Source organism: Budorcas taxicolor, chromosome 16 (assembly GCF_023091745.1).
Source record: "Budorcas taxicolor isolate Tak-1 chromosome 16, Takin1.1, whole genome shotgun sequence".
Classification (NCBI taxonomy): Eukaryota; Metazoa; Chordata; class Mammalia; order Artiodactyla; family Bovidae; genus Budorcas; species Budorcas taxicolor.
This window is the reverse complement of record NC_068925.1, coordinates 39,834,233-39,956,952: the sequence shown is the minus strand read 5'-3', so window position 1 is coordinate 39,956,952 and position 122,720 is coordinate 39,834,233. Positions and strand designations below refer to the sequence as shown.

At 38.5% G+C, this 122,720-nt stretch overlaps 1 protein-coding gene and 1 non-coding gene across 2 annotated transcripts; one reads left to right on the top strand and one right to left on the bottom strand.

Annotated features, from left to right (window-relative positions):
• Positions 1 to 15,020: 15,020 nt before the first annotated feature.
• Positions 15,021 to 109,276, bottom strand: PRRC2C (proline rich coiled-coil 2C). Its single transcript, XM_052653610.1, has 35 exons — positions 109,112 to 109,276; positions 81,987 to 82,152; positions 80,915 to 81,092; positions 79,256 to 79,365; positions 78,046 to 78,171; positions 76,260 to 76,480; positions 73,388 to 73,470; positions 72,579 to 72,712; positions 72,411 to 72,498; positions 70,825 to 70,969; positions 69,232 to 69,285; positions 65,665 to 66,298; positions 59,842 to 60,011; positions 59,165 to 59,414; positions 57,703 to 57,913; positions 54,228 to 56,495; positions 50,441 to 50,649; positions 46,289 to 46,443; positions 44,693 to 45,506; positions 44,198 to 44,283; positions 42,974 to 43,162; positions 42,598 to 42,849; positions 40,878 to 40,970; positions 37,916 to 38,017; positions 33,679 to 33,880; positions 31,288 to 31,491; positions 26,281 to 26,393; positions 25,909 to 26,045; positions 22,828 to 23,059; positions 22,496 to 22,603; positions 20,996 to 21,214; positions 20,570 to 20,673; positions 20,049 to 20,175; positions 18,969 to 19,205; positions 15,021 to 16,915 (listed from the first exon to the last, which is right to left on the bottom strand). Exons 2-35 carry the CDS (start codon positions 82,096 to 82,098, stop codon positions 16,658 to 16,660), a joined length of 8,625 nt encoding a protein of 2,874 aa, XP_052509570.1. The 5' UTR covers positions 82,099 to 82,152; positions 109,112 to 109,276; the 3' UTR covers positions 15,021 to 16,657.
• On the top strand, positions 84,256 to 84,327 carry TRNAS-AGA (transfer RNA serine (anticodon AGA)). The gene has a single exon. It is a non-coding gene; the product is annotated as a tRNA-Ser (tRNA).
• Positions 109,277 to 122,720: the final 13,444 nt, after the last annotated feature.

The following is a 122,720-nucleotide window of genomic DNA, read 5'->3' as shown; positions in this document are numbered from 1 at the left end:
GTTAGATACTCCTCCGCTGTGGACTGTTCCTTCTGGGGTTTTGCTTGTTTTGCTGGTTCCTCTTTTTAGTCTGTATTAGTCAGGGTTCTCCAAAGACATAGAACCAATAGGAGATAAACAAGTATAAATGTAACGCCAGGTCTTTCCTGGTGGCTCAGAGGTTAAAGCATCTGCCTGCAATGTGGGAGACCTGGGTTCGATCTCTGGGTTGGGAAGATCCCCTGGAGAAGGAAATGGCAACCCACTCCAGTATTCTTGCCTGCAGAATCCCATGGACAGAAGAGCCTGGTGGGCTACAGTCCATGGGGTCGCAAAGAGTCGGACACGACTGAGCGACTTCACTCACTCACTCACTCATAAATATATAAAAAAAGAGATTTATTATGAGGAACTGGCTCATGCAATTGTAGAGAAGTCCCCCGGTCTGCCCAGGAAAGTTGGTGGTATAATTCAGTCCGAGGGCTTCCCTGGTGGCTCAGAGGCTAAAGCGTCTGCCTGGAATGCGGGAGACCCAGGTTCGATCCCTGGGTCAGGAAGATCCCCTGGAGAAGGAAATGGCAACCCACTCCAGTACTCTTGCCTGGAGAATCCCATGGAGGGAGGAGCCTGGTAGGCTACAGTCCATGGGGTCACAAAGAGTCAGACAAGACTGAGCGACTTCACTTTCAGTTTCAAAAACCTGGAAATTAGGGGCACTAATGGGATAAGTCCCAGAGCAGCGGCCAATGAGAAGACCAATGGGAGGCCAGCAGGGAGCAAAACTGGTGAATTCCTCCTTCCTCCACCTTTTGGTCCTTTTCAGGCCCTAAATGGATTGTATGATGCTCACCCTCCCTGGGAAAGGAGATTTACTTTAGTGAATCCAGCAATTCAAATGCTAATCTCATCCAGAAACACCCACTCACAAACATACTCAGAAAGGTTTAATCTGGCCACCCCCTGGTCCAGTCAAGTTACATAGAATTGACCATCATAAAGTCCCAACCTCCCCAGGGCTTACTTTAGGGTTTATCTACTCATTCCTCTGGTGATCTTACCCAGCATCATGGTTTTAAATGCCACCTCTATGAAAAGGAGCAGTCTGGGCTGAGGATATAAATTTGAAGTATCTACCTGCAATGCAGGAGACCCAGGTTTGATCCCTGGGTTGGGAAGATCCCCAAGGGAAGGGAATAGCAACTCACTCCAGTATTCTTGCCTGGAAAATTCCATGGACAGAGGAGCCTAGTGGGCTACAGTGCATGGACTCACAAAGAGTAGGACATGACTGAGTGATTAACACACACTCAAACCACCATATTTAAAATTGCAACTCACCTGGTGCTTCCCCTGACACTTCTATTATTACTCTTATTATTTTTAAATTTTTAATTGGAGAATAATTGCTTTACAATGTTGTGTTGGTTTCTGCCATACAACAATGCGAATCAGCCATAGGCATACATATATCCAGGAACCTTCCTTCCATCCCCACCCATCCCACCCCTCTAGGTTGTCACAGGGAACTGGGTTTAACTTCCTGTGTTATACAGCAGCTTCCCACTAGCTGTCTATTTTACACATGGCAGTGTTTATGTTTCAATCCTACTCTCTCAATTCATCCCACCCTCTCCTTCCTCCACTGTGTCCACAAGTCTGTTTTCTATGTCTGCATGTCTATTCCTACCCTGCAAATAGGCTCATCAGTACTATTTTTTAGATTCCATATATATGCTTTAATATATGATGTTTGCTTTTCTCTTGCTGACTTACTTCACTCTATATAACAGGCTCTGGTTCATCCACCTCATTAGAACCGACTCAAATTTTTTCCTTTTTATGGCTGAGGAACATTCCATTGAGAATATGTACCGCAACTTCGTTATCCATTCATCCATCAGTGAACATCGAAGTTGCTTCCAGGTTCTGGTGATTGTAAATAGTCCTGCAATTAACACTGGGATACATGCATCTTTTTGAATTATGAGTGTCTCAGAGTATATGCCCAGTAGTAATTGCCCTTATTATTTTTAAATGTCTCTTCCATTATATTTATCATCTCCTAACATATAATTCCATTTATTCTTAAATACTTTTTTCTGTCTTCTCCAACTGGAACATAAATTCCATGGAGGCAGGTATTATTTTGTTCAATAATATGTCTCTAGAGGGAGAATGCTCAAACTACCGCACAATTGCACTCATCTCACACGCTAGTAAAGTAATGCTCACAATTCTCCAAGCCAGGCTTCAGCAATACGTGAACTGTGAACTTCCAGATGTTCAAGCTGGTTTTAGAAAAGGCAGAGGAACCAGAGGTCAAATTGCCAACATCCGCTGGATCATCAAAAAAGCAAGAGAGTTCCAGAAAAACATCTATTTCTGCTTTATTGACTATGCCAAAGCCTTTGACTGTGTGGATCACAATAAACTGTGGAAAATATTGAAAGAGATGGGAATACCAGACCACCTGACCTGCCTCTGGAGAAACCTATATGCAGGTCAGGAAGCAACAGTTAGAACTGGACATGGAACAACAGACTGGTTCCAAATAGGAAAAGCAGTACGTCAAGGCTGTATATTGTCACCCTGCTTATGTAACTTCTATGCAGAGTACATCATGAGAAACGCTGGACTGGAAGAAGCACAAGCGGGAATCAAGATTGCCAGGAGAAATATCAATAACCTCAGATATGCAGATGACACCACCCTTATGGCAGAAAGTGAAGAAGAACTAAAGAGCCTCTTGATGAAAGTGAAAGAGGAGAGTGGAAAAGTTGGCTTAAAGCTCAACATTCAGAAAACGAAGATCATGGCATCCAGTCCCATCACTTCATGGGAAATAGATGGGGAAACAGTGGAAACAGTGCCAGACTTTATTTTTTGGGGCTCCAAAATCACTGCAGATGGTGATTGCAGCCATGAAATTAAAAGATGCTTACTCCTTGGAAGGAAAGTTATGACCAATCTAGACAGCATATTAAAATGCAGAGACATTACTTGGCCGACTAAGGTCCGTCTAGTCAAGGCTATGGTTTTCCCAGTGGTCATGTATGGATGTGAGAGTTGGACTGTGAAGGAAGCTGAGCGCCAAAGAATTGATGCTTTTGAACTGTGGTGTTGGAGAAGACTCTTGAGAGTCCCTTGGATTGCAAGGAGATCCAACCAGTGCATTCTAAAGGAGATCAGTCCTGGGTGTTCTTTGGAAGGAATGATGCTAAAGCTGAAACTCCAGTACTTTGGCCACCTGATGCGAAGAGTTGACTCATTGGAAAAGACTCTGATGCTGGGAGGGATTGGCGGCAGGAGAAGGGGATGACAGAGGATGAGATGGCTGGATGGCATCACCGATTCGATCGACGTGAGTCTGAGTGAACTCTGGGAGTTGGTGATGGACAGGGAGGCCTGGCGTGCTGCAATTCATGGGGTTGCAAAGAGTCAGACACGACTGAGTGACTGAACTGAACTGAGAGCAGGGATCAGCTCACATAGTAGGTACTTGATATTTTTTTAACAAAGAAACAAACAGAAAAAAATATCCTGGAACTTGCTCAGAATAAACTGGAAATAAAGCTACCAAAAAGGGTACCCCTTCCCACCCTTTCCCCTCCTTGATTCTACTCTTAACTGGCTGTGTGACCTTAGGCAAGTCACTTAATCCCTGTTCCAGAGCTAGTAGAAATTTCTGTAATGATAGTCATGCTATCTTAACACCCAATATGGTAGCCGCCAGTCACATGAAGCTATTGAACGCCTAAAATATGACTAGTGCAAGGAACTGAATTTTATATTTTATGTAATTTTGATGAATTTATGTTTAAGCGGCCACGTGTGGCTAGAGGCTACCCTATTGGAGTGTCTACGTGTGTTCTCTCATGTTTACTGAGGATGAGGTGATGTGTGTTGAGTCCCCAGCTGGCAAGGACGAGTGCTCCAGGCATGCTCCCCCCACCCCACGCTGCTGCAGCAGCAGACACAAGGGGAGGAAGCTGACTTCCACATCAATAGCAGAGCCCTCTGACTAGGTGGGGAGGGGGACATGGGCACACTTACAAGGGTGGACTTGGAGACAGAACACCCACAGGGGCTCTATAAAGAAGTGAATGCAATAAAAGATGGCCTTGTTGGGGCCCAGGGCAGTTTCCCCCAAAATGTGCCTCAATAGCATATGGATTATCTTGAATTAAAGTTATCTAAGGGGCCAGTGCAAGAGTAATACTCTGACCCTCCTTTCTGTCTGACCCTAAAAGCAGGAAATAAACCTCTCGTATAAAAGGACATCCTTATGGTCAGAGACAGAATTCAAGCTGAGGAGCCTATATAAACAAATCTTGGTGTTTTTTTTTTCAAATTTACTACTCGGAGCCCAAACTCTGTTTAGATTCTTTAATTGAGCACCCAAAACCTAAATTTATTTGTCCTGTCCACTCCTCACAAATGTATTGTTTCTTGGTCTAAAAACTATAAAACTTCCTGCTTTGGTCCCATTTCCATGACACCTTCACGCGCATGAATCAAAATTTGTTTTTCTTTTTCCTGTTCATCTGTCTGGCATCAATTTTATTATTAATCCAGTCACCAGAACTCAAGAGGGATAGAGGAGGAAGTTTCCTCCTCCCCAACAGCACCTGAGGACATTTCTCAGATGTGGACTTGGATGATCACCTCTTTGATGCTTTCAGACTCTTCACAAGAGCCCTTGGGAGTCCTTAGAGGTGAGTTGGGGTGTCTTGAGCATGGGATCTGAGCAGTATTCTTCTCCTCCCTAACAAGGTCACTTTGCACTTGGCTGCTTTTCCAGGTAAGTGTCTTCTGTTAGAGTTTGAAGTTCACTTAAACCTCTGAGAAGCAAAATTCGAAAATGTTGTCCATATGTGAAATACAGCCCAGTCCCAGCCCAGAAGACAGGACGCAGCTACAAAAGAACATAAAATTATTGTGCCCCAGGCTGAGCTTTGAAAACCCAAACCCCTTAGAGTTCTCTGGAACTCAGATCTTTAAATTCACAGAGGCCTGGACTTTTCACTCATCCAAATTTATTAACAAACATTGGAGACCTGATTGCTTTTAAAAAAATTCAAACACAACTGACTACCATAACTGTTCTCTAGCACAACAAAAATTGACTAGTGAATATGAACATCAGAGACTTGGCTTGAGACCAAAGATTAAGCGCATGAGGAAGGGTAAACAGTGTTCAGTGGTGGTTGAAGAAAACTAGGAAAGAAAGAATCAAGATTTGCCAAGACATTCTTCAAAACCAACCCCAATGATTTCGCAGAAACTGTTTTCTGTCAAAGTGCAGTTCAAAATGACCGATGTTTTAGGTGCTTAGGAAGTCTTCAGCTGGAGAGGGAGGTGGGGCTGGGGGTACTTTGGGGCTAGCTGCACTCGGAAGGGCTTGTCTGGATTCCACATCTGAAGGTATTTCCCCAGTGTCATCACTTTGCTTGGTAAATCTTTCTTCTCTGGGAGGAAAGGCACACTGAATGTCATTTAAATAAAACCGGGATTTTTAAAAAGAAGGAAAAAAAGAACACCCAGATCTCAGCCCTTAAAGAGAACATTCAGCATTTTAGATGACATCTTGCCTTACCTAAAATGACATACTCTCTATTTATACTTTGCGTGTCATTTCTTCTCAGAGAGAATTGAACCATCTCCTCTGGTCCCACGGAACCAACGTAGCTGGGGTTCACCCCTACCAGCCAGCTCTCTAGTTTCTCTAGGGTAGTAGGCTCTCTCTGTCAAGATTTTATTTGCATCTCGCCACCTGAGATCGGTTCCTGGGTTGGGAAGATCCCCTGGAGGAGGAAATGGCAACCAACTCCTGGAGAATTCCATGGACGGAGGAGTCTGGCAGGCTACAGTCCACGAGGTCTCAAAGAGTCGGACACGACTGAATGACTTCCACTTTCATTCTCTGGCCAGTTCAGCCTAGCTCACTTCAGCTCTTCTTTCTGCCTAGACCCCACCCCACCTTGTATATACCCCTTCCCCGCCCCACACCCAGTCTGCTGGGTTCTCCTCCCCTTTTGCTAGAATGTACCATACAAATCCATTCTACTCAGGGCTAGGCAAACCCTGCCATCAAGGGAATAGGACTAGCCAGTCAAGTGATTCAAGATTCAGATTTAGCATTCCCCGGAGTACCTGCTATGGTCTAGGACTTGGAAATTAACTAGAAACTAACTACATTCAGATTCTCAGTGGCAGCTCACCCCTACTAGCTTTTGTTGCTGAGGAAGCTGAGACAGGTGATTCACCCAGGTCATGAGGCCAGTAAAAGACAGGACTGGAATCCAAACTCAGATCTCTCTTGACCACAAACTCAGTGCTGCATCTCCCAGTCAGGGCTGATCCCTAATGTTGCTGAGGGGGTGTGGGGTAATGGGGGAGGGGTAACAGGGAAGGAAGCCAGGAGAGGCCCCAGAACTGTGAAGCCTCTTTCTTCGTGAGTGGATGTTAAAGCATAGTGACCACAACCCCCTGGAGACAATGCCCACTCTCATGGTCTAATCAGTCACGTCAAATTTGCCATGTAACCCCATCAGTAAAATATAACACCTCCATGATAGGGCGTATTGCTCAGTCGTGTCTGACTCTTTGTGACCCCAGGGACCATAGCCCACCAGGCTCCTCTGTCCGTGGGATTTCCCAGGCAAGGATACTAGAGTGGGTTGCCATTTCCTTCTTCAGGGGATCTTCCCAACCCAGAGATTAAACCTGCATCTCCTGCTTGGCAGGTGGATTCTTTACCACTGAGCCTCCTGGGAAGCCCTTAACACTTCCATATCTATGATAACTAAGAAATTGCACATGATTTTTAAAATCAATTCACTAAAATCTTACATTCCAATAAACACTGAAATCAAGACGCACTGTGAACAAACTGGATGGAGGTCCCTATTTCAAATTTTTTACTTTTGGCCAAATTTTCCAGGTTTTATAAAATCACCATTTTAAAGCTCATACTATATCCATAGAACTCAAAAGTGTCAGCTCTGCTGATTGTTGTTTACTCATATTTGAATTATTAGAATTATTTCAACCCACGTTTCCTGGCAGAAATTTATGTTAGGCCACTTGTCTCTACTGAGGTTTACATTCGTTGAGACTAGATGCTATAACTTTAAAATCACAGAAACCACCCAGACAAACTGCAACTTGTTAGCATGTGCTGCCAGTGAGTGAAGCAGGGCAATAGAGCTGGACTTCCTCCAGCTTTTTATCTCCCATCGGGATAGTCTCCTGACACACAGTGAAGGTACAGCATCAAGTCAAGTCAAACATCAATTTCAAAAGAGCTCAGTTTTCATAGAAATTGGAGTCGCAATGTTTTTGTTATAAATCTTTATATGAGATGTTTTGGGCATCCTACTGGATCTGGGGATTTCGGACCAGAGAGAAGACAGAACAGCCTACTGTGGACATTGTAGGCTTGCCAGATTTAGCAAAGTAAAACATAGGTTGTCCAGGTAAATTTCAGATAAACAACTAACAGTTTTTACTGCACTTGATGTGTGTGCTCAGTTGAATCCAACTCTTTGTGACCCCATGGACTATATAGCCCAGCAGGCTCCTCTGTCTACGAGATTTCCCAGGCAAGAATACTGGAGTGGGTTGCCATTTCCTCCTCCAGGGGATCTTTCTAACCCAGGAATCGAATCCGTGTCTCCTCCATTGGCAGGAGGATTCTTTACCACTCAGTCACCTGAGAGTTCCCCTCTTTTACTGTAAGTATATCACAAATCACACAGATTAACTTAGACCAATAAAACTCCTTCTGTTGTTCACCTAAAATTCAAATTTAACTAGGCATCCTGTATTTTATCCACTGACCATACCATCCGGGGAAGACGTCAGATGGTGGACTTTTTGAGAACTCCAACATGCAGCTCAGGCGGCTAGCTACTTCAAGGCAGACAAACTCTCTTCTGTGGGCCAGACAATCTGCTGAGGTCTCCCCTATCTGAAGGTGTGCTAGCCGAGTCCTGAGCATCAGGCATAGAGTGGTGAAAGAGACAAATAGTTCTTGCCTTACAGGGAGCTGACCATCTACTTGGGAGAGAGAAAGAGCTTCCGGGAATCCAAGCTGTCCCCAAATCTTGCAGCAACATACATTTTTATACTGAGAGGGCACATCAAAACTTCAAAGTTGTTGTCAAAGTGATCCTTACCCCTCAGTCAAGAGCCACCGATCTGAAGTCCATCCCAGTACCCTTATCATTGTCTACTGAAGGACCACGTGACAAAGGTCTGCTTCCCACCATGGGTGACTAAGTGTTTTCTCATCCATAAAGTCTGCCCTGCTGAAACGGATTGATGCCTTTACATAAACCTGAATCTAGAGGCAGTCCTTGGCCCTTGGTGGGCATCGGCATGTGTGTCCCATCCCAGCCCCCACCACAGATCCCAGGAGTACCTCCTGGTCATGGTGATCCTGCGCCTCATCACCTCGGAGGCCAGGTCTCTGTAGGGGAGGTTAATGCTGTAGCCCGTGGAGCCTTTCCCAGCCATGGCTCTGCACTCAGAGGGTTGAGATTCACCAGCACCTGCGAATCTAAAACGAAAGCACCAGCAAAGCTGCTTCAGGGGTCGAAATAGCTCAGTCTGGGTCCAGCATGGCAGGGTTTGCAGAGGACTCTCCCTGCCTGTTTTCTCAGTGGGTTCTCCCACAGCCCACCCCTCTTCCACTCCCTGCCCCACCCCTATCCTGAGGCAGATGTCTTCCCATTCCAATGCCTGCCCTGGGGAAGAGCCAGGTCTCCCCACAATTAGATACAGCCGGTATTATTACCCCAGTCTGGTGATATGGAAACCGAGGGCAGCTATGGATCCCCCCAGGGCACAGCTGAGGAAACAGAGGCCCAGAGAGGTAAACTGTCTTTCCCGGGGTTGCACAGCTGGGCCCTGTCCTGGCTGCTTCCCCTGTCGCGAGCACCACTCCCTCAACAGCCCTTCCCTCACAGAGCTGTTTGGCATCACTGAGGCACACAGAGCCCTCTTCCTGGAACACTTCTAAAGAACAGGAAGAGGGGGCTTCTCTGGTGACTCAGTGGCAAAGAATCTGCCTGCCAATGCAGGAGACATGGGTTTGATCCCTGATCCGGGAACATCCCACATACCGCAGTGCAACGAAGTTTGTGCCCAACTACTGAAGCCGTCGACCCCTAGAGGTGGTGCTCTGCAACGAGAAGCCGCTGCAACGAGAAGCCCACACCCAGCTAGAGAGCAGCCCACCCAGCAACGAAGGCCTAGCACAGACAGAAAAAAAGGGACATGGGGTGGACAAGGCTACTTGTTCAAAGGCACTGGAGGCTTGATATTGAGAAGGGAAACAGCAGCAGTGGGAGCTCTTAAGAGTCAGACATTGTGGGATATCCTTTTACAGTACCTCATTTGATAACCGCAGTAACTGCAATATAAGTTATTGTGATCCCTACTGAAGCAATTGATGGGGAAACAGCAACAGAGCAGTTAGGCAGCCTTCCCAGGGCACAGAGCTACAGTCCGAACCTGAGGTCAGTCTGGCTTCAAAGACACCAGTGCAGAGCCAGGCGACTCTCCAGTTCTGCCTCGGTGCCAAGCCATTTCCAAAGGAATGAGAAGTGAATCTCCATTCCTGGACACCCGGTCACACTCTTGAGGTGACATGGCTGTTCTCAGAAGAGGAGTTGCAAAGGCCTGAACTCACCAGCCTGACATTCCGTCTGCAAAAGTCTGTTCTTAGGAGGAAGCCCAACAGACTCACCTTTGATGTCAGATCAGCTCAGGATATGACCCCTTCCATACCTCAGCTCATGGTCTTTAAAGAAACACCCTTATTCTGCACAGACTCTGTTCCCACACATCAGTTACTCCACAGCCTCTGTGAAGGAAAAGGCCCAAACCAGCTCACTGCTGCCAACTGCCTCCTGGACCTTTTTAACCTCTTGTAGTCAATCTTTCTCGGCAGCTTGTGTTAGTCGATTGATTCGCGCCCTTTGAAGGTAACAGCTGACACAGGTGTTCCCTGTGACCTTGATGAGAAATCCCCAAAGATGTTGCAGGGAGGAGACGGGTTTTGAATGCAGAACAGGGGAAGGGACTTCAGCCACATGTGCAATGAGGAAGCACAGAGGCCAGCAAGCATTACATCTCGACCTGTTACCTATTGACATTTAAAAAACTAACTCATGTCCTCCCCTCCTCCCAGCAGCATCATGATTGATTTCCCCTCCTTCCTGATGACTCAGCACTTCTGCTGAGGTGGTAGGTGCTTTGGCTTTCAAATAAAAGGGGTTGATTGATTTCATGACTCTCAATTTTGAGCCAAATGATATTGAGCAAGTAATTTTAGCTTTTATGAGGCTAGGTTTTTCTACCTGTAAAAGAGGGGAGTAATATTCATAGCAGCGCTATTCATAATATCCAAGACATGGAAGCAACCTAAAGGCCCACCGACAGCGGAAGGATAAAGATGGGCGTGCACACACACACACACAATGGAATACTACTTAGCCACAGAGAATGAAATAATGCCATTTGCAGCAACATGGATGGACATAGAGACGGCCACACTAAGAAAGACAAAGATAAATACCATATGATATCACTCTAATCTCAGATATGACACGAATGAACCCGTCTACAAAACAGACTCACAGACATAAGGAACAGACTGCGGTTGCCAAGGGGGAGGAAGATGGGGAGCGAGGGGTCTGGAGTTTGGGGTTAGCAGACACAAACCACTGTATAATATAAAGAATGGATAAACAATGAAGTCCTATTGTATAGCATATGAAACTATATTCAATATCCTCTGATAAAACATAATGGAAAAGAATATATATGTGTATAATTGAATCACTTTGCTGTATTGCAGAAATTAACACTATAAACCAAGTATATTGCAGTTACAATAAAGAAGCAATACTCTCTTCCAGGGCAGTTGTGAGGATTGAGAAAATGTTTGTAAAAATCCCTAATTTAACCCTGTTTTGGTCTTAAGTATTTAAATGCATGCCTATATAAACATATTTGTATACATGTGTATGTGTGTGTATATATATATAAAACCCAGGATGAATATGAACATATATGCATACTGCCTCTCATGTACTACCATGAATGTAAGCTTTTTCTCACAAACCCTCACAAATTCCTCATAAATTTAATGACTACAGTTTGCCACTCACAAAATAGAACACGAGAATATGTATTCTCTGTAACATAATAGAAAAATGTACAACTATCAATATTATTACTAACTTTACAACAAGGGCACTGAAACTTCTCTTAGGCTCCCTTAGTTGTGTGGAACATAGACCAAGGGTATCTCTCAGCCTTGCAAATAGCTGAGAAGTGAAAAAGAAGGGGAATGCAGAGTTCCAAAGAATAGTAAGGAGAAATAAGAAAGCCTCACATGAACAATGCCGAGAAATAGAGGAAAACAATGGAATGGGAAAGACTACAGAGCTTTTCAAGAAAATTAGATACCAAGGGAACATTTCTTGCAAAGATGGGTGCAATAAATCAGAAATGGCAAGGATCTAACAGAAGAGAGTAAGAAGAGATGGAAAGAATATACAGAATTGTACAAAAAAGGTCTTAATGACCTGGATAAGCATGATGGTGTGATCACTCACCTAGAGCGTGTGGAGTGTGAAGTCCACACACACACTTCCTGGAGTGTGAAGGCAAGCAGGCCTTAGGAAACATTGCTATGACCAAAGCTAGTAGAGGTGATGAAATTCCAGCTGAGCTATTTCAAATTCTAAAAGATGATGTTGTTAAAGTTCTTCACTCAATATGCCAGCAAATTTGGAAAACTCAGCAATGGCCACAAGACTGAGGTCAGTTTTCATTCCAGTGCCAAAGAAAGGCAATGCCAAAGAATGTTCAAACTACCCCACAATCGCACTCATCTCACACACTAGCAAAGTAATGCTAAAAATTCTCCATGCTAGGCTTCAACAGTATGTGAACTGAGAACTTCCAGATGTTCACGCTGGATTTAGAAAAGGCAGAGAAACTAGAGATCAAATTGCCAACATCTGTTGGATCACACAAAAAGCAAGAAAATTCCAGAAAAACATCTACTTCTGCTTCATTGACTACCCTAAAGCCTTTGTGTGGATCACAACAAACTGGAAAGTTCTTAAAGAGATGGGAATATCAGATCACCTTACCTCCTGAGAAAATTGTATGCAGGTCAAGAAGCAACAGTTAGAACCAAGCATGGAACAGACTGGTTCAAATTTGGGAAAGGAGTACTGCAAGGCTGTGTATTGTCACCCTGCTTATTTAACTTAAATGCAGAGAAAGTGAAAGCGAAGTTGCTCAGTCGTGTCCGACTCTTTGCAACCCCATGGACTGTAGCCTACCAGGCTCCTCTGTCCATGGAATTTCCCAGGCAATAGTACTGGAGTGGATTGCCATTTCCTTCTCCAGCGGATCTTCCCCATCCAGGGATCGAACCCAGGTCTCCTGCATTGTAGAAAGACACTTTACCATCTGAGCCACCAGGGAAGTCACCATGCAAAATGTCTGGCTGGCTGAAGTGCAAACTGGAATCAAGACTGCTGGGAGAAATATCAACAACCTCAGATAGGCAGATCAGTTCAGTCACGGCTCTCTTTGCGACCCCATGGACTGCAGCACACCAGTCTTCCCTGTCCCATCACGAACTCTTGGAACTTGCTCAAACTCATGTCCATCCAGTCGGTGATGCCATCCAACCATCTCATCCTCTATCGTCCCCTTCTCCTACTGCCTTTAATCTTTCCCAGCATTAGGGTCTTTTCCAATTAATCAGTTCTTCACGTCAGGTGGCCAAAATATTGCAGATACTATCCTAATGGCAGAAAGTGAAGAGGAATTCAAGACCCTCTGGATGAAGGTGAAAGAGGAAGAGTGAAAAAGCTGGCTTAAAACTCAACATTCAAAAAACGAAGGTCATGGCATCTGGTCCCATCACTTCATGGCAAATAAATGGGGGAAAAACGGCAACAGTGGCAGACTTTATTTTCCTGGGCTTACAAAATCACTGCAGATGGTGACTGCAGCCATGAAATTAAAAGACGCTTGCTTCTTGGAAGAAAAGCTATGATAAACCTAGTGTATTAAAAACCAGAGACATCACTTTGCCAACCAAGATCCTATAGTCAAAGCTATGGTTTTTCCAGTAGTCTTGTATGGACTTGAGTTGGACCATAAGGAAGGCTGAGCACCAAATTGATGCTTTCTAACTGTGGTGCTTGAGTCCCTTGGACAGCAAGGACATCAAACTAGTCAACACTAGAGGAGATCAGTCCTGAATATTCATTGAAAGGATTGATGATGACGCTCCAATAACTTTCACCACCTGATGGGAAGAGCTAACTCACTGGGAAAGATCCTGAGCTGACATAGATTGAAGACAGAAGTGGGTGACAAGAGGATGAGACGGTTGGATGGCATCATCAACTCAATGAATAGGAGTCTGAGCAACTCCAAGGACAGTGAAGTCTAGCGTGCTGTGGTGCATATGGTCACAGAGTTGGACATGACTTACTGACTGAACACCACTACCAAGACTAAGTTATAAAAAGATCGTGACTTCTGCCTTGGGTGCTTTTTTGGGATATTCCTGGAATACACAGGAGTACCCATGTGCCTTTCCCTATGGTTAAGAAAGTGATTGCTTTGTGTGGGAGGCCTACTTAGCCATTCTATTCTAATTTTACCTCAATGTACCTTTGGCAGGAAGGTTAAAAAAAAAAAAAAAAAAAAAAGCAGCACCTGAACCATGTCATTCTGGGCTGCTGAGGAAGAAAAGTTGGTAATATCTATGAGTAGCTGTTTTCCCCCCGAGATTTGAAATTGAACACCCCCTATTGGCAAGGGCTTCCCAGGTGGTTTAAGTGGTATAAAGAACACGCCTGCCAATGCAGGAGACTTGGAAAGTGGTTTTGATTCCTGGGTTGTGAAAATCCCCTGGAGTAGGAAATGGCAACTCACTCCAGTATTCTTGCCCTGAGAATCAATCCTAGTAGGCTACAGTTCCCATGAGGTTGGACACAACTGAGCACATCTCTTGGCAAAAAAGAGAAAGAATACATTGATCCATCCTTTTTCTGTCCCTCTACATCTTCCTTGAACCTAGGACTTTCTCATCTGGAATCTCAAGCCTGATTAATGAAACTTCCTTCCTTTAATTCTCCACTGAATACTAATGCATTTGGGAGCTCCCTTTTCATTTCAGATGAATAAATTGTTGACTTTGCTTTTTTTGCTCAGCAACCAGTTAAGACCAAAATTTACATATAAATCTACTTATTAGCTAGCATGTCAATAAATCAATTAGTATTGCCCAAATAATTTTAGAAGGTTTTAATCATACAATCAAGTTAAGCAGTAGGGTCATACTTAGGGGGAAGACAGAGTGGCGGAAAATGGTCCCAGGAAATAGAGGTCAGGTATCAGTGATGGCAACCTGCAAGACTTCAAGCCACCACTGTATGATACTCAGGTAAGAGCCGTCTTCTACATTCCCAGCACCTGACACATATGTGTACTTGTTCAACTGACTAAATTATATCAAAGCCTCATCTCTTGCTTAAACTCTAGTTCAGGTAAAATATCCTTCTCCTTTGATATTTCTCTGTCCAGGAAAATGTGTGTGCTTTTGACAATACTTCTTTGGAGTAATTCTATGTTGGAACATGGAGTAAATTAGTGAGCCTTACCCAAGCCTTACTAAGATTTATTTTGGGTCCTTCCATTTCCAGCCAGAAGAATGGTGATTCTATTGTCTACATTCAGCGGTTTACAACACCAAGAAAGACAACTCTCCTCTTCCTTGACAGACTGTTTTCAAATGAACATGGCTACCTTGAGAACAGGGGCCATAAATACTATCCTCAAAAGACAGTCTTATTTTGACTGAATAAGCTTTATAGTTCTTCAAAGTCAGATTTCGAGTTTTGGGGTGGTATTTTTTCCCCCTAGAGCATTATGTACTCTTACTTCAGATTTTAGGAATTGATAGGAAGCTCCAAGACTCATTATTTAGAGAATACTTTATTAGTTTCTGTAATCAAACCCATGTAGATAAGACCTTACATATTTAATACAGTGTGTTACCCCTGTACAAATGGAAAAAATTATGTTTAACGTTTCTAGACCAATATGGCTGTTAATTTCTGTACAATGCCAACCCAACACGGTACAACTGGGATACTTTTTCCAAAGTTGACAGCACAGCTAAAGTTTCCAAAAATTCAAATTATATATATATGTATATATATATAGATTTATTTATTTATATAAAAAGACCAATAGCAGTATGTTATGCATCAATAGCAGCAACAGCTTTTCCAAGTTCTGCAGTCATCTGAACAAAATTATAGAGACATCCAGCACACTCCATTAAAAAAAAAAAAGTAAAAAAACAAAACCTCAGAAAACAGCAAAGTTCTGTTACTGTTGTGGTACCTGGCACCATTTTTTTTTTTTTAATTACATTTCTCAATCATCATCTGGAAAGAAACATTCTAGAATAACGTCATTAAAAACAGATCTGATAAAGCACGGTCACTACTACATATCATAGAGCAGGTACAAGATATTTTACATTCACAGAGGTATGATACAGTACTGTCCTACATCTAGAATGCTAGAGGATATAATTAAAAAGGCATTATTTGAGACTTGATTCTACTTTTCCAGCAGAGGGCCCAAAGGATGGTTATGACACAGCTCTGGTACAGAAACGCACCTTCTTAGACAGGATTTCCCTCCTTTATTGGCATAGTTCTAGGCACTGCTCTTCATGAACATCAGCTAAAAACCGTTTAAAAAAATAAACAAAAACCAACCATTGGATTCATACAAAGATGACTGAAGAGAGGCAAGCAGGACTCAACCTAAGTAGCATTTAACCAACTCCATCATGTCTGAATGGTTAAGAGCTTCATGGAAGAAAGGAGATGCCAAGTAGCACTTCAAAGCTTTGGGCCACAACCAAAACACAGCATCATTTCAAACAGAAGCAGTAGCCGAACGCTGCCCACTCGGATATGCTCAAGGATGTTGACGTCAGTATTTCATCACCTGCTCACTCATCCAGGGAGAAGGGGAGATCAGTTACTGTACTTTGATTGTGTTCAACTCAATCACCATGTTACAAAAATAGCAAGCTGCCATAATAAAAAATAAGGCTCCTCTATCCAGCACCAGTTGTCTTCTGTTCTTCACCACCAAGCCCATAAATGCTATAACCATATTCCAAGAACATGAGGGAAACCACATCTGATGTCTTAGCTGGGATCATCACATTGTTCAGGCTGGGCTATTTCTCTGTGGTGTTATTTCCCTCATATTTCTGGTGTTTCATCTAACCATAAGGGTTTTAGTTCTACATTATATGCACTCAAGGAATGTGTGCATGTATTCATGTACAAATTCTGGCTGAAGATGCATGGCCGTCAACAGAGTGCATGTTATACAGTAGGTGCAAGCTGGCAAAGCCTCATTTTACTGGTGCAGCAGCTCTGTGTCAGTGTAAATTGCTCCTATGTCCCTTGTGCACCTCCAAGCTCTGGACAGGATAATGTCAGAGGCCACTTTACCCCTTTGGCTGACGGCATTGTCTAACTTCATTCTCCCTCTTTCCCCTCTCCCTTCCCCTATCCTCTGCAATAACCCACAGACTTTAAGATTTTGTTTCTTCGGTTTTGATCGCCTGAGGTTTGATTGGTCCAGTTCTAATAGGTTTGGTGGCTATGGTGGGTGCAGGGGGTGGCTTTTCTTCTACTTTTTCCTGACAGACACCAGGAGGGTCGGTCAGGGTTTCAGGAGGTTTACTTGAGTCACTGTCCACTTTCTGGGCTTTGCCTCCTATCTGTTTGTTCTGTTGCTGTTCAGAGAAGAACCGCTGCGTGGACTGAAGAACCTCTGCTCTCTGCTTTGCCTTAAAAAATGAGAAACAACAACTGAAAATGCTGCAGTATAACCAAAGCCTGTCAATCAATCTCAGTTCAAATTTTTTTACCAATCACAAATCAGTTTTCCCCACGTTGGTTTGGCCCCAAAGTACCTCATTGATCTGTCAGCTTTTAATGGATAGATTTCTTCCTATTTTTGAAAACATTCCATGTGATTCAAAACAAAACAAAACAAAACAAAAAAAACTGAAAAGAATAGGACCACCTCCCACCATCTTTCCAAAGTTTGCCCTTGTAAAAAAATAATAAAATATAAATTGCTGTTGGTTTGTATCTTTTCTGTAAAAAACTTATTGATATCAAATTTTATTTAGGGAGTCTGCTTGCAAATTTGAAAACATATAAATGTAATACTTAAAACTTCTATTTATCAATATGTGGTCTACAATAAAATGAAAAGGAAGCACTTATATTGTGGCATTACCAACACCTAGGACCAAATGTCTTGTGGCTGAGTCCTCTTCCCACAGCTCTCTTCTGCAGGGGAAGAGCATCAGAAATTAGTAACTACAACTTCACTTGATCACTAAGTTCTGATAGCTCCTACCACATTCTGAGCTGGTAAAATAATTTCCTAGTTTTATTGACGCTGTGCCCCCAAAGAATATACTTACGTCAATCTGTAAATTATACCACCATAATATACACAATTAAGACTAAAGTTTCTACACTTCTTGCATATAACAAAAGCTCTTCATGTTCTACAGGTAACCTGTACTATTCAAAGATCTGAAGCAATTTCATGACATCTGTATCCTTTTCCACCCCATTATTAAGCTCTAATGTAATTTCCAACATGCGGATGTAGGAAAATCAAGTGGCAAGGAGGCAATAGAACTAGAAACCAAGGCCAAATGGTTTCCACAGATTTCTACACATATAGTATTTTTAATAGTTACAAATGGATGGAGATTCTAGGTACGCACCATTAATAAAAGTAGATAACATTCAACAAGTGTTTCACTGCAGGGCAATCTTTAAATTCAGGATCACAAACAAGGGACATCAACCCAGAAAGAAACTTTACTGAATCAACTGAATTTTCTAACAGGATTGTCCTAAACATATTTCTAATTCAGAATAAAGTGTGACTATGGACATTTCCCATTTGAAAGCAGTAAGCTTTTTTTTTGTTCTCATCTAGCCTGATATATATAGTGACAAAATTGGCAGGAGTACTAAGACTTCAAAAGTCAAGTCTAAGTAAATATAGAAACAGAAACAAATTATTCAGCTAGCTGTCCTGGCAGACAGGTTAAGTTTAAGCTGCAAGGACTGTCCCCACACAGACTCCTCAAGGCACCCTTCTGCGTTTAGCAAACCTCATGTTTATCAGTGCCTTTTATCATGAAGGATCCCAAAGTGCTTTTTGAATTCTTCATCTACAACTACACAATCAGTTGTGGAATACAGATGCCTCAGATGGCAGGCCAAAAAAAAAAAAAAAGATATGAAACCAGTTTGAGAAGAAAACTATACTTGAATGTTTGGATGACTCATGAAGGAAGAAAAGTCAAGATAACATGCCTTACCCATTCCAGAGTTTTCACATAACAATGATTTATATCTTGGGATGGGGGTGGGGGTGGGAAGGGAAGAATAAACAAAAAGAAAGAAAATGGGGAAGCCTGTAATAATTCATATTAATTATTTGCTCTTCCCAAAAAATAAAGCAGCTAAACTCAGATCTCAAACATTTATTCTATAAACAATTCATTTGGCCACAGAGTTTAAAATGTTAACTTGCTTGCTGACTATAGTTGCAAAAACAAGAAACAAACCAAAAAACAAAAACATAAAAAGAAAAGTGTGTGTATGTGTACGTGTGTGTGGGGTGGGGGGAGTAGGAAGAAAAAAAATTAAATTAAAAAAAGGAGGTGGGGATGAACAAAAGTAGTTAGTCTGGTTAAGTCTGCTAAGACAATGAATGCCTGGATATGCAGTTATGGGTCCAGAGGCATCTTAAGACATGGTTCAGAGACAGATTTGTGCTCTGTTGGCTGTTAACACTGTACTAACCTTCATGTCTTGTTCAGCCTTCAACGCAGCCTGGGCCTGATTACCTCTGACTCCAGATAGTGATCCACAAGGACCCCTGGCTACATGTGGCAAACGAGCATGGCTCATGAGGCCTGTGGTCAGCGGAGGAGGCATCTGACTGGCCAGTGCCATTGGTGGCCTCTGAACAGGCGCTGGGAAGGTGTTAGTATGTGGGGCTCTTACCAATGGAGGGACCAGGTTAGGTTGAGAGAGAATCTGAGTGAAAAAAACAAAACATACAACATTGAACTGTTACAAAAAAAATTGCCAACTAGACTAGGTTGGCTTATCCCAGAGTAAATCTGTGCCTATTCTGCCAGCGAAAGGAAGTGTATGGGTTTGTGCCATTCTATTACAGGACCAAGAAGAAACATTCTCCATGCTTGGAGAATCTGACAAAAATTAGGCAAAGCATGCTATGGCACTTCAGCTGGTTCTAGCATTTCAGCTACAAATTCTGAAGGGGAAATAGAAAAGCTATTAAATAGGATATCTTTTAAAAAAGATACAACTGCAGAAAAGGCACATATACCAAATATAATCTGAAGATAAATGAAAATAGTACTGATCAGCAAATATATGAGAGTTCTTATCAACTTTAGTTAGTCCTTCCGAATGATTAGCGAAGGGAAGAGAAGCCAACATGTTTACACATATATTAGAATGTCTTTTAGAATTTCTGTATCAATTGCATATAGTTGCCTATAGAAAACAAAAACCAAACCCCCCTCCCCAACTTTAAAACTAGAAAATGTTAAGCACTGGGACCCTTCTCTGAAAAGTCAGCTTCTTCAAAAGATAAAAGGTTTGGGACGGAAACAAATTTTTAGAGCTGTGTGGGGAATCTTCTGACTATATTTCAATTGTCTGCTTTAGAACTATATGGTTACTACTTGTGTCTAGCTAACAATTGTACAGAATATATTTGAATGTCATAAATTTACTAAACACTGTTTCTAAACTGGTTATAATATGGCAGGATTATAAAGTCAGAGAATTAGCCAGATTAGCAATCACTTGCAAGTAAGAAATATTCATTTCTCATTTATATCTGCCCACCTGGGGTGCAAACTGTGTAGGAAATGGTTGTGTCATTCTCACAGTGGCAGGGGCTGACTGGAACTGCTTCTGATAGACAATGCTGTTCATTTTGCTGGACTGGCTGTTCGGACTTGTGGAAGTAGCCCTTGGAAAGAAGCCATCACTGGTCAGTAACAGTAGTGCCACGTAAGTAATGCTGTTAGATTTTTAGAGACAATGCTTTTGGCAGATTCATCATACTTGGTAGTTGATGAACCATTTACTGGAGTTATCAAACATTATGCTGGGAATGGAAGTGCAGATGTGAGAAAGCATACTACCTTGATTTTCCCAGGGTTAAATTTTTTTCCCCCTTAAAATAGAGTATAACAAATACATTCCTTATTATAATTAAGCTTAAATAATAGCTTAACACTGTGGGTAAAACTATGAGAATGTCTTATGCTTATTATAGGAAAAGTGACATATTAACTATCTAACAGAAACATGGTACTCAGTTATTTGGAAATTCTATAAGCGAATTTAAATGCTCATTTTACCGGAAAGGACTAGATGTTGGTGTGGTGCTTCTGCCACTGATTGGAGGAGTGCCTGGTTTTATATCAATGCCACTTCCAAAGGCTTTTAGTTCCATTTCAGACATCTGAGGAAGAGCATAAAGTAAACTTAACATTTTTGCAATTCCATAAATTAAAGTGCTGTGTTTAGTATTTTATCTATAATTTCATCTGGCACAGAGGAAGAACCTTAGAACAAGATTTTATGATTTCTTTGTTATAAGGTAAAATCACAGGGCCTAAACACATTAATAGTGAGTGGATTAAAAAATAAGTATACTGAGCCTGACATTTTTTGGGGAGTGGAAGAAGCTGATGGACTTGATTCTTATAGACTATACAGATACATAAATCTAAACCCATGGCCTTAAATTCTCAAAGAAACTGCATACATTTCTCTTCACTTACTTTTCCTGTGGTTGCGATCATGCTATGCTGTGTTCCAGCAGGGATCAATCCCCTGAAAGGCTGGCTTACTTGTGCAGTACGACTCATGCTCTGGGCCTGTGCTTGTGGGGCAGTATGCTGTAATGGGGGCTGAAGAGTCTGAGGCAGAGCAATTAAAGGCTGCCCCGTAGATCCAAAATTAGGCAAAGAAAGCTGGGATGCTGGTAAAGGTACTGTAACCTAGAAAATAAGCAAACAGAAACTGCAGCAATTTGCTTATCTGTTGTATGTATATCCCTTTAACTATATACATGACTCTTCAAATACTTTTGAGTAAGATTTTAAACAGAATACTTCAATCTATTAATATATTTCACATGTAAATACCTTGATTAGTGACCATCTCCATTCTTTTATTAAATGTGCAACAATAAAACAGATTAGCAGTAGAGAAACTCTGTATGAAATAATTATGACTGTCTTTGAATCCACAATACATCTTAATAACCCCAGAATACAATAAAATCATGAACATACACTTTAAGAAAGTAGTTAGAAGTTTCATTTTTACAATAGACATTTTTTATATTATTTTAAGGTGTGGTCAAATGAGCTTTGACAAAAAAAAAATCTTTCTGGTGTCATACAAATAATATTTAATTTGAATGTCAATATGGTAATATTTTCTCAACTTCCCCCCTAAAATACCACCAAAAATAGCTCTGAGAAAATGACTAGTGGTCTGCCTCTCTCCTCCAGCCCTCCACCAGCTTTTTAAAGAGTAAGATGATTTATGAGACTGTCAGAAGACAGTTTCTTAAACATACACATTTCACTGAAAATTATTATTACATTCATATACTTAAGAAATGTTTTTGTTATTTTTACTCTATCATACTCTGCTACACAGTCCTATGTATTATATTAACTGGTGTGGGTGGTCTTCAGGGTCTTCTTTCACCTCTAGCATGGATGGGTAACACATTTACCACACTTACATGTAACTGCATGTCCTGGACAATGGTTTTCAAATCTTTAGACTTGTGGAATTTTTTGTTAAAATATTTGATTATAGAAAAATCCATTTTAGGGACTTCTCTGGGGAACCAGTGGCTAAGACTCCACATTCCCAACGCAGGGGGCCTAGGTTTGACACCTGGTCAGGGAACTAGATCTTACATGCCAAACTACAGATCCTGTATGCCACAAAAAAGACCTCGTGTGCTGCAACTGATACAAAATAAATATTACTAAATAAATAAAAAGAAGTCCCCTTTAAAAAGAGGTAAAGAGCATTACTGATTTTATGGGAAGTGGGGGTGAGAGGAGGGGTGGTGTAAGACTGAAACATGTCCCACTACCAGTGGACCCCAGAGAATTCCTAAATTCCTCAGAAAAAAAGCCTGAGGCCACTGGACCATCTCCCCATCTTGGTTCTATTTTAATCCCCCAACAACAACAAAAGCAATAGCGACAACAATAATAAAGAAAATTGAGGAAATTTACCATGCCATAGTTTACCTGCTGGAGAGCACTTGGTGACTGGGCAGTGTTATAAAAATTTGTCTGACCAGGCTGTTGTACTTGTCCAGAATAAAGATTTGAAGCCTGGGTAAGATTCGCTCTAGCCTAGAAAATATTTTGTAAGAAGTAAGATTGAAATACTTTCCAATTCAGATATCAAAAGGTTATGACTTCAAAGTAATCTCAATGAATCTTATTAGCATTAGACAGAAAGGAAGATCTTGTTTTTTCATTGTGTTTTAACATTTTTTTGTCTTTCAAAATTATTTCTTAAATAATGTGCTGAATAGGAATACAAATACAGTGCGTGATTCTAGCTCTTGCCTTACCTGGAGAAGATGCGTATCGATGAGTTGAGAACCTCCTAGTCCTGATGCCTGACCCAGCTGATGTTCATACAATATGGGAATAGGTTGAGTATTTGAAGTTTGTTGGAAGGCAAGACCTGACTGTGCTTTGGCGAGTTCCTGGTGTTGGACAGCTGGAAAGTTGTGGATGGCAGTACCAGAAAGGACCATAGATGGCTGGGACAGACTGCTTTGCATAAAGGCTGGCTGAGATCTACAGAAATGTTAAAGAGAAAGGCATGTTTTAATCTGGACTCTTAAGAATGACTATCTCAAATGACCAAATACTCTACTTAGCATAACTAAAGAGGTAGAGAATACAGACAGTGTCTAAAGCACTTGTTTCAAGATTTATTGAGCCCTAAAGCACTTGTTTCAAGATTTATTGAGCCCTATATACAGCAAAGCTCTGCACGTTAAACTTCTGGGAAAAGGCTTATTATTACTCTTGCTGAGAAAATGCTAAAAATTTTCTTTTCTTTAACAATGAGAATAATTCTATTTTCCTGTGTTCATTAGCAAGCTAGACCCAAATCTGTTGTTTTTCTCTTTGGTATTACCAGTCTATTCGAATTTATAGCACCAACAGTTCTGATTTTTAATATCTGTATTTCATTACAGTAATATATACATAGTATACATATATAAACATGTAGTACATATATTTCAAGACCTCTATGGAATAAAGCAGACAGTAGTTAACAACAGAAGCACCCACAAAATTGTTTTGTTAATTGAAGCATAACGGACTCATAACATTACGCTAGTTTTAGGTGTACAATGTAATGATTTGGTATTCATACATATGCAAAATAACCACCACAATGAGTCTAGTTAACATCAGTCACTACACATAGTTACACTTTTTTTTTTCTTGTGATGAGAAACTTTTTAAGATCTATTCTCTTAGCAATGTTCAAATATGCAAAACAATATTATGGTCAAAGGGTATATGACTCCCTTATAAAGGGGATGTAATGTACAACATAGTGACTATAGTTAATAATACTGTATTGCATATTTGAAGGGTTTTTAAAAACATACAATGCTGAAATCTAACCCTAGACTGCCCTATTATTTCTGGGATGGAGGCAAGAACAAAACCCATTAAGCAGGAACACCTTTCTAGGGACACAACTAACTTTTACAACATCTACTTATAATGCTTCAAACATAAAATGAGAAAACATCAGGATACAGTTAAAACTACCCCATCCCGGCAGAAATTAATTCCAATGATTCCCTGTTAATAAATACTACGCTAATTAGGTTCAGAACATGAAACAGCAGAATGATGTGGAAGGGATACAAACAACTACTTTCAAGTCGAAACTGGTGCCTTCCAGGTAGCCATTTGTCACAATTACATAGATATTTACATACACACACACACACACATTACTTATCACATATATATACTTAAAAAGTTCATCTTCCAAGGCAATTGTTAAAATGGGGGTTACAAATACAGAATGTCGGTGCATTGCAAATCCATCCCCCATGACTATTGAAGACATTACTAATTACTGAACTCTGTTTAACACAGCTCAAAGGTAGCAAACGTTTCAACAGTGTTTCAAATAGCCAATTAAAAGGAGATTGGTTTTGAGATTAAATCTATTTGCTATTTCTAAATCTACTGAAGTTTTTTTAATGAATATATATTTTCTGGATTTTTACATTTGTGGAGTTTGGTTTTTTGGTTGCTGTTGTTTTAAGTGCAGAGTCTTAACCACTGGAAGTCCCTCTACTCAACTTTTAAGTTTTACTACAAATTTCAATATAATCTCAAATTTAACAACATGAAAGAGACTGCCTATAATTATATTTAGGGTAAATAATTTTACTTGTACTGAGAATTTTTTGGAATAACCAAAGTAAATGACAAGAGTAATATCAGAATTATATAATTAGTATTAATTATACAGATGTACTCAATGCTACTGAATAATCTTTAATAAAAAACAAAAGTGAGAGCCACATTTATTAAGTTACCCATAATTCTGCTCCTTTGAGAAAGTATGACTACCTGAAACCACCTGCTTTAGGAATGAAACATGATCTGTAGAAATGAGCTATATCAACTGATGCCAATTTTAATCTATAAAGTATGGAAATTCTACCTGAATCACTTAAAAGGAAATGCCTAATTTTGCAAGCTTATTTACACTGAATGTCCTGAACGGAATTTCTTTTTCTTTTTGATGGTTCATAGCCATTACCATGAGTACTGATGACGGATGTACCATGATGACGACTGAGTTATGCCATGATCACTGCTATCATTCAACTCTTACCCCACCCTGCCAGTCCCATTAAGTTGGAGATGAGAGACACCTGGGTTAAGTCCAGGATCTGCCATTTATTTGTACTGTAACATTAGGCTAAAAACAAAATAAAACCCACAACCTCTTCAAATGTCAAATAGGGATGACTTAATCTACTTTATCTGGTTTTGGGAAAACCAAATAAGTTAGTGTATATCAAGGGCTGAGTAATATATACAAAGTTAGATAAACAGTTTTTATTACGTGCTTAATTGCAAAGATAACAGGATGAATCTTTCAAAAGCATGGTTTCCTCTATATTATACTCATATACTACAACATACTCATCACTACTACTTCTGTTCTCTGTTTCACACACTCCACTTCTCTCGCTTTTATTACATTCCATCCTGGCCTCTGCCTCCTTACATACTGCTGTCATCTGTCGTATGTTAGCTCTTACACAGAGCAGGTCTGATTTACAGCTGTTAGCAGTGAGGTGGCACTTACACCTTTAGGTCCTTAAGCAGTTTTCCTCTGTGATTTCTAATTTTTATGGGACTGCCGTTAGCCTCTTCTTCAAGAAGTTCTGAAGCTTCACTTTGTTCAATAAAGTCTGACAGAAATTACCAGAGGCTGAAGTTCATGACATACATGCAACACAATTATATAATGCAGTTTATAAGAAGGTCATCTTGCTTTTGGGGGGAAGGAGGGAATAGACAGGATATGGCAAGAAGGTTCAGCAATTACACTGTTTCCAACATCATCACAAACATAATTATAAAGCATTTACCTGTATGGCTGAAGTGAAGAACTGAATAGTTCCTGAGCCTGGGAAACAGCAGGCCCAGCACCCAAACTCAGCTGGGCCTGATGCTGTCCTTGCAGTGGGGCATAAATAGGGATTGGGATCTGCTGAACTGAAGTTGGCTGCAATGCAATGCAAAAACAGTATGTGAACACCATATACACAAGTGACACATTTGGAAAATAAAAATGTGAGACATGAAACAAAACATTAATGCTATGTATCAGTTCCTTTAGAAAACAAAACGAAATGTAAACATTAAAAATTCCTTTTCAATCCATTACTAGTCCTAAACTGAACCCCCAAATACTATTACACCATAAACATGATAGGGTGAAAGAAGCCTGTGATATTTACCTGAGAGAGACCTGGTTGGAAGCCTTGTTGCTGAGCCAAGGATGGGGGAGCCAGTCGTGCATGTTGGGTATTGAACAGATGACTTGTGTCCATGTAGAAAGCCGGGATCTGAGCTACAGATTAGCAGCAAAAACAAGAAGCAATGAGTGTCTCACCTTCAGAATCTTCCAAACAGTAACCTCAAACCAAACTTTAAAGCAGACTTCATATTAAGTGAGCCTTCTGAAAATTCAAATAGCTAAGGAAAAACTAGAAATGTGAAAAGATGCAAAAGGAAAAATATGTAACACTTCTACCTGACAGGTTATGCAAGTTAAAACAATGACACTCTTGTACTTGTGGAAGGTAAGAAAAAAACACTTTCATATACTGCCACTGGGGTATAAATTAGCAAAATCTTATATAATCCACAAAAATTGAAAATGAACCAGCAAATCCACCCTAATTTTAAATCTACCAATTAGAAATTAGCAAAATATTTCAAAAGAATTATGCCAATTTATACGCTCCTTGGAAGAAAAGCCATGATCAACCTAGATGCATATTAAAAAGCAGAGACATTACTTTGCTGACAAAGGTCCATCTAGTCAAAGCTATGTTTTTTTCAGTAGTCATGTATCGATGTGAGAGTTGGGACTATAAAGAAAGCTGAGCACTGAAGCATTGATGCTTCTGAACTGTGGTGTCGGAGAAGACTCTTGAGAGTCCCTTGGATTGCAAGGAGATGGAACCAGTCAATCCTCAAGGAAGTCAATCCTGAATATTCATTGGAAGGACTCATGCTGAAGCTGAAACTCCAACACTTGGGCCACCTGATGCAAAGAACCTACTCACTGGAAAAGACCCTGATGCTGGAAAGATTGAAGGCAGGAGAAGGGGATGACAGAGGATGAAATGTTTGGATGGCATCACTGACTCAAAGGACATGAGTTTGAGCAAGCTCTGGGAGTTGGTGATGGACAGGGAAGCCTGGCATGCTGCAGTCCATGGGGTTGCATAGACTAGGACATGACTGAGCGACTGAACTAAACTGAACCAACTAGAATTTGGCAAAATATTTCAAAAGAATTATGCAAATTTATATGCTCACTAGCAATGTGCTTTAAGAGCATAGTAACTGAAAGAATTTGGTATAGATTCTTATCAGATTCCTTCTCCATGTTTATATTCACTACTTTGTGTTATGTTGTTTTTATTTAACAGTATGTTTGGCAGAACTTTCCATATTGCTTTTATTATCATTATAAACAGTACGGCAATGAATGAACACGCCCATACATATATCTCTGATTAACAAGTAGGTTTATCTATACAATAAGACTCCAAACTGGCTCCCCTGGTGGCTCAGTGGTAAAGAAATCCCCTGCCAATGCAGGAGAAACGGGTCTGATCCCTGGTCTGGGAAGATCGCACATGCTGCAGAGCAGCTAAGCCTGTGTGCCACAGCTACTGAGCCCAAGTGCCCAGAGCGTGCGCTACGCAACAAAAGCAGCCACTGCAGTGAGAAGCCCTCAAACCACAGACAGTGATGATGAACACACAGAACATTCTGAGACACTTTTCTAAAAGAATTATGCCAACTTATATGCTCACTAGCAATGCGCTTTAAGAGCCTAGTAATAATACCTACGGATCCTTACAGATACTGGGTATTAAATATGCTAAGTATTATCAATCGTCCTAATATTTTCCAAATCGCTTTACTGCCCTTTTATGTTGAATTTAAATCATGAGTGAGCCTGAATATTTTTCAATCGTTTATTTACAATTTAACTCTGATTAACGTGTTCAGTTTTCAAGGCAAATCATTCAATATCATGGTAATGCAAGTTTATGCCCCGACCAGTAAGGCTGAAGAAGCTGAAGTTGAACAGTTCTATGAAGGCCTATAAGACCTTCTAGAACTAACACTCAAAAAAAAGATATCCTTTTCATTATAGGGGACTGGAATGAAAAAGCAGGAAGTCAAGAAACATCTGGAGTAACAGGCAAATTTGGCCTTGGAGTACAGAAAGAAGCAAGGCAAAGGCTAATAGAGTTTTGCCAAAAGAATGCACTGGTCATAGCAAACACCCTCTTCCAACAACACAAGAAGACTCCACACATGGGCATCACCAGATGGCCAACACCAAAATCAGGTTGATTATATTCTTTGCAGCCAAAGATGGAGAAGTTCTATACAGTCAGCAAAAACAAGACCAGGAGCTGACTGTGGCTCAGATCATGAGCTCCTTGTTGCCAAATTCAGACTTAAACTGAAGAAAGTAGGGAAAACCACTAGACCATTCAGGGATGACCTAAACCAAATCCCTCACGATTGTACAGTGGAAGTGAGAAACAGATTAAGGGACTAGAACTGACAGAACTATGGACAGAACTATCTGATGAATTATGGACAGTTCTACAGGAGACAGCGATCAAGACCATCCCCAAGAAAAAAAAATGCAAAAAAGCAAAATGGCTGTCTGAGGAGGCCTTACAAATAGCTGTGAAAAGAAGATACGTGAAATGCAAAGGAGGAAAGGAAAGATATACCCATTTGAATGCAGAGTTCCAAAGAACAGCATGGAGAGATAAGAAAGCCTTCCTCGCGATCAGGGCAAAGAAATAGAGGAAAAAAATAGAATGGGAAAGACTAGAGATCTCTTCAAGAAAATTAGAGATACCAAGGGAACATTTCATGCAAAGATGGGCTCAATAAAGGACAGAAATGGTACAGACCTAACAGAAGCAGAAGATATTAAGAAGTGGCAAGAATACACAGAAGAACTATACAAAAAAGATCTTCACGACCCAGATAACCATGATGCTGTGATCACTCACCTAGAGGCAGACAACCTGGAATATGAAGTCAAGTGGGCTTTAGAAAGCATCACTATGAACAAAGCTAGTGGAGGTGATGGAATTCCAGCTGAGCTATTTCAAATTCTAAAAGATGATGCTGTGGAAGTGCTACACTCAATATACCAGCAAATTTGGAAATCTCAGCAGCAGCCACAGGACTGGAAAAGGTCAGTTTTCATTCCAATCCCAAAGAAAGGCAATGCCAAAGAATGCTCAAACAATTGCACAATTGCACTCATCTCACACGCTAGTAAAGCAATGCTCAAAATTCTCTAAGCCAGGCTTCAGCAATACGTGACCCATGAACTTCCAGATGTTCATGCTGGATTTAGAAAAGGCAGAGGAACCAGAGATCAAATTGCCAACATCTGCTGGATCATCGAAAAAGCAAGAGAGTTCCAGAAAGACATCTATTTCTGCTTTATTGACTATGCCAAAGCCCTTGACTATGTGGATCACAATAAACTGTGGAAAATTCTGAAAGAGATGGGAATACCAGACCATCTGACCTGCCCCTTGAGAAATCTGTATGCAGGTCAGGAAGCAACAGTTAGAACTGGACATGGAACAACAGACTGGTTCCAAACAGGAAAAGGAGTACATCAAGGCTGTATATTGTCACCCAGCTTATTTAACTTATATGGAGAGTCCCTCATGAGAAATGCTGGGCTGGATGAAGCACAAGCTAAAAGCACAAGCTATCAAGATTGCCAGGAGAAATATCAATAACCTCAATATGCAGATGACACCACCCGTATGGCAGAAAGTGAAGAGGAAGTAAAGAGCTTCTCGATGAAAGTGAAAGAGAGTGAAAAAGTTGGCTTAAAGCTCAACATTCAGAAAACTAAGATCATGGCATCTGGTCCCATCACTTCATGGCAAATAGATGGGGAAACAGAGTAAACAGTGGCTGAGTTTATTTTTTGGGGCTCCAAAATCACTGCAGATGGTGATTGCAGCCATGAAATTAAAAGATGCTTGCTCCTTGGAAGAAAATTTATGACCAACCTAGACAGCATATTCAAAAGCAGAGACATTACTTTGTCAACAAAGGTCCGTCTAGTCAAGGCTATGGTTTCTCCAGTGGTCAGGTATGGATGTGAGAGCTAGACTATTAAGAAAGTTGAGCGCCGAAGAACTGATGCTTTTGAACTGTGGTATTAGAGTAGACTCTTGAGAGTCCCTTGGACTGTAAGGATATCCAACCAGTCCATCCTAAAGGAGATCAGTTCTGGGTGTTCATTGGAAGGACTGATGTTGAAGCTGAAACTCCAATACTTTGGCCACCTGATGCGAAGAGCTGACTCACTGGAAAAGACCCTGATACTGGGAAAGATTCAGGGCAGCAGGAAAAGGGGACAACAGAGTATGAGATGGTTGGATGGCATCACTGACTCAATGGACATGAGTCTTGAGTGAAGTCTGGGAGTTAGTGATGGACAGGGAGGCCTGGCGTGCTGCGGTCCACAGGTCAGAGACTTGGACACAAGTGAGCGCCTGAACTGAATGTTGTGGAATTTAGTAGGATGTTACCCCTCCCAATATATAAATTTCTTTCTTTGTTGTTCTTATGTTTTATCCTTCCCTCATGTACTTTATCATCAATTTGTCAGGTTTCAGATAACAAACTTTGGCTCTCTGTAGAAGCTTGGTTCCAGGATACCACCCTCACTGTCCCCGGCCCAGATATCAAAATCTGTAAATGCTCAAGTCTCCTATGCAAAATTGGGTACATTATTTGCATATAACCCAAGCATATCCTTTCATTTACTTTAAATCTCTAGATTACTTATAATACCTAATACAATGTAAATACTACATAAATAGTTATCCCTACACAGACAATACAACCTTTGTTTTTTGGAACTTTGTGAAAATTTTTTTGAACACTTTAAATCCACAGGTGATTATCTGCAGACTTGGAATCCATAAGTACACTAATCTGTCTACTATCTATGTAACATATGTGTAAGAAACAACTGTCACGAGCCCCTGAATACTTACCAAAGAGAGACAGCATTCAATTCTATGAGGAAACAAATTGGCAATGCAAATAAAAAAACAAAAACTTAAAAAGGTAAGGGAAAGAGAAAAAAAAAAAACAGAAGCATTAAAACATCTTCATTTTCTAAATTCCTTCTATTCAGATCTTAAAAATCTTACCTGCTGCAGACTGAGACACATAGACTTGTGGACTCTGTTGTTGTTGAGCAATAAGGGAAGGCATACAGCTTAACTGTGAAAAATGACTTGCAGAAGGCAGGCTGCTCGTTTGTAATTGTTGGGGTTTCACTTTACAGATATTAGGAGGGTCTGACGTGGTTGTAGATTTTGTACTCAAAGAAGAGGTAGTGTATGTACCAGCTCCTACATTGGAGAGAGGAATAAAATGAGAGGAGTGTAGTGTATATTTAAGTAAATTCAAGCAAATTCAAGTAAATTCAAGCACCAACTGGAAACTGGAAAATTAATATGTATGCCAAGTAAGTACTTATTATGTTCTTATATACTGCATCTCAGACAAAAAGTGGATATGAAGTGGCTTATAATAGGAAGAAACAATTATCAGATGCAAACAGGACTACAAAATCTGAAGAAATATAAATAGAAAATTTAAATATAAACTCACAAAACAAGGAGACTGAGAGCCCACAACACTGTCATAGCTTAATGTCAAATACATAATTTTCAATCATCACTAAGGATAATCAAGAACTTTATTCATTTATGGTGAGACATAAATACAAGCACATAAATGGGCCCTGACAGACCACAACTGCTCCCCAAATGTCACAGAAACTTAAGATTAGATTTTTTTCCTCTTTGTGGCAAAATACCTTAAGGAGCTTTAGAACGTCAAATGAATATCTAAACATCTATTAAAGGCTAGGCATAAACACAAGAAACAAAGGAAAAAGTGCTGTACCTTAAGAGTAATTATTCTTAATGTAATATAAAAATTTAATGTAAACTGCTCCTAGAGATACAAACTTAAGACTATTCTTTTCTCTCCTTGTATTCAGTAATACTTTAAAAACAAGACAAACAATTAGTAATACTACAGTAAATAACAATACAGGTATTTGATTCAAGAGTCAGATGTAGTAGTTATTATTATTTTCAGACATCAAATGATGTTCTAAGAGAGGACCAACACTGAGGTATCTCTATTCTTCCATTTGGATGAACAGGCAAGAAGGTCCTTGTTAAAAACTTATCCTAGTTGAGGGAAGGGTAGGGAAACTAGACTCCAAGGAAAGGAAGTAGTTGGGTTCCAAAGAAAAAGGCAGGAAACTTCTCAATCTCTTTATTTCCTAATCTTCCTACCATACTCTCCTCCTGGTTCCTGTACAGCCTCACTCCCTATCCCCAAGCAGTCTGGGGCCTAAGCTGTTAGTATTTATATAATGAAGATGTCTTGCAAATGGGTGGTGGAAGAAGTACAGCTGGAATACGGTCTTTGATGTGAACCTCTGGGTTTGTCTTAATACACATCTGATTCCAGATAACATCAAGTGACTATAGTACAACCCAAAGTCTAGTCCTTTTGGTGCTTAAAACTAGCACAGAAAGCTGGAATACTGAGAATCATTACTGCAATCATTAAATGAAAACTAGCCAGAGAAAGTAAATTCTGTGCTGTATACATTTTACATGTATTGGAAAAGGAGTTTCCTACTGTTTCGGAAATATAGACAGTATTAGGAAAGCTTAAAATGAAACTTCTCTTTTCAGAAGAAACATGGTTATGCATATTGTAAAAGGATGTACCTTCATAGAGTCAAATACTTCAGAACCATCTCTGGTTCTTTAAGAATGATAAAGCCCCATATGAGATAAAGGATTACACACTAGTGAAACATTTAAGAAAAACATCTTCTAATTTGGGGTGTTGACAGACTCTCCTTAAAAACAACATAAAACCCAAAACACCAAAGCCAATGGATATCAGTTATTCAAGTAACAGACTGGAAAGTCTCTACCCTGTAACTCTTCCCCAGAAAATATGTTAGGCCAAGAGCTCCTTCAAATTAGATACAGATTACAGGAAACTTAGGCCAAGAGCTCCTTCAAATTAGATACAGATCACAGAAAACTTAAAAGCTTTGTGATTCTGTGTTATTTCTTTCTTCCTTTTTTTTTTTTTAGTTTTTTTTTTTGATGTGAACCAGTTTTAAAGTCTTTACTGAATTTGTTACTATATTGTTTCTGTTTTATGTTTTAGTTTTCCAGCCGCAAGGCATATGGGATCCTAGCTCCCTGGCCAGGGACTGAACCTGCACCCCTTGCATCGGAAGGTGAAGTCTTAACCACTGGACCAGCAGGGAAGTCCCATCTGTGTTATTTCTGAATGGGTCTAATTAGCTGTATGAATTAAATAATAAAAATCAAAATGCAAACTGGTAAGAAGTTTATAAAAGAGCTGATAATTATCTCATGTACAATTTTATGTCTTTTATAAATATGCTTTTGGGAAGAGTAAATAGGAAAAGATCTTAAAGAAATTTTAAATAATTTAAGATCATTACAGAAAAGGTACACGAGGATTTCTACCTGATAGTGAAGTTGTGGGAGTGACTGAAGCAACAGGAATCTGAGGCATCGATGCACTTGAGAACGAATTGTAATTAGCAGTGCTTGGTCCACTGGCACTACTGCTGACCCCACTTGCAATTGGAGGTGCTGTGGAAGTTACTGGGGATCCCTTTTCCCTTACATTTGGAGAATTCTCCCACGCCTTGCGAGCAGACTCCATCTGGAACAAAAAGAACATTTTTTAAAGCCAAAAAACAAAAAAAATCACTATCCTAACAGAGAACTAATACACATATATAAACAAATATATATACATAAATGTATTCCAAATACAATCTTTCAGATTAGGACCATAAGGCTTTTAAACCTTTCATTTTCTTCTTTATCTCCGCTCCTTTACTCAAATTGCAATGGTTTTTAATTTTGTCTCTATAGAGTTTGTTGAATGCTCTGGCAAGCAGGTCAATGAAATATAGTGACAGCTTTAATCATCTAAATATGAGTCCCTATTCCTACCAGTGAATAAGGAAACGTAAGTACCATGTCCTTTCGGACTGATTTAAGGCTCTGATTCTAGTAAGCAAGACATTAAAGGTCCTCCATTAAATATCCATTCTCTCCAATCTTTCTTTTTAAGCCTTTAAGCCTTCCAGTGAGATAAATCTCACTTGAATGGCAAGTGAGATGTACCTTCTGTTTGGCTATTTTATGTTCACAGTGTTTTAAAGGCAATGTAACCAGACAGGCTTTAGGCTCAGGTTCAGTAGAATTATTATTTCTTGCTTCATGTCCAGACCCCATTAAGCATTTCAGGTCTGACTGCCATCATTTGTATTTGTGGGTGCTGATTTTACCTGTAGTCTTGGTTTCTTAAAAAGTAGAAATGGGTCTTATTTAATCTATTTAGAGCTGTTCAACAGACATAAATGTAAGCCACATGTAATTTTATATTTTCTAGTTGCCACAGTCTAAAAAATAAAGAGGTAAAACTAATTCTGGTAACATATTTCATTCAACCCAATATATCTACAATAATAATTAAAAGCTATAATCAATATAAAAATTGAGATGTTTTAATTTAAAAAGTAACATTTCAAATCCAGTATCTACTTCCTTTTACACTTACAGCACACACCTCAACTTGGATTAGCCACATTCAAGTGCTCAGTAACTACATGTGGTGTGTAGATACTGGATTGGAGAGCAAAGATGTAGATCCTCAACTATCCTGAGGCTCACTGAACAGGAAAGGAACAGATATAGAAATTTTGAAGTTTCTTGTTCTACTAGTCAAAATATTGAGTGGAAAGGAAAACTCCAAGATAATCTACAAAATTCAGCAGCAATGACTTACATGGGTATATGTATACTATGTGTTAGTTGTATCTGACTCTTTGCAACCAAATAAGACTGCAGCCCACCAGGGGTGGGATTGTCCATGGGATTTTCCAGGCAAGAATACTGGAGTGGGTTGCCATTTCCTACTCCAGGGGATCGTTCTCAACCAGGGATCGAACCTGGGTCTCCCATATTGCAGGCAGATTCTTTACCATCTGAGCCACCAGGTAAGCCCCATGAGAATACTTTTCACAAATAAGATTTTAAAATATCACTGCTGGGAAGTTTGTAGGTCCCTGAAGTACCAACTTTATAAAAATTTCAACCTGATTTTAATAATTTTAGAAATATTACATATCTCCCTACTTTCCTCTTAAAACACACACTATATACAATTTAACCTTGATGGCTAATATTACTACAAATTCAAAATGTAAGACACTTTTAGGTTTGCTTCTTTCCTTTTCTTCACAGTCACCCTGCTGATTTCAAATGTGTTTTATTTTAAAACAAAAGTCTTAAGAGGGAAAGAAACAAAAGCAAAAAAATCCCACACTACCACTTAAGAAGTCCAACAAAATGCAATTTGCTAGAATTGAGATTTTATGACTTAGAGCAGTTTTAAAGACTACAATGACTTTGAAAACCAGTTTTGTTGTACTGGAAATAAATTATAGCTTACTAATTCTACATAATATTTAAGCCATACACATGGTTTCATTTCTTAGGCAGCAAGAAAATTTAGATTCTAATTTTAGAAATTCAAAGAACCTAAAAAGTATAATTACTTAACTATATTCATTTTTCCTTTTGACAAATATACTGTCAGTAATACCCATATAATATTAATAGAGATTTCCATACTTTATAAATCTCTCAAATAAAGAGAGGCATTAAAAAAAAAAGTAAACACAGATAATCAACAAGGACCTACTGTATAGCACAGAGAACTGTACTCACTATTCTGTAATAACCTATAAGGGAAAAACACCTGAAAAATAATGTATATATGCATATGTAGAACTGAATCACTTCACTATACATCTGAAACTAACAAAACATTTTAAATCATCTATATTCCAGTATAAAATAAAAGTACACTAAAAAAATAAAAATAAACTAGAAAAAGTCTTAAGCTAATACAATTTAAATTTAGTTTAATTCAACTGTATTTTTTGGGGTATTAAAAACATCCAGTGAAAGGCAATGTGAAGAATCAACACCCAGCCTAAAGAATAACTAATGATATTATATTTGCTTATTCGAGGAATCAAATGTAAGATATAAGTATGAAATACAGGTTCAGACAGTCATTCAAGGGGAAAAAAACCAAAAAAGGCTGAGTATGAGGTTCAGTTCAGTTAGTGGCTCAGTCGTTGTCCTGCTTTTTGCGACTCCATGGACTGCAGCATGCTAGGCCTCCCTATCTATCACCAACTCCCAGAGCCTACTCAAATTCATGTCCATCACGTCAGTGATGCCATCCAACCATCTCATCCTGTATTGTCCCCTACTCCTCCTGCCTTCAAATCTTTCCCAGCATCAGGGTCTTTTCCAGTGAATCGGTTCTTCACGTCAGTTGGCCAAAGTATTGGAGTTTCAGCTTCATTATCAGTCCTTCCAATGAATATTCAGGACTCATTTCCTTTAGGATGGACTGGCTGGATCTCCTTGCAGTCCAAGGGACCCTCAAGAGCCTTCAACACCACAGTTCAAAAGCATCAATTCTTCGGTACTCAGCTTTCTTTATAGTCCAGCTTTCACATCCATACATGACTACTGGAAAAACCACAGCTCTGACTTTGAGTAGGAGGAACTGGCAGTAAATAGTAAGGACTGGGTAAAGATGGAGATGACACAAAGCAGAAGTGGTTGTCTTGTAAAAATTTTATCATCTCAAACTTGTATTTAAGCAGCTTCTTAAAAAGAAGTTGGGGATATTAAAAAAAAAAGAAGATGTTGGTGGGGGTCAAGGGGACAAGTGGTCAAGAGGCTGGAGAATCAAACACCAAGGGTCTAGAAACAAACATTGACCACATTATAAAACAACTTAGTTACTTCCTCTCTTGACCATCATCAAAAAGATTCACTGGCAACCAGTGCAGCATGAGAAAGTCCTGCTATATTAGAGGATAAATACTGGTCCAGGTTATAAAACTATAAATACATAGCACCAAAGAGATAAATAAATTGCAGCTAAAAATAACCCTCACTTAATTCCATATCTGTACATCTGTTCTTTTTAACCACTGACTACTCTTGAGGTGAACAACTGATATAAAATAGTCTCAAATAACTCAATTGCACAAGAGTATTAGTAACATGTAGTACAGTTCAAAATTTTAAGTGTAATAGGAGACTAAAAAAAAAAAAAGCCTAAACTTCTTGACAACAAAAAGCATGTGCTGTGTAAAATCTCTTTTGGACTCTTATTCAATAATTATCCAACAAAAATCAAATCAAAAATTACTTGTTTTAATCAATTACATCTTTAGAACTACCACTTTGCATCCATTCAATTCACACATGATTTACAGGAAAGACAGAAAACTAGCATTCTTAACCATTATTGGTACTTACGATAAAAAACAAACAAACATGCAACACCAGGTTACTTGGTTTCCAGTAACTATTATAGTCTCTAAGAGGAACTCAACACAAATCAAACAAAACACTCTCTTGTATTTTTAAGACAAAATTCACAAGTCTAGGCCTCATTTTAAATATGAAGATTTCAACCTACTACTATGTGGTGTTAAAAACTAATAAAATTTTAAGGTGTAATTTGACACCACTCCATTTCTTCAGCTTAGTATTGCTGATTATTGCACTAAACAAGTAAGAATGCCGAGAGTATTAACTTATGTCCCCTTGCATGCAACAATCAAGGACCTTTAGAGACGGATTTTGTACATACCTTGAAGGTGAGGCTGAAAGTAGTGGGAGGAACTGAAGTTAGGCTGGAGCTCTGTTGCATAGTCTCCCTCTTAGGGAGGGGGAGGGTGTTGGGCAGGGGCACCTGAAAAGGTAGGCAACACATATCACAATCTAACTAAGTCTGCTGCAAAAGCCCCATCAAATTTAACGCTAATATATTCTAAGGTTATTTTCACCAGAACCAACAGGAATATTTGACTGAAGTTACACTGCATTTACACTAGTTGATAACTCCGGACATCTTAGATCAAACGTCTGAAAAGAAATATTATCTGCTTATCTATACATCACTGACAGAAAGAGAATCTGTCACAGATATAAGGTATAAACTTAAAGGCCATGCTCCTATATTTTAACGTATATACAAAACACTTGGGGTTTTTGTTGAAACGCAGATTCAAATTTGCTTAGTCTGGGTAAGTCACAAAATCCTGCCTTTCAACAAGCTCCCAGGTAATGCTGATGCTGCTGGTCCCTGGACCATACATTGTAAAGCAAAGCTCTAGGGAATATAATTTCTACCATTTACAGAACCCACAGGTTCTATATGAAGCATTTAACATGATAGAGTAAATATAAGACAGTCTCTCTATAGCAACCTAGTCAACTTATAACTAGATTCAAGAACAAAAGTAATGTTGGGAGGAAAGGCTATAATTATCACCTCACCTCCACCTTGTTACACTAAGGAAATTGTGGTAGCAATACATAATTGTGATAAGTACTGTTTTTTAATAGAAACTTGAAGATATTGGAAACTTGCTACCTTTATCTCTTTTTTTCTAATTCTCTGGATCTTAAGATTTTATTATGTACTACTACATGACTGATTTTGATAGTTCAGTCAGTTGTTTAAATAAAATGAAATGCTGGGGAGGGGTTTAAGATAATCACTTTGTGATACTATGGGCAATCTAACGGAGACTATTTTATAAATCTTTAAAACAGCTGTGCTTTAGTGATCAAAAAGACCACCTGCATTTAAATCTTCAAGATTTAAATTGATTTGAATCATTGAAGATTCAAAACAACTATAATATTAGGTACTACAACCCATAAATCCGTTAAGATCCTTAAAAAAAGTGTGTTAAGCCTCAACAAGGGAAATAAGCCATCTTTCAATTTAATTTTTATTTTTTAGACACGCCAAGTGGCTTGTGGGAATCCTAGCTCCCTGACCAGAGATTAAACTCATGCACTCTAGAAGTGCAGAGTCCCAACCACTGGACTATCAAGGAATTCCCCAGTTTAATTTTTAAAAAGACCACAGTTCTATGCATAAAATGGAACCCCTAGCCTAATGAATAAACAAGGACATTTCAAAAAGTCCTAAAAATTTCCCCATATAGGAAATTTGTTTGTTTCTAACACTATATTAAGCTCAGAATCACCACCAAACTTGGCACAAATAAGCAACACTGTGAATCATTTCACACTCATGACTTTTTATAAACGCTCCCTGACCCAAACTGAGCTTGTTTTCAAATAAATACATTCTGAATACATTGCTAAAAATCAAACACAGACTATTTACTTATATACAAGATGGGGCATCTTCCCTTCAGTAGTCCTCTGTATACAAGTCACTATGCAGATCAGACGGAAACCATTAAAATGTTCATGCAGATATTTAATGAGTTTTAAGGGTTTTGAGATTAATGATCTTTCCTTCCATATTCATATTTTATACATTAAATTTTTAGAAAAGGGTAGTTTGGCAGAAGGCATCATAATACTCTGGAAAAGGTAACATATTCTATTCTCTATTTTTCTAAAATGAGAAAAGACACCACAATTCAAATGATAATCCACATAGTGACACTAGGAATTAAACTGACCAAGCCTTTTTGCCCGTCCCTAGTATTCCATTGCTTCCTACAGAAAGTTAAATAAACCTTTCCTCAAAAGGTCAGGGGAAGAAGAAATTGGCCAAATTACATTCATCAGCTCCAAAAGTGCTCTCCTATCACAAAGACAAAGCGTGTGACTTCTTCCTTTCTATACCTTGTCCTTCAGCCAGGCTACAAAAGCTGGATTAAATGGTCCCTAACGCATTTCACCTAAGTCTCTATACCTGACACTAAAGACAAAAACAGAAAACACAGCAAAGACATTGTAATAAAACACAATTGAGAATTTTTATTCTCAAAGTTACAGAACTGAAGCCTTTTAAGAGCTCTCTAAATATATTTGTAAAGGTTATTATTATTTTTTAAAGAAAAGCCTTTATTGAGGACTATATTTAAAAAAGAAGGCAGATGACCAAATTTCCACCATATCTGCTCTACAAAACAAGAGCCACACATGTAACTTCTAAATGCTTTTCTTTTTTTTCCCCGCTTACCCATTTTTCACCTGTCAGTCTGTGAACTATGCAAAGTACTGGACTGTACCAATATTTAACAGATTCTTAAATTATAATATGGTTGCTTTGGGAGGTGAGAGCCAGGTTTATATAACTGACTGTCATCTTTTAATAGAGTATTCAAGGGTTTATGAAGATAAACCCTTCAGTCTTCACAAGAGGAATGAAGTCGTTAATGTCCAGTATCATTTTTCAAATTAAAAAAGAAACACATAAATCTTTAGTAATAATCCAATTGTCTTTTTAAGTGAACGACCTTTCACAGCATTATAAAAAGGTGTCATTTAAGAACAAAATTACCAACAAAATTAAATGCTGAATCAGTAGAATGTGAAAACTAAGAATACAATTTTCTTACCAAAATCAGGTTAACAGGATTAGTACATATGAAACCAAGCCTAAGCATCACAAGCCTGGGTATTAAAGTGATGATTTTCAGGGGAAAAACAACAACTCAGCTTCGACTATTTTCTCTAATTACCTTACAGTGCTCCTAAATACAAACTTACTACCAACTCTTAGGTAACAATAGCCAGGTTCCTATCCAAACCTGCAATATCTCCAGTTGGTTACTTACATTATTAACCAAAGTATCCTCCATCTTTGCATTATTAGTAGCCACAGTGTTAGGCAGAGAGGAAGAAGGTGCAGTATAGTCTGTTACAGACTCCTGTGGAGTTGTAAGAGAAAAAAAAAAGTTTTAAATTGAGTTAGTCAGTTTCTAATGACAGCCTAACAGTTGTAAAGTTATTTTGGAAGAAAGCAGGAGAGGATACCAAACCTTAACACTCAAATCTTAGAGACCAACAGTGGGATAAAACAAACATGGACCTACCACATTTCAACCATTGCTAGAGTCCTATACATTTAAAATATATACTGCAACATAGGAGGCTGTCAACAGTACCAAATATTTATTTCTCTGGATTTCTAAAATAACTGTGTGGTTCTTATACTCAAATCTATAGCTTACTTTCAACTATTGATTTTTTGTTTTCTTCACAATAAAACATGGGTAATGAATGTCAAGATCTTAGTTGTCACAATTAGATTTTAGGATAAACTCCGTGTTTATCATCATGAATCTCTCCTTTAAACATGGTAGAGTTAGATCACACGAGCTTTTCACCTCCAGGAACTAAGTTGCATGGCAATTAAAAAGAGAAAAATATTCAAGTAACATGAAAGGTTCCATCCACCTTTCTTTTCAGTGAGCATATGTTCCAGAGTGAACACCAGATGGCAGACAGAAATTTGCTACTCCCACAAGTGTCAGTCCCCATCAGTCACTCAGTGTTATCTTGCCTTAATGAGTATTTTTAAAGACACACATTTTTTCATTCAATGTAGACCCTAAATGCAAGTCAGTCATTCCTCTGGTGCTCAACCAATGAAACAAGACTTGTTCCAACTCTAGAAGAAAACTGGCTATACTGGAGTTACTCTGGCTTGTGAAGTCGCTCAGTCGTGTCCAACTCTTTGCGACCCCACAGACTGTAGCCTACCAGGCTCCTCCGTCCACGGGATTTTCCAGACAAGAGAACTGGAGGGGGTTGCCATTTCCTTTTCCTTCTCTTAGTACCTGGAGTTACTAAGTTTATGTTATTTCCTGACCTCAGAATCTCATTAGTGTGCAAGGTAAGGAGGCGGTCCATTATAACTCCATAAACAAAATAAAAAGAAATATGCAGCAATTCTTTCAAAGTCTATAAACTCACTGAAAAGCATTCTGCTGCTGCTGCTGCTGCTGCTAAGTCACTTCAGTCGTGTCTGACTCTGTGCGACCCCATAGACGGCAGCCCACCAGGCTCCCCAGTCCCTGGGTTTCTCCAGGCAAGAACACTGGAGTGGGTTGCCATTTCCTTCTCCAGTGCATGAAAGTGAAAGATGAAAGTGAAGTCGCTCAGTTGTGTCTGACTCTTAGCGACCCCATGGACTGCAGCCTACCAGGCTCCTCCGCCCATAGAATTTTCCAGGCAAGAGTACTGGAGTGGGGTGCCATTGCCTTCTCCGAAAAGCATTCTAATCTTGTATAAATATTTTTTCACTTTAAACTACTCAGTAGTTCAGAATTAAGAGTTAGTTTCCACAGAAAGAAATAATTTACTGTAAGGAATTTTAGATCACATATGCACACCATGAAATAAAATCTCTATAGAAATAATAACCCATATAAGCTATAGAATTATATGCCTCATGCAAAAAAAACACACAGAAAGTATATTGCTGCTGTTTTCCCCATTCATGTTAGACCTGCCTTCCATCAACTGACTTGGTAATCACTGCCTGTTGCTTACCTTCACATTAGCGCCATATTCTGTGGATGAAACTGAGATCATCGTTCCTATTTCAGTAGACATTTCTGAAACTGCTTTGGTTTCCTTTGTTGTCACAGGATCTGTACTTCTGACTGTAGCAGGACTTGGTTTCTCTTGTCCTTCTGGCTCCACCTGTTGGGCATCTTTTACTTTTCTATTTTTTAATGAACGTTCCTTTCCAATAGGACCAGGTTTATGTTCTTTGTTTTCAACTGGACTCAAATCTGGAAGCTAAATTCAACGTTTATGACAAAAACACATCATGATCAAAGACAATTCATTGAAAACTAAATCCAATTAAAAAACTTATTTATTCTCCTTATATGTTAGTGGCTGGAACACGAATGGTATTTACCTTCTGGGCTTTGATAGGGCCTGCCCGTGGTTGCTTCTGCCGTTGTTCTTTAGGTTCAGATATTTTGTCGGTAGTTTTTTCCGAAAGCACAGGAACAATTTCATTTTCATTCCCATTTGAAGCTGGAGCACCAAACTGAATTGTGTCAATTCCAATTTCAACTCCACTTTCTTGACTATTCTTTGTTCCCTAGTAAAAGAACATTTAAAAACTTGCTTCAAAGTAGAGTTCAAATTTGACTGAACGATTTATGTAATACTACAAATTTTAAAAGTATGATAGGAGGTTTAAAGCAGTCTTCATCTAATTGAGATTAATTGATAATGCATGCATGCTAGTCGCTTCAGTCATGTCCGACTCTTTGTGACCCCATGGACTGTAGCCCACCAGGCTCCTCTGCCCATGGGATTCTCCAGGCAAGAATACTGGAGTGGGTTGCCATGGCCTTCTCCAGGGGATCCTTCTGACTCAGAGACTGAGCTCACGTCTCTTACATCTCCTGCACTGGCAGGCAAGTTCTTTACTATAGTGCCATCTGAAAAGTCCCATAACTGACATTGGTTGTATTTTAAGAAAGTATTCCTTTAACCACTACTGATCTGTATTAGAAAACAACTGATAAAATAAAAAGTAGGGCAAGACTTAAGTTTTAACGTTCTGGCTTTAACTGCCCTGAACTGTAGGGCAAATCACACCCTTAAATGTAAAAAATCATTTAAAACAAATGTAAAACAACAGATGAATAAATTAATGGAGGAGCAGAAAAAAGATAGGAATCCCAGTGTCATCCACTTCTGCTCTGAAAATAAAAATTAATATACATGAAAGCACTTCGTGATTGGTAATGGAGTGCACATACCTGAGGAATTTATCAATTAAACTTCTAATTTATGTAACACCTTGTTTGTGCTAGGCACTGATTCAGGCAGACACTACCAATCTAACTTGCAGAATCTGCACTATAATGGATAAAGAAAATAAGTAACAAGTTTAGATAAAAGATGTGCAACAATTAAAATATGGTTAAATCACTTAGAAAAAGGTCCTTAAGAGGTCACACTGAAACTGAATCTAAAATACAAGATTAGTGGAAGGTGTTTTTTACAGACTAAGGATCAGGAATTAAGCTCTCCAGGTGATTCTGATACAGGCCAGAGTTTGAGTAACTGTTTTAAGGAAACTGCCACAAAACCCCACAAAAGCCATTACTAAATCTGCTCCTACCTCTGATGAAGTAGCTGATCCAAATGATGTTAGAGGCTTATTCCACGCACTGACAGAAGGTGGCTGTGGTGGACTGATGGGACCTACTGAAAAGAATAAGTCACGGGAAATACGACCATTAAAATTTAGAGGTTAATAATTCATAATCCATTTAACCCTTTCTTTTAATGGTAGCTAGACAATAAAAGAATGAATTTTCACATGCTATTTAAAGAGATTTCTTACACACCAAAATAAATGATTCCCCAAAAAAACTGTACATTGTTTTACCAACAAAAAGTTGTGTCCATAAAATATGGCTGTTAAAAGTGTAACACACTTGTCTTAGAAATAAAGGTTTTAAGAAAGGAAGCTAACATTACAGATTACTGTTACTGCTTCCTACCAAGAAAAAAAGAGATGGCTAGAAAAAAACCGTGAGTTTATAAATAAAATTGAAAACAAACTCAATTCCCACACCATTCCCCACCCCTCACTTCTCTGTTGCACACTTACATTTCTTAGAAATGTCATTCAGCACAGCTGGTGGGGCCACCTTGTTCTCCCATAATTCAGCTGTAAGAGTGCCATGTGACTGAGAGGTCTGGATGGGTTTTCCTGTGGCTACATAATCTGTGCCATTAGGTGTCTGAGCTGAAGGTAGTCTAATTGAAGGAGGTGGCTGTTTCGAAGATTGTGTTGTAGTCTGTAGTGGACTCTGGACTGGTTTGTGAGTCTGTCCCTGCGTCTGACCTGGAGCAGTGGGAGCTGGGACTGGGACTTGGACTAGGGTGGGGGTTGGGGCTGAGGCTGGGGCTGGGGCTGTCGGGGCTGAGGCAGGGACAGTTGGGGCTGAGATGGCTGGAGGTGGAGCTGAAGCTGGTGCTAGGGCTGAAGCAAGGATGGGAATTGAGGCTGAGGTAAGGATGGGGACAGACGCTGGAGAGGAAGCTGAGGCAAGGATTGGGGTTGGAGCTGGAGCTGGAGAAGAGGCTGTGGCTGTAGTTGGGGTGGAGGCTGGAACTGGAGCTGAGGCTGAGGCTAAGGCTGGGAGTGGAGCTGAGGTGGAGGTTAAGACTGGGACTGTAGCGGGGGCTGGAACAGAAGCTGCGGGTGATGCTAGAAGGGGAGCTGGGGTTGAGGCTGGAACTGGAGCTGGGATTGTGGCTGGAACCGGAGCTGAAGTTGACCCTGGACCCGGAGCTGAGGTTAGAGCTGAAGCTGGAGGCTGTACTTGCTGGGTTCCTGTAGCCTGTTTTTTGGCAAATCTTGGTGGGAGCTTAGAAGTCTGATTTCTTCCCTTTTCATTTGCATTCTTTTTATTCCAGACCTTAAAAAATTTGCAGGAATCCTTTGTCAATAACATAGCTGAAATGTAACAGTTCATGAACAGATCTTCCAACAAAGTCACCTACTACTAATTTAGTTCTTTTGCAAAATACCTACTCAATAAAATGTATGCACTAATTTACCTTCTTAAAACACAGTAACAATAAATGACTTCTGAAAACATCTAGTTCAAGGACTATGCTCAGTTAAACTCAATATTATTACACACATAGAATTTTTACAGTGCTTCCTGTTTTAGAACCTTCTAATCTATTAGGGCTCTTTATCACTGTGACCCACGTGCTCTATTTATGTTTATACTGGTCCAGCATTTAGCAAAATGAGTGTTTGGGTCGATAAAAAGAAAAATTTAACTTACTGTGATTCATACTATGCATTTAAATAAACTAATTTAGATTTTAAGAGAAACTGGCTTAGGTCAAGAATCTGCAAGTTATTAGAGATCATGGGAGTTGTGTTAGTTAGATTTCCAAGATGATTTAAAAACTTTAACACTGCAATGAAGTAAGATGGGGCAAATAAGTTGCTCTGAAATAAAGATGATCTTCTCTAAGGCAGATAGTAAGATACAGTAATTACATTTTATTTAAAACTGACCTCACTGCAGTTAAACACAGTTTAAAGTTGTGAAAAATCAGGTCATTCTCAGCACTTGAGTAATAAATAAGGCCCTGACCTTATAGGTGAGAAGAAACCTCAACCGTTTCCTAGTATATTTTGGGCAATAATCCAAAAGAGCAGCAACAAACTGAAGCACTAAACCTGTATGATCTGTTCTTCCTTCTTCCGGCGTTCTTCATCCTGTAAACGCTTTTGCTGTTTTTTGGACACCACTTCAGTAAAACCATCATCATTCAAGTTTGACTGGGGGTCTTCAACTACTGTTACTTCAGGATGGTCATCAATTATAACAACACCTACAGGAGCAGAATACGATTGAAAGTGAAATTTTTTCAACTGAAAAGATAAAACAGAAATGTTTACTCCAATAGTGATTAAAAATAAAAAAGGCAAAAATCCAATACTTATAATTCATAAAATAACCCATTTTCCACAATATAAAATAGCCATTACTAAAATGTGAAGATTTCATAGATAAACCAAGCCCTAAAACTACCTGCTGTGAATGATACACATCTTTTTTTCCCTTAAGCAATGAAGTGGTAATGCCTTTTTTTTTTTAAGAAAAATCAAAAAAGTCTTTTATCTTATAGTCAAATCACTTTACCTCTCCCAGTCTTAAGACGTGTATCGTGCTATGAAGACCTATGTTAGCACTTTTATCTTATTTGCATCTAACCATTCTAAGAGGTGGGCATTATTATTGTTTCCCCTTCTCAAAGGACGCAGTAAGCTCTAAGAGGCTGACTTGCTAACAACATGGTGCTGACAAGCTAAGCTGCTCTTTTGATTCTTAATGCCTTTAGTTTATGTAGACTATTGTCTACAATGTGAGCTATATCATATATTTAAAAACATGAAATATATGTTACAAAGTTCCATGGGAATATAAAGTGATACAGATGTACATATATTATAATAACCCAGCAAAAGAATAATTCAAGATACACTTTCAATGCATTGTCTAACAATTATTCTACTTTGTTAAATTATCCTATACATTCTAATGAGTATAAGAAATTTAGACCCATTAACACTTAAAAGAAAAATAAAAACAGCTCAGGTGATGTGATTTTGGGTTGCAGGTATAAAGCTTACACAATGAATTTAAGAAAAGGGTGAGGCAATTCAAATAAATTAATTTTGCAAACAATATATGGGTTTTTTTAAGCAGGTGGATTCTTTTTTAATATAATTAATTTATTGTGATTTTTTGGTTGCACTAGGTCTTTTGTTGCTGTGTGTGGGCTTTCTCTAGCTATGGAGAACAGGGGCTATTCTTTGCTTGTGGAGCACAGGCCCTATGAGGGCTTCAGTAGTTGTTGTACACGGGCTTAGTTGCTCCAGGGCATGTCGGATTTTTCCAGACCAGGGATCGAACCCATGTTCTCTGCATTGGCAGGCAGATTCCTATCCACTGTACCATAAAGTCCTATACTATGTTGTGATTGGGGAACACATAATTAAAAATTGCTTGGCAATGATATACACACAATTCAGAACGGTGATAACTTGCGGGGGTTGCCAAGAGAATATGACCCAGAGTAGATCAAAGGGAATCTACCTGCAAACAGTTCTTTTTAAAATAGCTAAAAATTCACATTCATAGAAATACTGACAGGGAAAAAAAATACTAAGTTTGGCTTTCACTCTTTACAAACCTATTACTGTTAGTCTGTTCAGTAAAAACCTGATTTAAAAGGAAAAACACTGATTCTGATTTATCTATAGCACTTCTATTTATGTTTTAAATCCTTTAAGAAATTAACTGTGTAAAACAAAGCATATGCTTATCTCAATGCAAGGTTTTAGTTCAATATTTCAAAGGGTGTTATGCACTCCAAGAGATCCCTTCATAATTCTGAATTTGTCTTGGCTTTTCACTTAAACTAGAAAGTATGTGTAAAGCTTGTCTTAATAGTCATACCATCACTAATTATTTTCATTTTCTTGCCAAAAAGCTCCTTTAGAAACCTTTTGAATAGTTCACTCAACTGCGTAAAGCTTTATGGACATGAGAACAATACTTTGTGATCAACGCTCTGTTCTTGTCTGGTGCTACATAAGATTTGGAACTAATTTTAGGAAATTCAGATTATTTTAAAGAACCTAAAGATGACTCAAAATTAATTAAAGGAGTTCCCTGGTGGTCCAGTGGCTGAGAGGTCACCTGCTAAGGCAGGGCACACGTGTTTGATCCTTGGTCCAGGAAGATTCCACATGTTGTAGGGCAACTAGACTAGTGCCTCACAGCTACTGAAGCCCATGTGCCTAGAGGCTGTGCTCCACAATAAGAGACGCCTTCACAATGAGAAGCTGGTGTTTGCAGCAATGAAGATATAGCACAGCCAAAAATATTTTTTAAATGTTGTAAAAAAAACAACAACACACAAAACTTCAACAAGTTAAAACTAATGGCTCAATTTTCATTATCAATTCAGAAACAATACTTACCTTTTTATACTGTCTTAATAATACTATGCAAACGTACTCCAGAAGTTGTTTGGAAAAACTAGTAAACAAATATTTGAGAAGACAAATCTGCCATGTTCTGTGGACTTTTGTTATCTTCATTTGTCATTTTCCAAATGTGAAGTCTAGATGGATGCTAGTCTCTCTTCTCATGGACCACACAATCATCCAAATTTCCTATGGATTTACTTTAACCACTTTAAATCAAAGCTTTCTAACTTTAGCACTACTAACATTGTGAGTTAGCTGTTCTGTGCACTATAAAACATTTAGCAGCATTTCTGGGCCTAAACCCACGAATACGTCAGTAGGTGACTTTTCTGGATACCCAGTGGTTAAGAATCCACCTTCCAGTGCAGGGGACATGGTTCAATCCCTGGTCACAGAACTAATATCCCACATGTCAAGGAGCAACTAAGCCTGTGCACCAACTACTGAGACCTCGAGCTCTAGAGACTGTGCACCACAACCTGAGAGAAGCCCACGTGCTGTAGCTAAGGCCTGAGGCTGACACACACACATATATATATAATATGTCATTAACATCTAGCCACCAGCTGCAACACCAAAAGTGTCTCTAGAAATTGTCACATGCCCCCGGGGTACAGAATCATCCCGATTAAGAACGACAGTTCTAAAGAATCTAAAGATTCTTAAAACATACAGTTAAGATTCTTTCTTTTCCACATGAATCCTAAAATGATAGTCCAGAATTAGCTCTCAAGTTTGCGTGCAATGGAATTAGAATCCCCTGGAGAACTTGTTAAAACACAGATTGCTTTACATGCCAGGAGTTTCTGATTCAGTAGACCTGGGGTAGGGCCCAAGATTTTGTTTTTCTCACAAACTTCCAGGTGATGTTGATGGTCTGAAGACCCTGTTTTGAAAATAGCTGATCTATAAATAATAATGTCAAGGTCCTGGGCCCAAGTCAAATTTAACATGTATAGAAAGTGAAAGTGAAGTCGCTCAGTTGTACCCGACTCTTTATGACCCCATGGACAGTAGCCTGCACCAATCTCCTCCGTCCACGGGATTTTCCAGGCAAGAGTACTGGAGAGGGTTGCCATTTCCTTCTCCAGGAAATAGAAGGAATCTTCCCGACCCAGGGATCAAACCCAGGTCTCCTGCATTGTAGGCAGACGCTTTACCATCTGAGCCACCAGGGAATATGAGCCACCATTAACTAGATGAAAGAAAACTCTTATCAACATCTCTAATATGCAATAACAACAGTACCTAACAAGTTTCCCATACTACTATCTAGTCTCAGCTTAATAAATCTCTCAGTCTTATTCAGTATTTCGAGCTTAAGGCTCATCTGAATGAATGGGAAATACCAATATTTGTCTGTGTAAGTGTCTACTCTTAGAGATTCCTTGTTAACGTCTTCATCATATATTTTCTTCTGGCTGTGTTAATCCTTCACATTTGACATCCTATCACTTCATGGCTTTCTGAAAGTATTTATCCACAGCAACACTACCTCCCATCCTAATATTTATTCTCTGTTTACCATATCCTAGATACCAATTTTCTCAAGGTCATAATTCATTGAGGTTAACACTTCTCTCTTTTCAAACACAGCATATATACAAAGCATCTTCATTTGATTTTCTGTGCGTCCCCCCACATCTGTTTAGCAAGGAAGAGTGGTTAATTTACTTTCTTAAGAAAACTGAAACTGTGGATTATGTTTCTACCTCTACCTTGAAGTCCAACTTTCTTTTTTTGATGCCTTATTTATTTATAGTATCTACTTAAATGTAACAGATGGACAGACAGACAACAGACAGACAGACAAGGTGATCTGAAACGCACTTGCATAGTTGTTGAGATCAAACTGTGACAGCGCATCCACTTTCTCTTTGGGTTTTTTAGGGCCTGGTTTGGGGTCTTCTCTTTTTTTCCCAGTAGAATCTTTGGAGTTCTTTTGTCCTGTACCATTAGGTGCTCCTTCTTGATGGTGTGCAGAGCTGCCATTGACAGGATCAGCACCACTGGTGCCTGCCGACTGGTCATCAAATGGCCTACAAAATAATCATCTGAGATTTTATTACTAGCTCCACATGTGTGTGTGGTGTGTGGCTTAGCTGCTCAGTCATAACCGACTCTTTTTTGACTCCACAGACCGTAGCCCGCCAGGCTCACCTGTCCATGGAATTTTCCAGGCAAGAATACTGGAGTGGGTTGCCATTTTCTACTTCCCAAACCAGGGATCAAACCTGTGTCTCTTGCATCTCCTGCACTGGCAGGTGAATTCTTTACCACTGAACAACCTGGGAAGCCCACTGTCACCATATCCTTGATCAAAAGAAAAATGCCCTTAGTGGCAGTTTCTAAAGTTCAGTCTAAGAAGAAATAACAGTGGGATAGAAATGCCTCAGTGATTTTTGTTGGGTACAACTTTTCTAAGATGGAGCTTCCCAATAAAGGAAATAAGACTAGCTCCTCAGAGTTCTTTCCAGAAATTAAATTCTAGAATTCTAATTATTCCCTGAAGGTTCTTACTGTGTCTATTCTTATTGTGTTCATTATGTTTATAAATGAGCTAATCGACATTGTTCATAGCAGAAAATTTCTGTGATCTACGCTAGTCCAAAGTATTCAATGGTGGATCTTCTCCACAAGAGGGAGGTATATGAAAAAAAAAACAGTGTAAAGAATTCTATGCTTACAAGTCTTTGTTTTAAAAGTTCAATCAGATTTATACATATACATACATATATATATATAAACATTTTAAAAACCAGTTTTAATATGGAAACCAATCCATTTCACAAACCAAAAGTATTTCTACAGGGTTTTTTCCTGTTAACAAATTCTTTTCTTGGGTTCATTTTATAAAAACTTCAAGAACATATACCATGAAAAATGGGCTTATCAATTCACTTTCAGCTCAATCTATAGTATTACTCAAGATAAAAGCTTATCAAGAGCCTGAAAAAAACCATGATCTCAAACATGTGAGCTATGAATTCATTTCTTCTAAATGTGACACTTAGAAAACATTAATCTATAGCCTGTAACTGCTATGTCTGCAGGTTCAGGTTGCTACCATCTATATGGTACAAAAGACTTGCTAAAGTAGCTGAAACCTTGAGTATTACTACTTGAAATTCGAATAGCTTGGTTATAGTCAACAACTACATTGTTAATGTAACTATATATATTATCCTATTCTTTTGACTTTTAAAGAGAGGTTTAAATTCTGTGATAAACTGGTACTCAATAAACACAACTGGTAGTATTACTTTCCTGGAACTTTTTCTAAATTATCAGGAAGTGAAAATATTTTTTACTGACTGATATAGTAACCTGACATGCTAAGTGTATCTAACCAGTACAGATTAAGATAATATTTTGTCTGAATAAATTTCTTATCAGCTCAGGCAGCAAATCTGGGAATTTTTTTTTTTTTTTTAAAAACGGGCACACCGTAATAATAGTTGCTGATTATATACCAGGTGTTACACTGTTTTGTAAATATCATGTCACTGAATCTTCACACATTTTTAAAGTTCTACTGCTTTCTCCTCATTTTACTGGTGAGGAAGCAGAGAATTTATACAAATAGAAGTACCAGAGCCTAGATTTAAAACTAGAAATAATGCTACTTTATAATATTTTTAGTACTAAAAAATAATTTACTATAACCAACATTTTAATATTTAAAAAGAACAGACCAAATTTAGCACAGTTGAGAAAAATTCTTTTAAAAACACCAATGTCATGCTATTTGTTACTGGTGGCCCTGGTGGTGGGGCAGGACTTTGCTTTCTAGGCCTCTCTGTAAGCTAGATGGTTTACTGTAGGTTTGCAACTTGAGAGGGGAATATAATGTATCCTTAAGTTTCAACTTTCACTCTCTAGAAACCAGTACAGAGGTATTGAATATGATTAAGTTCCAGAGGACACCTGTGAGCCCCACAGTTTTCCAGAGAGAAATCAAGAAAGGCAAGCTACTCATCATCAGTAAGATGATCTACCAAATGGAAGACATTGCATACGTCCTGTCCTCGGGTGTGTTGATTTTCCCAAAGCTACAAATTTTTAACAGGACTCTTTTAGGAGATGTACATGAACTTCCAGATGTTCAAGCTGGTTTTAGAAAAGGCAGAGGAACCAGAGATCAAATTGCCAACATCCAGTGGATCATCAAAAAAACAAGAGAGTTCCAGAAAAACATCTATTTCTGCTTTATTGACTATGCCAAAGCCTTTGACTGTGTGGATCACAATAAACTGTGGAAAATTCTGAAAGAGATGGGAATACCAGACCACCTGACCTGCCTCTTGAGAAACCTATATACAACTCAGGAAGCAACAGTTAGAACTGGACATGGAACAACAGACTGGTTCCAAACAGGAAAAGGAGTGCACCAAGGCTGTATATTGTCACCCTGTTTATTTAACTTCTATGCAGAGTACATCACGAGAAACGCTGGGCTGGAAGAAGCACAAGCTGGAATCCAGATTGCCAGGAGAAATATCAATAACCTCAGATATGCAGATGACACCACCCTTATGGCAGAAAGTGAAGAGGAACTAAAAAGCCTCTTGATGAAAGTGAAAGAGGAGAGTGAAAAAGTTGGCTTAAAGCTCAACATTCAGAAAACAAAGATCATAGCATCTGGTCCCATCACTTCACGGGAAATAGATGGGGAAACAGTGGAAACAGTGTCAGAATTTATTTTTGGGGGCTCCAAAATCACTGCAGATGGTGACTGCAGCCATGAAATTAAAAGATGCTTACTCCTTGGAAGGAAAGTTATGACCAACCTAGATAGCATATTCAAAAGCAGAGACATTACTTTGTCAACAAAGGTCCGTCTAGTCAAGGCTATGGTTTTTCCAGTGGTCATGTATGGATGTGAGAGTTGGACTGTGAAGAAAGCTGAGCACCAAAGAATTGATGCTTTTGAACTGTGGTGTCAGAGAAGACTCTTGAGAGTCCCTTGGACTGCAGGGAGATCCAACCAGTCCATTCTAAAGGCGATCAGTCCTGGTGTTCTTTGGAAGGAATGATGCTAAAGCTGAAACTCCAGTACTTTGGCCACCTCGTGCGAAGAGTAGACTCATTGGAAAAGACTCTGATGCTGGGAGGGATTGGGGGAAGGAAGAAAACGGGACGACCGAGGATGAGATGGCTGGATGGCATCACTGACTCGATGGACATGACTCTGAGTGAACTCCAGGAGTTGGTGATGGACAGAGAGGCCTGGCGTGCTGTGATTCATGGGGTCGCAAAGAGTCGGACATGACTGAGCGACTGAACTGAACATAACAATAGGCAAGAACTTTTGTGATCCACTAACCTCTTTCTCAAGCACTCTTACACTTTTAGAATAGGAAAAAAAAAACCCTACAGGACAAGAATGTCTTGATACTCTGTAGAGTGGTGCCTTTGCACAGTTCAACCAAGAAGTATAGTTTAAGTTTCTCTAAAGGTGCAGAAGTAGCCATTCGTGGACCCTGCGCTTCCACTGCCAAGTGCCTAGGTTCAATTCCTGGCTGGGGAATTAAGATCCCACAAGCTGAGTAGCACGCCCCACATCCTCCCCCGTCAAAAGATGCAAAAGTAATTATATGTAACATAAAATACTCACCCTCGCTTTCCACTTTTTGATGGTGGGCCACTTCTCCTTTCATTCCTAGGACCTGAGAAATTCCTTCCGGATTTGGGTGGACCATTGTTACCACGCCGATTCTGGCGATCTATGCCAGGTCGCTGACTAGAAAAACTTCTCTTTGCTATTTCCCTCTTTGGAGGTACAACATTCTCTCCCGTCTTTACCACCACTTGCGCATTCAAATCAGCATTTTTTTTTTCGTCCCTCTCACGCCTCTCATTGAAATCACTGCTTTCAGAGGCTGTTTCCCATTCTTCATTTGCCTGATCTGAAGAGTTCTGGTTAGATAAGTCTGGTGTCTTATTCCCAGAAATATCTCCAGCAGCATTAACTGGTTCCTGAACCACGTTGTTAACTGTGCCATTTGTGGGCACTGCCACCTCATTGGTTTTTGAAGCAGCCTCCCTCTCCCTTAGTCGTCTAAATCGGGGAGGTTTATCTTGCCTTGGTGGTCGCGTAGGACGCTGCCTTCGGGGCCTCTCTCTAGCTGGGTCAAATTTTCGTTCAAATTTTGGAGGCCGTTTATCTGCTGGGATAGGGATAAACTGCTCATGTCTCCTTGGTGGCTCCCCACTGTCTGGTTTAGGAGCTTCTGTCTGCCTTGGGTTCCACTGATTATCCCGATAAGCAGGTCTTCGTAAGGTAGAAGGGCGTGATGGGCGACCTCCAGGATCTCTTCCACCACGTCTGAATGTTCCCCCTCTGCCTCGCCGTGTAGGCTCTCCTTTAGGAAGGAAGCCTGGTTTAGGTTTATCATCATCCCTTACAAAAGGTTTTTCTAGAGGTCTACCATCTATTCGGACATGATTTTCGGGCTTGAAAGAAGACTGTGGCTTTCCCGGCTTTCTGCTCTCAGGCCGCTCCTCTCTTTTGGGGAGCTTACTCTTGCTCAAGCTATCCCTGTCACTCGCGCTCTCATGAATTTCACTGTCTGTGTCAGTCTCTGAACCTCGCTGCCGTCTTCTTTTGGGAACAACTTCAAAGTCCGAGCTCTCACTTCGTGTTTCACTTTCTTCTCGCTGCCTGAGGGGCCCTGGGGCCACGTGCTCTGCTCGTGGCTTGCTGTCTCTGTACTGAGGATAATCTCGAGAGTGCCCTCTGCCACCCCTGCCGCGTCCTCCGTAAGAGCCTCTGTAGCTTCGCCCTCTGGAGTAATATTCACCTCGGCCTCGACCTCTGTATCCCTGATCTGGAAACCAATCTCTATCTCTAGCTTCTTTCCAGTAGGTCCTAGGGGGTACAGCGGATTCCTTTTTAGCTGCTGGTCTTGAATCTGGTCGAGTCCTCTCTGTAACAAGGTCTTTGCTGATGACTTTCTCAGGCTGCTTTTCTTCCTTTACTGTTGGTGCTGTGACAGTTTGTTGGTTTACGGTTTTGACTGCAGGCTCTACCTCAACACTACTTACAGATTCCAAAGGCTTCTCAGTATCTTCAGGTGGCTTTTGTACCAAAGTTGAAGGCGAAGTTTCTACTGAAGGAAGTTTCTCTGGTTCTGGCTGAGGTTGTGGTGGAACCGACTGTGGCTGAACTGGTGCTGCAGGTGGTGCGGGTGGTGGAGGAAGAGCTTCTTTCTTTTCTGTCTTTTCAGGTTTCACCACTTTTTCAGTGACCTTTTCTCCTTTTTCTCCCTTTTCTCCTTCTTTCTCCTTTCTTTGCTCCCGTTCTTCTTTCATATCTCTAAGTATAGGTTTTTTAATAGGACCTGATCTTCTCACAGGCCTGTCGTTACCTTCTTCTCTTCTGTTGGAACTAGGCCTTGGGCCCCAACGAGTTTCCGATTTAGATTTATACAATTTCTCAGGTTTTGGTCCATCAGAAGATCGGATAAAGCCCTCTTTCTTTGTTTTTTCCTCTGGCCTTTCTGCTGGTTCTTTTGAATCAATACCTCTGCTAGTTACTTTAGGAATGCTTGCAGATGGCTCATTCCTCAGCTCCTCTGATTTTTGAGTATGGTTAGATCCATGGCAAACACTTCTTTTCCGGGCAGGCTGACTTTCTCCAGCTGAAATTCGTTCTTCTTGAGGAGTGGCTATAGTCTTTTGATCAGGTACATCAAAACAAGTAGACTGACTATTTGTGTCAGTATGACGAGGTCTAATGTCTTCCACTGATCTACTTAAAAACTTCTGTACGTCTGTCTCACTTGATTCTCTAACAAAGTCTGGTTTTGGATGAGCCTCTAACTGACCATGTTCTACAGGATAAGCAGCAGTTATCTGTTCCTGATCCAATGGAGCTTCAGGCCTACAATAATGAGAATTCAAAGAAATAACAGCCATCACAGCAAAAAATCTTTTCCACATGTACATGTACAGCAAAATAATCCCTCGAATTTAAAAACAAAAAATGGGTCCTAATCATAAAGAACCTTATGTCTCTACAAAAAGTTCAGTGCAACATTATTCGTAAGAGCCAAGAGATCGAAACAACCTAAATGTCTACTGCAGATGAATGGGTTAAGAACATGTATATGCATACAAACAGCATGTTGTTTAAAGAAAGAAAATCCTGCTATATGCTACATCATAGATGAGAAGATCACACTTAGTGAAATAAACTAGTCACAGAAGAACAAATACTGTATGATCCCACTTATATAAACTATTAATATAATAAAACTAGTCCATAAAGAAGTAATTACCAGGGACTAGGAGGAAATGAGTTGTGATTAAATGGGTAAAAAATTTTGGTTGTGCAAGATGAAAAAAATCAGAGATCTGTTATACGATGTTATGCTTACAGTTATCAACATTGTACTATATACTTAAAAATTTGACAGGAAGGTAGATAGTGTGTTATGTTTCTACTCTCCTCAATTAAAAAGAAATGAAACTCAGTTTTTAAGAAAAAGAAGTTTAGACCATGCTTATGCGAAAGTTATATCTATCAAAACTGGTAATTTTCACTTATAACCAGAGTACACTAGAGTAGGTCCATCTTTCCCAATGAATCAGAATTTTAAAACATCATAAAACAAATTCCTTGAAAAGGCAAAAGCTCTAACTTATCATTAGAAATTAATGAAGATCACCAATTGTCTGATACTTCAAAGTAACTGTAAATTAGTGTTTATCCTTAACTTGACCTCAGAAAATTTCCATAAGATATTGATAATTAAATATCTAATATTTCTAAATAAGTGGAAGAATTATATCAACACATTAGCCAGACTATATGTCAAGTACAGGAGAATCTTGACAATTTTGACAGCTACCACTAAATTTTAGTATTTAAATAAACGTACAGAAAGAACTATGTTACAAAATGCCCTAATCAATCAATACTAAATGCTGGGAAAAGGAAAATACATCCTAGAATGAAATAAGGCATATTAAATGGGAGAAAATCAGATCTGTGGCTCAGTCCTAAGTCAGAATGATCTCCAGGGAGACTACACAGTTTTCATTTCCCCACAATATTCTATTGGCTTGCTAATGACTTTAATAATTACCTTACATCCTCAGGTTCTTCTGTTGCTTTGGGAGTGGTGGCCTGCTGAGGCTCAGTATGAGGATAAGGATCTGACCCCCACATCATTCGAGGCTCAGAGAGCGAAATCGCATGATCTCTTGCAGAGCGAGCCAGATGCTCAAATGACTCAGAATTGTTTGGTGACCCTTCCATCTGATCTCGTCTCATTAATGGCTTAGGAGGAATCATTCCTACACAAAAGATCAGAAAAAGATGGGGGTGTGGGGAGAAAACAAAGGAAACAGAATCATTATAGACACAGTATCCAGGTTAATACTTAATTACTATTTGGACATCTCTATATTTAAAGAAATACTTTTGGCAAGTAAAACTGATTAACTCAAAAAATCATCAGTGAAAATTGAATTTTTCTGTGAATGAGATTTTTATTGTTGCTGTTAAATAAATAGATTTAAAAATCCAGGAAGCAACACAAGCAAAACCATAAGAACAGTCTATTTTACTTTAAAGGAAAGAAAAGGTAATGCCTATAAAAATCAGATAACAAGTACCATGACTCTGTGCATGTTAAACATTTTGAGAATTACACCAAGTGATGAATTTTCAGAAAAACATTTTCCACAGAAAATTCTATTAATTTGTTGATCAGTATGCCATACATTATGACTCTTAAATTTGAAGTTTTCATATATGATAATATACATGTTTCAATGCTATTCTATATGAAACAGATCGCCAGTCCAGGTTCAATGCATGAGACAGGGTGCTCAGGGCTGGTGTACTGGGATGACCCAGAGGGATAGGATGGGAAGGGAGGTGGGAGAAGGGTTCAGGATGGGAAACACATGTAGACCCATGGCTGATTCATATCAATGTATGGCAAAAACCACTACGATATTGTTAAGTAATTAGCTTCCAACTAAAATAAATAAATTAAAAAAATTTTCAGTATAAATTTTAAAATCAAGATGTAATTCTTGATCGTATTTTTATCACCTCTAAATTTTCCTCTATGCCATCTTAGTACTGGATTATCTGAGTTTATTCTGATAAACACAGCTATTTGTTTTTAGCTAACCTATTAGGAAATTCAGGTGCTAGGCTGAATGACAGAAAAAATAGCTGTAATATATAACATATGGATAAAATTAAATGCTGAAACACCTGAAAGAATGAAAACAATGCAGCAAACAATAGATGTTATAACTAAGACAGTAATTTTCCATCTGAAATTTTTGAAATAATATTCACAAAACAGAAAGTACAGTATTTTGGTCTTACCACACTGTAGGTACAGTAATTGGAATTTAACTACTCTGTGCTCAAAGAAGATACATCATTTTATGACTAAGAAGTCCTATATAAGTTCTTACTAGATTTTAACTCTCAAAGGAAGTAAGATTAAAATTGTGGGGAAAATGAAAAACTCTAAACTTGCACAACTGCAAGTAAGCCAGGAGACAATGCCAATTTCAACTTACCAGGATGAATGGGTGGAATATCCATAGCAGGTCTACCTGATATCATCCGAGGATCCATGTATGACTGCATCATGAGCCACCTTGGATCAAAACCCATGGAAGCCAAATGCTGGGGGTGAGGTTGCATGGGCTGGTAAAGAGGTCTATGTGGTGGTGGAGGGACAGCACTGCTGGATGGCTGAGAAGGAACCGTTTGCGGAAGCACACCTTGCTGTTGCTGCTGCTGCCACTGCTGCTGCTTCATCTGTTCCTGAAAAAATAGGCAGGATCGCACATTTTGAGCCTTTAGTTCCATGTGATAAATCAATACAACCAATCATATTGGAAAACAGGCTTTTTTGAAACCCTGAGGGAAAAGAACTCAAAACACATTTGACAGTGAGAGATGGCAAGACAAGAGAACAAAGGTTCAGTTATGACATTCTGCCTTATACTTCAGCAACTAATCACTCATCAATTACACTGCAAGAAACCATTTCCTAGAAAGGAAGATGAGGCATAAGAAAAAAAGGAACGTATAAAGCCCATATCAGCAAACTTTTACTAATTTAAAAGAGGCAAACTTTTCAGAGGAAATTTGTATGTTTTGGTATTTTGAATTTTATGTTAATTTCTCATACTACTGAACAATAAACCTTTCAAATCACACGTACAAGATAAAATGTTTTTATTGTTACCTGCTGCCGCTGGAATCGTGGTGGTAAAGACTTCTGAAACTGTTTAAAATAGCCAGATAATACAGCAGGCCGAGGCTGAGACCCTGACTCTGGTTCTGTTTCATGTGCTGCCTGCGTGGTCTCCTTTTCACTGCGATTGCTATCTTGTCTAGTGAAAACTGGGTCATCCTCTGTCCAAAGAAAAGGTGAAAGATAATTATACTCATCTCTGACACTTAACATTAATACATGCTGTTCATACTGGAGTGAAATAATCAGACATATTTTAAAAGTTAATGAGGAAGAAAGTATCCTTACTCCAAAACACCATTTTGTACTTTAATATTGGTAACCATCAATGCAATGAGGTAACCTTAGTTTAACAAAACCTCAGATTTTCTCAAAGATGGATTCTTAAGATAGAACTCACATGCCCAGATGCTTTATCATGCAAAAGTCTGTATTTAATATTTTGTGATAATAAACCATTTTCAGCTCTATTTTTCACTGTTTCAATAAATGTTAACACTGCTGTCAACATTTACTTGTGGTTCACTAGCATTCAGATGAAAACAAGAATGGCCTATAAATACTTAAAATAGAACATGTTGGTTTATAAAATTTTTTTGATTAGGGGATTATCTATAGAGAAAACTAATGAATCTAAACTATGATCATTCATTTTAATGATCATAAAACGAATGATCATGACAACCAAATGATCACCAATATCTTCAAATATATAAATCATTGTTCTATGTACAGGGTATCAATTATGATACACAAAAAGGAGAACGATACACATCCCCTCAACCAAAAAAAGTTCTCATCCCAAAGAAAACCAGAGTTATATTCATTCTAGAAAATGACATTTGTTACAACTACAAAGCCATGTTATGTTATAAATTCTTTTCTCAGAGAATCAGAGGTGAATTTTAAGGGGAAAGCTCATGTAAAGCCAATGTAAAACCATGCAGTAAAGAATCAAAAGTCACACTTTGTATTACATTCAATATTAAAAATGTTTTAAAAATGATAAAATATTAAGAGGGAAAAGACAGCCAAGAAGGTGCAACATTTAAAAATGAAATGGGTTCACGTTACTGGTAAACCCAGCTAAAGTTAAATTGCCATCAGAGGACATATAAAATGTGAATGAAAATATAAGTGCCACCAAATAATGATCACTAAAAACAAAACCAAAATTAGTTCATGTACAATATATAGTCGCTGTTGACGGTAAATTAATCAGGGTCAATACATGTATTTGCTTGCAAAACTATGACTAAAATGAATTTCCTTATTTCTAATTCATGGTTTTTTCTCATTAACTGCGAATAAAATTCTCTAAGATTGTTCTTTCAGAATTCATCAAAGTATACAAATATTTTTCATTTCTGTGGTGAGAAATTTTGCTTTACCTTTTTTAAGTGTTCTGAGCTAAGTGCTCAGGATACATAATAAAAGCCTATAACCAACATCAAATTATCTCTAGACTGCTTAATATAAGAAATCTGTGCAATTTGGTAACTCAACAATCTGCACGGACTATATCTTATTTTTTAAAAAAGTTGAGATAAGAAAAAGTTGAGATAAAACACTCCTACTTCTCTTTATAGTGACATTAAGGACCAAATTTGAAGGCAACTTAGAATACAGATTAAAAACTTAAAGGAAAACTTTAAATAGCTTTATAACTTCAAGCAGCATTGTCTTATAGAAACAGCATGGGTTTTACGGTAAAAAAAAATTTCAGTATTTCCGTTAACAGAAATGTACTGAAATAAAACTATTTTAAATCACTGTTAACTCTACTAAGACCAAACGTTAAATTTGGAGCACAGTTTTATTAATTAGAGTTTTTGATACAATTTTGGGAAGAATACATCAGCTGATTATAGCTAGCAAAGAAATAGCTTTTTTGGGGGGGTGAGGGGGAGTGTGGTGCCACACATCAACAAGTATGAACCCATGCCTCCTGTGATGGAAGCACAGAGTATTAACCACTGGCCCACCAGGGAAGTCCAGCAAAGTTGTTTGTTTTTGGGGGGCGGGGGAGGGGAAGCATTCTGGTAAGCATATAGATAACCTATGAAAGCTTTTATATATCCAAGCTGGTAGAAAAACAAATATGAAATTATGAACAGAGCAGTCATTTAATTATGACAATCCAAAATTCCCATTAAGCTCTATTCAACTTAAATTTTAGAGTTATTAACCCGTGTCTAAACAAAGGAGATTTCATATAGTTAAATGCTGTGGAATCATAAAAGAGTAAAAGAATCAGCATCTAAGTATGAAGCCAATACTATTTTGCTGACAAAATAGAATTGAAGGTCATCTAACTATATGATATCTACAATAAACTCACTTTAGATCCAAAGATACAAATAAACTGAAAATGAAAACATATTCCATGGAAATAGTAACCAAAAGAGAGCAGGGTGGCTACACTGAGATAAAACTGACTTTAAATCAAAGTTTCACAAGAGACAAAGAAGGTCATTAAATACTAATAAAAGGTTCAATACAGCAAGACACAACATTTATAAACATTTACACACCTAGTAACAGGACCATCAAAAAAACTATGATGCAAAATACTGGGGGATACATACTTGTACATTCAGAGGCTTCAACAACCCCATCTCAATGATGAGTAGAACAGCCACACAGAAGTAAGGAAAAAGGACTTAATAAACCAACTAGACCAACTCTGGACTTCCCTCGTAGCTCAGTTGGTAAAGAATCTGCCTACAATGCAGGAGACCCAGGTTTGATTCCCAGGTCGGGAAGATCCCCTGGAGAAGAAAACAGCAACCCACTCCAGTATTCTTGCCTGGAGAATCCCATGGACAGAGGAGCCTGAGAGACTACAGTTCATGGAGTCAAAAGAGTCAAACACGACTTAGTGACTAAACCACCACCAAACCAACTAGATTCACAGACACATACAGAACACTCTACTCAAAAACAGCACATTCTTTTCAAGGACATTTTCAGAACAGACGATGTTAGGACCCAAATTAACTCTCAAAAGAGCTCAAAAGACAGATACAGAAAGTTTTTTCTCTAACCAAGATGGAAAGAAGTTCAAAACCACTAGAGAAGTAAGGAATATACATAAATTTGTGGAAATTAAATAACTTCCTTCTCCAAGAAATTAAATAGCACTCTTAAACAACCAAAACATTAAAAAAGAAAGTGCAAGGGAAGTTGGAAAATACCTAAGAGATGAATGTAAACAAAAACACAACATACAAAAACTTACAGGATACAGGAAAAGTAAAGGGGGGAATTTATAACTATAAATGGTTACATTAAAGAACAGGAAAGCTCTCAAAATCAATAACCTAGAGTTATGACTTAAGGAATGAGAATAAGAACCAAACCCAAGGTACCAGAAGGAAATAAAATTCACAGCAGAGATCAAGAAAATAGAGAACAGAAAAATAGAGAAAAATCAATGAAAACAAAAGTTGGTTCTTTGACAAGCTCTACAAAATTGACAAATATTTAGCTGGGACAGTAAACTAAGGGAAAAAAAGACTCAAATTACTAAAATGAGAAATGAAAATGGGAAATTACTACCAATTATACAGAAATAAAAAGGATTATGAGAGAACTATGAACAACTGTACACCAATGAACTGGATAACCTAGATGAAATGTACAGTCTCCAAAACGAAAACATCTACCAACACTAAAAATCACGAAGAAACATAAAATACGAACAGACTTTTTTAACTAGTCAGGAGATTGACTTGGCAATCAAAAATCTTGCAGCAAAGTCAAGTCCTGGACCTGATGGCTTCACCGATGAATTCCACCAAACATTTAAAAAACTAACATCAATTCTTCTCAAACTTCCAAAAACAGAAGAGGAGGGAACACTTTCTAATTAATTTACAAGACCAGCATCACCATGATACCAAAGCCAAACAAGGACACAAGAAAACTGCAGATAAATACAAATATCTCTTATGAACACTGAGGCAAAAATTCTCAATAAAATATTAGAAAATAGAATTTAGCAACATACTGAAAGTATACTAATTACCATTACCAAGTGGGATATATTCCTGGGATGCAAGGATGGTTCAATATATACAAATTGATCAATATACTACACATTGACAGAATGAAAGGAAAATAACATGATCATCAAAATTAATACAGAAAAGGATTTTTGACAAAATTCAACACATTTTTATGATAAAAATACTCAAGCTAGGAATAGAAGGAAACTACTTCAATATAATAAAATCCACTTATCAGAAACCCACAGCTAACACCACACTCAATGCTGACAGGCTGAGAAGTTTTTCTGCAAGATCAGGAAGAAGACAAGGGTGCCTCCTTTTGCTACTTTTATTCAACTTAGTATTGGACAATTTTGAGGGGTTCAAGACTGCAGTGGAGGAAGTAACTGCAGATGTGGTAGAAACAGCAAGAGAGCTAGAATCTGAAGTGGAGCCAAGATACAGCTGAACTGCTGCAACCTTATGACAAAACTTGAATAGACAGTAAGCTGCTTTCTAATGGATGAACAAAGAAAGTGGTTTTATGAGATGGAATCTACTCCTGGGGATGACTATGAAGACTGTTAAAAAGACAACAAAAGATTTAGATTATTATTACATAAACTTACTTGGTAAAGCATCAGCAGGGTTTGAGAGGACTGACTCCAATTTTGAAAGATTTTTTGTGGATAAAGTTATGAAACAGCATTGATGTTTTAGAGAAATCATTTGTAAAATAAGAGCCAATTGACGCAGCAAACTTCATTGCTATCTTACAGACATTTGCCACAGGAACCAGTCCAACCTTCAGCAACCACCACTTGGATCATCAGCAGCATTAACACTGATGCAAGACTCTCCCACACCAGCAAAAAGATCATGACTCACTGAAGGGTTAGTGATGGTTAGCATTTTTAGCAATTAAGGTATGCACATACTATATATATACATATATATATATCTAAAGAAAATGCTATTGTACACTTAATAGTCTACAGAATAGTATAAACATAACTTTTATATGCACTGGGAAATCAAAAAATTCACACGACTTGCTTTATTGCTGTGGTCTGGAACAAACCTACAACATCTCTGAGGTATGCCTGACTCAAAAGAAATGAAAGTAGGGTCTCAAAGAGATATCTCTGTACACTCACAGTCACATCAATATTATTCAAAATAGGTAAAACATGGAATCGACCCAAGCGTCCATCAACAGATTGGGTAAGCAAAATATGGTGTGTGTGTGCATTTATGTGATGGATTAGTGGACTTAAAAATGGAGGAAATTCTATCCTTTCTTTTTTTCTTTCACTCATGCTACAACTGATGAAACTTAAGGACATTATGATAAACACAAATGTCAGTCACAGAAAGACAAATACTGTATGATTCCACCCACATGAGGCACTGCCAACAGTTACAATCACACCCACAGGAATCACCACCCAGGGGCTGGGGAGTTATTGTTTAATAGATATAGAATTTTGATTTCACAAGATGAGAGGAGTTCTGGAGATAGATGGCAGTGATGGTTCATTATGAGTGCTTTTAATATCATTTTAATAAAAAATGGTTAAGATGCTAAATTTTATGCTACATGAATTTTATCATAATAAAAAAAATTACAGAACAAAACTCACATTTTCAAGTATTCAAATAAAAAAAAGTATCCAGTAAAATTCAACCTATAACCAAAAAACATCAATCACTTTTATTTGGATTACATATTTTAAAAATACACAAACATTCAACATTCACAATATAAGTTAATAGGAAGCCTTTTGCAAAGCTTACATAAGGACAAACAAGACTATCATACCTTTGTTACAGCTGTTTTCACTTTCTGGTTTTTCTACCATAGGTTCTGACGCAGGTTCTTTGTGTTCAATTTTTTCATCCACTTTGTCTCTCTCTCTCTTCTCCAACTCACATTCCTTTTCCTGTTCTTTCATCTTTTGCAGTTCTTTTTCCTTTTCTTGCTGCCGTTCTAGCTCCTTCTCTTTTTCTTGCTTCCTTTCCTTCTCCATTTCTCTCTGTTTTTCCTGTTCTCGCTCCAGTTCTTTTTCCTTTTCCTGTTGCCTTTCCCTTTCTTTTTCCCTCTCCTTCTCTCGCTCCCGCTCTTGTTCTTTTTCAAGTTCTTTCTCACGTTCCCGTTCCTTTTCTCGTTCTTTCTCTCGCTCCCTTTCTCTGATTTCCTCTGGAGAGGGCTGTCTGTCCACTATGCCAAGCTTTTCATCCAGCCGTTTAAGTTTCTCTGCACATGCTGCTTTCCTTTGTTCTTCCATTCTTCGCTCTTCCTCTTCACGCCGTTTACGAGCACGCTCCACTGCTGCAGAAAGTTCTGACTGTTGCCTTCTTCTCTGCTTCCATATTTCATCTTCATCTGGGACCTGCTGCTTGGGAGGAAAAGGGCCTGGTCTTCCAGGTACTGCCTGTCGGTCTGGAGGAGGATGCTGAAATTTTAAAGTAAATTCTCAGATGAGTATGACAACACAGGATATATCACAGACAAATAGCAGGAGCAAAATTCTCCATAGAATATCAGAAAATTTCCCTGAAAAACATACACATTAAATGCAAAATGTGGGGAAAATAGTGTATCTAGATAAGTTTCTAGAATAGTTAATCCAGCCATCTAATATTAACTGAGCATGTACCTGTCTATTGTGCCAGACATTAATGCTCACTCAGTATTTGCTGAGTAAAATTGGAAGCTGCCACAAGTATTTCAAAATCTAAATCTAGAGACAAAGGAAATTTAGAATATGAGTGCTTTAGCAGTAACTGCAAGGGATGGAATACTGAAGAGGGGGAAAGGAAGCCCATAGAGACGCAACATGGCACCACACGAGCCAAGACCGGGGTGCAGTTACAAGCAAAGAGTAGACAGCCCAAGACACTAAGTGAAGCACACAGAGACACCACTGCTGCTGACACACCAAAGGAGAAGAAACTCCTAGAAAGCAGCCTGGGTAGAGAATTCTTTTTTTTTGAGAAGTCTATGTTTAAAGAGAGATTCATATCTGGAGCCCATGGTGGAGAGGGAATCACCTTAGAGACTGAGTTTTACTGATTTAATTTTCAACTGATGTGCTCTAAAACATATTACTACAAGGTCTAAAATCAATGCCAACAACTATGCAAAGACAAGCAGAATGAAAAAAAGCACATGAAGAGCTGAAACATCAAGGAACTAAAAATGTGCTTTTAAAATACTGACTTTTAATAGCTACTAGGGTGAAGAAACCTTAAAAGCCATGTAACTACTCAGAATTCCTACAAAAGAGAAAACAATGATATGGTGAAAACACTGGACTGAATACTACAACCAACCAACCAACCAAACCATGAATCCAGACTCTACCATTTACTAACAGTGCTATCTTAGAAAAACTGCTTCATCTCTCTGGTACTGTTACTTAATCTATACCTCAAAGACAAGCTGCAAAAACAAAGTAATTATATAAGCACACCTAATTTACACTGTAAACTCACAGGGTAAGCATTTTTTTGAAAAGCAACTTTACTGAAGTATAATTTACATAAAATGTGATGTATATATTTTAACTGTATAGTTTGATGACTTCGGACAAATGATAAACTTAAGTAACTACGGCCCCATTCAACATACAGAGCATTTTCATCAGTCCTCTTTATGAATCCCTGACCCCATGCAACCAGTAATCTACTTCTGTAGTATAGAGTAGTTCTGCTTTTCCTAAAATTTCACAAAAATGGACACAATAAGTTTTGTTGTTTTGTATCTGGCTTCTGGTGCTCAGGGTAGTGGTTTTTGGGGTCACTGCGTGCAACAACTGTTTGCTCAATTCTATTGCTGGATCCTACGGCATCAGAAGCATACTGTTTTGTCTGTGGACAGACATACTTTTGGATTGCTTCTAGTTTTTTAACTAGGAATAAGACAGCTACAGATATTCCTGCTTAAGTATTTGTGTAAATGCATGTTTTCATTTCCTTCAGATGAATACCTAGGAATGGAACTGCCAAGTCATATGGCAACTATGTGTTTCACGCTATAAGAAACTGCCAAACTGTTTTCCAAAGTGATTACAGGTTTTATGGCTCCATCAGCAATGTATGAGGGTGTCACCTGCTCTATACCTTGCCAACATCTGGTGCCACTGGTGCCATCAGCCTTGAAAATTCTGGACATGTAACAAAATTTCAATGTGGTTTTAGTTTTCATTTTGCTGGGAACTAAAAATATTGAACATTTTTTCATGTGCTTATTAGCCATCTGTATACCTTACTTTATGAAATGAATGTTCAAATCATTCTGTTGGACTCTTTGGTCTCATTGTTGAGTTGCAAGAGTTTTTCAATACACGTACGTGCACCCCTCCACTGCCCAATATAAGTTCCTTGTCAGATGAAATACTAATATTTTTCCTGTGATATCTTTTCTTTGCCTTAGAGACGTTTTTCAAAAATCAAACTGATCAATCTCTTCTTTCTAAATCATGTCTTTTTTGTCTCATCCAAGACATTTTTGTTGGCCCAAGTTCATAAAGACTTTCTTCTACATTTTCTTCTAAATGTTTTAGTTTTAGCTTGTATGTGTATAGAAATGCTACAAAGAGCATGCAACAGTTAAAAGAAAAATGACTAGTGCAGATGATGGTGATGGTATGTGCACCTATCACAACAGAGTGATCAGGGAAGGAAGGCCTGTGAACTGTTAATATCTGTGATATCTGAAAAGCAAATTTTAGAAGGATAGAGGGACGAAGAGATTACCTATGCTAACTGCTGCTGAGATTAAGTAAATGAATACAAGAGAACTGACTGTGGCAAGATGGAACAGTCATTACTAACCTTGATAATAACATTTTTTCAAAGGTATACTGGGAGACGAAAGTATAACTGGAGAGGGTTAATGAGAAAGTGATGGCAGGAAGTGTAAAGAACTCACTAAAACAATTTTGCCATGAAGGAGAACAGAGATATAGGGAGGAAATGGGTGGTGGTGATGGGGAGGTGTGAACTGTAGTGGAAGTTGAAGAAGGGTTGGTGTTTAAAACTTTTCTTGAAGGTGAGAGACAATATTATTGGTAACCAACAAAGATGGGATTCAGGGAACAAGTAGAAAGGTGGTCCTAAGGAACAAGGACAATAGAAAAAAAGTCAGTACAGGAAAGGTACTTGATTAGGAAGAACAGGTGCTTCTTATTTTCTTAGAAAAATTAGGAGTATGCTAATCAGCTGAGAAGGAAGAGGGACAGGCTAAAGAAAGAGGTGCAGCTACAAGGTAAAGTTGATAACTATTTCATAAAAATTATCAATAAGAAACACAGAACCTTTCCACTATAACAAATAGGGCAAATAATACCTACAGACCATTAATAAGCATTTAGTTAAGATTTACCTGCTGTGCAAGCAACTTTGGAGGTGGTGGCAAGTGTGATGATGGTCCACGTTCCTATTATAAAGAAAAGAATTTTTACAAAATAAGATAAAAAAATCTACTTCAAATATTTCTGACTGTAATATTTTCCAGTGAGACCAAAGACTGCAAAACGTAAAACATCATTACTCTTTTCCTTTTTAAATAAAAGTACATCAGTCCCTATAATATAACTACATTCTATAGAGTCACTCAGGCATTTCAATAAGGTTACAAACACAAAATAACTTTGTTAAAAGTAGATTCTTAGTGTAAAAATTCTAGAATTGTAGCCCAAGTAATCCGGCTGTGGAGAATTATGCCTTTAATTTCAAATTTTTATTTATATAGGTCCAATTCTTTTAATGGAATTTTTTTCCTAATGGCAGACTAAACTTTTTAAGTTTATATAAAGAAAAGAAACATCTAAAACACTGGAACCAGATATGAATGGATTAGTCACTTGTTTTTATATATCAGTATCTCACACACACACATAAAGATATTGTCTATATTTCTCCGTTCATTCATCATTCCCTATTATGTCAGTTAAAAGTCACACAAAATACAGGTTTTACTTAAAAATTATTTTAAAAAACCTGCTTTTCCAGAATTCACAAATTTACTTTCCAATGACTCACCAATGGCTTATGAAGTGCAAACTTCTGGTACAGCATCTACTACTCGACAACTACTAGCTCTTACACAGCTCTCTTACTCCTCTCCAGTATCACACTGCTGCGGACTTCTTCACAGGGCCATGTTTCTCCATGAAGCTTTCATACTTCTCCACTCTGGTAGGAACTGGTCCCTTCCCTTTGGAATTCCTCCTTTCCTTTTACTGGCTATTTCTTGCTTTAAGTAGCATGTTTTTTATGAAATCTTTTACACAGGAGTTTCTAAGAACTATGCGCACTGTGTCACTGCACTGTTAGCTACTTATTTTTAACCTCCCTGAAGGCACCATTCCTCCATTTGTTTTGTATGAATTCAACAAATTCATGCTGAGTATAACATGAATTACTAAAGCAGGCTTTCTGGAAGACAGTCCCTTTAAATTCTCGCATTGTAATGTAGTTCTTACTACATTTTAGAAGCAAGATCAAGTGTATCTACCGTCCATATGCTTCCTTGAAAAAAGAAGTTTTTCAAAATAGCTCAGACTTCATAGATTTCTTTACGCCCTAGTGTGATTTCCCTACTGGGATAATATATAATTTCACACATGAATACTAACTAGGATTTACAAAGCATCCAATAAACTGAGGAGCACTTCAGGTATGTTTGTTTGGAAAAACAATTTATCCTTCCACTCTGACCTGACCAAGCTGCTATGAGAAGAAAAAGAGTGAAACTTTAGTTTCTACTCGGTATTTTTAGCTACTATAGTACTGATAGTTCCCGTTGGTATGCAATAAATCTATGGTTTATGTCTCTTTAAGAAAAAATATTAAAAAATAAAGAAAAAATATATAGTTTCCATTTCCTAAGTCTTTTTCCAACTCTATGATTATAAGATTAATTCATCCTTGTCCCTTTATCTGCAGTGACAAGAATCTCATGATTCCCACAAACCTGATTGAACGGCGGTCCTTTCCCATAGGGACCTTTTGCTACTGATGGCTGGGTAGGTATCTGAGAAGATGATCTGGTGCTGGAAACTTCATCTGGTTCTTTTCGGTTTTCAGTGTTTTCAGAGGCTTTTGAACCTTGATCCTCACTGAAGAATCAAAACCCAAGTGAAATAATAAGTAGAATGGACAAAATATAAATATTAAGTAAATGCATTTTCTCAACATAGAAAAGACATTACCTTCATATAGTTTTGGGGGAAAATGCATTAAGGAATGAGATGGGTTTTTAATTGAGCAGTGCAAATTTATTCACTCGAGAAATATATGCTATTATCTACAATGTGATGGGGCCTGGGCTTGGCCAGATTATCACAAGATATAAGCTGCAATAGAGTACTTGTCAAATACAGACACTCACACTTGACACACAATATCATTCCATCATTTTCTATTAATCTATTATTCTCACCCAAAACTCTCATCTGAATGCAACTAATACTCCAGATAATTAATTATTCTCATTTACTCTAATTTGTTCTGATTTAATGAAAAAGAGCAATCAAGCTGTAGTATTTAAAAGTAATGACAAATCACAGGCATCTCACAGCTGATCATCAAACAGCAATGATTACAACATTATGGCTGAAAAACTACACTGATATGTACATGCAAGCTCCTGTTTAAGAGCCCAATTTTTATGCTTTATGACCCATATATTCCTGACCTTGCCCCTACGTTTAAAAAAAAAAAAGAAAGAGGAAAAGCTCCCATTTCCCAAGAACTTATTGCTCCTTGCTAAGTTTAAAAAAATCAAAGACTTGAAACAGCTATTGTAACCCAAGTAAGTTTTCTCCAATTTTATAAATATGGATTAGGTCAAGCAAGTAAAAAGTTTTAAATGATCCCTGATACTGTCTCTCAAAGTATCTCCATTAGGTGACGAGCATCTATGTAGTTTTTAACTTTTTATTTTGTATTGCGTATAGCCAATTAACAAACAATGTTGTGATAGTTTTAGGCGAACGGGTTAGGGACTCAGCCATATAAACAGCTTCTTTTTTAAAAATAAATATTTTCCTTAGAAACATCAGACTGTTAATTCCTTGAGTATTCATACTTTGAAAATTTGGCTCATCAATCACCTTCCCATTCAGTAAAAATCCTCAGAGTAGAACGTAGAAATTCTATAAGCAGGGAGGAAATACCTATCAATGAAAACTTTGCATAAATGGCTCTTATGGGATTTCCCTGGTGGTCCAGTCCTTAAGAATCCAACTGCCACTGCAGGGGACAGGGACTCACTTCCTGGACTCCCTGGTCCAGGAAGATTTCACATGCCAAGAGGCAACTAAGCCCATAGGCCATAACTATTGAAGCCCGCAACTCTCCAGAGCCCGTGCCCTGTTAACAGAAGCTGCCACCGCAAAGAGAAGTCAGTGCACGACTAGAGAACAGCGCCTACTCGCCACAACTAGAGAAAGCCTGCGAGCAACAAAGACCCAGAGCAGGCAAAAATAAAATTAAATAAATGGCCCATGTTACATTAACAAATTCACACTGTTATTAGTAACAGATATCACAACTTACCTGCTGTTTTCTTTAGGACTACTACTTCCTTGCTCATCATCATCACTGAAATTCAGCTGTTCTGTATAATCCACTTCCATCTGAGCACCTATTAAATTAAGGAGAATTCAGACTGACTGTTTCAAAGCGTATAAAATCTAAAAATGCTTTATTAATCTTGTCTCCTACCTGCCCAACCTTCGTCAGCTTCAGCATCTAGGTTATCAAATTTATCAAGCTCCTTCAGCTCTGACGCACTAAGGATGGAGGGACGTTCAGGCTCAGAGGCCCATGAAGGAGGTGGGCCTCTTCCTCGAAGGCCTCTAAGTAGTGACAGGTTATGAGGGAAAAAGGATACTAAGTTTTAATGATACTAAATTAGGAAAATAGTAAAAGATTGGAATTTAGTTAATTTCAATTCAACATTAATGCTTTCTACGTGATGATATACAAAGTATTCTGCACTGACATGTGTATGAAGAGACTGTAAGATTAACACACAAATTTAAGACAATACATAATGATATTTCTTATGCAGATATTTAACAGCAAAATTTTCAAGCATTTAAAATACAACAAATATACATTAGAAGTCTATATGGCTAAGAGTACTACTCATCTGAAAATAAAGAACTTGAAGGAAAATCATCATTCAGGAGGATGCTCAAGGTTTACAATTAAGAAAAAAAAGAATGGGGGTTATCAATGTCATGGAAGGAAGAAAGAGTAAACAAGTGCCATCTATTTCAGGGGCCACAATTTTCAGTTTTCAGTATTTTATGTCAAATGATTTAATGTTTTAAAAGATTAAAGTAGTTTTGTTCTATCTTGATGAAAGTTAACCAATTACTTGTTGATGACAAATGTACCTTGAAGACAGAATAATAAATCCCCACAATCTACTCAACCTCCTGAAAATTTTAACAAGCATATATATATATACACACACACATATATATACATATACCCTGCAAACTTTAATCATTTAATAGTCTTACTTGTTTGTTTCAGATAAAGAAGGTGGAAACCTCATGGGACCATGTAGAGGAGGATAGGCCATCCTAGGATACTGCTGAAACATCTGCATAAAGGAAACAAAAATTGGTAAATTTAGCTACTAAGTTATTAAAAAAAAAGTTAACCCAAGCCTGAAATTATAATACATAGAAATGATTAAATAGCACTGTGAATATAGAATTTTATCTACTGGTATAGATAACACTGTCAGTAACAAGCCTTTTATAAAACTACTGCCTCTACCAAGTCATTACAAAGAGGTAAGAACTAGGACACATCATATTAAGAACTTCTGTTATCTCATTAACAAAGTTTCATAAAAATAACTGTGCACGGAACTGAAATTATAACAAACACAACATGCATGCACCTCAGAAAACTTCAATTTTCTTAACCAAGTTTAAAGATGTGAAATGATACAACGTGAAACCTCATCCTAATGCGGTCTCGGTAGATTAACTGAGAGCAGATTTGTTGGTAAAGAACTCAGTTCAGATACAAGGATAGTCCATAACCAGAGAAAGGTGAGGGAGGACGTGGGGAGGCAGCTAATTGAGGGATTTTCTATGGATAGGGCACAAGTGGATTCTGAGTCAAGTTATTACACAGATAGTAGTTACATACAAAGGCCCAAAGATGATGCTCTCCATGGGAACTTGGCTCTGTGAATCTGACTTTAGGAGAATTTGTATGATAGTTTATGAAGACAACTAGTAATACCAAGGGAATTATCCTATGGTTTCTAGGGGAAGAAATGTCAAGCAGTGCTTGGTTATTTACTCTTCTCATATCCAGGTTAAATTATGTTTTAAAAAAATGAAATTGTATTACCTTAAATACATAATTTATATCCTGAAATAGATTAGTTTTTCTTTAAAAACAAAAGAACCATTAGATGAGGAAATTACTTCATACTTGAAGAAAAGCTATGCTTATATGATTGTGCTATGTAAAGAAAAAATTTCTAAGCAGAGTTGGAGCAAAAGTTAATTAAGATAAGCAACAGCTGAAACTCAACTGGGGAAGCTTTGTGTTTGGGGAATACTCCAGAGAATTTTTGGTTCCATCTCACTTCCACACTGAAATTAGCAAATAGATGATTGGAGGCAAATGGTCATAGGTTAAGTTGCATTAGATCCTTCTGATTACTCAGGCATAGATATTAATTTATGTGGTGTTAAATGTTTAAAATTTAGGAATTTGCCTCAAAAACATTGTAGAAACAACTTGTCAATATATAATATTTTAGAACATGTTTGTTTAGTGAAACACTTTATTTGAATAAATTCATTGATGAAACTGGTAACAGAGCTCACTTGCTCTTCCCTCTTAACTTCCCTTATCCCACCCCCCATCTGGAAATTCAGGGGTCCTTGGAAACACAACTTGAAAAATACCAGGAGACAAGTATTTGGATACAAATCATTACTCAAGGTCAGGTTAGCATTTAAGACTGACCTTATTATACACCCCAATAATTAAAGAAAATACTCAACAAGCAATTGTACTAATAATTTATTTCCTTCTATCTTAGAATGGTTAAATAAAACATAAATTTATTTACTTGAATACATGTAACTCACTATATAATTTCACAGTAGACTGAGAGCAAACAAAAAGAGGGCAACAAATTTATAGGAAATACGGGGGTCAGAAGTATATATAGTAATATATACTTTCAAAATTAAATTTCCCCTGCCACTCTTAGGTTCTTTTTTTTTGAGGTGGGTGTGCAATGTGTGGCATGTGGAACCTAATTCTCTGACTAGAGATCAAACATGTGCCCCCTGCACTGGGAGTGTGGAACCACTGAACTGCCAGGGAAATCCCCTCAGAAATATATATTAAATGAAACTATAAGGACAGAATCAGCAAAATCCAGACTATGAGAAACTCCACGGGATAACAAACTGTAATAGATATGCTCCAAAGAAAATAAGAGATGGAAGAAAAGATAATCATAGATAATGAAATTGCTAAGAAAAATACCAACCAATCTCAAGAATAGATGGTATCTGGATCCTAATTAAGAGATAATCAGGGAAACTGGAATAATGATTTAGTATTTAAAGGATTTTTTTTATATATGTGTGATAACGGCACTGTGAATGTCCCCCTAGTCTTTCTCTTTTAGAATCTAATCTAAACTAGATATGGATGAGATGATCTACTAGCATTTGTTTAGTAATCCCAGGCGGTGAGAAATGTAAGGGAAGCAAGATGCACCACAAACTGCTAACCGCTGAAGATGTATGGCAGATACGGGTGGAAGAAAGTTCATGGTTTCTATTTTTGAATGTTAAAAATATTTCATTATACAAAGATTTTAAAAACACTTAAAGGTATATTAATAAACTTAAAGGTATATTAATAAAAACTTTAGAACTAAAGCAGGTATTAACCTTTTTTGTGCCATGAACAACCCCTTTAGCAGTCTGATAAATCCTATGGACCTCATCTCATAAAAATGTTTTTAAATGCCTAATTGAAAACACAGGATTACTAAGAAATTAATTATACTAAAATTCTGTCACCACGATATTTAAAAAACAAAATTTGTGATATGGTAACATGCATGCTTCAATAAGTAACACTAATTTGAATTATGCTGAGTATAAAAAATATTTGCAGTATCTTAATGTAATGTTATATGAAAATAACTATGATGCCTATTAAGGGTAAAACTCAGGTACTGCTGTGATTGATTCCTAAATTCATAATCAAAGGAAACGTTAATTTTTGGTTAGATGTTAATGAAAATAAAGACCTAAATTTTTCCCCATTCCAGTTATTTCCTTGGTATCCAGATCAAAAACCTCTTATTTAGCCCCTTGCTGATTCAACAATACTCACGTAAGGAGGCATCATAGCTCTGTACTGCGAAGCAAGGGCAGGCTGCTGTCCATTCAGTTTAGCCTGTGGAGGACCACAAGCTATCCTCTTTTCTACCACTTTGAGGATATCACTTTGCTCTGATGTTCCAGCTGTGCTTTCATCCTGGCCAGGCTTTTCATCTTGGTCAGATGTTAAAGATGAACTAGCAGATTTACCACCATCTCTCCAACAAGCAACATCTGGTGTGAAAAGAGACAGGAAAATAAGAAAACAAAGAAAATCTCAAAATGTAACACACTGCAACCAAGTGAGGCATATTTCAAGAATATTTTAGCAAGTAAGCTCAGTGAAGGAACAGTAAAGTCTAATCTACTCTGTACTAGAAATCAAGTAAGCATAGTGAAGAAACAGTAAAAGTCTAATCTAGTTTGTACTAGACATCTAGGCTTTGAAGGTGTTTAGGTAGTCAGAGCAGTGACTTCCGAAGTAGAGAGGATATACCTCAGAGGCTACCTCCAGAAGCAAACACTGAGGTTGGGGAAGAAAATATTAAGAATTCCCTATCAAGCTTCACCAGTTTTTGATACAGAGATTAAAATCAGTTATACCAGAGCAGTCCTGAGGGAAGGGAGTTCTATACCCCAAAAGGATTGATAGTGATGCATGCTCTCATTCATTTTTCGTCTATTACTGCCTATTACATGTGCCCAAGTGCACAGATTTAGTGTCTGTGTAACCTGATTCAACTACACGTAACCAGATAAAACAGATAATTGGTTTTACAAGGAAACCCTGTTTGGTTCAAGTGGTCTCTACTCCTTCTATTCACACCCGATGTAGTCCACTCAACTGTGTACCAGGATTGGTCTGTGCAACCTGTAGAGTAAGACAGATGTGTTGGCGGTCTTCTCTGAAAACAGGCTATGAAAGCCTGGGGGTTTCCATCTTGAGTGAGAGATGTCTGTCTGTCCCTCCTTATTTTTTCTGAGGAAGTCATGTTGTGAGCCGCCCACACACAAACAAGCCATGAGAGAGCTTGACACAGCAGCCCTAGTCAGGCCAGCATCAAATGAGGGCTTCACTGTAATTTTGAAGAGAGAGAACCCCCAGCTAAGTGGCTGCCAGATTCCTAACCGTCAGAGACTGAAATGTCCAGTTCAGTTTGTTATCTTAAGCTGCCAAATACATTACACAGCAACAGATAACTGGTGAAAAGAAATTAAACAAGAAAATAGTGGAGCTGACACTATTATCCTAATATAATCTCATCAACCACATAACAATAATTAAAAATAAAAATAAAAAATTAATTAGACATTTTAAAATCTCTCAAAGATTTTCTATTTCTATTTTTAGTTTATGCTTTATAATGCACATAATACAAGTACCTCTTGCTATTCAAACTGATTAGCTCCTCAGTTTGAATTCAGAAAGAAAGGGATCCTTGAATATTAGCAAGTGAATGGACATAATTTATATATAAACATTGCATATTGGGGAGGTTTGATAAAAATTTTGACTATTGTAAAAATAACCAAATACTGATGTAAGTTCCCTAGTCATTTTGTTAAAAAGCTAACTTTTGATTTAGTAGGTTGGGTGTGAGGCCCAAGACACATACTTCCAACAAGTTCTCAAGTTAAGCTGATGCTGTTCATGTAAAAACCATACTTGAGTGGCAATCAACTATAGTTACTGCCTGCCTTTTCAAACTACATACAACAGCAGCAGGCAGGAGGTTATATCAAAACAGAACACAAATATAATCTCACTCTATACTTTTACTAAGAGAAAATATTCTTACTTGGTGGGCGTAAACTGGGTCCAGGTCCATAATTGTCATCATTTGCTTCTTTTTCTTTTTTTTCCTGATCCCCAGCTGCCTGTAGGCTGGGAAATTCTTGTTGAAAATGACTATTCACCTGGATTCCTACGCATTAAAAAAAAAATACATACAATACTGAAGATAATACAAAAACTCTCCCAGGATAGAGCTCTCTCCTTTTTTTCATAATTTATTCCACACGGCAATGGTAACTGTTCATATCCATAAAATTTTCAATTTATCTAGAATTAGAATCCCTTGGAAAGTTAATGAACAGCCATGAGAAGGAAAAAAAAATCTGAGAAAGGCATCTGCCAGACATCGTTCTGGCAGACTCATTAAAATTGGTGCAGCAAACAAGTAGAGTTTCACTTCTGTTTCTCTTTTATTATGACTCCTTTCATTTTCAACACAAGTTAAATTATTTTGCTAATAAATAACACTAAGAACCAGTTCAAACAACATTACTAAAACAGAATTTATGAGTCAACACTACAAATATGGTGAGGCTATGATGTTTTTGTTTAACTGCTGAGATACTGATGGCACCTCACTATTCACTCATTTGCCTATCTACCTGCCTGCCTATTTATTTTACACTTCCATAAACTAAAAGAACTGACTTTATTAGCTTGAGGGCCTAGATGGGTTTCTCTATATGTTTTACAGACATATTTGCAAGTGGGGAAATCATATTTTGTCGGGGAGTCCATCATTCCTAGCGGGGAGGGAAGTATCACAGCTACTGTCCTTGATGGCTATTCTCCTAGATCTTCTCTACCGTGGAAACTGGGAGTAGCATGCTTGAAACAAGAAAGGCTGAAGGGCACACATGGAGATTAATATGGTTTACAGCAATCAACATTAATGTCTGGGTATTTTCTGTCTCAGAACTGAAGGCACAAGATTTTGTCTGGTTACAGAAGGTAAAGACAGAGTAATGTGGGGCTTGGGGTATCTTAAAGACTACTTCTTTGATTCCTATTACTGGCTCATATATAGGTCTTAATACTGAAACTTAACTAGACCAAAAGATTTTTTTAAAAGATTCTTTTTTTTAAGGGTCTAATAATTTCTTTTGACAGTGTTCTCTGCCCGTGCCAAAACAGTATAATTTGCCCCTTATCTTCTGTATGGCTGTTCAGTAACTATCAAGCCTAACCAGTTTCCCCAGCTAATGTCTACTTACCATCTCCTTGCCCACCTTGCTTGTTACTGGCCCATGATTTGGGAGCAGGTGCTACTTCTGGGGGAGCTGCAACCCCAGGTTTTGGTTGTGCTGGTGGAACTTCTGGTGCTCTTAAAAAAATATGAATCCATTATTTCAGATATTGTATGTTTAAACAAAATAATTATTTCACTTAAGCTAAATCTGTATACAAATGATTTTGGCTACATATTTACTCAGATGCACCCCCCATGCGTTCTCTCTGCAACATTCCTTTAAAAGAAGTACAGCTATTTTTGTCCTCTTTTATTTCTACCCTTGAATAACCCAAGGAGATGACAGCTTTGTTTTTAATTTTGGAAGGAAAGGAAGGGAAGAGGGAAGGAAGAGAGAGAGAAAAAAATAGAAGCACTCATTATTCAACATAGCTACCAAAAATTACTTTTGAAGAAGTAAACATTTATAATTAGAAATAACATTACAGGCATACATACAGTCTGGATTGGTGGGATTAGCCAGGAGCTAAGGCTAATAAGCAAGCTCTCCATTCAGCAGTCAATAGGTTCACCGCTACATATTACTGTTAATCAAAAGAAGTCATAGCAACCTGACTGATGTGTCCCCATGAGTATAACGTGTTTTACAAGGGTCTACAGTTTCAACTGACATCCCCGGTGGCTCAGATGGTAAAGCATCTGCCTACAGTGTGGGAGACCTGGGTTCAATCCCTGGGTCGGGAAGATCCTCTGGAGAAGGAAATGGTAACCCACTCTAGTACCCTTGCCTGGAAAATCCCATGGACGGAGGAGTGTGGTAGACTACAATCCATGGGGTCTCAGAGTTGGACACGACTAAGCGACTTCACTTTCACAGTTTCATTCAATCCTTGCAATGAGTTAAGGCTTAAAAATAAAACAGTTAACAGACTTAAGAAATGCAATATATTTCTGGTATACTCAGACCTAAAACTGACTTGCTACTACAAAATAATTCTATTAACTAAGAAGTAGAGAACAATAAGCCTTTGATAAGCTTCACCCAAGTAGTAGCATTTATCATATAAAGCTCTCCAGAATACAGAACTTTAGTAACAGTTATAGACAAAAAGTATCAAGTACTCATTTTCTTGTCTTATTTTTAAAAATTACCACTACTTGGCTTGGTCGTTCAATAAACCAAGAACCCTGCATAATTCTTGACACAGAATACTAAATATTTATTGAATGAATTATGATTAAGAGGGACATTACTAATTCCATGCCAGTTTTCTTGTTAATTCTTTATTCATTCAGATAGTATTACTTGATTACCTATGATGTACATCAGGTAGTTTCAATGAGGCAGACAGGAACTCTAAGCTTTGTGGAAATTATTTAACAGAATCAGCTCTTAAATCATAGAAAGAGAATGCCTGATTTGGTGAGGAATAGGAGGGACTAACACAGTGTATGATAAAAGGAAACTTGTGATCAGTATTTCTGTCATCTGTCCTATTCTGACACCTGAAAATACTGCCATTAAACCCACTCCTAGTAAAAATTACACAAGAGCTGACTATATATAAAACATTTTAAAAGGCATGATATATGTAATACACATAGCATAACACCTAGCACATAGAAGAGACTCAAACATAAAGAATGGGGAATGAGTTCATTTTTTTAGTAGACTTTGACTTACTTTTCTTCTTCGTGTTGCTCTTGTTTTGATGCCCATCCTGTGCCGTCTTTAGGTACAATGTTCACATTAGGATCATTGCCTTTGTTTTCTGCTTTGAGACTTGGGAGGTTAGCAGGTGGAGGCATACGCCGAGAAATACCAACTTTTCCAAGACTCTGTAATCCATGGCGAGCTGCAACTAAAGATCAGTAACATCAACTTTCTTAGTAACTATTTTATTCTTAAAACAACACAAAAGACAATAGGAATTAATGGGAATCTTGAGCTACTATTTTCTAGTATTTTAAGAGAAAAAATGTAAAACTAAGCCACAAACCTGCAACATAACCCAAGGTAGAAGTTGTATTCAAATTTAACTATCAAGTCACTGAACAGATGCTTGAAAAATTCTAACAGATGAACTAACTCTATAAACTACAAAAAAGAAAACACTGAAAGTGCTGTTTTGTACTTTTCCCTAAGGAACTGATTTTAAACTCAAAACTTCATACGTGAAACAATAAATATGATATAAAAAATCTCACAGACATACAGGACCGACCTGTGGTTGCACAGGGGAAGTGGGTGAAATGGGAGTTTGGGATCAGCAAATGCAAATTAGTATATATAGAATGGATAAACAAAGTCCTTCTGTATTCAATATACTGTGATAAATTGTAATGGAAAATAATATAAAAAATGTATATATATGTATAACTGAATCACTTTGCTATACAGCACAAATTAACAAACACTGTAAATCAACTACACTTGATTAAAATAATTTTAGCTTTATACCTATTAATCTCATTAACCAAGTCTCCCCTTTGGAACCATATAGTTTAACTTATTTTCTGCTGACAACAAACTGGAAAAAAACAAACATATTTTAAAACATTTATAAACTTTTAACTTTAAAAACTTCATATCCCCTCAAAGATATGTATGTACATAAAAAGCCCAATACAAACAGGGCTGCTTTAACACAGCTTTGCCTAGATCCTAACAGCAATAGCTCTAGTTTATCACTTAGAGTAATAAAATGAAACCATGAAAATTACAAAAAACATAAAAGCCACTTGATTTTACTCACCTGTGGTTTTCTGAGTTTCTAATGATTTACCCTTGTAAGTATTAAATAAACTGAGTGTTGCATACTTTTTCCCATCCTTTGCTTTTGTGCTCTGGCCTGACTTCTCCGACATTTCGGTGGAAACTCATCGAGTCTAGAACCTTCTGCCACACCCTTTAAAATCAGTCTGTAAGATTAACAGAAGAAAGAGAAATAAGGAGGAACATTTTAGAATTAGTTTACTAAAAACTTAGTAAATTCAAATGATCACAGAAATTCTGAATAAAAACGAGACGTTAAATCATTCTTTAATAACTCACATTAATAATAATTTCATGAGCCTGTTTAATACTGTAAAATTCCCATAACCAACATGTGACAAAGCTAATCAAAATAAACCGCCGTGTGCTTGGTGAGTATATTATTTATGGTTTGTAACCACTTAACTATTCTACAGAGAATAAGGGTTTTAAGCCATACTGAGATGAACAGTTGAACTACAGTTAATCGATGGAGAATGTCTTTCTATCTAATAAACAAATATTCAACCTAATAGGACTGAGATGACTGGCATGATCAGCTTACACATATGGAATCCAAATGTGACAGAAGGATAACATCCTCTTCTTATAAACTGCATGCCTGTGTTTTCAGGCAGTATGTGTCTAACAAGAATCTTTTATTTGTTTTACAGTCTAGAATAGAAAGAACATTCTATTTTCTCTGCATTCTGCAAAGGGTAGAACACTCCCTCATAAATCTAAGACACAGTATTCTATTTCACTACAGAGTAAGTGTTCAAGAAATAGTGTAAAAAAAAAAAGAAATAGTGTACACTTGTCAAAAGTCTCTGTATATGAGAAGTAAAGAGTACTTTAATGAACATTCATATACAAAGAGAATGTTCGTCTTTGGAATTAATATACCCTAATTAAAAACTAGCCTAATAATACACAGGGGAGGAGATACTGATTGGCTCTCATACTATTTCTCCTCAATTTATTAAGGTATACATTATCAATCTTAGGAATTGTTTCCCGCATTGTAGACGGACGCTTTACCATCTGAGCCAGCAGGGATTTAACATGTATATAATTAATTTTATCCCAAGGGTGCTAATGATGACAGTGTGAAGACAGCTATACTCACGAGAATCTCTCTTGTTGACATATTTTTACCAATAACATGGACAAAGATATACAGGAAGAATATTCCTCTCCAGTGACAAAAAAGGAGACAGTGCATATTCACTAGATGACAAAATTAACATTCAAGGGTATCTTTCTTCAGGTGAAAATAAGGTAACTTGTGTAAAATAAAAACTGTCAACTTCTTCTTTCACCCTCATTTGATGGCAATTTAACACCTAACAATCTCCAAACTTCTCTTAATACCACAACTACTAATGGAGACCCTCACCTGCCTACATCATAAAACAAGCAATAACATTAAGAAACTTAAATTTCCTTAGGGCAAACCTACAAGCCCACCTGCATCTACATCCATCTTTCTGAAGGGTTGCCTTTCCTTCACCTGTTGTTGAAAGTGGTTCTCAGGATCATCCAGAAACTTGTTAGATATGCAAATTCTCAGGATCAAAGTCATACCTACTGAATCAAACTGAGGATAAGACCACTGTGCTTTAAAAAGCCCTCCCAGTGATTGTGAAAAAAACACAAAAGTTCAAGATATAATGATTTACTATAGCCATGTATATATGCTAGGGCATCCCTGGTAGCTCAGCTGGTAAAAGATTCTGCCTTCAAGGCAGGAGACCCCTGTTTGATTCCTGGGCTGGAAAGATCCGCTTGAGAAGGGATAGGCTACCCACTCCAGTATTCCTGGGCTTCCCTAGTGGCTCAGGTGACATGACTGAGCAACTTTCATCTTCATATATATGCTAAGCAGTGGTCCTTAATCCTTGCTGCAAATTAAAATCACTTGGGGATTTTAAAACATACCAGTTTCTAGAGTTGTGAGGTGGGGTCTGATTATCAATTCTTATTTTGAAAATGCTCCTCAGGCAATTCTAAACATGTAAGCAGTCTTCAGAATCACTGCAATAAAGGAAGTGTACCTTTCCTTACATTCCATCAAAAACCAATCCTTCCTTCTGTGTTACCCATCCTCTCACCACTTTCTTTCTCCTTCTAAATTTGTCTGCAGGAAATCCCACCCACTTCTAAGGCTTCAACTACCAACTGTGTACGTCAAATTTGTATCTCCAGCCCAGAATTCTGTGTTCCTAAAGAATCCCACTGCCTGTTTACATTTCTCCTTTGTTTTGACTTCCCTGGTGGCTCAGACGGTAAAGCGTCTGTCTAGAATGCAGGAGACCCAGGTTCGAGCCCTGGGTTGGGAAGATCCCCTGGAGAAGGAAATGGCAATCCACTCCAGTACTATTGCCTGGAAAATCCCATGGACAGAGGAGCTTGGTAGGCTACAGTCTATGGGGTCACAAAGAGTCGGACACGACTGAGCAATTTCACTTCACTTCGTTTTGAACAGTGTTTCAACTTTACCTGGAACACAGGCATCTACTTCACATTAAGGGTTTCAGATGCAGACCAACCAAATGTTTACAAAGCATGTGAGGAACTGGAGAGGCGGGGAGGAGAGGATATGAATTGAGAGAGTAGTACTGAAACATATACAATTACCACAAATTCGCAGGGAGCTCAAAACGGGTGCTCTGTGACAACCTAGAGGGGTTGGATAGGGTGGGGTGGGAGGTGGGGGGGAGGTTTAAGAGGGCGAGAACATATACCTATTCGTATGTTGATTCATATGCTGATTCATGTTGATACATGGCAGAAACCACAATATTGTAAAGCAATTATCCTCCAATTAAAAATAAATAAATAAATAAATAAATTGGGGGGCTTCCCTAGTGGTCCAGTGGCTAAGAATCCACCTTCCAATGAAAGGGACAAGTGTTCAATCTCTGGTCGCAGAACTAAGATCCCACATGCCAAAGGACAATTAAGTCCACTCACTGCCCATGTACTACATAGAAGACCCAGCATAATTCAACCCCCACAAAGCTGAGTCAACAGGATAAATATCTCAACATTTGACAAAATGCAAATGTTATACAAGAGTTCACACACTGAAGAAAAAACTTGAAGAAACCCAATTATTAATTATTAATGCTATGTTAACAGACAATTCACTTGAGAAATAATACCACTAAGCAAATGTATTGAAATGCTCAATTTTATAAATAAACAAAACTAACAAGTTAGGGCAGTTCAGCCTGTCCATATGTTTACACAAGGAAAACAAAGTAACATAACACAATTTAACCATAGGGTGATGGAATATCTAATTCAATTCAGTCATCACAAAACATTTAGAGCTTGGGAAAAAAAATCACAAAATGAACTTTAATTTTCCTACTTAAAAGTAAAATGAAATAAAAAATGTCTTATAAATTATAAGGAATTTCCAAATACAACGAAAAAGAAAAATTCCAGAAAATATCCTAAGTAGTTCTTTTTTTAAAGATCAAACTTCTGTACAGTTTCTTCTTCCACTATTAACAAACTACTGCCTATATGGTACTCCCTTCAGTGCCTGCTCTTTCACCAAACAGATAAACCAAATACATACTGGATGTATTCTGAGGTAAGAAAGATGGACAGAGTCAAATTCTCAGGCCAACAGAACAGGGAATTTATTCTTTCATATGCATATGAGTCTCTCTAATATAAAACCCAAGAAAGCTTTACAGTACCAACTAACTCTCCCAAAAAGTAAACCATCAATACACATGACTGAAGCTAGTACAAATGATAATTATCAAAAGATAATTCAAAGATGAAACTATCACAATGTATCCACTTCTATAAGAGAATATGCATTTCTAAAGACAAAGAATTTGTAGCCATAAACAATGCTGGATACATGAGAAAAGCCAACTGCACCATCATGGTTTGCCAGTTATGTGTGGGCACTTTTAGCAATCCCATTCCTAGGCATATATGCCAAGAAAAGTCTAGTGTGAAAACACACATGCACCCCACCCCCGCTACTTCATACCAGCCCTATTTACAATAGCCAAGAAACGGTAGCAACCTAAATGTCCACCAACAGATGAATGGATAAAGATATACATATACACAATGAAACACTACTCAGGCATAAAAAGCAATGAAATAATGCCACTTGCAGAAACATGGGTGGGTGGACCTGGAGACTGTCATACTAAGTGAAGTCAGAAAGAAAAAGACATATACTATATGATGTCACTTATATATAGAATTGTGAACTTCCCAGGTGGTCCAGCGGTCAAGAATCAAACTGTCAATGCAGGGGACATGAGCTTGATCCCTGGTCCAGGAAGATTCCACATGCCATAGGGCACCATGTGCCATAACTACTGAAGCCCTCGTGCCCTAGAGCCTGTGTTCCGCAACAAGAGAAGGCATCACAATAAGAACCTGCTCACGGTAACTAGAGAAAGTCCATGGGCAGCAACAAAGACCCAGAGTAGCAAAAAACAAATAAAATTTAAAAAAAAAAAAAAAAAAGATGGGTTAAGTTCTGGAGAGCTAATGTACAGCATTATGATTACAGTCAACAATACTGTATATGTATTGCAAAGCTGCTAAGATGTTAAATGCTGTCACCACACTCAAGGTAATGATAATTATGCATGTGATTTGTGGAGGGTTTAGCTAATGCTACAGCCATAATCACCATTCACCTTAAACTTACACAATATCATATGTCAATAACTATTAAAAAAAAAAAAGAACTACAAACACAGACAAAATGTAAAACCTGAAACTATAAAACTTTTAGAAAAAATATAGGAGAAAATCTTTGCGACTCTGGATTACATTATATAAAGACTGCTTAGTACTCTAAAAGCACAATCTATAGGGAATTCCCTGGCAGTCCAGTAGTTAGGACTCTAAACTTTCACTGCTGAGGGCATGGGTTCCATCCATGGTCTGGGAACAAGCCACACGGGGGGTGGGGAACACAATCCATAAAAGGTGAAATTTCTGAATTAGACTTTTGCCTTTTGAAAGTTCTCACTGTTGAGAATGAACATGCAAGCTACTCTCTGGGAAAAAAAACATCTGCAAATCATGTATCTGACGAAAGACTTTTATCTAGAACATGTACAGAACTCTCAGACCTAACAGTACAATCCAGTTGTTTTTTAAAGGGCACAGGATTTGACACCAGAGATACATAAGTGGCAAATAAACACATGTAAAGATGCTCAGCATTTCAGTATCTGGGAAATTCAAATTTAAACCACAGTAAGATACCTCTATACTTCTACTGTATTGGCAAAAACTACAGATTAAAGCAACTGTTGATAAGGATGTGGAAGAAATGGAACTCGCAAAGTCTGCTCATGGGGGTGTAAAATGTTATAACCATTTGGGAAAACAGTTTGGAGGTCCTTAAAAAAAAACATCCAACAACCACACAATCACAATTCCATATGTGATTGTCCATATGGAATTGTCCGTATGTCCATATGAAGACTCAGACTTGGACTCTGGTTCATAGTTTTATTTGTAACAGGCAAACACTGGAAACAACCCAACTGTTTACCAACAGGTGACTGGAAAACCATACTGTTGTATATACATAAAAGAAATGAATATCCAGGCAGTAAAAAAGAATGAATTACTGGTAAATGTAACTACATGGATAAATCTCAAAGTGATTATGCAGAAAGAAGCTAGATTTCCAACATATGCACTATATACAGAATTTAACTCTGGATGAAAAATATTGCCTTCCATTATTAGTAAACAAAGGATGTTACTGCCATCAAGCCAGCAGCTACAGCTGCCAACGCCAACTGTGCACCCTGAGGGGATTCAGGATGAAGAAAAGGAGGACACTGGCCCAAGACAGTTAAGGTGCATATAAAAGGAATGATTTCAATGGGCCCAGATCCTTGAATCATACATAGAAAAACGCTAAATTCATTAACTTGAGATGCCTGGTTTTCTTTAATTAACAGTAATTTTTCGATGTTCCAACTACCTGGGTTTCTTCGTAAAATTTCTATTTATCCTGGTTCCTCCCTTACCTCTTTGGACTGATTTCTAAGAGCCACCTGAGAAGCTAACTTCCAGACTTAAGTCTTCAGTTTTGTTCACCAAATAAAATGTAATTCTCAATTTTTACGTTGTAGTCGACTCTACAAAATGCAAACATATCTATGGTACAGGGAATGGGTAGGAACAGAAGGAATTTTTATTGATATGTTCCTTATCTTGACTGTTGTAAGTTTCATGATGTGTATATGCAAAATATCAAATACTTCACTTTAAGTATGTACAGTTTATTACTTGTCAATAAAAAATGTTTTTAAAAAGATCAAGGCCCTCTAGATTGAAAGCAAACAAGAATATTACCATGCAAATCTACCAGGGCAAATTGAGAAAGAGAGGGCTTCCCTGGTGCCTCGGACAGTAAAGAATCCACCTGCAAGTAGGAGACCTGGGTTTGATTCCTGGGTTGGGGAGATCTGCTAGAGGAGGGCATGGCAACCCACTCCAGTATTCTTGCCTGGAGCATTCCATAGACAGAGGAGCCTGGTGGGCTACAGTCCATGGGGTCACAAAGAGTCTTTAATACTTTGTAATAAACTGGTGATCTAATAAGTAAATTGTTTTCCTGGATTCTGTGAACTGCTCTAGCAAATTAATCAAACCCGATTTATAGCCAGCCTGCCAGTCAGAAGCATGGGTAACAATCTGGACTTCCGACGGGCATCTGCAGTGTTGGGATAAGGGACAGTCTTGTGCGACTGAGCCTGTACTAACCTTTGGGATGTGATGCCATCTCCAGGTACCTAGGTCAGAAATGTGTTAGATTTTAAGACACCTGGAAAACGGCTGGAGAATCTAATTGCTTGGTGTGGGGAATCTCCCCCCAACCCCACAAGGCAAACAGAAATGTCAGGAGTATTACAAGTATAGGAGACATAAAATAGTGTTTTTAATTTGTACAAGTGAAGAAGATGGGGACAGCAGGGAGGGAAATAGGCTGGCAAGATATGAAATTGGAATCGGTAGGCCTGATAAGGAATAATGAAGAACAATGTAAAAATAGGGCCAATACTGAAGCAAAAGAAAATGTCAGAACATAATAAACAAGAAATCAACAAACTGTTTTTGTTCCTGGAATTGGTAAGAGAGCAGTTTAAGATTCTTGTGGCTATAAAGTTAACCAAAGGACAAAACTAGAAACATACAAGAAAATCAACTGGAAATGAAAAATAAACACATCTCTTGTCAAACTATGTTGCATACATCATATAACTGAAAGGAATGCTCTTGAGTACTTTCGTTACCAGACAAATCATTTTGAGTTACCTCAAAAAGAGCAGAAAAGAAAAATCAAATTAAAAAACAGAATAGTAATAACTGATAAATTCAAGAGCTGACTCGTTCGGAAAAAATAATATAGAAATTAGCTGAATCACTCTAATTTTAAGTTAAACACTAAGAAGAATGAGATAAAATACACACACGAAGAGAATGCTCTGAAATAAGTATTTTCTAGGAAAACAGAAATTACTAGATTTGGCTGAAGATAAACAGGCAAAAACAATAAAGGAGAAAAAAAAACAACTTTGTTCAAAAACTGCCCATCCTCAAACAGTGTCTGGCCCAGGTGATTTCACAAGAGAATTCTGACATTAAACAGAGACAATTCACATGCTATTCACAGTGAACTAAATGCAGGCTTTGGCAAACTAAGGCCTGTGGCTAAATCCAGTCTGTGGCCTGTTTTGTAAGGCTTGGGAACTAAGAATGTTTTAAGCTGTGCTGCTGTGTTCTAAACTGAAGTCTAACGTGCAAAATACACACACATAAGGATATTCACTATGATATGGTATGTGGTAAGGTCAGTCATTAAGTGATCCATATTTTGAAACATTACTGAACTGGAGATATAAGAGCTAAGAATCTGCTCTCACAGATCTTCTCAGTTTGATAACTCAAATAACAGGTAATCAAAGTCATTTCACATGATGACAAATACTGTAAATAAAACCAAACAGGACAACAGGAGAAAGTACAAAAGGGCAGGTGATGGACAGGGAGGCCTGGCGTGCTGCAATTCATGGGGTCGCAGAGTCGACTGAGTGACTGAACTGAACTGAACTGAAAGTACTTTAGATCAGTGGATCATTATCAGCTTCTCTAGAGAGAGAGCTTCTGACTTGAATCTAACAGAGAAGCAGGCAGCTTCAAGGCTTAAGAAAACACAAATGCAAAGGCCCTCCCACACTGATACGCTAATCATGTTCAAAAACAAAAAAGTGGTGAAGTGGAAGCTATTAAGAAAGGGAGGATTGGCTGGATGACCATTAGGATTTAAAATTTTATCTTTGAAGCAAATGAACTCTGAGTAGAGGCTTTTTGTTTTAAAGATATTCTGGGAGTTCCCTGGTGGTCCTGGGGTTAGGATTCGGCACTGTCACTGCTGTGGCCCAGGTTCAATCCCTGGTGGGGGAACTGAGATCCCCACAAGCCTCTTGGCATGGCCAAAAATATATGTATCATTCTGGCAAGAACGTGGAGAATGGATTGCAGGGGCTCATATGTGGAATATGAAGATACCAGACTGTCACAACCTAGGACAAGAGGTAGGTCGTGGCTGAAAAATGGAGACTGGACACAGGAGTGTAGGAAAGAGGAGTCAAGGACAAGGAGTCAAGGAGTCAAATTTTACGTTAACACTAACAAGAATGAAAAAGATGAGCGTGAAAAACTAGACATTAAGTAAGGTGGAAAGCCTAGATTTAGAGAAGATGGGGGAAGAAAGAAGCTTCCCAGGTAATGTTAATGGTAAAGAACCTGCCTAAGAGATGAGAGTTCAATCCCTGGGTTGGGAAGATCCCATGGAGGACATGGCAATCCACTCCAGTATTCCTGCCTGGAGAAATCATAGACAAAGGACTCTGGTGGAGAGGTGGACACGACTGAAGCGACTTACCATGCACGCACAGGGGAAGAAAGCAAAAGAAGCTGGTGAGTTCATTTGACTTCTGATCTGCCTTGTAGTTTACACAACAAATAAAAATCAGAAAGTAGTAGTATCCAAATACTACTACATATCCAAATAATACTACATACACAAAGTATGAAAATACTTTGTGTTCATTAGGTACAACACCATTGTCATGATTCCTCCCTATATTGTAAAAGGTGCTTCCAAGTGTGGTAATGAGAAATGCCTCTTCCTTCTGAGCACTGGCACGGGAACCTAACCCACATCAACAACACTGTATCCAAGGGACAACATTTCTTCTCTCTTGTGTGCTCTTGCCCTTGGATACTAAAACCTAAAATAATGAAACCTACGTTCTCTTAAAGCCTAATGTAGTAATTAGTATAGTCTTGAAATATAATTTAGCAAAGCAACCCTCTACAGGTTACACAGAAACAAGTCTTCTGAAATACCTCCCTATTGCTGCAGTGACAATATCCATTCAACACTTATATAACAAATGTGCTGAGAACTAATAAACTGCCAAATGTTGTTTTAAATGTTCAGTTGCTCAGTTGTGTCCAACTATTTGCAACCCCATAGACTGCAGTATGCCAAGTTTCCCTGTCCATTAGCAACTCCCCATGATGCCCCTGTGTTCATGGAACTTGTAATAAATAAGTACATGAAAACATGGAAGTGAAAAAACTGGGTAAAGAGACAGCAGAGAGGAAAGAGACTTTAGATAGGATGATGAAGGTTTGAAAGACCTCTATGCACAAGGGGATATGAGTTAAGAAAATCCATCTGTGGTTCTCAATGTAGGTTGCACAGACTTATTCAGGAAGATTTTGAAAGGTAATATATGTCCAGGTCTCAGTGCTAGACCAGTTAAATCAGAATTTCTGGGGCTAGGTCTGACAATGGCATTCTTTAAAAAGCTCCCCAAGTGTCTCTCAGTTCAGTTCAGTCACTCAGTCTTGTCTGACTCTTTGTGACCCCATGAATCCCAGCACGCCAGGCTTCCCTGTCCATTACCAACTCCCAGAGTTCACTCAAACTCACGTCCATCGAGTCGGTGAAGCCATCCAGCCATCTCATCCTCTGTCGTCCCTTTCTCCTTCTGCCCCCAATCCCTCCCAGCATCAGAGTCTTTTCCAATGAGTCAATTCTTCACATGAGGTGGCCCAAGTACTGGAGTTTCAGCTTTAGCATCATTCTTTCCAAAGAACACCCAGGATGGTTCTCCTTTAGAATGAACTGGTTGGATCTCCTTGCAGTCCAAGGGACTCCCAAAAGTTCAAAACACCACAGTTCAAAAGCATGAATTCTTCGGCGCTCAGCCTTCTTCACAATCCAACTCTCACATCCATTCACGACCACTGGAAAAACCGTAGACTTGACAGGACGGACCTTTGTTGGCAAAGTAATATCTCTGCTTTTGAATATGCTGTCTAGGTTGGTCATAACTTTCCTTCCAAGGAGTAAGCGTCTTTTAATTTCATGGCTGCAATCACCAACTGCACTGATTTTGGAGCCCAAAAAAATCTGACACTGTTTCCCCACCTATTTCCCATGAAGTGATGGGACCAGATGCCATGATCTTCGTTTTCTGAATGTTGAGCTTTAAGCCAACTTTTTCCCTCTCCTCTTTCACTTTCATCAAGAGGCTTTTTAGTTCCTGCCATAAGGGTGGTGTCATCTGCATATCTGAGGTTATTGATATTTCTCCTGGCAATCTGGATTCCAGCTTGTGCTTCTTCCAGCCCAGCGTTTCTCATGATGTACTCTGCATAGAAGTTACATAAGCAGGGTGACAATATACAGCCTTGACAGACTCCTTTTCCTATTTGAAACCAGTCTGTTGTTTCATGTCCAGTTCTAACGGTTGCTTCCTGACCTGCACATAGGTTTCTCCAGAGGCAGGTCAGGTGGTCTGGTATTCCCATCTCTTTCAGAAATTTCCACAGTTTATTGTGATCCACACAGTCAAAGGCTTTGGCTCTAAAGGATAGCTATGGTTGAGAACCACCACCAGAAAAACAAAGCAATTCTGATCTTGAAAACAAGGCAGGAGAGGAAGTCAGGTAGACAAAGGTCAAATTTTGCAGAATATTTTAGGCTAAGATAAAGAATATCGCCCATGTGTTTGTTCTAAATGCCATGAAGAGCCAATGGAGGAGAAAAAAGAAAGAAAGAAAATGAAGTCGCTCAGTCATGTCCAACTCTTTGCGACCCTATGGACTGTAGCCCACCAGGCTCCTCTGTCCATGGGGATTCTCCAGGCAAAAATACTGGAGTGGGTTGCCATTTCCTCCTCCAATCGAGGAGAAAATAATAATTTAAAAAAAACTCAATTTCTGAGTAAATGCATGGCTGCATTCAGCAGACCCACATCTTAAGTAACAAAAGGGTACAATTTACATAAATTACTAATTAAAGAAAGAAAAAACTTTTGAAGCTGTCTGCTCAAGAGGAATGCTCTCTTCAAACTTGCTATCTTCAGATTTCAAAAAAACACATGGACAGTTATGAGAAACCAAAGAACTATATCCTCTACTTGTATCCCTTTTGTATCCCTTTGAAAGCTTTTTATCATTTGTATACTATAAAGACTAGTTTTTACTTCCGTGGTGGCCAGGGTTCAATCCCTGGTCAGGGAACTAAGATTCCCATAAGCTGCACAGTGAGGCCAAAATAGAAACATACATACATATTTATATTAAATATATACATATCTTATATGGCTTATACATAATAAACCACAAATATTTGCATTTTCTGGACATAAAACTGATTTTAAAAATTTACATATATATAATGTTACTATCCTGTCTACTATGTACTTAAAAGTCTAAATCATGATTTGAGGGTCAGTCTGCAAAAACAAAGCTGTGTGAATAATATATCCTCTTTCTCTGTTTAACAAAAGAAAAAGTGAACATCTAAATTCAAAGTTCTATGACTCTGAGCAAAGCTGGTAAGAAACTAGTTGTTTTTCCCACTGAAATTAGATGTAGCAAAACATGCACCTACATTTTCTAAATTTTGAACAGTGAATATGTTACCTTTTTTGAGCAAAACCCAAAAAAAAGTTAAAATGAAAGGAAGAAATGGAGGAGAGTGGGAAAAAAAAGGAAGTCAGTGCTTTCAAAGCAAACCGTCTGTTTTCAAAAGGTCTTAAGGGAAATTTGAAAGGCAGCAGTTTACCATAATATAACCATCAACCTTTTGAAATGAAAGAATGAAACAATGGTAACACGAATACGGTTTTCATGAAAGAATAGGTATTGCAGGCTGAATATTTGTGGGAAAAAAATCTTAAGGGATATCCACACATCAAGAGATTAGATACCATTTCTAAAATTTCTTCAGGTGACTGATTTGTAATTACAAAAGTATTTGTAAGTATTCCATACCAAAAATATTAAGTAATATTTAAAATCTAGTATATTAGGGGGGCGAACACCATACTTTTGTAAATCACCAACCTGCAAAATTCAATTAAAGGACAGAATTATAATCTTTCTGGCCTCCATGAGCTTCTAGGTATCCAAGACCTGTTTACCTCTCTTCTCTCGTTGTTCTTATGGTGATTGTTTAGTTTCTCTAGGAAACACAGCACAACATCCCACTCATTTAACTTGCTTAACATTAAAAAGAAACTGCAAACATTTCCAGAGAAGCGCACTGGATGCATTTAACAAATGTTTTATTGAACAAATAAAAGAAGAATATATACTAATAATAGTCATGTATCACATACAAATATAAAGACCTTATGTGTAAACCATTTTCACTGGTTCCTGTAACTGACATCTGTATCATTTTTTTTCCTATCCCTATAGAGGAGAGTTAGTTTTGTCAGCTTTCTCTTCTCTATGTGTTTTCCTCTTTGGCCATCTAATCTACTGTTCACTACTTCAGTAAGTATAATTCCCAACCAAACCCTTCCATCAAGCTTTTTAATTGTGTATAAAACAAAATATCCTCACTTAAATTTTCTGACAGAATTACAAACTAAAAATGTTTAATTTCCCCACTCAAGCACAAAAACATTTACTCAGTGTGTACTATATTATCTACCATTAGTACTAGGGACAAATGAAAGAGACATGCTGATCTCCATCAACTGAGTATAGGTTTGAGAAGGCTGGAAAAGATGTTGAAAGAACTGGGAAGAAAGAAAGTCAACAATTAAAATGAGGCATTGAAAATGCAGAAGAAGCTGGAAACCAGGGACACAAATATTCCCAAGACTGTGATTTGAAGACTGTTAACAATGAAAAATGGAGAAGAAAATGGCAACCCACTCCAGTATTCTTGCCTAGAGAATCCCAGGGATGGGGGGGCCTGGTGGGCTGCCATCTATGGGGTCGCACAGAGTCGGACACGACTGAAGCGACTTAGCAGCGGCAACAATGAAAAAACCTGGCTTAAAACTCAAAATTCAAAAAACTGCGATCATGGCATCACTTCATGGCAAACAGATGGAGAAACAATGGAAACAGTGAGAGACTGTATTTTCTTGGGCTCCAAAATCACTGTGGACTGACTGCAGCCATGAAATTAAAGACTCTTGCTCCTTGGGAGAAAAGCAATGACAAACCTAGACAGCATATTTAAAAGCAGAGACATTACTTTGCCAATAAAGGACCATATAGTCAAAGTATGTTTTTTTCACTGGTCTCGTATGGATGTGAGAGCTGGACAATAAAAAAGACTGAGCGCTGAAGAACTGATGCCTTGGAATGGTGGTGAAGAGTCCTGAGAGACTCCTGGACTACAAGGAGATCAAACTAGTTAATCCTAAAGGAAATCAACCCTGAATATTCACTGGAAGGACTGATTCTAAAGCTGAAGCTCGAATACTTTGGTCAGCTGATGCAAAGAACTGACTCGCTGTAAAAGACCCTGATACTGGGAAAGACTGAAGGCAGGAGAAGGGGACGCGACAGAGAATGAGATAGTTGGATGGCATCACCAACTCAATGGACATGAGTTTGAGCATACTCTGGGAGATGGTGAAGAATAGGGAAGCCTGGCATGCTGCAGTCCACAGGGTCACAATGAGTTGGACACGACTGAGCAACAACGTTCAGCAGCACGTCTAGGAGTGGGGAGTAATGGGAGGCTTTGTAAGCAGCTGGACTGAATGTGAAATTAGAGTTGTGTCAGGTAAGTGTAAAGAAAAGGGAGGTAAGGATACTGCCAGAATGATTAGAGTAACATTTCAAGAAAGTCTAAACTTCACAAGAATGAAGAGAAGTTGGAAAAAAATAAGGAGGGTAGAAGGGACTGGAAAGTTCAAAAAGACTGAATTAAAAACTCTTTAACAATAGTGATTATTTAATGCTTGCTGAATCAAGTTTATTACTGATTGCTTTGATCTTTTAACAACAACAACAACAACAAAAAAGCCCAGGAGAAAGTGTACTATCTGTGTGAGAAAGGTGGAGGCATAGGAGCTTGTCATTTGAATTTAAGTTTACAGGTAATGACAGGGTTTAGATCAAGACATTAAAAGTTAAGTACACGTAATATGCACCGAGTGCATACACATGTGCAACACAGAAAACGGTAAAACAAATCCAGTAATAAACCATTAATAGTCAGGGAATAGGGATGAACAGATGTGGAAATTCTTTGTACTGTTTTTTTTAAAATATTTATTTTACTGCGCCAGGTCCTAGCTGCAGCATGTGGGATCTTTGAGATCTTCACTGTGGCACTGAGGATCTTTAGGTCGCATGTAGACTCCTAACTGAGGCATGGAGGATCCAGTTCTCTGACCAGGAATCAAACCCAGATCTCCTGAATTGGGAACACGGAGTCTTAGCCAGGGAAGTCCCTCTTGGAACTATTTTTACAACATTTTTGGGAGATTAAGATTATTCTCCCTCCCCTAAAAGAAGTTTTCAAAAAATGTTTATCTGCTTTCCAAAACATGTTCTTCTCCCTGATTTTACCATAACCTTTTTCGATAACCTCTGGTTTAAAACCCTGAGTAATCTTTGATATTTATGTCTCCCATTTCTAACATAAAGAGGGATCCAAGTTCTATACATTCTAACTTGGTAATGTCCCTTGAAGCCAAACTGTTACTTAAATCTGAGCTATAGAGATGGAGAATGTAAAAATATCCAGTTGGATATAAGAGCTCAAAGCCTAAGTCACCAAAACTTACCAATAAAGAAACAACTTTAATAAAACTCATAATGTAGGAAGTGATGACTTGATGTCAAAGCCAGTAACCAAGGGAAACTCACTATATGAAAATCAGAACTCAATTTTCATTACAGAAGAAATAAACATCAAACATGTAATAATAAATATCATTTGAGGTTAAGAGATTTTAAAAGATTCAAGTTTTTATTATCAAAATTTACTGTATTATAATAGAGTTGAATATAAAGGATAAAAAGTTAAAGCAACAAGACAGTGATATCTCAATCAACAAATGTATTTCAACTGTTGTAGAAACATCATTTTGAAGTATATTAATGCAAAAAGCATAAGAATCAATGCACTATAGACTGTAAAAGGAGGGGTGACTAACTGAATTGTGTCTCCCCAAAATTCACATGGTGAAGCCCTAAACACCAATTAACATAAGGTATTTGGAGCTGGTACCTTTGGGAGTTAACTAGGGTCAACTGAGGTGATGAGAATGGGCCTCATATGGGATTAGTACTCTTGTAAGTACTATAGAATGGGAACATATATATATGTGGGTTAGAATGGGACAAACGTAGAATGGGAAAGACTAGAGATCTCTTCAAGAAAATTAGATACCAAGGGGACATTTCATGCAAAGATGGGCACAATAAAGGACAGAAATGGTATGGACCTAACAGAAGCAGAAGATACTAAGAGGTGGCAAGAATACACAGAAGAATTGTACAAGAAAGATCTTCATGACCCAGATAATCACAATGGTGTGATCACTCACCTGAGCCAGACATCCTGGAATGTGAAGTCAAGCGGACCTTAGGAAGCATCACTACGAACAAAACTAGTGAAGGTGATGGAATTTCAGCAGAGCTATTTCAAATCCTGAAATATGATGCTGTAAGTGCTGTACTCAATATGCCAGCAAATTTGGAAAACTCAGCAGTGGCCACAGGACTGGAAAAGGGCAGTTTTCATTCCAATCCCAAAGAAAGGCAATGCCAAATGTTCAAACTACCCCACAACTGCACTCATCTCACATGCTAACAAAGTAATGCTCAAAATTCTCCAAGCCAGGCTTCAACAGTATGTGAACCAAGAACTTCCAGATGTTCAAGCTGGATTTAGAAAAGGTAGAGGAACCAGAGAGCAAATTGCCAACATCTGTTGGAGCATACAAAAAGTAAGAGAACTCCAGAAAAACATCTACTACCCTAAAGCCTTTGACTGTGTGGATCTCAAGAAACTGGAAAATTCTTAAAGAGAAGGGAATCCCAGACCACCTTACCTGCCTCCTGAGAAATCTGTATGCAGGTCGAGAAGTGACAGAACCAGACATGGAACAATGGACTGGTTTCCAACTGGGAAAGGAGTACATCAAGGCTGTATATTGTCACCCTGCTTATTTAACTTATATGCAGAGTACATCATGTGAAATGCCGGGCTGGATGAAGTACAAGCTGGAATCAAGATTGCCTGGAGAAATATCAATAACCTCAGGGATGCGGATGACACCATCCTTATGACAGAAAGCAAAGAGGAACTAAAGAGCCTCTTGATGAAAGTGAAAGAGGAAGTGAAAAAGCTGGCTTAAAACTCAACATTCAAAAAACGAAGATCTGACATTGAGTCCCATCACTTCATGGCCTATAGATGGGGAAACAAAGGAAAGAGTGATAGACTTTATTTTCTTGGGCTCCAAAAATCACTGCAGCCATGAAATTAAATGATGCTTGCTCCTTGGAAGAAAAGCTATGACAAACCTACACAACATAAGTAAAGAGATGTTACTTTACCAACAAAGCTCTGTCTAGTCAAAGCTATGGTTTTTCCAGTAGTCATGTATGGATGTGAGAGTTGGACCACAAACAAGGCTGAACACTGAAGAATTCATGTTTTTGAGCTCTGGTATTGGAGGAGACTCTTGAGAGTCCTTGGACTGCAAGGAGATCAAATCAGTCAATCCTAAAGGAAATCAACCCTGAATATTTATTGGAAGGATTGAAGCTGAAGCTCCAATACTCTGGCCACCTGATGCAAATAACTGATTCACTGGAAAACACCCTGATGCTGGGAAAAATTGAAGGCAGGAGGAGAAAGGGATGAGAGCGGATGAGATGATTGGATGGCATCATCGACTCGATGGACATGAGTTTCAGTAAGCTCCAGGAGTGGGTAACAGACAGGGAAGCCTGGCATGCTGCAGTCCATGGGGTCAAAATGAGTCAGACATGACTGAGTGACTGAGCTGAACTCTTCTAAGAGGAAGAAATATTAGAGCTCTCTCTCAGTCATGTGAGGACTCAGCTAGAAGGCATTCAGCCATGTGCAAGCCAGGGAGACTTCACCAGAACCTAGGTATGCTGGCATCCTGGTCTTGGACCTCCAGCCTCCAGAACTGTGGTAAACACATTTCTGTTGTTTAAGCCACCTTGCTTATGGTATTTTTCTCATGGTAGCTGGAGCTAACAAAGATAGAGAAGATTGATATATAACTTCAGAAAACAGCATTCATCACTCAAATTTTAACTTGATCTTCCATTTAAAGTAAAGAAGTCAAGACATTCACCACTCTTGAGTTCCAGGTCAACTAGCCGTCACAAAATTCTACCTTTCTTTTTAAAATTAACTTTTGTTGGAATATAGTTGATTTACAATGTTGTAAAATATTATCTTTCTAAAAACCTTACTTTTGATTAATCCCTCCTCCAGTTGCTTGACTGTAAACACACTAATCAAAGTACTCATCTTTATGTACTCCTTAAATACAAGACAAATGAGAATCACAGAATATTTGAGGCTGAAAATTATTTTATATTTGAACAGTCAGTATGAATTAATGGGACCAGAAATATGAATATATTGGACCGTGTCCTTTCTTATTTGTCAAAAACCTCAATAAAGACCTGGAAAGTAGACACCACATACGACACATACATCTGAAAAAGTAACAATGCATTAAATGACTCTCTTAAGATTTAAAAAGATCTTCAAATGTTGAGTAGAACTAAACTAGATCTAATAAATAGCTATATAGTCATACTTCAAGAACTGACTTTCATAAATATAGAATACAGATTTAGTCTGTTCATATCAAAAAGGACAGTTAGTGAACAGCAAGCAGTGTGATACTACTGTTTTATAAACACTGCTACTCTAACAGAAATCTAATGTACAACTCTGGAACTGTGACAGTTCTACTGAATCTTATGCTTATCACACTGTTTATAGAGTATTACGCTCAATTTTTGTCTTCATTAAGATAACCAATAAAAACAAACTAAACTGGATACAAAAGAAAAATTTTCTGTTCAGTTTATCCACAGGTGGAACAAGTTATATCTTAAACTCATTCTCTACTTTCACCATTAGCCAAGCAACCCAAAGAGCTATGAAATGAAGTGATACGTATTTTTGCTGAGGCACAAAATGTGCGTCCAATACCATGAGGTATGTGAGAGAAGGGTGCTTCTAGGAAATAAACCTAAGATATTCTCTCTCTCTCCTGTTGTTCCATGCCCATGGCTTGTTTTGGCTTTTAGAGAAACAGTAACTCTTGTGAAGAGATACATAACTGTTTCTGTGTGTCTGTGTGTGTGGGGGCGGGGGGGGGGGGGGGGGGGGGGGGGGGGGCGGTGCAGGGAGAGGAAGAAGAGCTCTGGAAAGAAAGCCAAATCCTGGTGCAGATGACGGAAGCCGAGACAAAGTGAAGAGGTCTGAATACTATTATGGTGTTCAGGTATTTGGAAACTTAGATCTTAAAATATGAATGTTAAAGGTCAATTACAGCATCTTCCTGGGCACCAGATACATTCAAGCAGAAGCAACATAAGCCTTTATCAAAAATATTTTAAAAGGTAACTTCTGCTTTGAATGAGAAGCTGCACTGGTCAAGTTCTATGGTTGCTTTCATTTTTAATTGTTATAATCACTTTGTTGTTGTTTAGTCGCTAAATTGTATCCAACTCTTTTGTGACCCCATGAACTGTAGCCCACCAGGCTCTTTCTGTTCATAGGATTTCTCAGGCAAGAAACTGGAGTGGGTTGCCATTTTCATCTCCAGGGGATCTTCCTGACCCAGGGATCGAACTCACATCTCCTGAACTGTGGACAGATTCTTTACCACAGAGCAAACCAGGGAGGCTCATAACCAGTAATTCTAAAGTCAGAATGACATAACGTTATTTGCAGCAACATGGATGGGCCTAGAGATTATCATATTAAGTGACTCTGACAAGAAAGACAAGGATATGATACTGCATATATGTGTAATCTAGGGAAATAACAAATGAACTGACTTACCGAACAGAAATAGATTCACAAAGAAAACAAACAGGATTCCCAATGAGAAAAGGGTTTGCGGGGGAGGGGGGGGGGGGCGCAAAAATTAGGAGTTTGGGATTAACAGATACATAAAAGAATATATATGTATAACTGAGTCACTGTGCTGTACACCTGAAATTAATATTGTAAACCAACCACATTTTGATAGAAAATAAATTTAAAAAAATAAAGCAAAGAGTGACAGCCAATATTTCTTAAGATCATCTGCTTCTATAATAGTAAAGCTAAGAATATCGCCATATGTTGAATGCCTCTACTACAATATCACTACAGCAAAAGCATTAAAAATTGTCATTTTAAAAAACAAAGTGTAATATAAATATCTGTTGGCATTCTAATCAAAGTGGTAGATGCACTCAGGCTGTTCTTAGTAACTGAAACATAAAATTAAGACTCTGGGGCCAAGAAAGCCCTAATAATAATCAGAAAAGAAATGTAGCTATCAAATCTTCTGTACTATAAACTACTATAAACCAGCAAAGTGAAGGTGTGTGCCTATCACTTCCTCTGGAAGGTGATTGTCAGGGCACTCTTTGGACAACCTGAAATATTTTAAAATTGTTCCTATTTACACAATTACTTCTCTTAAAAACTGATTCAGTTAAAATCTCAGCTCTAACATTTAGTAGTTGGGTGATATTTTTATAGCATAATTGTGGCATACACATATTATGGCATAAGCATTTTCCGTCATTAAATGTAATTCTGAATTTTTCTTTCCCCATCTGTGGGCTACATCTTCTGGCCTGTTGTGAGTCTTAAGTGTGTACAGAGCTGTTAAATGGTGTCTAGTACTTAATAATGAGTTTAATAAATGATAATTTAACACTTTCAAACTCATATGTAATAAATAAAAAGTAACACATAAATAATTTCTTAGTCAACTTTGTTTTTTTGCAAGGTTAAGTATATTGGGTATTATGGAAGAAAAAGAGAACCACTCTCATAAGATAGTCATCCAACATCATTAATCATTCAAAACTTTTCATGACTAAAAAGCTGTCTTTATGGGTTGGAATTTAAAGTTTAAATTTTTAAGTCTAGAAAATTGGTTAGCATCCCTCCCCATCAAGCACTGGCTCTATTCCTCCACCATTAAAATGATCTGTCTTGAGACATGTTAACTTACCCAGGTCTTTCTATTTCCATTTTTATACTATGTTTTCAGGTTTGTGACAAATACAACCAAAGAAAAAAAATTGAGGGGGTGGTGGGGGGGTTGGTGGTGGTTATGGTGAGATCAGAATTTCAAGCAATCGGCACATGTAAGCTGTTCTTGACTTTTCAATCCATATTCAACAGTTCTTTCTTCAAGAGAGATAATTTGTCTCCAAAATGTCAAAAGACTCTGATTCTACAGCTGGGAGATATTTCACCTTTCTACATTCTGTATTGTGCAGCTACATGTAACTGCTGCTGCTGCTAAGTCGCTTCAGTTGTGTCTGACTCTGTGAGACCCCATAGATGGCAGCCCACTAGGCTTACAGAACTGTACACTGATAAATCCAATTTTTCTTAATCTAAATTTTAACACTTATACAGCAGTATAACCAACCTTCCATATCTCTGTCAAAAGCTTTGTTTCAATAACATCCTTTCCCTGCTTTTGAAACAAAATTCCTCTATCTGTCCCATTTCAGAAGCAATTTTTCATGTAATATTCTTCAGTTAAGATCCACAAAATTTAAACCAAACATTAAGTTACTTAAAAGTACAGGTCCAGAAAAGCCAAAATATTTAGTTTTTTTTTTGAAGATTAAATAGTAAGTATAGTTTTACTCGTATGCTCTTGCCTCTCTGAAAGCTGATAATCTATGTATATTTTAATATACTGTTCCCAAATTACTAGAAATATTTAATACGCGACAGTGCCCATCTTTAAAATATACTAGATAAACTGAAATTCTGTGCTTGCTGTTGTGCAACTACTTAACCCATCTTGGTAGTAAGTTCTAGGCTTTCTGTTCCTAGAGACCATTTCTCCAGTCTCCCAATTGTTTTTGACGTTCTAAACGCATCTTTAACATCTCTCCTTAAGGAGCCTTTCAGAGCACTGGCCTTCACAGGGCCTTTGTGCAAACAGGAAAACAGGTACTCCTCTTGGTGAGGGGGTTGATGCCTTGGGAGGGAGAAGAGGAAGCACGACTTCCCCTAGGAGGCCTACCCAGGGCACAGGACTCTGCAAGCAGATTATGGATGGATTTCAGTCCTTGCTACCTCCCTTAGCCTGGCATCTCTGTGCAGTACACAAATGGTACAACCATAGCCAGCAGCCCTGCACTTTCAGATTATACATTAGGAAAGAATGAGGAAGGAAAATCAATTTTAACTTCTGTAAACACCCATTCTCTAACGACATATACACCCATGGGGTGATCTTCCAGTCTCATTGAGAATATCCTCAATGGAAGCCTTCCAATTTCTATTTTTCATGTTTTTCTGTTTTAAATGTCATTAAGACTCATTCATGTTAGTCACTCAGTCGTGTCTGACTCTGCGATCCCATGGACTGTAGCCCACCAAGCTCTTCTGTCCATGGAATTCTCCAGGCAAGAATACTGGAGTGGGTAGCCGTTCCCTTCTCCAGGGAATCTTTCCAACCTGGATCAAACCTGGGTCTCCAACCTTGTAGGTGGATTCTTTACCGTCTGAGCCATCAGGGAAGACTCATGTGATATCAAAGATTACATTCAAAAAGCATAGGAAACACATTTAATGTGATCTTTGTAACAATCCTCTAAGATAGGGAAAACAGGTATTATCTTTATTTTCCAAATGAATACAGTGTATCTACAATTTGAAGAAGCCAAGTCACTTGCCCCAAAAGTTTAACAGCTTTTGGCACAAAGTGACAAAAGGACTAACCCTAGGTTTCAAAACTCCTAGTCCAGAGCTTATTTGAATATTCAACCTACCTAAAAATTAAGAAGTCTCACTACTAATTCCTCCATGCTTAACCTTTCAACCTCATTACCTGACCTACATTCTCTTAGGGTCCACCACCAATCACTCAAGCCAAAGCGAAGAGCCAGTTTTTACATATTTTTCTGAACTTGGCTACATTTGGCTCTAACAAAACCTAATTTTCAGACTTTTCTCTTCCACTCTGATTTCTGTAGTGACAAGTTACTCTTCAGTGTTCTCCTTCTCTTGCCATAGATTGTCTTAGACATCTTATTACATTTCTCTGTCTAAATAAACCCATTCTACCTTGCAGTTTATCCTGGTCATGGCTGACCCAAGTATGTAGTTAAGGTTCTAATTTATATCTCTACTCCTGCAGTGCTACTATTTCCTGTTTGATGAATCTATTTCTAGACTTTCATCACTTCTGGCCTTCATTAATTCTAACTGCTGCCTCATTCTATGCAGTATTCATTTCTTACAGCAGTTCTGTTCCAAAGGGTGGAATACAAATGACTACTGATGGTATATTATATGGTTTTAAGTGGTCCATAGAGGGATATTTAAAATTACATGTTTACTTCAACATATGTTGAGGGAAAACTCTAACACCAAATAATCATGTAAATTTTTCTTTCAAAATCATTTGATTAAAAGACAGTGAGCTGAATTAAAGAAAAATGTTGACAGATGGTTTGAAGATAAAGCAAAAACTGTAAATGACTAAAGTTTGGGAAACAATGGCCATTGGGAAATTCATGTAGTATACAAGTTAAGCACTGAGGCCCTGGGTCAATGATTCAAACCTCACTTACTAGCTAAGTAACTTTGAACAAATTACTAGATCTCTTTAAATCCCAGTTTTCTACTTGTGTCATGTTAATAAAGTAGTCCACATTGTAGGCTTACTGTATGGACTGAGAGAACCCTCAAAGTGCTCTTGGTTCAGTACCTGGCACGGTGAGTGCTCACCGAATAGTAATAACTACAGTTCGTCTCTTCCGGCCATCACGCCTTTACCTGTCATCAGCTGGACACGACCTGTACTAGAGACAGTTTTCCATATATGAATTTTCTGCCCAAATTTTCATTGCCTGCCTGTATATTTTTAATTTTCCAGTATGAATCTAAAGATCACGCAGTAACTTTTAATATTAAAGACTGTGAGCATCTTGGAGGTAGGAACCAAAAGCCATTTTCCTGATGCACTGTGCCTTACAAAATTAAAAGAATCTGTAATGTTTGTTGAATAAATCTAAAAATTAGGAAGGATAATCTGATGCAAGTATCTCACAATGTACAGTACAGAAACACAAACTAACTGAAAGCATTTGATTCCAATAGGTAAATAAAGGTGGGTGGGGGGGAAGATGGGGTATTCTTTTGCCCCACTATTTGTCAGCTGAACCTTAGTTGTGGGTCTAATCTTTATGTTTCCTAATCTCATTCATTAGCATATAATAAACTCTAGGCATATGCCAACTATTGTACAAAGTGATAAGAACACAGAAACTGTCTAGTAAGGGAAAACAGACTAGTATCAGAACAGACAAGTAAACAGAATACTAGTAGATAATGTTATGTAAATAATACCCAATAATGTTTTGAAGTGCTCCACAAATGCTGATGATGTCCTACTCTCCTTTAATGTAGAACACCTGGCACTACCACATATGGATCAGTATGTAACACTGACAGAAATAATTTCATTGCTATCTTGTGTTCAACTCTAGGTACAGACTAACCATATAAACGTTTTTGTCTGCCAACCAGACAACTGTTGAAACTCAGTAACAGCCTTTCTTCTGATTTACCAGCAAATATGTTCACACACAGGCCCCAAAATGTGATAGGCATTCTGTCAATCAAGAGCAAAATAATGACTAGAAATATAACTGGCAAAAAGGTCAGACTATATTTAGCTTGGGGGGAGGGTGGTGTGGTGGATAGATACACAATAAAAAGTTTACTGTAAGTTAGCCTCCCCAGAGAACACTTTTACCCCAAAAGATGTACTGACTGATGCAACAAGGGCATTACTGAGAATTTTTAAATGTTATGACTCAAAACTAACATATCAATTCTCAAGACTTCTAAACAACAGTTAACACAGACTGAGAAGTTTTCATGGGGTTAGCCAGTTCATAAAGAGACAAGTTTTGCTCTACTGAAGGTATATCAGTCATAACTCAAGCAGACACAACTTTTGGATCTCCTTCATAGTAAGAATAGGATTCTGTACCAATTTGTGTTAACATTTTATCAGTGATCAATCCTTGCCTTACACAAATATGGCATAAATAGAATTTGAAACACAAGTTACTCAAGTGACTTACATACTGAAGTGGTGTTTGGGGGATGACAGAGGGAGGAAACCACTTGGAGGCTTAATATAGTCTTGGAGGACATAATTTAGTCTTCAAAGATATATTACCAGTAAAGACAGAGGGGTAAGTGTAGAGGAGAGACACGAATTGGGATGAGCCAGAACTTCTGTATTTTCAGTCATGCCCAATATATTGATACCAGGTGTACTGACTCCAGAACATGAAGAAATCTTTAAGAAACAAAACCTAACATACAAGTGTTTTGTAAAAAAGATATTTAGGTCTAAAAATATCTTAAAAAAAGGGGGGGGGTACTATTTATTAAGTTCTCAAAGAAGGTATACCCTATTCTGAAAATATACAGGTTACCCTCTGCTGAGAGTGTTTTCTTCTACCATTATCCTGCCATTCTCATTCCACTACTAGTTGATGTCTTTGTATGAGCACAGCAATAAGCCCTTTCCATACATTATCTATGATAATCCTATAATAAGACTTTGAAGGAGTTATTATAATCATTTCCAGTTTACAGATGAGAAAATATTTTATCAATACAGGCCATATAGCAGAATTTAAAACTTATGTTGTACCACAGAGTTTTACTCAATTGGCCTTTAAATCATAAAAAGTACAAAAATTAGCTTCTACCCCATCCCCAGAATAGCTGTAATCTATTTTTTACATCTTGCAACACTTTAACCTTAACATGCAACAATGTTTCTATACTGACTCAAGCAAAACAAAAAATAGGCTAATAATACTGTATCTTAATTTAGTTACTATAGTTTACAAAATTACAAAGAACAGGGAGACAGCTTGATAGCTCAGAGCATCCCCTTTCTGTTTAGACAGTCTGGGTTTGAATCTATGCAGCACCATCAAAAACTGCCCTGTGACCTTGGTCAAACCACTTTAATTTCTCAAATTTCATTTCCTCATCTGTAAAATGGGGATGATGACAGTACCTTCCTCAAAGGCTTGTTATAAGATTAACAAAGAGAATGTCTGTAAAGAGCATACTTCTGTGCTCAGTAAAGGTCAACTAGTGGAGGTGGGAAAACCACCATATATAGAACTCACTCGACCAAAATATAAACGTAAAATTAAAAGTCTATATTCTGAAAATTCCACTACGGAAAAGGAGAGAATTATTAGTTGACTATATGCTAGAAACTCAAATTCCATCTATTCCTCCTCTTTTTAGGAGATCAACGCATCTGAGGGGGGCCAGAAAAGATGCTGCAGTGCATATTATGGCACACACCTAAAAATGGCTCCAGTCAGAGCAGCATCTTAATTACCAACAGGGGCGGTTAAATCTACTTTTAACAAATGCTGGAGTTGGACTTGGTGGGCGCTTAAGTTATCATCCTATCATTTCTATCTGCAGGAGTAAGCTATCAAGCCTTCAAATCAAGAATCCTGATTCTTCTGAGGGCATTACAAATGAAAATCCTACAGCACAGCCGCCTACTGTACAATTCAAAGTACCCTGGCGAGGTATGAATCTATGGACCTAGGTTGAAGATCGGTCAATGCGGAAATCCGGGTAGCCTTAGAAGCCAGCAAACATCAGGCATGTCAGAAACCTCAAAAGAATCTCAGATCAGGTCAAAACAAATATACATCCCTTTAAAGGAATTAGACACATTCCCCTCGAGGAAAGGAAGAATTTAACAGGATTCCTATTGCCCGCTCCCACCCACCATGCCTTTTTCTTCAAGTCCTAAAGTGGGGCCTTTACCGTAAAACCAATACTAACGCTCTCTCTCAAAGCCAGGAAGCTGCAGGGTGGGATTCACCCTGCAGGTTAGGGGATGGAGGCCTAAGGGGAGAAAAGGCTATCTGAACCCGCCTCTGGAGTGGGGGCAGCACGTCCCTAGCGGAAGTAGGAATGGTGCTGATTCCCTCAAGAGCCCCTGACCGAGCCGATCTTTAACCCGGTCTCTCCCGCACACGACTCATTGCAAATTTCACCCTCCACTGAACGCGAAGAAGAGGCAGGCATTAAAAGGCCTACATGAGCCCTTCAGTCTGGGGAACGCGCACCCGTCTATCCTGCGGGAAGGAAAACTCCCTTCTCTTAACCGGCAACACGCGTAATCCCCCTGCAGGGCCTGAGCTAAGGCCTGGGTGGGAGGAAACCGACGGGTCCGGAACTCCCGCTGCAGACCACATGGGGCGGATCCGACTCCGGTTTCCCGCTCCCCGAGCAGGAGGCCGAGGCTCCCCCAGGAGCAGAGATGACGGTAGTAAACGAGGAAAAAAGGGGATGCCCGACCCGAAGGCCCCACTGCACGCGGCTCCCCCGACGCTGGGCACCAGGGTCGGGCTGCGCTCCCATGCCCCGGGCCGCCCCACGCCAGCCCTCCCCGATGGGGCCCGCTTTGATCGCAGCTCCTACGCCCTCGCTTTCCTTACCCGCCAGGGTGAGTGTCAAGCTGAGTGTGTTTGCGCACTTCGAGGGGTTCCGCCGAGTTCTGATACGGGGAAAGGGAAGGGGGAAACAGGGGTAGGGGGCGGCTGGAAGGACCACGGGATCCGGAAAGCCTAAGCTACAGGGTGGACAAACCGCCAAAGCACTTTCGCTGCCGCCCGAGAGGGAGATAGCGAGTGAGAAAAAGAAACAAGATGGCGGCTAGCCAGCCCCTACGTACGACGTCATGCGGCGGCGTGCGTAAGGCGAATCCCCGCAAGACCGCCCCCACGGCGCGGAGACGGCCGGCTCACGTGAGAACTCCGTGGCGGCCCAACCCCGGCGGAAGGCTACGGCGCCTCTTGCTGGACGGGGGGAGTTCCGCAGATTAGAGCTCGCGCTGCAGGGTAAAGATTTTGTCTGAGATCTTTCCAAAAACTTGGAGAGACCTCAGTTACAGGTTGTTATGCTTCAGAGAAGTGAGCGCTCTTGGTAGGTGCTGGATAGTTTTGTGAGTTGGTTCAAACAACAGTTTGACAGTTTAATTAAAATTAAGCTATGCATAAAATTTAACCTTGATATTTGGCAATATGTTGGTATTTTCTAGAAAGGTGCAAACACAACACTCAGTACTCATAACACCAATACTTGTGTGTTGATAAAGATATAGAGATAAATGCATTATGGTATATTTATATTATGGAATATTTGGAAGCCATTAAATTTTGAGTAATGTCTAGATAAGGGAAATGCTTAAGCCATAATATGCTTATGCCGTAAATATGCTGTAAAAACACATATTAAAAACACACATATATGCATGTTTATAGGAAAAAACTTTAAAATGTATTTTGAACTATTTGTAATGGCAAACACATTAATAGTGTTTAGAGCCATCAGATTTTTTAAAAAAAATGTTATGTTCACCTTTCTATAATACCCAGATTTTGCAGTCAGAAAAATGGTTTGGTTTTTTTTGTTTTAAAATTTTTGGCTGCACCCACGGGCGTGTGGGACCTTAGTTTCCACACCAGGGATTGAACCCTTACCCCAGCGTTGGAAGGCATAGTCTTAACCTCTGAACCACAGAAGTCCCAGGAAGAGTTTTAATGTGTAATGAAAAAAACTCATGACTCATAAAATTGTTATGAGAAACAAATGATAAATGTGTCCATACATATATACAGTGTATGTGTATGTAGTGTGCATGCATGTGCAACTATAGAGCATTGTGTTTCACATTTTAACAGATGGCATTTTTTTAGGTTTTAAATGAAGCTCAAACAGGTTAGTTGTCTTCTATGCCATTATGATTATGAAATTGTCACTGTAGAAGTGTTGGAACAAATGAAATAAAGAGAGGTAAATAACAGGCATTCAATCCCCACACCATTGATATCAATGATCTTTTGAAATGGAAGTGCTTGGCTGGTATAGCCAGGGAGAGGCCTGCTGGCTGCCCTCAAGCAGACAGGAAGCATTACTTTGGTGAATTTTCCAGAATACTCTAGAATGTTGTCTGGAGTTTGTTAGAACAAAAATATTTTTCATTCGCAACATGGAACAGCTCCAGCAATCAGATGAACTTACCTTAACCAAGGTCACAAGACTGGCACGTGCAACCAGAATAGTTATTAATTTCCAAGAGCTGTAATTTGTATACCTGAATACTCACGATGGAAAGCCAGTGCATTTTCTATGTAGACAAACTTATTCAGGAAACCAAAGACATTATCAGAAGGTTGCTCTATGAGCACAAATTCAGAACAAGCTGAGTTGTGTGTATAGGCTGTTCTTGATTCATCTATCTCCATGACCGGACAATTTCATCCCAAAGATAGAAATACTCAGTTTCCAGTAGTTGCAGCTTTATATATTGATCTCCAGTACAGTAGGGACATCTTGCTAGTCTGTTGATTTGGGCTTCTTCTCTCCTGACAGTGTTTGGATGGACACTAGCCCTCAAGTGCCTCTGTATGCTCTTTTCTCTGTTTCCATGGCTACCCAAACCTTTTAGCAATATTCTTCGATAAAAATCAAGTCACAATCAAGTCAGCCAAGTTTGCATTTTAAAGGTGACTTTGCCTACTTCTGCTCGTGTCCATTGAGTATAATCTTAAAGTTTAACTTTCAGGAAGCGGTCTTACCATCCCTATTTCAAATATCTTGGGAAAAATCTGACTGCCATCACTAGGTTTTGGTACAATGTCCAAAGCCAAATAGTACTCTTTAAAAAGTTTTATTTTGTTTTGGATTATTTGCAAATCTCCCTAACACCCTTTTGGTGTAGATAAACTTGTCATAACAAAAATGTTTTCATGACAGTTTGAATGAAAACATGCATTTAATTTCCTGTTCTACTTTTTAAACATTAAGATAACATTATCAAATTGCCAACTGATATATGAAATAAGGACAGTCTAGTTTTTTTTACTGAAAACAAATTGATTCTCCAAACAATATGACCTACTTGTTTGTGATTGTCCAGCTTTATTTGCTAGTGGTTTCATTGAGTTTCTACCCTTCACATTGGAATTGAATCTGTAAACCTGTAGATACTGAAAATTTATGAGGTATGAGATGAAAAAGAACCAATGAAGGTTTCATTCTTCATTAGTAATGGTGTTTCTTAAATGTTTGTGTGCACCTGGCAATTTTAGTTTCCTTTCACCAATAGTCCAGCAAATCATATTTAGTAAATTGTGAAATAGTATGAGTCTGATGTAATGAAAACCATAATTCCCAAATACTGAATGAAATTGTAAGCTCATTTTATAAACCTCAACAGATATTGTAATTTTTCCAATAAAGAAAATGTATTGCCAGTGCTTTGAAAAATTACTTTTGTGAACTTCTAAGAAGTTATATACTAAATATATTGTATGTTATATAAAAATATTCCAGTATGTATAAAATAATGGAATATTACTTTAAAGATTTTCATTATTTATCAGACTATTATTAATTTGCTTAGCAGACCCTTTTTTAAAATAATAGAATAAAAGGTACGTTTTGGCTAAAAGCATTGTTCATTCATTGCAAGTTGTGTGTCAAAGAAATTTGAATAATTGGGATTTACTGTCCACCCCCCAGAATTTTCTTAGCTGAGAAGAGAAACTAAGTTCTTGGAGCAGTGGATTTAAGTCAAGAGGGTATAATGTCATTAATGAACTGAGAGTATCATGGAGAAGAAAGGAGGGGAAGAGGAAGGAGATGGGGGAAAGAGACTTACTGGTTTACAGTTTTGCCTCAGGTTGGAAGTTACTCACTGAAGTCAGGAAGTGAGTAATGTTATAGGGCAAGGATCCAGAGGCCAAAAGGAAAGGGAGAGATCTAGGGAATGCAAAGTAGAAATGATTACAAAGAAGCTAGGTAGGTGGTAATTGAAAATACAGAAAAGGTGATTTCTAAATGTTTTAGGCCAGATAAGAGAAACTTGAGATGTTGCTGATAAACATAAATACAGTACTCAGTTATTACGTCTAAAATTGTAACTTTGGTTGCTACCTGTAGCATTTCTGAAAGTATAAGTCACTTTTAACTTTTTTGTTGCCCAACCAATTGTATATAAAATGTGTAAATGAAGCCACAAATTCAAATCATTTATTGCCACATAGTAATGAAAAGAAGTAAGGTTGATAATACATTTCTCTTTTTTAATTGTCATGTGTATATATATATATATATATATATATATATATATATATATATATCTGTGTTCTCAGATTCTTTTCCATTATAAGATATAGTTCCATTACAAGATATAGTTCCTTTATCTATTTTATATAAAGTAGTATGTATCTGTTAATCCCAAACTCCAAATTTATCCCTCCCCCGCCCCTTCCACTGTGGTAATCATGTTTGTTTTGTCTAAGTCTGTTTCTGCTTTGAAAATGAGTTAATTTTCAAATGAGTTAATTTTTAATGAGTTAAAAAAAGTTAATCCTTTTTTTAGATTCCACATATAAGTGATAGCATATGATATTTGTATTTCTCTGACTTAATTTCTGTTGGTATGACAATCTCTAATCCATCCACAGTTCCTGCAGATGGCATTGTTTCATGATAGTAGAACTAGATATTTTGAATAACCTTTAGGCTTCTACAGAAGAAGAGAATTCCATGTGGTATAAAACTTCATGCCCAGTTCAGATTCTGTTCCTCTGTATTCTCCATTCTTATTTCTGCTGGGCTTAATTAAACAGTTATTTCAGAAATAGTTCTTTGTGTTGCTGAGAGTATCAGTGAGTTAATTGCTTCAAATGGGAATTAATAGCACAATACTCAAAGGATTGGACCATTGTTAACTTTGTAAAGAAGAGGAATAGTGATTCAAAGAGAACTGAGAAAAAGCTTCTCAAAAGTTTTCAACAGCTTGGGTAAATTGCAATGAAATGAAACTCTTCATTTCAATGTTCATTATTACCTACGTGAGAGTTTTAATTGAAAAGTGTTTATCATTATAGTATTAAAAATTTATTGTTGTTGTTCGATCACTTAAGTCATGTCTGACTCTTTGCAACCTCATGGATGCCAGGCTCCTCTGTCCTCCACTATCTCCTGGAGTTTGCTCAAATTACTGTTCATTTAGTCAGTAATGCTAACCATCCCTCCACTTGTTAGGCTACATATTATCAGGCCACCTGCCCAACCTTGGAAAATGCTAGGATGATAAGTCATCTCAGTTTGTCTGAGATTGTCATGATGTTAGTACTGAAGGTCCCATGATCCAGGAAACAGTCCAGGGCAGAATGGGGCAGTTAGTTACCCTATGCTGGCCACAGTGAAGCAGAGACATAGAGCTTAGTTCTAAAGTTCTTCCACATTAAGGTCTCTTTTTGATCTCTATGATCTGCTGAGAAGATGCGCTTTCTGGAGACCACTAACTCACCTGCCAAGACATAAGAGACACGGGTTTGATTCCTGGGCCTGGAAGATCCCCTGGAGGGGGTCATAGCAACCCACTCCAGTATTCTTGCTTGGAGAATCCCGTGGACAGAGGAGCCTGGCGGGCTACAGCCCCCTGGGTCTCAAAAAGTCGAACATGACTTAAGCGACTTAGCGTGTGTGCACGCAAGAGGAAGGGAGCCTTGTGTGATAAACAGAGAAGGTTCTTTTAATCTTGAGGAGTTAGCCAGGTTGCAGAAAACCAAGAAGTTTGGCCTGAGGAGCCCTGGCAGCAACTGAACACATCAGTGCTGTGTTTCTCACTTGGCTGTTAGTGCTGCATTAACTACTGCGTATAACCCTGGTGTAGCTGCAAATTATTACATGCTGGGACTTCCCTGGTGGTCCAGTGGTTAAGATTTCATCTTCCAATGCAGGGCGTATGGGTTTAATCCTTAGTCAGGATCCCACATGCCTCGTGACCAAAAACCAAAACATAAAATACAAGCAATATTGTAACAAATTCAATAAAAACTTAAAAAAAATTATCACATGCTTAATGGGGGCCAGCACTATTCTAAATCCTTTTAATACAGTTCAGTTCAGTCACATAGTCATGTCCGACTATTTGCAACCCCATGGACTGCAGCATGCCAGGCTTCCCTGTCCATCATCAACTCCTGAGGCTTACTCAAACTCATGTCCATTAAGTCAATAATGCCATTCAATCATCTCATCCTCTGTTGTCCTCTTCTCCTCCTGCCTTCAGTCTTTCCCAGCATCAGGGTCTTTTCCAGTGAGTCAGTTCTTTGCATCAGGTGGCCAAAGTATTGGAGTTTCAGCTTCAGCATCAGTCCCTCCAATGAATATTCAGGACTGATTTCCTTTAGGATTGACTGGTTGGATCTCCTTGCAGTCCAAGGGACTCTCAAGAGTCTTCTCCAACATCACCATTCAAAAGCATCAATTCTTTGGCATAGCTTTCATTATATAGTCCAGCTCTCATATCCGTACATGACTGTTGGAAAAACCATAGCTTTGACTAGACAGACCTTTGTTGGCAAAGTAATGTCTCTGCTTTTTAATGTGCTGTCTAGGTTGGTCATAGCTTTTCTTCCAAGGAGCAAGTGTCTTTTAATTTCATGGCTGCAGTCATCATCTGCAGTGATTTTGGAGCCCCAAATTAAATCTGTCACTGTTTCCATTGTTTCCCCATCTATTTGCCATGAAGTGATGGGACCAATGCCATAATCTTAGTTTTCTGAGTGTTGAGTTATAAGCGAACCTTTTCACTTTCCTCTTTGACTTTCATTAAGAGGCTTTTTAGTTCTCCTTTGCTTTCTGCCGTAAGTGTGGTATCATCTGCATGTCTGAGGTTATTGATATTCTTCTGGCAATCTTGATTCCAGCTTGTGCTTCATTCAGGCCAGCATTTCTCATGATGTACTCTGCATAGAAGTTAAATAAGCAGGGTGACAATATACAGCCTTGATGTACTGCTTTCCTGATTTGGAACCAGTCTGTTGTTCCATGTCCAGTTCTAACTGTTGCTTCCTGACCTGCATACAGGTTTCTCAGGAGGCAGGTCAGGTGGTCTGGTATTCCCATCTCTTTAAGAATTTCCCTCAGTTTGTTGAGATCCACACAGGCAAAGGCTTTGGCATAGTCAATAAAGCAGAAGTAGATGTTTTTCTGGAACTCTTGCTTTTTCGATGATCCAACGGATGTTGGCAATTTGATCTCTGGTTTCTCTGCCCTTTCTAAATCCAGCTTGAATATCTGGAAGTTCACCATTCATACACTGTTGAAGCCTGGCTTGGAGAATTCTGAGGATTACTTTGCCAGTGTGTAAGTGAAAGTGAAAGTGAAGTCGCTCAGTCGTGTCCGACTCTTTGCAACCCTATGGACTGTAGCCTACCAGGCTCCTCTGTCCATGGGATTTTCCAGGCAATAGTATTGGAGTGGATTGCCATTTCCTTCTCCAGGGGATCTTCCCAACCCAGGGATTGAACCCGGGTCTCCCGCATTGTAGACAGATGCTTTACTGTAAGATGAGTGCAATTATGTGCTAGTTTACATGTATCATTCTACGTGGCAGATTGCAATGCAGTTAATAAAACTGTGCTCAAAAGGATCTGGGGCTTACTTTGAGCTCACAGTGCTGATTGGTGCTAGAGTTGGTGTTTGAACTTAGGTCTAGCTTCAAGCAAGGCTGAGATCATTCTCCCAGCTTGTCTGGAAGGCTCTTTGCATACTTTCTCTGACCCTGCACTCAAGGACTGTATCTCTTCATCACTTGCTGTCTAACCTGGAGGGACAGTGATGATGCTATTGACTAGATTAGGCTCTTTTCTTACCAGTAGAGCATTATGCCACATGACCATTACTAGTGAAATCTCCCTCAACTCAACGACAGGACGTGATTTAAAGTGATTATTTACAAAGCACAGAAAGAATAAGCATGAACAAATATTATTCATTGTTATAAGGTCAACACCAAAAGCAAGAAATACTGTTGCTTAGAATCATCAAGTAATACATCATCAGTAATTTGGTCTGATGCAAATAAAAACACTGAAATAACCAGCTCATTGATTTAAAGAGTGAAATCCACAGTCATTCTCCTTAAAATTCAAATTGAATCAACAATTCAGCTTTACCAATGAATTATTAATTATCCAGCTTTACCAGTGTTATGAAACGAGGAGGTAATGAGAAAGTATTTATGTTTATTTGGTACCATGCAAATATAAGTTCTAGTTATTTGCTTGACCTTTTGACTTTTTTTTTTTTTTTTTTTTGCCAGACTACATAACATGCAGGATCTTCATTCCCTGATCAGGGAGTGAACCTGTGCCCCTGCGGTGGAAGTGCTCTGGGAGTGCAGGGGAAGTGGGCCACCAGGAAAGCTTCTTGACCTTTATCTAAGGTCAAAATATGAAAGAAAATTTGGGCTCAAGATTATCATTACTTTTTGCTCACTCAAATGTGCATAAGGTAAGTTTTTTCCAGGTACAGTGGAGGAAAAAAACAAGGAGCAGCAACTTGTTGCCTGTTCTCTAGCAGTGTGACTTCTGGGCTGGCCAGCCAACCCCTGGTAATAGTTGAGGGTTTAAGGGCTTATTAAGATGAAGTGGATTGTTAACAAATCATAACTAACTATTGTCACCTTGTATTAGAAGAAAGTTTCCCTAAATCAGCCTAGAGGGAATTTTGCTTTAAAGAATTGACATCAATCTTGCAAGTAAGTGTTGCATAGAACTTCATGAGGTCAATGAGATGACCTCATGTCATGGGGATAATTCACCTTTTGAAGTGGACAGCAGAAAATGAATGGAAATTCTTAATACATTACTCAAATGGCATATTTGCTATTTGTCTATTTGTAAATGTCATGATGTGTATCATGAATCTGTATTTTTTGCTTTGATTTTAATACATAACATTTAATATATGTTATGCTTTCTTTTTCCTTCAACAAGTATTTATTAAGAACTTACCAGGTGGCACAGTGATACAAAATCCGCTTGCCAATGCAGAAGATGCAGGTTTGAGCACTGAGTTGGGAAGATCCTCTGGAGAAGGAAATGGAAACCCACTCCAGTATTCTTGCCTGGGAGATCCCAGGGACAGAGGAGACTGATGGGCTACAGTCCATGGGGTCAGAAAGAGTTGGACGTGACTGAGCATGCATGATATTCTAGGCACAGTGCCAGCCACAAAGGAGATAAAAATGAATAAGACAGTCCAAACTCCTGCTCTCAGGGAGAGTATAATCAAGTGGGGTGAGAAAGGGGTGAGGTTAAAAAAATTATAAGCAGTTTTAATTAATGGTGATAAATGGTCTGATGAGGGAATCAAAAGTTAGCATGTGAGCTGAAAGAATGGGCACCTAAACCAGATTTGCAGAGAGGGCTGGTCAGGGAACCTGAATCCTAATATTGTATAGGAATTAGCTACATATGTGGATGTATGTTAAGAGTGAGTGTGTGTCTGTGATGGGGGAGGTATGGCAATATTTGGTGGGACAGTGTTTAGGGAAAGAGAGGCAGTTGGCTTGTATATGGAGAAGGGTGAAGAATGGTCCAGGCAGAGGAAACATCATGTGGAAACATACCCCTAAACCAAGGGAACATGGCATATTTGAGGACTTAAGGAGAGAGAGGAGAGGTAGCAGTGAAAAGCAAAGGTGCAGAGGTGATCAGAGACTACACTGCCAAGACCTTATAGACTGGGTCAGATTCTGCCCCAGGGGCAAGAGGAGTCTTTGGATGAATTTACACTGGGATATTATTTAGTCTAGGTGAAATTCATGAGTTTTCGTGGCATTACACATTGAATACAGTGTAATGTATATTATTCCTTAGTCATTTTTTTTCTTTCAACAAGTATTAATTGAGCAGGTACTATGCACCAGGCACTGTGCTAGCTGCTGGTTAGTAGTTAGTATAAATGGTTAGCATTTGAAATGTAGAGAACAGGTTGGCTGAGCATAGGAGCAACTGTTTTAGGAGGCTAGAATGATAATCAAAGGAGTAGTCAGGGCTTGGGGTGGGGAGGTGGGTTTGAATCCTACAGTGTGGATGGAGAGAAATAGAGAGTAGACAGAGTCAGTCTCCTCAGATTATTTTTATTTCCAAAGAAACTTCATCATTATCATCTTAAGAAATGGGAGAGTTTTTCCTGCAGTGGTGTGATTTCAGAAAGTGAGGCTTCTAAAACCCTTCTGTAACCATCAGATTTAGACTTTGTTATCAAACTATTTATAGAATCCTCCTTGAGTGCTGTTTGTGCCTTCATTATATGTAAAGTTGTTATCAGTCTAAGAACTAAGTGTCCTGTGTCTCTCAGTGAGAGGGTCCCCAACAGTGGAGGACCCTGATATCTGCTGCCCAAATTAATGACTTATTAATGACTTATTTGTTCAGACTGTAGCCCACCTGACAGCCTCCTCTGTCCATGGGATTTCCCAGGCAAGAATACTTCAGTGGGTTGCCATTTCCTTCTCCAGGGGAATCTTTCTGGACCAGGGATAGAATCTGAGTCTCCTGCATTGGCAGGCAGATTCTTTACCACTGAGCCACCAGGGAATCCTGTCAATTCAATTCAGTTCAGTCGCTCAGTCGTGTCCGCTCAGTTGTGTCCGACTCTTTGCGACCCCATGAACCGCAGCACGCCAGGCCTCCCTGTCCATCACCAATTCCCGGAGTCCAACCAAACCCATGTCCATCGAGTTGGTGATGCCATCCAGCCATCTCATCCTCTGTCGTCCCCTTCTCCTCTGGCCCTCAATCTTTCCCAGCATCAGTGTCTTTTCCAATGAGTCAGCTCTTCGCATCAGGTGGCCGAAGTATTGGAGTTTCAGCTTTAGCATCAGTCTTTCCAGTGAACACCCAGGACTGATCTCCTTTAGGATGGACTGGTTGGATCTCCTTGCAGTCCAAGGGACTCTCAAGCATCTTCTCCAACACCACAGTTCAAAAGCATCAATTTTTTGGCGCTCAGCCTTTATAGTCCAACTCTCACATCCATACATGACCACTGTAAAAACCATAGCCTTGACTAGACGGACCTTTGTTGGCAAAGTAATGTCTCTGCTTTTTAATATGCTGTCTAGATTGGTCCTAACTCCTTCCAAGGAGTAAGCATCTTTTAATTTCATTGCTGTAATCACCATCCACAGTGCTTTTGTAGCCCCCCAAAATAAAGTCTGACACTGTTTCCACTCTTTCCCCATCTATCTGCCATGAAGTGATGGGACCGCATGCCATGATCTTCGTTTTCTGAATGTTGAGCTTTAAGCCAGCTTTTTCACTCTCCTCTTTCACTTTCATCAAGAGGCTCTTTAGCTCTTCTTCACTTTCTGCCATAAGGGTGGTGTCATCTGCGTATCTGAGGTTATTGATATTTCTCCCGGCAATCTTGATTCCAGCTTGTGCTTCTTCCAGCCCAGCGTTTCTCATGATGTACTCTGCATAGAAGTTAAATAAGCAGGGTGACAATATACAGCCTTGACGTACTGCTTTTCCTACTTGGAACCAGTCTGTTGTTCCATGTCCTGTTCTAATTGTTGCTTCCTGACCTGCATATAGGTTTCTCCAGAGGCAGTTCAGGTGGTCTGGTATTCCCATCTCTTTCAGAATTTTCCACAGTTTATTGTGATCCACATAGTCAAAGGCTTTGGCATAGTCAATGAAACAGAAATAGATGTTTTTCTGGAACTCTCTTGCTTTTTCAGTCATCCATCGGATGTTGGCAATTTGCCTATATATGTATGGTGAAGGTGAAGGTGAATTCTCAGTTGTGTCTGACTCTTTGTGACCCCACGGACTGTAGCCTTCCAGGCTCTTCCGTCCATGGGGTTTTCCAGGCAAGAGTACTGGAGTGGGTTGCCATTTCCTTCTCCAGAGGATCTTCCTGACCCAAGGATCGAACCTAGGTCTCCAGCATTGTAGGCAGATGCTTTACCGTCTAAGTCACCAGGGAAATCACATATATATATATATATGTGAATATATATATATATATCGGAGAAGGCAATGGCACCATATATATATGTATATAAAATGAAACAGAAATTGTCTCCACCCTCCCTTGGGGTTGTCTTTTAAAATTTGAATCTCAACAAGTCTCTTCTTGTCTTAAATTCCTTTAGATGCTTCATTTGCCTTTGTACAAAGATAAACATCTTTACTTGAAGGCTTGATGTGGTCCCCACCTACCTGTCCAGCTTTCTCTGGCAGAGCTCTGTACAGCAGGGGACCCCAGCTTCTGAGATCTAAGGCCTGATGATCTGAGGTAGAGCTGATGTAATAATAATAGAAATGAAGTGCATAATAAGTGTAATGCACTTGAATCATCCTGAAACCATCCCCCTTCCCCAGGCCTGTGGAAGAATTGTCTTCTATGAAACTGGTCCCTGCTGTCAGTAAGGTTGGGGACCTTCTCCAGGACTGGATCTTATAGCAAGTTATGTGATACTTTGCCTCTCTTGGCTTAGGGGCTTTGCCCTGCATTTTCCTTCTCCTACTGCTGTTTTCTCTGTTTTACCCCTGCTTTTGTGTATTCTTATTGCCTTCTCCAAATATGAATGAAAATTTTAAATAGCTCTAAATTAATGATTATTGAGTGGTTACTTTTTGTCAGTTTCTGTGCTTTACATACACTGTATCTCTTAACCTTCACAAAATCTGTAACTGGTGTTATTGTCATTATTTTGCAAATAAGGAAGTGTAATTCTCCCCAGATCCTGCAGCTGGGAAGTGAAGTTCCTGACTTTAGAAGGATTTGGCTACTTCCTGAATCCTTAGACGAAAATAAGTTCCTGGTTACCACTCCTAAATAACATCCTGTAGTTTTCTCTTATAATCGTCATTGCATTTACTCTTAAATACCTCCTTTTCCAGTTAAACTAGAAACTGTATGAAGACAGAGACCCTGTGTATCTGCATCTATGCCAGGACCTAGTATATAGTAAATGCTTATTACGTAGTTCTGGAGTGGATAACATTGAGTGGATAATAATCTCCATTGAATAATATATAGTAGTTTAGGGTTTATAGCTTCAATTCTAGAGTCAGAAAGAAGAGAAGTTCAAATACAAACTCTGTCAGTATATAATTGTGAGATGGTATTTAACCTCTTTAAGGCCTCAAGTTCTTCACCTGTAACCTAGAGATGATACTTTTCTCCCCTGGAGAACTGCTCTGAGGAATGAATAAGGTGGTATCAAAAGGCTCCCAGCACAGGATGTGACACGTCCTTCTGTCTTATCAACTTGAATATTCAAGGTTAAGTATCAAGTCTTGTAATCATTCTGTATCGTCTGCTGTGCCTGCCACATATACAGTCTGTAGTAGACAACCAATAAGTTGTTATGTTGAATATCAGGAGGTATTTCTGTGAGGCCAGGGTTTATGATTTCAGTCTATTTACTTTACTGATCGAGGGGTAAAAATAAAGCAGTTTTCTTATCACTGTTTTTTGGCTGAGTAGGAATGTTGGTGGCTGCTTGGGGTGGAATGGGGTGAGGTCACACAGATCAGAATTCAGTCAGCATCTGTCTAGGTCAGACAATGCAAGCTTCAAGACAGAAGAGACTAGACCTTATCTGTACAAGAGGGCTGAGATCAAAGGTTCTTTAGGAAAATTCAATGAAGTCATACATATAAAAACAAAAAAAAGAAGAGACTAGACCAGTAGATCTTGGGTGTGGTTAGAACTCAGAGAGTTGCTGATTTCCAGTCTTGACTTATTCATTCATTCATCAAATATATGTCTCTGTGTGTGTGTGTATAAAACATTTGTAGGGTTTTTATAGCCCTGGTGATCCAGTGGCTAAGACTCCAGCCTCCCAATGCAGGGGACCTGGGACCTGGGTTTGATTCCTGGTCAGGGAACTAGATACCACATGCCAGATGCCAGTGTAGCCAAATAAATAAACATTTAAAAATTTATATAAAGTAACTGTATATAGAGTGATGTTCTAGGTATTCTGGGCAGTGATTCTAACGCACTCTTGGTGCTGGCCATAGAAAAAGCATCTGAGGAACTTAAGATCACAGATTCTTGAGTCTCATACTTCGGTATTTGTGATAAAGGGCTGGGGGTTCCTGGGGATTCATGTTTTTAAAAAATTCTTTCTATGATTCTGATGTAGTTTTCTAAGAAAGCAAATATACTGAAGGCATTATTCCTGTTCACAAAGATGATTGAGAAAGGAGTATA

Excerpts from the sequence above, each read along its gene's own strand:
- PRRC2C (XM_052653610.1), bottom strand. The coding sequence starts at position 82,098 with ATGTCGGAGAAGTCAGGCCAGAGCACAAAAGCAAAGGATGGGAAAAAG. Across the intron at positions 33,881-37,915 it reads CTTTCAGCCTCACCTTCAAG|ATGGAGTCTGCTCGCAAGGC; the intron begins GTATGTACAAAA and ends TTTTTGTTCCAG. Across the intron at positions 31,492-33,678 it reads TCCCACAACTTCACTATCAG|GAGCTGGTACATACACTACC; the intron begins GTAGAAATCCTC and ends TCTCCAATGTAG.